Genomic DNA, 106,614 nt, shown 5'->3' with positions numbered 1-106,614 from the left:
ATACATATTAGAACTATCAAAGCTGATTGGCAACTCATTCTCAAGCTTTCGTATCATTTAAATAATCCTTCACATTATATTACTTTGAAAATTGAAAATACTAATTAATTTTTCAAGTACCTACCTAAATAGGTATACTATATTTTATAGATAATGTCGTCTTTTGAATGGTCAAAATAATTTACCACTGGTTCGGAATGCCGTTCCTAGTTCCTACCGAGAAGAACCAGCAAGAAACTGCAATAATATGACAAAACGCTTTTCATTCTGAGAGATCTGTGTTCAGCTAGTGAGTCGGCGATGACTGTTACTTGTTGATAATGATGGCGATAACTATACGGAACCAAGTTTTATGAAACGCTCATTTATACTTTATCGTTCAACGTTCATGTAGGTACATCCATTGCGAAAGTGTCTGTCTGTCTGTCTGCTACCTTTTCACGGCCCAACAGTTTAACCGATTCTGATGAAATTTGGTACAGGGTTAGCTTATATCCCGGGGACGGACATAGGCTACTTTTTATCCCGGAAAATCAAAGAGTTCCCACGGGATCTTTAAAAACCTAAAGCCACGCGGACGAATTCGCGGGCATCCTCTAGTATCTATACTAATAAATAAAATTGGAGTGTCTGTCTGTAATATCGAAATAACTACCGCATATTAAGGTCATATGGTTATTTGAACGATACCATAACGGAATCACACGTTTTTAAAATTTTTGTCTGTCTGTCTGTCTGTCTGTTTGAAAAGGCTAATCTTCGGAACGGCTGAACCGATTTTGACGGGATTTTCACAGACAAGTAGAGAATTGACCAGGGAGTAACATAGGCTACTTTTTTAACCGACTTTCAAAAAGGGAGTTGTGTTTTTCTACCTATGTACACCGAAATCTCCGAGATTTCTGAACCGATTTGCGTCATTTCTTTTTTAATCGATAGAGGAACTTTGCGACATTGTTTCATAAAAAATTTGGATTTCAACTCCTCAATCCTGATGCTGCAGGGGATCTGACCAATCCACGCGGGCGAAGCTGCGGGCATCAGCTAGTAAAATATAAAATCCTTCCCAGGCAGCGGCGTGCGCCGCCGCGCCGTATCGTTTATTCGTTTCCCTCCAGCACACTTACATACCTATAGGTAGGTAGATTATATAGACTGTTCACGCTAGTATCGGCTTCTAACGCATTGCGGACGGTTGTTTACGTTACGTTGCGAAAGATATTATTGTTATGGCCGCCGGGTTTGTAGGATCAACCAAGAGTTTTCCGTTTTCCTTCGACATGGATATTGAGGAAGAGGAGCCGGGAAGGAACACTCCACATCTCAACAAGAGAATAGGTTAGTATTGCATTTGCTTTCTTGTGTTTAAGTTAGTTAATGGTTAGCTGTTATTACAATAAGTTGTCACCATAACATTGTAACTAGGTAACTATGTAACTATTCAGGTATGTTTTTCATCCATAAGCTGTTTTGTAACCTAATTCTGTGATTATGCTGTTTTATTTATACTGGATGCAGTGTAGGTAATAAATATCGGAATAAGGTACTCTTTACTGTACTCTAGCTATTTTATGTATAATTTTTAAAATGTTTTCATTTTTTCGTGCATTTTTCACAAAAAAAAATATAGGCATCTAAACTAAACGAAAAAATTGTTTTAGAGATACTATCGTACTATGACCGGCACAAGAGTACACGATCAAGCAGGTAGGCCTATTTTGATTAGAATGCCAATCATTTTCGATAGTTTCAGCACTTCAGTCTTCACGTTTAAAACGTAGGTAGGTATGTACCTATTGGAATATTCCCGTAGTTAGCAATATGTCTCACTTTTCTCCCCAGCCACCATATTTTGTATAAACCGACTATCTATGAAAGGTTATGGTCTCCGAACTAACAGGGGGTCAGAAATAGCGTTTCCTCTCAATCGGGTAATAGAAGATCGATATCCCCGGCTGTGAGAACAGCTGACCATAGGCCTACATAATAAGTAGATACATAGTACTTACCTACCAGTACCTACCTGCAGCTATACGAAAATTAGGTATACCTAGATATACGAATTACGAACCTAACATAGAATGTCCCATCAATAACATGAAATATCTATCTACTTGATAGGTAGGTATCTACTTTGGGGTAAGTTAGGTCGGTATCGTCTTAGCTCAAAATATTTTGACATGTAGCAGCCAGTCATGAAGGTGCCTATCTAACCTAGATACCTACCTAGGTACTAACTTTATCTTTTGAATAATATCTGATACGCTGATAAAATATCGTAATTTACACCTTTGTGATAAAATTTAATTTATCATAGTTCAGAGGGTTTTTCTTACACGGTTTGTTGCGACGTCTGGCTCGGAAATGAAATATTTCATACACACAAAACATGTTTTCATAATTATATACGGATCCCTTAAAGAGCGAGGTCTGATTCGCACTTCGATAGGTTTTCTGTTCACATTAAATTTTACATAGCACAAAGACCTTTAAATAGAACTTACTTCTAGAGTCCTTTATTAAGAACCTACTTAATAATATCTATGACATACCACGCCGAACCTCCTCTTTTTTGAAAGTCGATTAAAAACTATGGAATTCTCAAAATTAGATGAAAATTCAAAAAAAAAAAGGTCAAGTGCGAATCAAACTCGTACGCAGAACGATCCGTACCATCGCTCAATAAATAACACTTTCTATTTTTTTGGTGATGTAACCACAAATTCACAGTTTTCGAATTTTTCCCTTGACTTGTGCTATAATTATAAGACATTGCTCCCTGCCAAATTTCATGCCTCTTGATCAACGGGAAGGGCCCTATAGGTTTTCATTTTCTTGACGGGTCTTGACAGACAGACAGATAGACAACGAATTAGTGATTCTGTAAAGGTTCCTTTTTTCTCCAGTAATACGGAACCCTAAAAGACTAAGAATGCCTCTCTACATATTTTTTGTTCCGTTTGCCGTGGATACCCTGAAGAGCCCTGGGGCCAGTGCAAAAAACTTTTTACGAGACATTTCACCGCGATTAATAGCCTCATCGGGTGACAGAAGGGCTGGCTTACTTTTTGCGCAACGGATCAGCCTGGCTGTCTAGCGTGGTAATGCAGCCAGTATTCTTGACTACGCAGGCATGATTTGTACAGCTACTCGTAGCTTTAAGTTTTATTGTAGTTACTTAATATTTTCGTCTAAATTAAAAAAAGTATGAAACGTTGCCTGTACGCTAATCAAGTGTAAACCATCTCAAATTCTCACGGCATGACTCCGTACCGCCATGACATGACAAATCGCCAATAGGACGTAGAACTTTCATTGTTCTGCACACTGAAACTGTGTTTATATTTACGACGATCGCTGCGCGCGCGCAGTTCGCCTCTAAACACTACTGAAACAACGTCTCAAATAATCTTCAGGACAATAAACATTGTGTTATCCGTGAAAGTGTTGAAAAAAACCATTTAAAGATTTTGATCGTGAGTTTTGATTGCAAGTTCCCGCGGTTAATTTGGTAGCGCGTATGTACTAATGTAACCTGCACAGTTGTTAGCGATGTATCATGATTATTTGTTGACTGAAATCATTCCCACTATGCCATACATTCAGTTGTGGAGAGCTAAGGTATTGCGTCATCTAACGTCGTTATCTGATGCAGCGCGGTGTTACTAATTACACCGATAAACTATAAATCCTCTAATAGTTGTGTACGTTGCATGTTGACTGAAATAGCTGAAAGTTATGTCTATTGAGCTACGTCATACCATCATCATCATCATTGGCAAACTTCACACACCTTTGACAGCATTACGGAGAGCTCCCAGGTATGCTGGTTTCCTCACGACGGCGACGGTTTACCTTCACCGTTAAAGCAAGTGATAAATTATCTATGTGCTTAAAACACACATACATAGGTACCTAGTTATCTCCGAAAAGTTATAGGTTTGTGCCCGGGTTCGAAGTTTCGGACCCCGACCATGCGACTTTTTTTTGAGCTACAAAGGTACCTACGAGACAAAAAATTACAGCTTCCTAGGTAGGTTGTAAATTGTACATTTGAAAAGAGCAACCGCCGAGTTTCTTGCTGGTTCTTCTCGGTAGGAACAGCATTCCGAACCAGTGATAGATTATTTTGACGATTCAAAAGCACTTGTAAAAGTTTAATTGAATAAAAATAATTTGAATTTGAATTTGTAGATATCTGAACTCTGGAGGTAGAAGGGCTGGTAGATCGTAGAAACCATTCTTGATTTGCTAATTGTTAAAATCTCAAACGTGCTCGCTTCGCTTGCGTTAATCTACTTTTTACTAATCTACTCTATAAATGGCAAAGTATGTTTGTCTGTCTTGTCTGCTAGCTTTCCACAACGCATCGGTTGAACCGCGTTGCACGAAATTAATACACAGGGGATAGACATGCGTTAATATCAGGTATAATCTATGTATCTCCATTCCAATCAGCCAAATCCGTCCAGTAGTTTTTTGCATGAAACAATCCAAACACATACAAACTCGCGTTTATAATATTAGTAGGATAGGTCTTTGACTCTTCAGAAGCGTAGTGCGAGCGGCTGGCGCGGCGTGCCCAAACGGTCAGGTGTTGGCAGCTACTATCGCTGAAAATACTTGTACATGTAAGTGATTTATATAGATATGCCTTGCGAAAATCAGCGCAGTTTCCGTGCCTGTTCACATATGCAGAAACAGTAAAACATAAAAATAACATCTTTAATAATCCTATGGGGTTTGATGGTGATTATGGTGTTTCCACTGCAGGTCATAGGTCTCTTGTGCCGCGGTATTGCGCCGCGCGCCTCCTAAATACAGCGGCTCCTTGCACCTCGTTTGATGTCATCTGTCCACATAGTAGCAGGGGCCCTACAATAATATTTCAATATTTTTTTGAGATTTTCATACAATCTTTGTATGAATATGTCAAAACAATATTGAAACACTAGCTGATGCCCCCAGCTTCGCCCGCGTGGATTGGTCAGATCCCCTGCAGCATCAGGATTGAGGAGTTGGACTCCAAATTTTTTATAAAACAATGTCGCGAAGTTCCTCTATCGATTAAAAAAGAAATGACGCAAATCGGTTCAGAAATCTCGGAGATTTCGATGTACATAGGTAGAAAAACACAACTCCCTTTTTGAAAGTCGGTTAAAAAAGTAGCCTATGTTACTCCCTGGTCAATTCTCTACTTGTCTGTGAAAACCCCGTCAAAATCGGTCCAGCCGTTCCGAAGATTAGCCTTTTCAAACAGACAGACAGACAGACAAAAATTTTAAAAACGTGTGGTTCAGTGTTGGTATCGTTCAAATAACCATATGAGCTTAATATGAGGTAGTTATTTCGAAATTACAGACTGACACTCCAATTTTATTTATTAGTAAGTATAGATTAGTATAGATTATTACCCTAAGGGGTGGTAGTAAGACCCCAGGTCTGCCAACGCAACGGTTTTGGAAGTGAGGTCCATTCTAGCATCTTGGGACCCCAACGTCTATCGGTTCTTCGAACTATGTGCCCTACCAATTTCCACTTCAGCTTCGCAACTCGAGCTATGTCGGTTACTCTAATTCGTCTGCGAATCTCTTCATTTCTGATTCATATACGTATTAATCTCTATTCAAATGTGGCCGTTAAAAATAGCCGTCTTTAAAATGTTACATTTATCAAAGACTAGCTGATACCCGCGACTTCGTTCGCGTGGATGTAGGTTTTTTAAAATTCCCGTGGGAACTCTTTGATTTTCCGGGATGAAAAGTAGCCTATGTGCTAATCCAGGGTATAATCTATCTCCATTCTAAATTTCAGCCCAATCCGTCCTGTAGTTTTAGCGTGAAGGAGTAACAAACATACACACACACAAACACACACATACAAACTTTCTCCTTTATAATATTAGTGTGATGCCCCTAAAAGATAAACGGTAGCCAAGTTTAAAATACCATCGGATATCTATCTTAATCTTTGTGTCAGAGACAAATTAATTGTTTTCCGATGGTTCATAATCAACCCGGGTGGCAGTTGGCAACGTTTCGGCTTCGAGTGCTAGACATCAACAGAGATAAATCATAAATAACTACGGTCTACTGTTTCATCGGGTATAAGCCCAAGAACACAACGGCACCAAATTAGCCATCCATCTTAGACTGTATTTAGAGTTATCACTTACCATCAGGTGATATCGCAGTCAACGGTTAATTTGTGTACATAAATCTATACTAAATTTATAAAGAGGTAAAGTTTGTAAGTTCGTTTGTAGATAGTAATCTCTGGAACTACTGAAGCGATTTTGAAAATTCTTTCACCAATAGAAAGCTACCTACATTCTTTCCGAGTGACATAAGCTGTATTTTATTTTAAGCGCCCATGCAAAACCGGGGCGGGTCTAAAAATATCCATACTTCCAAAAAAAAGTTGTGATAGCATAGTGGTTAAGACATCGGGCTCCTTTTCGGGAGGGTCGGAGGTTCGATTCCAGGCATGCACCTCTAACTTTTCAAAGCTATAACACCTATGCAATTAAATATCACTTGCTTTGACGGTGAAGGAAAACAGTGTACCTAAGGAAATCTGCATACTTGAGCAATGAACGCTTGTCTTTATTCACCTGGGAGCATTGTCACTATAAGATGAGGTACGCAGTAGTAGCGAGGTAACTTGGCGCGGGAACCGGGTTTGCCTGACTCAGACATGCGTGGAGCATGTGGCACACTTGCTGACGTTTCATGGCTGATCAGATCTTAGATGAATAAGCAGATGCCTCGTTGTTGTCAGTGTCATACTGACATACATACATACATTGGAAATCTGGGAACTAGCCTCTTCAGCCAAAAGTACTTAATCATTTGTTGTAATTTTTTGGTAGATATGTATGTCTACTTATTATTCTAACTTCATTATAGGTGCATGCACCTAATTGTATTCCAATTGAGGAGGAAGGATCATCTTGAGAAGACCCTGCTATCCCGGAAGCGAGATATTGTATCCCACCCCAACCCCTTATAATCGTCGAACTCTACCTATAACAATTATTCTGAGTATTCCACTATGCACAAGACTATTAGAGTTTCATGAACTTCGTATTTTTAATTTCTATACACAAACAAAATTCTATATCTGAACCGCCACGTGGCGCGCTGCTACAAAAGATGAAATAAACAGAAGTGCTGTTGCTCTTAATTCCGTGACCTTCCTCTAAATATAGCTCTCTGCATCCCGACTCGCGAGCGCGAAGCATAAGCATAAATTTCACAGAAAAGTCTGAGTTTAATTTTAAATTTCCTTTTCAAAATATTTTTTACGATGTTGATGTTAACGGTCTGCGAACGGACGTCCTCTAAATTAATTATAGTGCACAAATATAATGCAAGAACGCATTCTTAGGATATAAAAATGATTATAACCTCAAAATTGCCAGCAAGAGGCTGGCCATGCTTGTCGTAGTTGCAAGTGTAGTGTGGAAGATGAGCCTCTAGCACGATTAACTGACGATATAAAGAGGGTGGCGGGAAGTGACTAAGTAGATGTACCTACCAGGTTTCGTTAGGTGACGCTCTTTAAGAAAGACTTTCTTTTGGCTGACCCGCCAATTGCAGTCAGACCTTCAAAAGACAAGTAAGTAGGTACCTGCTCCACTTTTACCTACTCACCAATTACCACTTCTTCACAAACCGTGCCTTTTTTCGTGAGGAAAATCCATCATGAATACCACCGACCACGGGAGCACATTGGTTATGTCGGACTCCTACCGACAAAAAACTTCCTAAGTTCCCACTGTTGACGACGGAACACAAAGGTCCGGTGACTCCTCGTTACTCTGCAATCAGACCACTGAGGCACTACCTGCACCCAAAACTTAAGGGTAGCTGGGAGATATTATGCCCTAGGGCACACGTGACATGGGCTAGTGCCCGCATTCCAGGCTATGAGGCCAGCTCTATATTATGGTAAGAAGCCCGTCAGCTTCGAGGCAGGCTTCCTTACGGGTGCGGCGCATAAAAAACGCTTTCCTGGTAAGGCCCTCTAAGCCTGCAGTCTTGTTTTAGGTTTTCGTTCGGTTGGGCTAGTATCGAGTTCAAGGCTTTCGTGCTATAATAAAAATATACCTACTTATATATCTCTGGTTGTGGAATGTGGGGCGATAGGCGATCACAGCCTTGCGTGGGGGTATTAAACGGAACTATAAACTGGGTGGCGTTGGGCCCGGAAACGAAACTTTCATCGGATTAGACTACAACTTCAGCCATATCGCGATAGAGTCACCCTGTAGGAAGTATTTCGATATTCACTGCGTCAAAGTTCCGATGCAACCCTAGAGTTAGCACGGAAGTCGTGATAGTCATCATTCGTAATCGCAATCGTTGCCATTGGCTGAATTCATAGTATTTTTGCTGTGTTAATGCAGACTACAGAGTGCCAACCATTCCGAGGTTCATACGGTAAATGTCAAGACGCAGTCCTGGATTGTCCACCACAGGCAATGTAGAGCCCAGCGTTTTTTTGGGGTCATTTGAGATGAGAGATGAGACATTTTAAACTTTGCTATGAAACTTATCGCTCTGAAAAGTATAGAAATACTGAACACGCTTCGAACTTTCTATCAATTGATATTTCATACCCATTCAATTTTTCGGGAAACTTCGCAAAATATTTCAGGTTTATTTAAAAGACGTGAAATTCACAAAATAATTAACTCTATACTTTATTCGATTGTAAAGTGGAGAGAGGCTGGGAGCCTCAAGGTTTGCGTTGTCTTGGAGGCCTATTTATATAGGCCTAATCCGGCCTTGATCAGGTGGTAAGCAGATGAAAGCCGCAGTCAATAACCTATCGTCGATAAGAAACCTACCAACTGTTTCATCTACTCCATTACACAAATTAAACTACTTAAATCCGTCCATGTTCCTTAATGTAGGGTCCATAAGACGCGTTATCACCATCAATCACTTTCTGTCGCTTTTATCATCAAGTCTTCAGTAACACCAGCTCACTGCAAATTGATCAGTTTTGTTATTATAGCGGTGAGACGTTACGTAGTGCATTATTTTTGTAAAATAACTGCATTTTACCTAATTTGTATTATATTTACCGTGAAGGGAACTTGCAATGTTTTTGTTTAATAATAGTGTACTAATTTTGTGAATCTTTATGTGAGGAATTTGAACAGTCATTCTGGAGGTGTGGACTGTGGTTGCAAAAACTAAATTCAGGTCACAATTGAATACTTGGGATCTTAAAATTATTCATAGGTGTACAAATTGACCCAAGATAAAATCTCTATAGGTACTTAATTATTATTTTAGATTAAGTACAGATTTAAAGTTTGTTAAATGTTGGGACTAAAGTGTGTTATATCATATTATTTATACCTAGGTACTTATTACGAGTAGTTTTTGAAGATCTATGTTTTTGAACTAAAAAGTGATAAAGTGCTACAAGTACAATGTCGTCGAGAGGCGTTCAGGATGGGTCTCGCTCGCCACTAATCATCACTGACTCGTTTTTTGATGATGCCCGTAAGTCTATGATTAATATGTTTTTTATATACACTAATATTATTTTTAAAGAGGTAAAGTTCGTAAGTTTGTTTGTTGGAAGTAATCTCTGAAACTACTTAACTGATTTTGAAAATTCTCTCACCAGTAGAATGCTTTATTATTCCTGAGTGATAAAAGACTACATTTTATTTTCAAAAAATTGGAGATCCTTGCAAAAATTGTAATAACTACCCGTGCGAAGACGGTGAACGAAAAGTAATTCTTCCTCGTCGAAACATGGGAATGGTGATACGACGATTGATTCCACAGATCATTCAATGATCTTTGGTTTATTCAGTAAAATTTTGTTTTCGTTTCACGCTCATTTTGATAGACGTTTCATTTCGAGTGAAGGATTCCGAATAAAAGACAGAAATGAACATAAAATGAACCGCCGTAAGTTTTTTTTAATTTAGATTTTAGATTGCTGTTTTTTCATTGGATTATTTGAAAGTAGGTACCTAAGGCTGTGGATGGCTGTGGTTTATGAAGCTTTCGTAAGTCTTTGGCAGTTTACCTATCCGTTAAAATAAAGCAATTTTTTTTTCTACAGGTGAAAGAACCTGGGTTCTTAGTTAAAATTTTTACAAAAAATATATCGCTTGTATTTTTATTGATTAATCTTTATTGAGATTAGCGAGATTTACGTGAGAGTAAAAAGTAATTAAATCTTTAAAAGACAAAAAGAATCCTTCGAGCCGGATTTGAACCAGCGACCTATGGATGACAATGTTCAAACCTCTACAGTCCACCGCTCTACCAACTGAGCTATCGAAGGCACGTGTGGGTTGTCGAAATTATGAGTCTGCATACACAAGGTTTTGCAATACTCTTTGTGAAGGGTGACGATCTTGTTTAAAATTATAATAAGGACTATTAATAATAGGGAATAATAATAAAGTTAATAGTAAGTTAATAGAATATTCCTACTGTATTTTTAATCTTAAACAGTTATTTTGTATATCTATAGTAAATAAATAATAATCTATTGTTGATGGAGAATTTACCTAGATAGTGATATCACTTGTTTAAAAATAATTAGTACAGTTTTCTTGATCAATAGATATCAGTCGTCTATTAATATTATAATCTTATCTAAGTTTATTTACAATATAACTAGGTGATGCCCGCGACTTCGTCCACGTAGATTTAGATTTTTAATCCCGTGAGAACTCTGATTTTACGGGACAAAAAGTACCTAGCCTATGTCCTACCTTGGATGCAAGCTATCTTTGTAACTTGAAAAGCTAGCAAACAGACGTGACAGCAAGTAGGTCTGTCTGACATACTTTTCAATTATGTCGAAATTAGTATTTTCGATATTAGTATGAAAGTCTGGATAATTTGGAAGTATGGATAAGTATTTATCACTATTAGTATGGATTATGAGAAAAATGCAATAAATAACTGCATAATATTATGTAATAATTATGTAGAATGATTTACTTATGGTTATATTATAATTTCAAGCGAAGCCTTTATTAGTTCTCAGAAATCTGATACAGCTATATCAGGAATCACCATTTAGCCAGAAATCAATATTTGTATCAGCGCACCCATACTCAAGCGTAGGTATATATACATATTATACAATAGATGGGTGTATATTTCCACGTGCAGTGTATTGTGGACTAATTGTACATTGTGTAAACAAAATGTTACACACATAATGAATCACTAAAACTATGTCTCGGCTTGCGGATTTTTCCTTTCAGTCCGACTGCGGCGAAGACCAAGAGGAGGGTAATGTGTTTGACCTGTGTGTATGTCCGCTCGTAACTACTCAACGGCTCTACCGATTTTGGTAAATGATAACTACTATATCGTACAAATATAACAATTCCGACCATCAAAAGGAGTATAATAGTACCTACTTTGAATAAATGATTTTGACTTTGACTTTGATACGTCACTGGATTCAACTTGATGGCGCAAGTGTCATTTTATGCGCTTTAATGTGCGGTCTGAAAAAGATGCCGTACAAAGTGCAAACCGCAGTCAGGGTTTTCGAAACTTTTACACGCTTTACAATAAATTCTTAACGATTTAAGAGAATATAACAATTTAGTCTTAATCATCATCCTCATCGTTAACCTACTGCTATGTCTACAGCTGGACTTAGCTCCACATGCCACGGACGAACTTTAGTACAAAGAGAGCCTGCAGGTTGCATCCCGGACTTGACATAGGCTTTTTATTATCCCGAAAACTCGAACAGTTCCCACGAAGTTTTGAAAACCTAAATGCACGCAGACGAAGTCACTAGTAGGAAAATAAATGCCATTTCGCAAATATGTTATTTATAGGTCACTAGCTGTACCCGGCATGCGTTGCAATGCCGTAAACAAACATGTTTTTTTTTATTCATATATATTTAGTTTTTTTGATGCAGGAACCATCTCGGGCGCCCTCAGAACTCCCTACCAAAGTTTCATAACAATCTGATGTAATGTTGGAGGCCCAAATAAAAGAGTTGTTAGTGGTTTGCGTGCTTTACTGATACTAACTCCTAATTCTAAGGTGCGTTACAATATATATATCTGTGCATCAAGTGCCGTGGGTCACATACTACACCTCCCAGGGCACTTGAAAAAAAAAAAAATTAAAAGTAAAACAATTTTTTTTTTTTTAGCCTATACACAATAAAAAAATAAAGTAAAAAATACACAAAGTAAAAAAATACACAGAAAAACATCCAGAAAAACAATAAAATCTGTCAAGTCCGAGAGGTATTTTCAATTCAATTCATTGTTCGTCAAATGCTGTTGGCCAAGCAGCATTTTAATAAGTCAATCAGTCAAAATCCTTTTTCGATTTCTCCACTAACCGTGTCTATCCGTGTGCGCGCGCGCTATTCTATTACATAAGTCATATTGTTCATTATATATTCAACTTATTCTCATCATAATTATTATTATGGCATAAATTCCTTTCATCATATTATTATTATTTCATTTATATTCTTAACCACTTTAGGTTAACCTTTTACTTCATATTTTCATTTATTATTTATTTATACTCCTATGCACAATTACTCTCACGCAGACAACTACTGTACAGCATGATCGAGATAAAAGGCGAGTATACATTCCAAACACAACAACTTGTAAAAAAAAATTAGTTGTAACGATTATTAACTGTACCATGATGTTCGGGTGATCAATCCGTCCACAATAGTAAAGCTAAAATCGATAAACTTATTGACACTTTCCCATTCCTTTCACAAAAAAAAAATCTTGCCATGTGTTATCTAATAACACTACCTATCTTCAATAATTTTCATACCATATACTTTCACAAATATTTTACACCGTTCCCAAATCATTTCCATTTCCATAATACCATTCCCAAAATGCCATTACTTCATTTATTTATATATTATTTTCATTACTATGGTACCTTTTGCTCCAGTCTTTCACGCAGACGAACTAGCGTACAACATGATCAAGAGATGGGCCGGTAACTCACATCACTTCTTATCCTCACATTTATATTATACTTTATAATCTCTTCCTATCTTTTAATTCCTATCGCATATGCTTACCAAACCAAACCTTACATTCTCTTCAAATAAAGCAAACCCCAACGTCTTCTGCTAAAAAAAAATAACTATTCTCATCATTCAATTCCTGAAGAAATCATACACTCTTTCAATACACTTCATATTTAAAACAAACCCTTACATCTTCTGCAAAAAAAAGTTAACCATTCTCATAATTCAAATCTGAAACAAATCATTACATTCCTTCGATGCGCCTTGCATCCATTATGCAAAAAAAATTTATACGTAAAATCCATGAGAACTCCTAAATAGTGTTCAAGTAGTCACGAGTCACGAGTCTATAAATCGACATATATCCTTGCATATATCCTGCTATCATTCATCATCAACGATGTTCAATACGTCACATATTTTTATTTGCCAAAACCTTTCATATGAAGATACTCGACAATATCGCTAAGTTATGAAATCAAAACAAATCGGAAAACAATTAAGTTGCTTAGTTATCAATTAGATACATTTTATCATTGTTCGGGTACCTACCTATTGTTTTTGAATTCAATGGCAATTATAGTATTGTAATACAAGACGAAAATGTGCGTATCAGCGTTTCTTTTGTATTTGATATGACCTATTTACTTTGGTCATCGGCGTCATATTCACATTGGATTGCATCACGAAATTCTTGATACCTAATATCATACCTAAGTAATGATTATTATTTAAAATCAGCTTTTAATAAAACGTAAAATACGAGTAAGGTGTTACCTCTACTCTTAACTAATCGGAACATTTTACTGCTATCAAAACATTACTTTCCTTCCATGACATTTGATCTTTGTGAAATAAATGAAATCTATGTTTCTTTCATAAATAAGTTACTCTTGATACGTTTTAATGTTAAACAAACTATAGGTAAATATGAGAAAACTTAATAACTGTAATCTATACTTCCTGAAAATTCACTCACAAAGAAAATCACCGATTTTCGATTTATAATAAACTTCTCACATAAATTACTTAATCGAATTCAAGAAATTAACCAATAAGATCGCGAATTCTTAAAGCATCGCTTTAAGTTAAAAGATACCTAAAACAAAATAATATCGGGGAAAAATTAGTACTTAGTCAAAATCACATACCGAAATTACTGCTAACGCTGGACCAACACATTTATTACAGCATGTACAATCTGGGTATAATCTGGCCTTGCGATCCTATATTATGTATTTTCTAAAAAAAATAAGCTGGAAAAAACACATTTTACAGTTAGATTATGCGAAGTCGCTCTACTAGTAAAGTCGAGAATTAAAGTCGAGTCAGGTCAAATAATGCAGTCAATACAATAAGAAAAAAAATTATTGTGTTACAAAATACAAATTGACTTAAACTGGACACCGTTAAAAAAATTACATGGTGGAGGCGCGCGCACACCGACTGGCAGGGTCGCCATGTAATGTTGGAGGCCCAAATAAAAGAGTTGTTAGTGGTTTGCGTGCTTTACTGATACTAACTCCTAATTCTAAGGTGCGTTACAATATATATATCTGTGCATCAAGTGCCGTGGGTCACATACTACACTGATCGTCGGTTTAGCCGCCTATTATAGAACACAAACATACAAACATTGATTTTTATAATATATAAGAAGATTAATTTGTATGTAAAATATGTAAATAGGTACCTACCACTCTTTTGATGGTAGTAGAGCCATACGCAGGCCAATTATAAATTATAAATTTATATTTTTATCATGTGCCATTTATATCGTAGGTGTTATTGTTCTAAGCGCTTACTTATCTTTTAACCTTGAAGTAATAAACCAAATGGCGTGATTAAACAGAGATTAACTCTAGACTCTAACCAACAATAGGAACCTATGCATACAAGGCGTTATAATGAGTATATTTGCATCTATTGTTGACGTGACGAACGTCGGGTCAATTTTTATCGTGGGCCAAGCCGTATGTGGCACTTGGTATCGGGCGGTTATACAGGCTTTGAGGTACAGTCAATCCTCACTCCTCCAGTCACTACGCGAACCTCCGTGAAAGCGCACACAACCGCGCCTCAATAACCTGCCTTAAAACGTCGGTCGCGTGGCATTTTGACTTGTATATTTTTAATTATATACGATATATTTTTGGATATTTAATCCCTCGTATTCACGTTATGTTTTATATACCGAGCTTTGGTGTTATATATGCCAATATTTTGTGTATGAAGCATAGTTTGTGAGCGCCTAAACAGCTGTTTGAATACGAAATGAGTGTTTGTGTTTCCTAGCACATATTTTAATGTTGCGAGCACACTTGAAATCGCGCAAAGTAATTAGGCACGGCATTAGCAGGATGCGGTTTTTGCTATTTTAGGAAAGTTGCTTAAAAAGTAGTTACTTACAATATATATATTTATTTTTAAACGTTTCTTGATTAAGTACATTTTTCGATTAGGTACAGTAGGTATGCAGTGGTATAGCACCCACAAATGATAGTATATGCTTGATTATTTTTAAATATACGTAAGATCCTTCGAATAAAATAATGTACCCTGAAAATAACGTTTTAATATAACTGTATGATTATATCATGTATTATGTTTATTCAGACGAAAGTAGGTAAATGATGTGAAATGTATATTTAGTTTAAAAACTCAGATAAGTAATATGTAATTAATAAAATAATGTTTCTTTTAAAAATATCTATGATTTATGTTGAATAAGAAATGACTTATTTATTCTAAAAAACCAATATAGCTATGTAGTTCTAATTAATGAGGCTCCACGTAGATCTACAAATCGATTATAATAATAATAAACGTGATTTATACTGATATAATATGGATAATTTTTGACATTAATAGCCTAGGATAAATCTTAATTTTATATCATTTTAATTTAAATTGAATTCAATTGATAAATGATCAATTATTGTGGAGATTAAATTTTGCACATTACTATCTTTGACAATTAATCGTGACAAAATTTAATTTACCACTATTAGTACAATTTTAAGCAATATAAATTTTACTAAATAAACAGACTGACATTTACTGACTGACTGCTAAAATCGGTGGGTCTAGAAGCATGAAATGCACAGGAGATTCTTATTGATATTATTGTGAGGTAGAAATTAAGAAATTTGTAACGGGATCTTTGAAAACTTAAATCCAGGTGGACGAAGTCGCGGGCATCAGCTAGGCATTAATAATTATATATCACTTAAGCTTTCATAGTGGTCCTCTTATCATGTAACCTTGCACCGGGCTAGGGAGGCAGTGGAATGATAAAACATTGCGTCACCCGGCTGAGGAACAAGCTTAAAATAGAATGACCCGAGATTTTCATCATAAATTCTAAACCATGAATGGACTTTTCTTCTCGTTCTTACGGCTCTTTTAATGATTCTGCACTTTGCAAGAGAAATGATATTTGTATAACACCTATATTGTGCTTTGAGCCGAATGGTTTTTTTCTTTAGAATATATTAGTTTATGAATTAACCACCCCGATTTCGGTCAAATGGAAATTTTAGTTTTTTTTTTTAATTGAAAGCCGAAATACTTAAAAAAAGCCTAATAATGTTCATGAATGGGTATAACTTGAAACTTGGTTCAATTTTAACCCTCAAATTATTCTACATCCCCGTCAACATAAAAAAACACCATAACCCGTACCTAATATTCCACTGTTCCACGTTTCGTGTGAAAATGTGATTACAGTTCATGATAGAGAATCAGCGCCCTGTATTGGTTTTTGAATCGCATCATTATTCTGAGCTCGTGTGTTCACGAATACAACAGAACTAGGTAGTTAATATAAACATGGACTGGAAATACAGTTTTGCTAACAATAACTGACAAAATTGAGTGGTTATTTTGATGTTTTTGTACCATTATATTACTAAAATAATATTACTAGCTCTTCGTTGAAGTTAACAATTTATCATTATTAGTTTTAACGAAGTACTTACCTAATTAATTTTGTGAATTTCATTTTAATGTTATAAACGTTCAAATTTTCATATAATAATGATACTATTATGAGATAAACAATAATACAATATATCAAAATAATGTAACTAAACACAGTTCAGAATTGGCTCTTCCGAGCTTGTAGACATAAGCGAATTAACTATGATTTGAATGCTGAGCAATTAAGGATCCTGAGTTGGTTTATTAGCTATGTCTTGTATTTGTGACACTGAATACCTACATAAAATAATCATGAAATTGGAAAGTCAATACAGTCCAGTGAAGTGGACAATGAGATCGTAAATTCGATGGACAAATAGGCAGCTACCCACGCCCTATAATTAAGGACAGTGACGTATCGATGGCGACACACTTACGAAAACCCGTGTTTACTACAATGTAGTTTACTACGTAATGTAAGCTTGGCCCATATTAATTATCTATAAAACATAGTTGGCGCCACTCAAATCATAACAAATCATAACATCATATTAGAAGGCGTCATTGATTGGCTGAAGTTGTTCAACATCTGATCGATAAACGTACTGTATATAAAATTCTTATAGTTTTTAGTTGATGAATTGTAGCATAATAAAGGATAATATTTGTAATCAATATATAAGATGAAAACATCTTTATTACTTAGATGATTTGTGAAACGAGCTTGATGATTTGTATATTAGTCACTAAGTTTATTCATTGTACAATTTGGATTGGCCGATAACGATAAGATAAAAAGGGGAGTGGCTAATAAACGTGGAGAGGTTACCTGTAAGAGTGGTTTTAAAACGACGACATTCGGAAATATACTAACGTAAGAGGAACAACATTTATTTGACACAAATGTAAAAGTTAATAAATTTAAATATGAAATAAAAGTATAATAATTTATCATAAAGATTGTGTTTGTGATTTCGTCAGACCTTACCCAAAAGGTCAGAAGAGGGACATCAAGAAAATATAATATTTTCTTGTCACGCTCACGACTCAGAGAAACAAGTGGAAATATACAGAGGAACGAGAAAGAAGTGGAGGTCTAGTAGACCACAGACATTTTGGAGCACAAGGCCAATATTTGGGCCTCAATATATCAAAGTACCTAGTCATGGCATCAAAGGATTTCTGGATAAACGGGTAGGATCTTTCCATGATTTTATTTTTATTGATAGCTATTAATGGTAATTTTTTTTTATTTTTATTTGTGTGGGTTTTCGTTTTGTTTGTTCTACATTTAGTTATCATTTTGTTAAAAAGCTTTGCTCCGAGTTGGAATGGAAATTATATAACGTTATGATACCTAGAATTACCCACATGTTTATAATTCATCTTGTATATTGGTTATACAAATGCGATCGACCTTCAAATTGTGGTTTAAATAACATTGAGGTATTTAGAAGGCTTATTTTACAATGAAAAATGAAAAATGTTTATTTACAAAATACAGTCTTGTACAATTTTCCTGTGTCTGGTGGTACCCGCACTAGGTTATCCTGTATCGTGGGTACAATGGAATAGATAGTGAACATAGTGTTAAACAATATAAAAAGTGTGGTTTACTTAATGATGGGCGTTATTGTTACTTTTAAGTAGTTTTCAGGATGTATCTACTATGTCCTGCCGGGGTTTTATTTCTCATTAAATGATTTCACAGGTGAATATCTCACGGAACGTGGTATTTCAATCTTCACACTTGTAATCGTGTGCCGAATTAGTTTGGTTAAGAGTTACGATAGGGATTTATTTTCACATACCTAGTGGTTTTGTTTTACGGAAGGTGAATTTCTGGATTTAGGTTCAATCGTTTGCTGCATTCATTGTATAGATAGATGTTTTCCTTTTTCTAGCACACAGTGACGCGATATTATCACACAGCACTCATTGGGCATCTTGAATGTTGTTTTGTGAAATTATTATTTTTTGTAAACCGCTTTGGGATAAGGTAGAAAAAGTTACATGAAATAGCTTTTCGTTTTACGCCTGCCAGTGAAATAATCCGCCTCTACTTGTAATGGTTACTGAGTGATTGGGGATATAAAATGTTAATTGATAAAAATGAAGGTGATCCGTTGTAATAAAGTAATAGTGACCAGGGTTAATAAATTGAGCATTTTGAGAAATATAAATCCTAAAATGGGTGTAAAAGTAGGTTTATCTTATCTGGTTATTCTTTAACTAAATTTAAAATTATGGTAGGTAGGTAGTCAGATAGTTTTAAATACGGGGTGCATAAATAAGTGTTTTTTTTTACAAAAGTGAGGAGAAATGTTTTCATTTATCTATTTTTACCACTTGAAACGCGTAATGTTTGAGTTTCAAACATAACTTTGCTGATAACAGCTCACCATGAACAACCCATGGCCGGCCCACTACTGAGCAACAAGTGTCTCCTCACAGAATGAGAAGGGTTTAGGCCGTAGTCTACCACGCTAGATAACAGCTAATTTACTTTTAATACTGGCACAATAATTTGAGTACTACGAGTAGTAGGTAGGTATAGTATATGGGCAGCGGGGTTTTTTTTTACCTGTATTCACGCAATTAACTGTGTACTGCCGCATTTAAATGCAATATGATTTTGTTTTTATTGGAATAACATCGCTTGGCGGGTTAAATTCCTGGCAAATGTTCTATTAAAATTAGAGTAAGTTTTTTTTTAATGGTAATATACCTACAGTACTGCCCTTAGGGCAGGGCGCGATAATAAGTACCTACTACCAAAATACTATTTTCTTTGTTGTACGCAAGAAATTTTAGGCAAATATCTTTGCACTACGCTCGCGTTTGTGGCATGACATTATCCCAGAAATATATTTTAAAAAAAATTCACGCTCGCTTGACTCGCTTCGCGATAGTTCAGTTTCGATATGCATTTAGTTAACAAAACTCTCAGGAAACCACGTTTGTTGTGCTCTCGAAATTGATCAGTCTATTTGATAAAATCGAAATGCGGTGCCTTATAAATTTCGCTTAGGAGCGCCGGTAGTATCTCATGATAATAATATGAATATTGATCATAATTTTTTTTTTAGGATGATTAAGCATTGAAGGGTTTTCGGCTGGTCTGGCATTTCGCCTGATTTTATGTTTTTGCTTATTTAGCGCGTTCAGGAAAGCTTTGACAACGTTTTATAACATGAGTATATATTTTTTTTTGTTTTAGTTACCCAAACAGAAAAAAAAAGCATTAAAGATGTGGGACCGAGGGATAAATCTAGTTTGATTTTTGGTTGGATTATGAAGTTGTAGTTAGGGTATTTAAAATAGAAAGATTTCAATTGTAGGAAATGATGTAAAACATGTTGAGGATAAGTTGTGTAATAAAGTCGATAATTCACTTGTTGGATGTCACGCGATCTATTGCGAGGAGGAATCTTTTTCTTGTCTCTGTTTTTATAAATACGGTGTTCTGACGGGTTTTTATTTACGTCTCGGATTATTGAATACTTTCGGTGTTTGATTGGACGGTTAGAGGTTGCAAAAGCAATCGCCCTCTAATTAAATCATTTATTTAGGCATTAGTTCAATTTGGATTAAATCTCGCGAAAAGCCACGGTGGCTGTCTCTCGCGCGTCTTGGAAAGACATTCCTAATGCCTGTTTTTCTGAGGGAGGGATGCATTATCAAGTGAGATGAGCTGCAATGTTTGCGGCTGATTATTTTGGAAAATTTGCAATCGTGGCAAGTGGAGTAAAGTTTGACTAAACTATTTAATGAACTAAGTATATAATGGATTTGGTGAATGGTTATATTATATAACATTTTGATAAATGGATGAATTTGAAGAGTGTATGTATGTGGTTGATGCACATTTGTTTCATATTTTTACTTAAGTTATAAAGTATTACATTTGGTGAGTAGTTATTTATATTTGGTAGGGTAGGTTTGATAAACAGGTAGTTATCTTGATTAATAAGTGAGTTATCATTTTATAAATGCGTACTTTAATGTTTGATGGACTGGTATACTTGATAAATGTGCATATTTTCATACTTCAAAGACAAGTTGTACCTATTAGTTTCTTCAAGCTTTTAGTTGCTGATAATTATATTAACATTCTTTAGAGCGCATGTCCTATGGACGAAATCGTTTATACATACTTTCACTGTTTGAAATGTTACAATCATAAAGATATAGTTATGACTAGAGGAGGTCATAGCTTGTTGCCGCTCTTGTACATCCATGTGTCGACTAGGTATTGTTATCTCAGTATATTTCAGGGAACCTCCGTTCGGGTGAAAGCGATAGCTGTTGGATAAATGCTTGTTGGGTTATCAGAAGACCGTGTAGTCTTCGATGAGGTTACTTGTAAATATTATAGCGAAATAGTAAGTTTAAAAATAGAATGAGGCTAAACTAAAAAAATGAGACAAAGATAAAAATAATAACTTAAAGCATTGAAACAGCATAAAGTGAAATAGTAACTTACAAACTATACATACATATTTACGAATTATGTAGATAGATATAGTATTACTGGATTACGTATATCAAATAAGAATACTGTCAGCTCATGTTTTGTTTTCGGCGTGGTAATTTTACGCTTAAAACTCATAAGAGATATCATGAGGTTCGCTTTCTGTAAAAGTTATTAGCTTTAACAGTTAATTGATTTATTACATTATTTATTTATTATACACTCAACAAGTAAAAGTATTTTGTTTTGACAAAATCCAAAGAAGTACCTATTGGATTAATAAGGCAAGGTACGAAGCATTGGCTGGATTTTACAACATTTAAAGTTTCCTGTTCATTTTTATCATTGAGTTAATTTGAGGCGGAAGGATCCTCTTGAAAATTTTTAAGATTAAGTTATTAGTAAGAAAGTATATTTTGCTTAGGTTAGTTTAAAATGTACAGCCGGTAATTTAAAAAAAAAATATATATATTTAATTTTACATAATAGGTGAAGCTGGTTGATGCACCAAAAATCGAATTATCATAGGAATTTAATTAAGCTAACATTTTTATTTATTATCAACTTCAAATATACAGTAGCAAACTGATTAGTTGGAATACATGCAGTGATTGGAATATTTAAGTTCCGATAGAAGAATCTATATCGTGGCTTGTTCCTTTATGGACAAGAATATTTTTTTTGACTCGTGGGACCACTTACACAAAATATCAACGTTCGGTTTGGAGGTCTTCCATGGCTATTCCTACAGTTCCATGACGTATTGAAGAGGTTAACACTTTGTCGCTCATCACATCAACCAGCACGGCATTTGGGTATGATGGATGGATGTAGATAGGTACACATTTGATGGGGGGGGTTTAGTGGTTTGTATCAATAGGAACCAGGGGTTGAATGAGGAAGGCTGAGGACAGTACGTGTGGTGCTTACTAGGGAAGGTTTATGTTCAACAGTGACCTTATGATGATGACGATGTAGATGACGATGATGATGATGATGGACGTACGAGGACGAATCTTTTACGAAACGAATAAAGGAAAATCGAACAGATGCGGGTCATTACGGTTAACATATAAAATAATGTATAAGGTACCTACTTTCTTCTAATCTTTATAATCGATCAGCTTGTGATAGAGATCTTGATGTCGTAGAGAATAGAGATGTATCGAACGGAATATTTATTTCATTTTTTTTCCTGCTATTATGTTGATATCGCTTTTCTCTATGAAAAGGAATTAATGATAAACTAATAGGTATCATTCGGCGGCGAGTCGCGACTGTGTCGTTCCCAGGGTCGAATTTGGTAGTTCTGCTTATGTTACTCGAAACGACAAAGTACGCCATATGGTGCATATTATGGCTAAAATAAAATATATAAGTATCATGTGAAATTATAAATCAAAGATTCTTTTTGCATGTAGATATTATATGGTTAGGAGGCACAAGTGACGCAACTACTGTACCCTGGCGTTTGTTTAACATTGTCCATTAATACTTCAGAATGTGGATTTTGCTAGGAAAACAATAGGTAATTGTAAGAAATATGGGAAGCGTAATCTGCATTAAAAGAAAAAGTTTGAATTGGAAGCAACCAGGCATAGGATTTTCATACATCCGTAATCACGTTCCTTTCAACTCTCTAACTATCACGGTTCACGATACGCCGTTCACGGTTCAGGCCGTGACGCACGTGCAGACGGACAGACGGACGGAGAGCAGAGGTTTAGAAAATAGGGTCTCGTAGGCACCCTTCGAGGGGTACGGAACTGGAGAAAACTAAATTATAATAATGATAATAGGTTTTCTAGGTTACCAAGTAAAATTACTTCTCTTAGGTCGGATTGTATTATGATGGATGCTTATGAAACAAAATTAAATGAACGGTCTACTCAAAGTGTTTTATGTTTGCAGGATCCAAGGATGTTGGAAATGAATAAATGAGGAAAAGAAAGACCCAAAACTAGGTATGGGTCAGGGACACAAAGTCCCAAGGAAGGAAAGCCCCGAGGTTACGGGCTATGGACAAAAAGTCCTATAGGAGGAAGGAGGTAGACCCTAGGATAAGGGTCATTAAAAATTTGGATCTGGAGGGAAAGAACCCTAGGATAAGGGTCATTAAAAATTTGGATCTGGAGGGAAATAAGGACAATCACATATGTATCCCGGTAGAAGAGAGACGCGCCAAGGCTCGGAATCCGCGATTTTCCAATAAGAAGGGAAGAAGAAAATATGTGCGTAAAACTATTGCGTTGAAAGTGTATGAAAATGTTTTGTGATTTAAATCGAGAACTGGCGGCGATTAACTTTAAGTTTAGAGAGTTTATTTTATCAAAAGGACAAGAAGTTCACTTACACATATTCATATTAAGAATCGCTCCCGATTCTAAATATAAATATAGAAGAAAACATAATCTTTAAAGGTATGGTGACTATACAATAATATAAAAAGTCAAAACACGTTATATTCGTTAACAAACTATACCTACATCTAGCTAAGATATCTATGGTGTTTGACACTGTTTGATTAAACTTTAAACTTTGTAAAAGATTTTTCCTCCAGTATGAGTTTCGGCAAGTACATTATGTAGTAGAGCTAGGTAGTTTACATACCATAATTAGTCCTAGCTTTATGTAATTGTAGCATAATAGGTATGTTCGTTTTGTGTACCATATTTATGAGATTTAGCTTTAAAGTGATGCGTGTATGTACGGACTTTAATAGTATTTTCCTAACAAATAGACATATTTTGAATTTGTATAATTGACTTATATAATATAGTTCATCAGTTTTCTTATATAATTCTTAAGTGGGAAGGAGAGTCTAGTTGGAAAAGAACTTTTAACAATTTATTTTGAGATACTTGAAACCCTTTAAAGTAGTTTTTAGTAATTAGTTTTACATGCTCATCCCCAAATCTCTATTGAGTGTTCCTGTAAAATATTGGCTTGTGAGTTACAATTGATGCTTCGGACTTTATGCATATACCTACCTTCTTTGATTAAATTGAGGCCTCCTTTAGTTGCTACTGGTCTCGCAATTTTTGATATCTTTATGATTTTTGAAAAATTATTTATAAATTTAGAGTGTCTGCATCTTTTTATTTTAATATTAGCGGAAGAGAACAGAAAAATGAATTTTAGATTAAAGGCTAAATTTGAGTGCTACTGTAGACTGGCAGGTAAAGTTGCGAGGGTAAATAGTTTGGAATTGAATTGAGTTTATCTGCTATTTTCTAATTATATCGGATGGAAAGGGTTGCTGCGAGTGCTCTAAAATTAAGTTGCAATCATAATCAATACCAATGTATCAATAAAACTGTATATTCCTTCTAGTTAAGTTAGCAAGAATATTAATTTAATTAATTACTATCTTAATTTTTTTTTTGTTTTGTTGAACTAAGTCTTTGTCATTTTGGTTTTAATTTTTTTTTAAAAGCGATGAGACTCGCTTAAAACAGGATGGCCGAGCTGTAAGCTTGGCCCATATTAATTATCTATAAAACATAGTTGGCGCCACTCAAATCATAACAAATCATAACATCATATTAGAAGGCGTCATTGATTGGCTGAAGTTGTTCAACATCTGATCGATAAACGTACTGTATATAAAATTCTTATAGTTTTTAGTTGATGAATTGTAGCATAATAAAGGATAATATTTGTAATCAATATATAAGATGAAAACATCTTTATTACTTAGATGATTTGTGAAACGAGCTTGATGATTTGTATATTAGTCACTAAGTTTATTCATTGTACAATTTGGATTGGCCGATAACGATAAGATAAAAAGGGGAGTGGCTAATAAACGTGGAGAGGTTACCTGTAAGAGTGGTTTTAAAACGACGACATTCGGAAATATACTAACGTAAGAGGAACAACATTTATTTGACACAAATGTAAAAGTTAATAAATTTAAATATGAAATAAAAGTATAATAATTTATCATAAAGATTGTGTTTGTGATTTCGTCAGACCTTACCCAAAAGTAAGCCCTCGGCTTTGTTCGGCTTTCGGTCAAGGGATTCTGATCAAAGATAGATTAGTTATGCTCTTGAAATGTCAAACTTTCATCTAAAAAATTCAGCATTTTTGCGTACACACACAAACAGGCATGCATGACATACTTAGTATTATTACATATTATACTTAGCTGAATTGTAGTAGAGAAAAAGAGATGTTGGTTTTATTATCATTTAACAATCAGAAATGATATTAAAACTAAATAAAATTAAAAACATCACATAATTAAGAATGGGTACATGCTATTATTGCTATTAAAAAGTTTTTCATTGTATACTAAGCATTTTTTAACCCCCGACCCAAAAAGAGGGGTGTTATAAGTTTGACGTGTGTATCTGTGTATCTGTGTATCTGTGTGTCTGTGTATCTGTGTATCTGTGTATCTGTCTGTGGCATCGTAGCGCCTAAACGAATGAACCGATTTTAATTTAGTTTTTTTTGTTTGAAAGGTGGCTTGATCGAGAGTGTTCTTAGCTATAATCTAAAAAAATTGGTTCAGCCGTTTAAGAGTTATCAGCTCTTTTCTAGTTTTCTTGTAGAAAAGAAGGTTAGTGTTACGGTATTGTATTAGTCTGTGTAATATCCTAACGTCATCTGTCACTTGTCACATACTTGTCACTTGTCACCTATCGCTGTCTTGATACAATGTCTGTCTGTGTCGTGTGAATGGAAATAAAATCAAATCCAAGAGCATCCATCTTTTATTTGTAACACACCAATGAAATATGGTGTCAGAAGTGGGATACGAACCCACGCCCACATAACCACATAGATAACCGTTAGGTTCATAATTTTATGTCAATAGACAAATGTCAAGCTGTCAAGATGGACGTTGCCTAAATACATAATTATTTATTTGAAAATGATGTTTTGGAAAACTCAAATACTTTGGATCGTCGGGGGTGTTATAAATTTTTAATTTACACTTGTTTTAATTTAAATACTAGGAACACGGATTTTTTTTCTATTTAATAAAATAATAATCATCATGTCCATAAGTTGCATAAATCATGGTCACCCTAAAAAACGTACCGTATTTTTTTTTTCAAAAAAAAAAAATATTTTGCGGTAAACTGACAACCCTAAATAGTTGATTAATACTTGAACCAAACTAATTTGATCACGAAGTTGATGGACACTATCGTTATTTTCACCGAATTCATTTGATAACCTTTATCTTTCTTTTTTTTCTTTATTCTATTCTTTACTTATGACAAAAGTGTGCGTAACTTTGTAGGTAGCATGTTACGAATTATGTAATAGGTTGCCAAGTGAAAAAAATGCGCCCGAATTAATTCAAAATATCAAACCAGGCAATTTGGTCAAACGTTAATGGTCAGTTGCACCACAGAAAGTTAGTGTTGAAAGTTGTTTTTTAATTGCCCACCAAAAATAAGCTTTGATGACACAAGTCAGTAGGTATCCTTACGTCCTTTATAAATCTTTTTGCTATTAAAGCTAAATCTCAAATTTTTACAATAAGTATAGTGTGATGATGGGTCAAGTATGAGGGTAATGATGAATCCTCATTTGTGCAACCAAAAGTGGCTTGATAGTCAAATTTAACGTTAACGGTAACTGGGCAAAGTGTAACTGGCTTTTGATTAATGAGACGTTAATCAAGTAGTAACAAATTATAATCGCAAAAAATCGTTCTAAAATGCCATCCAATTTTCAAGGAAATCAGACTGCAAAAACTTAATGATATATGCGCAAAAGTTGTTTTATTGCATCATAATTATTTTACTTCATAGTTAGGTGTGCTAGTAGGTAAACTTATGTTAGTAATATTTTATTTAAAGTTTAAATCAAATATTAATAACATACGTTTACGTGGTTAAGTTTTAATGACGATTTAAACAGTTGTTTAGTGCACAGTTTATATAGACAGCTTTCAGGTTTTAACAATATAGACGATTTTGACTATTTATCCTACGTACTATTCACGTATAAAGATATTAAAGTGAATTATATACATATTTGAAAAAATACAATTAAATATTGAATAACATTAAAGGAATCTGGGTATATTATATTATATCCAAGACCTTTTAGTGATGATAAAATTGTGTTAAGTGTTGTGTATAAAAAAATTGCGATGTACAGTTTCGACAAGGACCTGTGGCATGTGAGGAGACGAGCTACTTCAGATACTCAGTACGATGACAAGGAACAGGAAGAAAAACGTAAATATTTTATAAAATATTGTGGGAGTATGAATACTTAGTCCTAACATACATAATATCTCTTCCACGTTAGCTCGTTTAAATCAGACTACAGACTACATGCTATTGATACTTGATTATATTGTCATTTTTACCAACACCAGGCAAGATCGCAGTTAATGATTGACTAAGCTTTAGTGGAATAAAACATACCTAGGTAACCTACTTTTTAACGTCGGTTAAAAAACTAGGAAACGCCAATTATAGTATGCTTCACTTTTGTTGAAAATCTAAATGACAACTAAATGTAATCTTAATTTTTTTGAAACATTTATTGTTTGAAAAGGTGACTCTACCATAGACTCTACTATCAAAAGCTCGCTTTCTTTAATTTAAAAAAAAACTAAATTAATACTTCGAAGATATTTTACAGTGGGAGGTTATGTGGAGTAGATAATATTTGAAGTTTGTTAAACTTCTTTAAACGTGAATATTCCTGACTCCTGACTCCAAACCTTCAGTCAAGAAGCATCCGCCGAGTCTCTTACTACTAAGTTATATTCGGTAGTGCGAGCAATCCGAACCAAGTAGTGTTAGATTCGTCTAACTATTACCTAATAATTGATATGTAGCACTTGTAAAAGTTTATTTGAACAAAAATCTTTCTACTTTTATGTGCCTTGACAAATAAAAAAATGTACATAAATATTGATAATAATTAATGGGTAATTATTTTGCCGGGGACTAAAACTTAAACGGTGACTTGAAATGGCACTTGATAAAATAAACTGGCAGCGTTTTAATTTTTTTGCGACTAATATTATAAAGGCGAAAGTTTGTATGTGTGTGTGTGTGTGTGTGTTTGTTACTCCTTCACGCAAAAACTACTGAACGGATTTGGCTGAAATTCGGAATGGAGATAGATAATATCCTGGATTAGCACATAAGCCAAAGAGTTCCCACGGGATTTCGAAAAAACTAAATCCACGCGGACGAAGTCGCGGGCGTCAGCTAGTAGGTAGATAAGTTTTGACTGTTTTTAGTCGAAGAGCATTAGTCGCCAACCTAATATTTTTGGAACCCGTAGTTAATTTTTCAAGCACCCGAATCACAATTTATTTGCCGCCGCCGCTTTAAATACAACCCATAAAATCAATTACAATATTATTTTTTATACTCTGTAAACGAATAGTAACATATCACATTGTCATATTTCTACGTTTGCGTTTAATAATGGTAATTTTATGTCTGGATAATTGCTTACAACTCAACAAATAATGTGTACGAATTGGCTCTAGCCCAAAAGTGAAGTGGTTACCCTATTCGTGACGCATTGCGTTTCGATGAAAAAAATTTAACGCACTGCGTATAAATTTCTAAGAAATACCTCTTTTTATAAATCTAGAACGGAAGCTGGTTTCTGATCAATTAATTTTGTTTGTCACTAGCTTTTACCTGCGCCCAAAAGAACCTATGTTATAACAAAATATTATTATTTTCTAAGTAATAGATTAAAACCACGTTATAAAAGTTTCGAAAAAACCCCGACTGTGGTATGCGCTGCATCTTTTTCAGATAGATCGTTGAAGCGCATAAAATCCGACATTGAAAGTACCAACTCGCGCCATCAAGACGATTCAATGACATACTTATCATTTATCAAAATTGGTTGAGCGGTTGAGTAGGTGCGAGCGGACGTGCATACCTACATACATACAGGTCAAACACATAACCCTCCTTTGGGCTTCGCGGTTCGCCGCAGTTGGGTAATAACTAGGTAAGTATACTTATAGCCAATTTTTTCGACCAAATTAAAAGGAATATCATATGTATGGTGGTGGTGGTGGTGGTGGTGGACAACTAGGGGTCTATATTAGGTATATTATCATACACACATACCTAATTATGTAAATATGTATAATATGTAAAAAATATAACGTGGGAAGTGGGGACGAGTCTGTCATTGATGTAACGGATGGGGGGAATTAACAAAAACCTGGCCTTTACAAAGATGTAACAAAAGCTAGCGCTGGGGTCCGCTGGCCTACTTCCTCTTTTATTAACATTCAATGCTTTTAAATAATACTAGCCTTTGCTCGCGACTTCGTCCGGGCGATATAAAATATAGCTACAGTACTCAGGAAGGAATGGTATACCTATCAGTGAAAGAATTTTCAAAATCAGGTAATTAGTTCTGGAGTTTATCTCTACTCTACATATTGTACATGCCTACTTACTGTTACTGTTTTTACGTTCCTAAATAGAATTATATTTTTAAAGCTATGAAAATGTAATGTATTTTATTGAATTGATTCTTTGATAATGGATAACTTCCTATAAATCGATAATTTGATAACAGAAATCGATATTATAAGTACTTACCTGTATTATGTTACTATGGCTTATTCATCACCATTTCTGAATCATAATATCATTATTTATCCTTTTAAATAGGTACGAGATAGGTATCAAAAATGTATTTGTAATTTCAAATCATTTGTACATAAAACCGAGTATACTCAATCCATAGTTTGGTAGATAATAATCTAAAGAATTCACAGATATCGATACTAATAAAATACCTAATAATATGATGTCACTGAGGTGCCTTAAATGATTAATAATGCCATTTTTCACATCTGCAAAATAAACGTCTAAAAATAATAAAAAACGGCAAATCTATGTGCAAATATTGAAATAAGTAATCTGAATCACTCATATTACTCCCGTGAACTTAAACAAACAGTCAATCTATACTTATAATAAATTCATAACTCTACCTAATATTCCCTAATAATAAATCTTAGAATGTGGTCACTCTACTAACATAGATCAATAATTCAATACGTGCGTAATCTTTATGTTTCAATGGCGGCTCTTTAGGTCGCCTATTTTGCGTGTGATAATTTTAAATTGCGTCAGTGGACAACAATCATATTTTAATTATTATCGTTATTATATTATTATCTACTTTGTTATTGGCCTTGCCCGTGAACTTTGTCAACAAACAGGCTCGTTGAGATAAATATACTGAGCATTTAAAAAAATACGATTTTTTTTTTTTTGATCGCAATCAATAAACAATACTTTACAAAAATTTTAAAAAAAAATTAGAGCAAACTAGCAGCCGGTGTGGCTGGGTCATGTGATGTAGGTATACTTATTTACCCCCGTTCATGAACATTTGCAGCACCAGAGCAACCGCCAATGCATTGCAGCTTTCAGGAATTTAAAAAAATATTTTCAACATTTAATTTTTAAAATTAAAAGAAAAGATTTTCTGAATTATCATTTTCCACAAATATTTTTTAACAATTTCTGGAATATTAATGTAGGTACCTATCCCACCAGGTGTAGGTACCCTCCCACAAATAGTTTTAGTTGGTACAGGAACAGTTCCTGAGTTCTGAAAGAATCTATATCTTTTGTGTACAGGTAGCGAGTCTCCTACAAGTGCAGTGGGGGCGGAGGCGCCCCGGGAGCTCCCCAACGAGCTGTCAGCGCCCTACGAGGTTCCCCAGTTCCCCATAGAGCAGATCGAGAAGAAGCTACTCATACAAAGACAGCTCAATGTCAAGTGAGTACTATTAATCTAGCTCACTGCTATTGTACCTGCGGTCTCTGTGAGGCTCTCCAAGCAGCTGTCGGTCCCTACAAAGTTCCCTAGTTCCCTATATGTAGAGCTGATTTCAACCCGATCGATAACCGGATCTCAAACCCAATCGATATTCCGGAAAATCAAACAGTTCCCACGGGATTTTTAAAAACCTAAATCCACGCGGACGAAGTCGCGGGCATCAGTTAGTTCTCAGTAATTTTCTTTTAAAACATAAAATCTTTCAACTTCCGTTAGTTTCCCACAGTGACACAGCGCAAAGATTATGAAACAATCCTGAAACATACTTGGCCAGATAGCCGGCTTTATGAGTCACCCTTGTAATTGGATCAACCTTCACATCGCAACCCTTAACACGGGGGATGCTCGTGCTCTACAATAATATGATCTAGCAGTGCGGTCTGCGCGTGCTGTATCTTTGATTTGAACGAATGAATATGAATGAAGATGTGACCTGACCGCACATTTTGTAGTTTCGCCTTTTTGACGACCTACCTGGCGCAGTTGTAAGCGTCTTATTAGTGGGAGGACCCGGGTTCGATTCCCGGTAGGGGTTTTTTTTTCTAAATCTCTGGTCTGGTCTGGTGGGAGTCATGCCACTAAGCCATTTAGCGTTCCGGTACGATCCCATGTAGAAGCCAAATGCCATACCCATTCCAGGTTAGCCCGCTCCCATCTAAAGACTATCATCACTTACCACCAGGTGAGATTTCAGTCAAGGGCTAAATTGTATTTGAATTTAAAATACCTTCACCATTAAACCAAATGATACTATTGCTTAAAATGCATATAGCATTCGAAAAGTTAGCTCTCGACTATGGCGCGACATCCTAACCAATATCACCGCTATTTTCACCAAAAACTAGTACTTATAGTTTAACTGTTTGCATAAATGGTTCCCCTCGATTTATAACAGCAATGTTTTACCAAGCTACTGGCGGGCAACGAAAATAAATTAGAAATATTGTCTGCAAAGTCTTTGGCAGTTTGCCACCCCTTACAGCCTTTTGTTACAGCACTGGCTGGCTGGAACGTTACATTGCAGAAACTACAATATTAGCTTAGGTACATATAAACCCCACATGCCGATCGACCGACCGATATTCAATGATTAGAGTAAGTATATGCGTTGAGTATCCTGTATTGCAGGTTTGAAGATCCTTAATCATCATAATCAAGTGCTACAGTCTTGGGTGAACCTTGGCTTGAACCTTGCTTACTAAAGTAAACTCCCTCCATCGGAGGTAATCCATTGGAACTTCTTACAGTGCCCGGCAAACAACTTGAGCATTGATGCGATTGGCTGCTGAGTGGCGGGTGCACGCGATTGGTTGATCAGTCGGCGCGGGTGCACGCGATTGGTGCATACGTCGACTTTCGCTTCCCGGATTCGCCAACTTTCTCCCACCACTATTCCTCTTCAGGTCCAAGTTGTTTGCCGAGCACTATACCAGCTCTGATATCCCAAAACTTTCAAGTCCTTCTGTACTCCGGCAATCCTCTCTAGGGTCTTCCTCGGTCTCTATCGCCCTCCAGTTTATAACTTTTTCAGGGTTATTTTGTCGTCCATGCGTTGCACATGTCTTGCCCATCGTATTTTTGACAGTTTAATAGTTTTGACCACTGTTTTGACAATATTCCGATTGTGAAGAATGCATCAAAATCATTGCATTGCAATAAAAACAGGTCAGCCTTTCAGAAATCTAATAAAACACTATATACTATTGTGTGTGAAATGTGAATGTGTTACAAAGCTTAGGGCCCAAACATACGTTCTGTGTTAGTCATGTTTAATTCTAATCCTGTTTAAGTCTACAGTTATACGGATTGCGTAGTCCACGCTACACTGAGTTGTGACTGTCTTATGTCTGCGCTGTTCCGTGTCGGCTGTCGAGTGTTTATACATTTTAAATTCAGTTCAAAGCCTAGACGCGTGAAACATTTTACCACGTGTTTCTTTTTAAATTAGGTACTTTTCGTGATTTGGTGGGTAGTTTTGAAAGTTTTGAGCGTTCTGTAGCTACTTAGGTATGTTTGGCAGTAAAATTGAATTCAAGAAATTTACTTCTATAAGGTAGGACTCGAAGATCTCTTTGCTTTGGTTCATCGTCTGTTAATGATCATCCATATCAGTAAAGCACTTCACATAGACAAAAAGACCTCGCCTGCACATGTTAGAAATTCGTAGTCGCTGTACTCCGTAACATTTACTTTTTCGTAGGAAGGCACGGAAATGTAACTACGCTAATCACTAATCAGTTATTTACTAACAGTAATGACCTTGTGGAAATATTTTGAAGGAATAGAAAACATTGCGTCTTTGGACGTACTCCAGCATAAACAACGAATTGCAGACCAGACCAGAGACTATTTGAATTAACCTAAAGTACCCTAGCAGAGCATCGGTCCTGGGACCTCACTATTTTGAGATATAAATATGCGCCAACCACTACCAGCAGCGGTAGGAATGTGGTCAATATTCATGTGAAATATGTTTTTACAGGGCAGCAGAATGCGGGCAGTCCACGCGCTCGTTCGCCGGCAGCGAAGCGGGCGGAGTTGCGGGGGTGTTCGACGAGACATCCAGACTGCGCGTCGACGACGACGACTTCGAGGTCATCCTGCCGCACTTCCAACGCGTGGCCATCAGCGGGGAAGACACCTCTGGAGTATGTATCTCTATCTACTGTACAATGTACATAGGCTAGTGTAGTTAGGTGGCTAGTTAGGTAGCTGTCGTCTTTGTCCTGCCCCCTCCCTTACCAGACGCATAATATATTTCTTCATGTTTCCCGACTAGATATGTATTACTAGCTGATACCCGCGACTTCGTTCGCGTGGATGTAGGTTTTTTAAAATTCCCGTGGGAACTCTTTGATTTTCCGGGATAAAAAGTAGCCTATGTGCTAATCCAGGGTATAATCTATCTCCATTCTAAATTTCAGCCCAATCCGTCCAGTAGTTTTTGCGTGAAGGAGTAACAAACACACACACACACACACACACACACACACACATACAAACTTTCTCCTTTATAATATTAGTGTGAAGTGTGATTATACTAGCTGATACCCGCGACTTCGTTCGCGTGGATGTAGGTTTTTTAAAATTCCCGTGGGAACTCTTTGATTTTCCGGGATAAAAAGTAGCCTATGTGCTAATCCAGGGTATAATCTATCTCCATTCTAAATTTCAGCCCAATCCGTCCAGTAGTTTTTGCGTGAAGGAGTAACAAACATACACACACACACACACACACACACACACACACACACACACATACAAACTTTCTCCTTTATAATATTAGTGTGATTTAAGGGGAACAAGTTCTGTGGTGAGGGGTGAGGTGTGGAGGAATCAAAAATTTAACGGCCAGGCTCCTTTTCGCTCAAAAATTACCTGACTATCCTAACGTGATAACTAATATTAAATTCTGCCGTTCAATGACTGATCTTATTTACGAACTTGCAATACCTCACCAGGTCCCACTGGAAGACCTTCAGCAGGCGTCGTCGTACCTGGTGCAGGCGTTGGAGATCCGCAAGCGTTACATGGACATGTCGCAGCAGAGCTTCGCCACCATCACCACGCGCTTCCTACGCAGCATGGACGCGGACGCGCCTCCCAACCACACGCCCGGCATTAAAGTGCCCAAGAGCCATATTGCTGGTGAGGTCCTCACCTCAGCACCCCTGAGCACTAACAGTGCGACCACCTATAGTCAGAGTCCCTCCAGAATTTATCTCTTTTTATAGATTTGACCCCTTCAGGTCAAATCCACCAAAGGAGGGAACAGTCAGGGGAAACAACACGCTCCATCTCACTCTAGCTAAGGCCAAACTAAGTTCACGGTAGGCGGATGAAGAACATGCAAACATTGTATGCTGTTCCAACAATGACAATGATTTGTACAGTGCGTTTGCACCCAAAACTTAACTCCAAATAATTTGCAAATCATGGAAAGTTAGCATGCGAAAGCCATTTGTTTGCAGGTGATGTCTTCAAGCCTTAAAAGCTTCCATAATTTCAGATCACATAGTCCACCCTCCATTCAAAGACAAGGACCCATGGGAGTGTCCGATGCCCGAAGCGAAGGGCTACATCATCAAGTCCGACCGAGGCGTGTTCAACTTGTACCGGAAAACGGAGAAGGGCGAGGAAAGGGTTCCATACGAATATGTAGACCTTACGCAATACATCCAGGACATGAATGTTATGTGCACTATGATTGCGGATGGGCCACTGTGAGTGAATTACATGATGTAGAACTTTTTGACCATGACACTAGATTTGTATATATTCAAATTCAAATTCAAAATATTTTTATTCAATTAAACTTTTATAAGTGCTTTTGAATCGTCAAAATAATCTACCACTGGTTCGGAAAGCCGTTCCTACCGAGAAGAACCAGCAAGAAACTCGTATTGGTAGAGTACAAATTCTAATATCTATACAGAAAAACACTTTAATCAAAAGGATTTTGTATCTTTTGAATTCGCTTCTATTAAAAATATTTACCTCAATATTATATACTTCGAAATCTGTCTGGCACTAAAGATTCCCTCTTGATTTCTCTAAAGCGTTTGATGTTCTTGACGATTTTCCTGTTGCAGCAAATCGTTCTGCTACCGAAGATTGTCGTACCTGTCGTCCAAGTTCCAGCTGCACGTGCTACTTAACGAGCTTCGGGAGCTCGCCTCACAGAAGGCCGTACCTCATCGTGACTTCTATAATATACGGTAGAATATAACTACACTTCTTCCTTACCCTTGCGTGAGCCTGGTATCTGATCGAGGTCTGCTACCCTGTAGCTCGATTCCGCAAAACCTGCATCAATCATTATTACAATCGCAATTGTTGTTATTGGCTAAATTTATGCTGTTTTTATTGCAACAATGCATTGTAGCCATATTGTAGCCAATAGTGAGCGAGGGTCAGTCAATCAGAGGGGATTGCGATCGTGACATTGTAGCTGTCATTCTACCGCAATCGATGACAATCATTGACAGATGTCAAAAATTTAGCATGCTGTATATTATAATTATAGTCGCTATATCATCTTCATGCTCTAGATTCTAGATCAACCCATCGTTGGCTCCCTACCAAGCACTGATCTCCTCAAGTTAGAACCTTGACGTTTATATTATATAGATAGTAGCTAAAAAAGTCTGCTACTATAGTATTATATGTAGTTTTTAAAACAATGCCTACTATTTTCACAAATCCTTAAATAATTTACAGAAAAGTGGACACACACATTCACGCAGCTTCATGTATGAATCAAAAGCATTTGCTTCGTTTTATCAAGAAGACATTAAAAAATCATGCAGATGAAGTGAGTTTAGTCCTTCTTATTTCTTTCAGTCTAATAAATAGAAGTTTTCTGGATTTAATTGTGGAATCTTTTCAGGTGGTGACATTGCACAAGGGCACTCCAATGACACTAAAAGCGGTGTTCCAGTCCATGAACCTCAGTACTTATGACCTCACAGTCGATATGCTAGACGTGCATGCGGTAATTAAAGCATATTATTTTTTATCAAGCTAACTTACTCAAATGCCTGAAAACAAAAGTCTTCAACCAGTGTGTCCTTCCCGTCCTCACCTATGGTGCTGAAACGTGGACACTGACAAATGGCCTTGTTCACAAATTCAAAGTTGCTCAGCGAGCTATGGAGAGGGCTATGTTAGGAGTTTCCCTGAGGGATAAGATCCGAAATGAGGAGATCCGCAGGAGAACCAAGGTCACTGACATAGCCCAAACTATTAGCAAGCTGAAGTGGCAGTGGGCAGGCCATGCCTGTCGTAGAGGCGATGGCCGTTGGAGCCGGAAAGTCCTTGAGTGGAGACCGCGTTTAAGCAAACGTAGTGTGGGACGCCCTCCAGCACGATGGACCGACGATATAAAGCGGCTGGCGGGAAGTGGCTGGATGAGGAAGGCTGAGGACCGGGTGTGGTGGCGCTCTATAGGGAAGGCCTATGTCCAACAGTGGACGTCCACAGGCTGATGATGATGATGATGATGAACTTACTCAATTGTAGAAATCCTAAAATTATCTACAAGATTGAGAAATTGTTTTATAATATTACATATTTTCAAAAATAGCGTACCAATTTCGTTTCTACAAAAACCGGAATGGGCAGGGTTAAAACAGCGTTATCTTCTTTAAAAAAAAAAACTTTCTTTTCGGAACGAACTTACTCTATTAAGATTTTCGATTGCATCATGAATGTTCAGTACATTTATCATTAATAAGTTTTATACCTAATTACATATTTCTAGGATCGTAACACGTTCCATCGCTTTGACAAGTTCAATGCGAAATACAACCCCATCGGGGAGAGTCGTTTGCGCGAGGTGTTCCTCAAGACTGACAACTATATGAACGGGAAATACTTCGCCAGGATCATTAAGGTAATCATCTTTCTTATAAACATTGAACATCAATTGAGTTCTCCACTCAGGCTACCTTGTAGGATACCACAAAAAAATTAATTTAATAAGAAGATTTTTATTTAAAAGTAAATCAGTTATCTTAGTTTACTTTTCTAACAGCTAAAAATCGCAATTTGTAATGGGAAAACTGTATCTTTTACACTTTTTTAGGAAGTGGCATCAGATTTAGAAGAGAGCAAATATCAGAATGCAGAACTAAGGCTGTCAATTTATGGCAAGAGTCCGGGAGAGTGGGCGAAGTTGGCTAAATGGGCAATACAGTACGACGTGCACTCTAACAACGTACGCTGGTTACTGCAGATCCCGCGTCTATAGTGAGTACCTATTTCAGTATTGTCATGCCTTTTAAACTATTATTTTCATAATTTCTATCATTAGAAATTATTCTATTCTTCTTGTTTTAGCTTTGCTTTATATAATTAATTCGTATCTTTTCATGACTGCTACAAGTTTTCTGCTTGCCCACCATGCATAAACATAATGCACCATACCGATTAATCTTATTTCTACATTTTTCTAAACAAAAAATGAGCAGTTACTTAATTTTTTAAGTCTTTATTTCCTTAATTAATAACTATTCTTTATATTTTGTAATAGGGGTTTGATTGCACAACTTGCATTTACCAAAAATGTTGATCAATTCATTAATTAAGTCCCAGAGGCTATAGTTTTGTTCTATCTAATATTGTATTCACTTTCAGCGATATTTTCAAGTCTAACAAGATCATGAACAACTTCCAAGAATTCCTCAGCAACATCTTCCAGCCGCTGTTCGAAGTCACCAACGATCCAAATAGTAATCTTGAGCTCCACAAATTCTTAACGGTGAGACATTACTTCCCCGTATTGAAGTGAACATTATACCGTCTAAGGGCCTGTTTTTCAAATACCAGATAAACTAAATAACTAAAGAATAAAGTAATTTTGGCAGATTCCCAATACAAAAACTGCCATAACGTTAAATTGATTCGTTAGATAAAGTTTATCTGATGGTTGTGAATCAGGCCCTTGATAAATGAAACTTAAGTGTGTAATTATTAAGTTACCTACATTTATTATTATTAGCATATGTTTGGATATTGAGATTCATAATTGATAGAAAGTAATAACGTGTTCAACGATGGTACTTGTTTAAATAGTGCATTTACTGTCCTAGTTGTAGTTGTATATAATTTCAGAAATAGCATCTTCAATTAACTAAGTATAGTCTGGAACTACAAAAGGAAACATAAAAGAACCATAACTCTATTTGCAGCATGTAATCGGCTTCGACAGTGTAGATGACGAATCTAAGCCCGAGAACCCGATGTTAGACGCGGATGTGCGCATCCCAGCTGATTGGAATGATGAAGAGAACCCTCCCTACGCCTACTACCTCTATTACATGTTTGCCAACATCACGGTACTCAATCACTTCCGCAAGTAAGTGACTTTTTGAATTACTTAAATTACTTATGCCAAGATTTTTTTGTGGGTTGTTAAATTTCAAAAAATCTGTTAAACCAACATAATACTACAAAAAACTCAAAAAGTCTAAATACAAATTTACTTCAAAAGCATAGTTTCAAAGAAGACTTCGGAAGGAGTTTGGCCTAACATGAGAACCTTGGGGCACACCACAAAAAATCCGAGCCATAGATCAATGACGCTTATTTTGTTGACACTTTAATGTTTACAATCTTTGCCTTTAAAAAACTGTACTGGGTACACCTTTTGTATGTTTTACATTTAGAAGATTATTTATGGTATTCATTTATGGATTTATGAAAAGCTTTCGATTCACATTTTCATTCATAGCTCGTAAGTCTCGATTCGGTCTCTCATTGTTTTGCTTTACTTCCACAGAGAGCAAGGTCTAAACACGTTTGTGCTGCGGCCTCACTGCGGAGAGGCAGGGCCGGTGCAGCATCTCGTGTGTGGGTTTATGCTCGCTGAAAATATTTCCCACGGACTGCTTCTGAGAAAGGTATGCGTATAACCTCGACAGAAGAATACATGGTTCTTCCCTCATTTTCTTCTGAAATCTCTTTCTGGCTGTATTTAAAATGGCTGCCAAACAGAACATCTGTTTTGAAGCCGCCATTTTTTATGAAGGTTTAAAAATTAGTTATATGTAAAAACCATAGTTTAAAAATTCTATTTTTTCTTATTACAATATTATGGATAGATGAATACCACGCATGTTTAGTTCTACTTACCTGGAAAGATATCTTTAAGGGTTCTCTTTAGTTTCAGGTTTTTTGCATAAGTATGAGTAATTTGGTTACATATTTTTTTTACCTTTGACAGGTGCCAGTTCTGCAGTATTTGTACTACCTGGCCCAGATCTCCATTGCGATGTCTCCTCTCAGTAACAACTCCCTCTTCCTCAACTACCACCGCAACCCTCTGCCAGAGTTCCTCGCGCGCGGCCTCTGCATCACTCTCAGTACTGACGACCCTCTACAGTTCCACTTCACCAAGGTATTGTTGACTCTACATTGTTAATTTTCATTTCAATTTTACTCCCCTTTCACTCGACTTTTACTTCATTTTCACTCGATTTGTTCTTTCACTTTCACTTTTTGATGTTGCCTCTCAAAGAACTTTTCTTCCTATTCATTCCTAATATTTATCCAGGTTCTACTTGTAAATGTGAAGATTTATCAATTTTCGTCGGCACGGATTTTGAGATGGGAACGTCAATGGTATCATAAACATACCTCCTAGCTTTTTCAGTTAATTTTGAAACCTTTGTTTGTTTGCTAGGAACCTCTGATGGAGGAGTACAGCATCGCGGCGCAGGTGTGGAAGCTGAGCTCATGTGACATGTGCGAGCTAGCGCGCAACTCCGTGCTTATGTCCGGCTTCCCGCATGAGGTAAACTCATTCATTTGGGTACTAAATGATGTCCGGGACTTCGTCCGCTTGGATTTAGGTTCTTTAAACACCCCGTCGGAACTCTTTTTTTTAATAAAGAATATTAGCCATGCGAATCATGACTAATACTCCCCTTTCCCCTCCAATTAAGTGTAAAGCTTGTGCCAGGAGTGGGTGCGACAATAGTGCAACGGGTGGGGTTTGAACCGCCGACCTTTTGGAATTCAGTCCACTCCTCAACCGTTGAGCTATCGAGACTTGTTTTTGCACTCTTTGATTTTCCGGGATAAAAAGTTGTCCATGTCAGTTTCTGAGATGCAAGCTACCTCTGCCAATGGAAGAGGACCTAGGCCTGCGCTAATCTCCGCCACCCATCTACTTCCGTCGGAGACGGGTGTTCCCCCAGTGAACGGGCCTCCACCCTACTCTACACCCTATCCAGTGTCATAGCGTCCAGGTCCCATGGTGGGGTCCCAGCCAAAGTACAGGTTGCCTCGTGGGATATGATTCTATATCCTCTTCCTATATTCTGTATAACCTGCTGGAACATGTGGGTGTGATCTATGGAACTGAAGCCTATTCAGAATCTGGCTTGTTTGGGATGTTTGCAGTAGTCAAACCTACGAACGAGATGATTCGTCTGTGCTGCAAATTTTCATAGGCGGCGGTAATCACTTAACACCAGGTGACCCGCCTGCTCGTTTGCTTGCTATTTTTACTAAAAAAAGAGAAACGTATAGAGTGAAATGAAACGTTTGAACCTCGTAGATGAAGCAGTACTGGCTGGGTCCGTACTACCAGAAGGAGGGCGTGGCGGGCAACGACATCACGCGCACCAACGTGCCCGACATCCGCATCTCCTTCCGCTACGAGACGCTGCTCGACGAGCTCACCAACATATTCAAGGTACGTACCAACATAACATTGGAACAACAACTCTACACTAAGTACACTCACGGTAGGGAAACACTGAACACCACAATCTCAACTAAACTAACATTAGGAACTCACGGAGTGGTTTTCACCCGGGCCCACCGCAGTTGCGGGAGCGCAACACTCGTATACGAAATACATGGAAATGTAGATAGCAATTTTCACGGATAGCAACTTTCGCGGCGTGTGCGGTTGTTTGTGCTCCCGCTGCACCAGTGGGCATCTTGTAGAGTCGCGCGATTCTACAAGCGGTCGCCTAAATTGGCAGGTCTAAATCTAGTGCTACCTTTTCTGCAGGGAGCATTATGAAATGTATAGCAATATATTTAGACCTGCCATTTCAGTTAGTTTAGAATTGTAAAAAAAAACTCAGGGCCTAATTCCAAAAACTTTAGGCGCGGTTTAACTTATATTAAATGGGTTGTATGGCATTGACCAAAGCGTCGTGTATTATCTCACGGTTATTAAAATCATATTAGGTAGTAAGTAGTACACATAACACATTTCGTCACATAATTTTACACTGTTGATCGTAGGTATAGTTTGGTGCCGATTCGGATGGCTATTCTCTAAAGTAAATTTTCTCTAATCTATATTTTGCATTTGTTTCTGAATAATCTAAAAGTTATCAGTTTATTGTATTAATAAAAAATACTCTAAATTTAGTTCTAGTATATTCAAGTTTAGAAGTTAGTTAAATAAAAATTACATTTCTTGGGATTGTCCGTGTGTATTTTTTGCTTTGGTAACACAATTGCCTATTAGGTACCTTCGTGAAAATAGCTTGTGGGGCATCTTTTTGTGTGTGTGGCATTCAATATTGTGTGTGTACAATTCAATAACAGTCTCATAATGAAGTTGTTGTATCAACATTTTTAATGAAAATATTAATTGCATACATTAAAGGAACTCACTCGTCATATTTGCTCTAAGTGTCATCTGTTACATCAAAATTAACCTTTTTACCTTGGATTAAGGACTAAAATCGTACTTTTGACATGACAGTTGACACATAGAGAAATATGGCGAGTGAGTTCTTAAAACGTATGCACTATAAATGAAATGGCGAGTTCGATATTTTCATTAAAAGTGGTGATAAGTATGTGTTTTTCCATTCTCTCATCAAAATAACCGTTTTCAGGAAGGAATGTCGACACCACGATAGACGCATCAACACGAGAGCAAAGGATGCGAACAATTCGATGCTAACGTTGTGAACTAAAATGTAATCCTAACTTATATAATTATATTTAACATTTGTTGTTTTCAAAGCACCTTGTAAGGTTGCCCCAATTATGATAAGGATGGGAGCCCCTTTCTTAAAGAAATATGCTGTAAATATCTTAGAGTATTAACATTTAGGTAAGTAGGTACAGTTTTTTAGAATTGATTGAAGTTGAAACTTTGCAACCTTAACATATTTTAGTTTAGAGATTTTGAACACCCGAATTAGCATCACTAATTTAAGAAACTAAATTTCGTTTTTTTTACAATAAATTTTTATATCCATTTTGAGTGATCGCTACTCACTAATCAGTAAAAAACGCTTTATTTTTACAACGTAACTATGCTATGTTAAGAAAGGGGCTTTACAATATAATATTTTAAGATTTCCGTCAATGTGATAATTCGGACTGTAAGATTGAAAGTGCCATTTTGCGGTAGTTAGTGTTCCCTGCTATGGCGCCTAGGTTACCTAGGTAGGACTTAGGTATAGATGACTGACAATATTTTCTCACCAAGATCTGCCTTTAAAGCATGTAGTTTTTCCTCTAATAAGAACTCCATAACATACATTTTAAGAATTTCTTATATGCAATATCACTAATTGTCTGTGCTCGTATAGTATTATAGACGTTCACAGACAAGCATTTAACTTAATTAAGAAGTTCTTATAATGTAAAGAAGTCATAAGTTCCATCATGTTATTTCTAGCATCCCTGAAGATGTTTGTAATTATCTAATACCTATCTCGCTAAAACACAAAATGTCATGTGAAGGTGCAAACACATAACCTAGCCTAGCTGGTGCTGTGCAAGTTTATTTCGTGTCGTAATGGTTATTTTAGTTGTACAATACGGACACAAAAAAATAAGAATCGAACTATTATACTTAATCAAACGAGATGTTACTTCTTTCTCTTTAGGTAACAGTTAAAGCCTTTTCTTAGGGTCCAAGTTACAGCTATATCGCATAACCATGATACGACATAGGCGTTCAGAGAGCTAAAGATCTGGACACTCTCTAATTGGTGTAGTTATGTGTGTATCGTCGCGCGAGATTGTGTTGTAACTTAATGCAACACAGCACAACAGGGTAATGTGTTTGCGTCTTTAAAACATTTGAACTAATCACTTTCAGGCTGCTAATTTCAACCTTTTTATAGATTCAGTTATAATGATCATTGTAGTTCACGTACTTTTAACTGAGTAGGTACCATAGCGTAGAATTAACCATAGGCAAGTACTACATATTTTATGTGAAAATCTAATGAATCTTTGCTTACGGATCTAATTTTTTTAATTTTTTGTACGTTTATTATTAATACCTCCATAAGGTAAGCTAAGTAAACTATGTTTGACATTTAGGTGATACATGGGTGATACTCACCGTCATTTTGTTTAATAACGTACCAATTACGTACCAGTTACGTACGTAACCTAAGTAAATGACGATCATTCTCAAACATTGAGTTTGTGTAAATAAGATTATTTTGATAAAACGTTATTTGAAATTTATCAATGTTTTCATTTGTTGTTATGGATTTATATTTTATAATATTCCATTTTTTTGTGATAAATACTTACGTACTTATTTACTGAACTCTACTCAGATACACGATAACCTTATTTTTTTTATCCATAATAATTTAGACCCGATGTTCTCTACTAATTTGAATACATAATATCTACTGGGTAGATAATAATTTTGTTTATCTCTTAAGACCAACTTTACCAAACCTGACAAAAATAACCATGTAAATGTTATAAATATAAGATTATTGCATTTCAAATTGACACTATACAAAGTATATGTATAAGAATTTGTCGATGTATCAATTATATACTTTTACACTATGTATAATAGGTATACATATAAAATGATTACGTAATAGAAGAGTGAATATTATCATGTTGTTGGAAATAAATTTTCTCATTTGAATACGTTTCTCATTTTTATCTTATATCTAGTAGCTATTCATAAAACATCGGTAACATAATATATAAATAGAGATTTTAACAACTGAATTAACACCATTGTTGCGGATTTATCAAAATTTAACATCATAATGTTACTTTGACTACTGTTTGTTGATATTATGTTTTTGTACACCATTCACTGCAATAAGTAGACACGACAGATTGAAATGGCAATCGGGGAGGGAACGCCCCGCACACCCGCACTAACCTGATGCGGGCGAGCGGGGCGTCCCCCCGCCTCATGCCTCGATTGCCATTTCAACCTGTCGCGGATTATACGCTCTCTATTTCATTCTAATGCAAACTAACGAAAAAAACTGAAAGATAAAGGGAGTTCACATTAATTTAAGCTCTATGAAGAGTTCTCAGTGAATAATATATTTTTATGGTAATAGATAAAGCGGAGTGGCTCGCCCATGCCTCCATAAGGTATACCTGGATAATACTTTTGTCAAAACTACCTATTTATTACTTACTTACTTTAACTACCTACTTTATCTAAAAAAAACTAATAAGCTTTTTATTTTTTCTTATTCGAATGTCTCTATTGAAATTGTTGGATTTGAAAATCAACAACTTTACCGAAGATCGCTACAAAGTTTGAATTGTTTTTAACCCCCGACCCAAAAAGAGGTGTGTTATAAGTTTGGCGTGCGTATCTGTATTTGTCTGTGGCATCGTAGCTCCTAAACGAATGAACCGATTTTAATTTAGTTTTTTTTTTTGTTTGTAAGGTGGCTTGATCGAGAGTGTTCTTAGCTATAATCGAAGAAAATCGGTTCAGCCGTTTGAAAGTTATCAGCTCTTTTCTAGTTTTCTAGTTAGAGGTTTTTGTGTCGGGAGTTTTTTAAATTTTGAGTTATTATATTGTAAATAGATTTCAAAAAGTATAAGAATCTTAATGCGATAATAATTATTGTTACCAACAATTTTGGCAAAAGTATGACACTGATGTTACAGTGAAACGAAGTCTAAGTACCACGCATTAGAAGGTTTATTCATTCTGATAGAGCATAGTTCTGTTTAGACTTTAGAGATTGTGTACAACAGAATTAGACAGGGTGATCATAGTAATTTTGACAGAAGAATGACTAAACTAGTGCATAGTACATAGATATCGTTGTTACAGTGCATGAAAATGGATGCGTAATTTAGTGAGAGTATGAAGTTAAAATGATCAGTGCAGACACAAAGCATTCATTTATAACGAAATGCTTTATTTTGAATGTTGGGTTATATTCCGCGAACGCCATCTATTAAAGGAAAAAAGGTAAGATTTTAACTAATTTCATATCAGTAAACATGTTTGTTTTTAACTGCCCATATTGTGTGAGCCAATTTTACAGTGTTATGTGTAACATCAAGTTTGTACCTATACGTTTTGCCTGCTTTTTGTATGCTTTTTGGGACTAAGTAGATTTAAGTTAGAACAGTTGCTAAAATCAGTTTCTGAATAATTTTGATAGAAAAGAACTTACACTTTGATTTTTCTAAATAACTCTTTCTTTTTATTGGTACACGGTAGTTTTAAGTATTATTCTGGTAATGATACTAATTTACTAATTCGATTGTACGTAGGTAAGTAGGTACCGGAAAATGATAGTACCTACCTACTAGATTTTGACCTGTCAGGTTTCAGAGATACTATACAACAGAATAAGTCCTATTCTCTGAAGTAAATTTAAAAGTGCTAACAAAAATAGTAGAAATTCCAATTTTTTGGCGATAAACCGCCATCCCAAAATTGTACAACGCTTGTAGAAGTTTTCACTTCAAAAATACTTTAGAACTAGTTATCTATATAACGAAATACCTTTGGACCTGTCCATCTAGTTTTAGAGGGTTTTGACCAACCGAATTAGTACCACGTATACCACTGTTGATATTGCCGGCTAGTTATGGACATTCTTCATAATACCTACCTAGGTAGATATTGATAATGTGAACATTGCAGGCTCGTCACGGGTTCTCCCTGCTGCAGAACTGCCCCGCACCCCCCGGCCCGCCGGTCACGCCGCCGCCGCCCAACTTCAACGCGCCCATCGTCAGCCTCAAGCGACCCTCACTTGTGTAGTATTTAGTTCCATGAGTTGGTAGATAATATGTCAGTAACATCGGCAAGCTGAGGTTCTAGGATTGATAATAATGAGCCTCGTAGCGTGAAAAGTACCCGTGGGAGATAGATATGCTCGCTCGGTGGGACGCTAGATATTTCGGTTCATAGGCCATAGGCTTGTTTTTTCTGTCACCAAGTTCTAACTAGGTATCTAGGTAAAAGGTAAATTTTATTAATATGTAAGTATAAGATGTAAGTAAGATATAATATGATTTAGAAGGTAGGTATGCACTATGCAGCTATCTTCAATATAAAATGTATAAAATTTATATTTTGTACTTCATAGACGTATAACATACATGATACATGACTTGAAATATAAATTAATTGTGGAAAAATTAGTAAATCTTTTATTTAAGTTACCTTTCCTGATCGTAATGTTCTAGTCACTAGTTGTTACCCTTTAACAATTTCGCCCATCAAAAAGAGTAGGTACACTTGTAGGTACATACTTTGAATGACTTTGACTTTGAAATCTTACCAACCTTCTGAGTGAAGGCATACATCGTGAGAGAATTTGCGGAATTTGCATATTTTGATAGGTAGGTATATAAACCTACCTCTACTATAAGTACCTACAGAATGCTACAGAAATCCTATATTTTGGGTATGGATCTGTGGTATGGATATGGATTCAAACGAGAAGGTAGGATGGGACCTCTTTCCATAACAACAAAAAATTATTACATCAATAAACGTATTTATTGACAACCCGTCATTTCAATTTGACAACTTTTAACCCTGATAATCACAATGTTTTTGTGCTCTTGTGGTACTTAAATGTAAATAAAGAGAAGAATGAATAAGTAGGCAAATTTTTAGTTTCACCACTAAAAAAATGGACAACTAACAAAATGTTTGGCTCTAAGAAAGACCTTAAACAATGGGCCAAGTCTCGATAGTAAGTATTCAATCTCAATTCTCATGGTAAGCCTTCTTCTACCACTCTTGGCAGAGCGGAAAGCAGTCGTGGTTATTACTAATTAGTGACGTGTTTAAAAGGGCATTACCAGATGCGCCTAACGAGGATTTGCCGTTTCTCCTTGCTAGCCGATAGCCTGGTACACTTGTACTAAAATTGGGTTGAGTTTGAGTCGGGACCAACTGTCAAATGTTACATCGGTTGACCTTGAAGATGTTTTGTAGAAAACAAGGACGTAGTCCCCAGATTCTGTCCTCTTAAGCAAGCTCTGTTTAATAGCGAGACGCGCAAGAACATATCCGGAGCGACGCGCACGCACATCCGCGGCCCGGGCGATGCGTACGGGCGGCGAGAGAATGCGGGCAACACCGTCACCTTCCAACGCCTGTCCGTTGCCGGGATTCATGTCACCGGGGTGAGGAATCTGGTCTTTCGTACCCCTGTATACTTAGGATCACCATCTCAGCAACCTGGCTGGGCAGCGTCTGGGAAGCTTTTGTTGAACCGTCGACCTTTTTTACCATAGTAGAAGTACCATACAATTGCGTGGAGATAACACATAAGATTTTGATGATTAGGCTTTGCCAGTTAGGTGGTAGTAACTCGCAGCCATCAGCCTGTGGAAAAATTAAAATACTGTACCTAGTTACGACCCTAAGGTCCATGCACTTAAGATGAACGGATCTTGAGGTCGAAATATTGAATGTAGGTGCCGTTAGATGACCTGGAGCGTTCAGCATTGTATGTCATCGACGCGCTGGCACTCCGCCGCGACTACATGGAGATGTCAGAGCAGTCGTTCCCGGAGACCCTGGCCTACTACATCACGCACCGACAGTCTCCCCCTAAGGAGGAACAGCCGCATGATGACGTCATCGATTTAAGCAGTGCTGTGCTGAAATTTGATGGTATCGTTGACATTTTTATTAAACCTGACTCATTCCAATATCTTCGTCCAACGATGATAAAGCTTGTTCTAGCAGTAGGTGGGAAAATAGCACAAAGGATAGCATTTTAATTACCTAGCAGCTGTTTAAGCGGTAGAATCTGAACATGTCAACCAACTTTACCGCGGATTTTAGTTTGCTCATGCTCTTGAAGCTTGAATAGGTTTTTTATTTGACAAAAATAAGCTGTTATCGTTTGTAGAAGCGGTCGCGGAGCAGAGCATTCGCTTAAGAACATGCTCTTCGGTAGATCTGCAGATCGCGCAGGGTGTCGGGCGAGGCAGCTGGCAGAATTCAGAAACGCAATGTAAATAATCACTACCTTTATTATTACAAATGCGAAAGTGTGTTTGTTTTAAACTTAAAAAACGCCGCAACCGTGCAACTGAGCGACGTAATTTTTGGATGTAGTTACCCGGGGAGCGACCTATGCTACTTTTATCCCAGAAAATCTAAGAGGATCACAGAATTTTTAAAAGCCTGAACCCATCTGGCCGAAGTCGCTGGCATCAGCTAGTAAGCTCATTGTGGCAACTATTCGTCAGACGGTTAGATTCATTTTATATTTAGTAAGATTTGTGTTAAGTCAATATATATATTTTTTTTAATGTTCGAACTTCGACCCAATGACTAATTTTTGAAACTTTGATACAGTTTCTCTGCCTGGTACCCTGTCAACAATCTTCCCGGGTCACAGAGGCTTCTGTGACAGTCAAGAGGATTTAAGTGCAAATGGTAAACTATTAAACATATTCTTTTTCCTGACCTTATCCCACGCTACATGGGGTCCGTACAACATGTTTTCTTCTTCCACTCCCTTCTGTTATCCATCAATGTATCATCCACCCCTTTTATACGCATATTCTCTTTCACGCAATCCATCCACCTTTTCTTTGCTCGTTCTCTATTTCTTTATTTAGAGTGGTGTTATTGAACGTAGAGCATGCGGCAATCCAAGACCCGTGGGCGTGTCCGTTTCCCCCGAGCCGGCACTACGTGTGCCGCTGGCAGCGCGGCGTGGTGCGCGTGTACCGCAGCGAGGGCGATGCCGCCGACCACAAGCCGCTGAGCTACCGACACCTGCCCTTCGAGAAGTACGTCGAGGACATGGCGCGACTCACCGCCATGATCAGCGACGGACCACTGTAAGAGCACATTATTCTTAATAGAAACTCCCAAAATGCTGGAACGGTGACCCCCCCTAAACCCCCATCGATATCAAATGAGTCGTAAGGAGCCACTGATTTCAAAACAAGGCGCAAGACCGTGGTAAGTAGAAGTCCGTACATGAAACCTATATATGTCGTACGAAGGTGCAAGTATTGAGAGTTTGTTACAGGAATCATTTTAATGTCTACCTATTTAGAATAAGTACGCCAATTTACTTAATGGAGGTAAACAATGCTGAATAGGGAGAGTATATAACTCTTCCAATAGAAAAAATGTGAAATAAAAAGGACAGTCCAGACTCCTATCGCCCGCGCCAGGGGCTATATTGGACTTTTATCCACATAGGTACTGAGAGAAGAAGAAACACGGTTTTGTTCGTTTGTTTTGTAGGAAATCGTTCTGCTACCGTCGCTTGAGCTACCTGTCGTCCAAGTTCAAGATGCACGTGCTGCTCAACGAGCTCCACGAGCTCGCGCTGCAGAAGGCTGTACCTCACAGAGATTTTTACAACGTCAGGTAAGTGATCAGAACTTCTAAATACTTCCAAATAATAAAATGTGATCTATCAACGCATAGCTCAAACTACGGGACGGATCAGGCTGAAATTTGGTATGCAGATAGCTATTATGACATAGACATCCGCTAAGAAACGATTTTTGAAAATTCAACCCCTAAGGGGTTATAAATGAGGCTTTGATCGTGTAGTACTTGCTCTTGGCGTGCTCCCAAAGCGCCGCCTCGGCTCCCTTCAAATATTTGTTGTTTCATCCTTGTTTCTCATGTTGCCTCTCTCCCTCAGTGGCTAGATATCATTGTCACTATTCACCACCTACTGCAGCTGAATTCCCGCTCCTCATCCGTGGCTCTTATCCTGACACCTTTTCGCTCCGAACTGCTTCGTCTCTTATGCCAATGCGTGGTGGTGAAAATGAGTTAAAATACACAGGAAAGTGGACACCCACATCCACGCCGCGTCCAGCATGAACCAGAAGCACCTGCTGCGCTTCATCAAGCGCACGCTGCGCACGCAGCCCGACGCGGTGGTGGCGCTGAGCGGCGGCGCGCCCATGACGCTCAAGTCCGTGTTCGAGGAGATGCACCTCGACGCTTACGACCTCAACGTCGACATACTGGACGTGCATGCTGTTAGTCCCTTTACCCACTACACTATGTATTTTTTAAAATTTCTATAAATTAGCGCTTGGCTGTAATCAGACGTCATGCTGGCATGTGATGATGCAGCCTAAGAATTAAGATGGAGCGCGCTTGGTGGAAGATGCACCGTATTCATTCTTGACTTGAAGGTGGTAGCTATAGACACGAAGGTAGAAGAACTGAACTATCTAAAACAGCACGTTGAGCTGTCTAAATATGTAGCTACTTAACTAACTGGTAACTGGCAGAGCTGCCAACGTAGCTCAACTTTTCCGTTTAGCAAAGACTATTGTCCAATAAGCAAAACCAAAACCAAAAGCAAAAGTCCAAAAGGTAAGATAGAGAGGCACAAGAAATAGATAATACTGGGTTTACTCAGTAGAGCCTGTAGTGCAAGAATCAATTGGTGATTGTTACCTACATTTTCCTCCAGGACTGTGTTTTGAACAACGAATTTTTCTACCTATTTATGGATTTCAGATTTATTCAGAACCACAGGGGGCTACTTAAATATTCGTTCTTGGAAAGAGTTCGTGAATGTAATGGATATTGTTAGGTAAAAATAATTAAAACCTAATGGTAAGATTAAAAGTGAATTTGACAAAGCAACAGTAAAACAGCTAAGTAAAGTATATTCCTGCCTAAATAGAATAATCGAGAGCTAGTAAAAGATTTTATTTTGTAATTAAAAACTTGGTATTTTTATAGGATCGGAACACGTTTCATCGTTTCGACAAGTTCAACGCGAAATACAACCCCGTGGGCGAGAGCAGGCTGAGGGAGGTGTTCTTGAAGACCGACAACTACATGAACGGCACTTACTTCGCTAGCATCATCAAGGTTTAGTACATATCTTCAAGTCAGAAGAACCTAAATTAACGATACTTAAAATATTTACTTCGCTAAAATTTATCAAATTCAAAATATTTTTATTTAATTAGACTTTTACAAATACTTTTGTATCGTCAGGAGCATCTACCACTGGTTGGGAATGCCTTTCCTACCGAGAAGTACCAGCAAGAAACTCGGCGGTTGCTCTTTTCAAAGATTTGATATACAATATTATGCCATGCCAAGCCTTTGATGATGGTGTCAGCAAAATAAACTCAACCTTTTCTTCTTGTTGTGAATTCTTCGTTGCAGGAAGTGATGAGTGATTACGAAGAGAACAAGTACACGTATGCGGAACCACGCATTTCCATCTACTGCAAGAACGCGAGCGAGTGGGGCAAACTGGCGTCCTGGGCGATACGCCACCAAGTGCATTCGCCACACGTTCGCTGGCTTGTGCAGGTTCCTCGACTGTAGTGAGTCTTCACCTTTATCTCTTACTGTCTGTCTGTCCGTCCGTCCGTCCGTCCGTCCTAAGATAACTATCCCAAGTGGGGTATCATATGAAAGAGCCTTTCTCTGTACATTCTAAAAAATATTTTTATTTATTTATGCATACTTAATAGTTTTTGATTTATCGTGCAAAATGTTGGAAAAAATACCCGAGTACGGAACCCTCAATGCGCGAGTCTGACTCGCACTTGGCCGTTTTTTTTTTTCAGATATAATATAGCACATCTAAAAGTACCTATGTACCCAATGACTTTCTAAGCATATGTACCATATCTCAACAGTGTGACAGGTGCTTAGGAACAGATGCAGCTCTAATCACAAGAGAATACTCCATGATAGAATTATTTGGAGTCATGCAAGCCAATCCTGCAAAAAATTTTACTCCTCTGTTTTCTACCGCCAATTAAAATAGCGTAGATAGTTATATTGTACACGGCAATTGAAAATAATAAGCGAATTTGTTCACAGCGACATCTACCGCATCAACAAACTCCTGAAGAACTTCCAAGAGTTCCTGAATAACCTGTTTGACCCGTTGTTCAAGGTGTCTGTAGATCCTCATTCGAATCCTGATCTGCACAAGTTTCTGACTGTAAGTTTAGTTTGGTAGGTAAGTACCTAGTTACCTATATATGAAATCTAAAAAAAATACCTGCCACTCAAAACAATCTCTTGAATATTATGTCCTGGTACACCTTTTCAAGTGTACCTACTTATTTTTATTATTAAAAATTAATTTAAAATGTTCCTAAACATTAATGAGCGACTATTAGTTATTAACTTACTAGAGGATGCCCGCGACTTCGTCTGCGTGGATTTCGGTTTTTAAAGATCCCGTGGGAACTATTTAATTTTCCAGAATAAAAAGTTGCCTATGTCAATTGGAGGGACGCAAGCTACCTCGGTTCCAAATTTCATGCAAATCAGTTGAGCGGATAGGTATTTAGGAATCCCGTGGGAACTGAAAATGTAGCCTATGTCCATCCCCGGGGATATAAGTTAACTCTGTACCAAACGTCAAAATCGGTTAAATTGTAGGGCCGTGAAAAGGTAGCAGACAGACAGACAAACAGACAGTTTCGCATTTATAATATTAGTATGGAGTATGGATTAGTAATATTTAACCAACAGCCAAACAAAAGCCCAAAAAGCCAACAAAAGACGTTAGGACAACAAAGACGGCCGGCGATAGGTTGATGGTGATGATGAGTACCGTGATCTTTTCAGCACGTGATAGGCTTCGACAGCGTGGACGACGAGTCAAAGCCTGAGAACCCCAACTTGACTGAGAACATGAGGTCGCCTGAAGAGTGGGACGACGAAGAGAACCCTCCCTACGCTTACTATCTCTATTACATGTACGCGAACATGGTCACACTCAACCAGCTGAGGAAGTAAGTTCTGATAACCGGATTGAACGGTTTTTAGGGGTGGAGGTTGTCATAAAAAACACTCAAATGCAGTTAAAAGATGTTATAATACACACAGAACATCATAACCCTAGGTGGGCCTACAATTTATATTTAAGAGTACCTACCTACATACAAATGTGTGACTTGAATACAATGTTGTCTCGAATAGGTAGGTAACCTTTAAGAATTACTTACATAATTAGTATGTGCACGATCAAAATGCCTATGAATTGGACCAACCCTTGATCTAAGTCAAAAAACAGTTATAAGTGTCTAATGCCGTATTTCTTGTATTGTTTTAGGCTTGGGGTATGCTTTCTTGTATTCAGGTTGTTGCACACTCATTTCATATTTTGCCGGTTGTCCAACGGTATTGTATTTTGTTCTGGCATCTTTTTAGTAGGTAGGTACGTGGTGATACAACTGATAAGATCTCTGGCCTTCAATTCTGCTACGTCCAAACAATTTTTAGATTTCCGCCGTTTAGAACTTGTAACTGCATGGAAGGGTGCATTTTCTCGCGTGTTCCCCAAAACGTCGGTGGTAGTAACAGACAGGCGGTGGCGAAACGAAACGGATGCGAGAATTAGATCTCGCTGGCGAGCGGTGACGGGAACGAGAGCTCCGTTGATAGTCTCTATGGTGATACGACTGGTAGTCTCTGGCCTTCAATTCTGCTACATCTAGTGAAAGCTTCTTAAGTTTTTTAAGCAAATCCTCGTATGTGGGTGTTTCCTCTTGTGGTTTTACTGTCTCCGGTTTTGAGCTTGAGGGAGCTGCTATTGGCGTTTTCAAATTCAAATTCAAATTATTTTTATTCAATTAAACTTTTACAAGTGCTTTTGAATCGTCAAAATAATCTACCACTGGTTCGGAATGCTGTTCCTACCGAGAAGAACCAGCAAGAAACTCGGCGGTTGCTCTTTTCAAATGTACAATTTACAATAATATGCCATACTGTATACTTGAAGCAATTGCAGCGCCGTGTATTGCTGGAGCGCATCAAATCCAAGCTTTTTTGTCATTTACATAATCTTCGATTGTATAATAAGCTTTTTTCAGGAGCATACTTTTAATAGATTTTTAAACTTGTGTAAAGGCAAGTCCAAAATTGATTGTGGAATTTTATTATAAAATGTTACACTCATTCCCACAAACGATTTTCCAACTTTCCTGAGGCGGAGCGTAGGATATGCGAGCCTATCACGGTTTCTAGTTTGCCGGTCGTGGAAATCACCGATTTTTTTGTAACTATGAATGTTTTGTCGTACAAAAATTATATTAGCGTAAATATATTGACCTCCACTATCCTGTCCGCGATCAGCCCTTGTTCTTCATGGGTCTTGTTATAGAACTCAGTGAATGCGATGTAGGGGCGTACGCTCGGAGGTAAACGGTACATCCACATTGTCACGTAAGAGTACATCAGGTACCTTTCCGCGCGCTAGATTCTTCATACTCCGAAGAAGATGGCTTGGCTTTTGGTCGCCCAGTTCCATGGATTGAAACTTCTGTAATATATTAGTGTCGGATTCTTCGTATGACATGATAAGGAACTTTGTGACGTCGTATGTTGTACTAAAGTTTCTTTGGAGATTGAAGTTAGGAAAGAAAATAACGACACACAAATAAAATAACGTAGGTAAATGACCAACTAAAATGTCTTCGCACGTAGCTTGTTGTGAAGAGTGTAAAAATTAGACTAAATAAAGTTCCACTTAAATACACTGTAGGTATATAACGGGTCGAAAGAATATTGCTAACTTATGAAATAGCTTAACTTCACTTGATCAGCAAAAATAGCAGGTAGAAATACAATCGTCATAATATTATTTAAATACCTACCTATTAATCAATAACAAAGACAATACATGCACACTGATATCTAGTAGGTACAAATATAATTGAAGTATTGGATAGAATCAGGCGTTACTTTGCGGAAGTTCATGTTTAGCAAGAAACAGTTAAAATTATTTTGCTATAATCCGCCAACAGGATAAATCTGTATGGTCAAACATGCAGTTACAAGCTAAGCACCGCTTACCTCCCCAACCAAGCTTAGCTTTCTTGCTATAATTGAAGTGTCAATGTCTGTTTGTAATGTAACATTAAACAGTTGTGCATAATTATTCCACTTGATATCCTGAACTCTTGAGTTTATGTGGATGTTGCACATTCCTCTTAAAAATATCTAAGATACTGAACTAAAAAATAATCTGGTATACAAATCGAAACTGGAATCATAATATTCTAATGTAAGAATAGAATAGAATAGATTTTTATTCAAATAAACTTTTACAAGTGCTTTTGAATCGTCAAATAATTTATCACTGGTTCGGAATGCCGTTCCTACCGAGAAGAACCAGCAAGAAACTCGGCGATTGCTCTTTTCAACTGATCAATTTACAATAGGTAATATGTCATACCTACTATACAAGCAATTGCAGCCCCGCGCATTCCATCCATGTCAAATCCATGCTTTTTAGAGTTCCGTACTTCAAAAGGAAAAACGGAACCTTTATAGGATCACTTTGCTGTCTGTCTGTCTGTTCGTCTGTCCGTCCGTCCGTCCGTCTGTCTGTCTTACATAATCTTCGATTGTATAATATGCTTTTTCCAGCATACTTTTAATAGATTATTGTAAGGAGGTACGTAATTAACTTCTAGTAGGTGTTTTGTGCGTGTGGATGGCATGTCATTGATGGAATGTTATGTCGTTGTGGTAGGGAGCAAGGGCTCAACACGTTCGTGCTGCGCCCGCACTGCGGCGAGGCGGGTCCCCCCGTACACCTGTGCGCTGGCTTCCTGCTCGCAGACAACATCTCCCACGGACTGGTGCTGCGGAAGGTACAGTTCCTGAAAAGCCGGCAACGCATCGGCGGTACCTCTGGTGCTGCAAATGTTCATGGGCGGCGGTAATCACTTAACATCAGGGTACCCGCCCACTCGCTTGCTCGCTATTTTTAATAAAAAAAACTACCCTCAGTAAGTTACTTCGATGTACCTGCGCAGTTATAGATGAAAACATCTGGAAAACGTGGATGAAAATCTGGAATTGTTTGAAGCTGGTATAAGGCTTCGGCTTTAGTTACCACCCTACTGGCAAAGCCGTGACGCCTAACGATTTAGCGTTCCGGTACGATCCCGTGTAGAAACCAAAGGGGTATGGGTTTTATAAAAACTGACATAGTTACCTCTTCCAGGTTAGCCCGCTTCCATCTTAGACTGCATCACTTACCACCAGGCGAAATGGCAGTCAAGGACTAATTTGTAGCTGAATAAAAAAAGCCTCTTTCAGAATCAAATTATTTTTTTCAGCAACTGAGGCCGGAGCAGTTAATGTATATTGTAGAGGCACTAGTAAATAGGCATTTTCGAGCTACGCCGTGTGAGCCGTAGCAAGTTTGGTTAGTTGCATCTAGCCCGTTGTATCATGTTGACGTTTACAAATTGTAACTTAAAATTGTGAATTATAATATATATTTTTTTAGTGTTCATTTCTTTTGTTTTTCTTTCTACCCTGGTAGAGAACACGGCACTATATATACATAAAATACCTGTACAAATATACCTGTACATTGGTGACTCGGACTTTGAACTACCAGGGTAACGCGTGTTAATTTTACTAAAATAAAGTAACGTAACGTAAGCTAGGGCAACTCAAGTTAACACGTGTAAGGAAGTGAAAAACTAAAAAACTTTAAAAATGGCGCAACCTACGACAGTAGTGAAGGATGAAGACACGTATCTAGCGTCGATATCTATCACGTCGAAGATCCCGGAGTTTTGGACCGACCAACCTAGGGTCTGGTTTATCCAGCTGGAGGCAATACTGGCACCACAAAAACAAGTAGACGCATCCAAGTATAATATAGTGGTATCCAAGCTGGGTAAGGATGTCATACAACAAGTGACGGACATCCTGATCAATCCTCCGGAGGTGCGTAAGTACGAGGTACTTAAAGAAAGGTTGCTCAACATATATGAAGAGTCGGAGAACCGCCAGATACAGAAGCTCATCGGGGAGATGGAACTGAGTGATCAGAAACCCAGCCACCTCCTCCGAAAGATGCAGGATCTGGCCAGGGGTAAAATTAGTAATGAGACCCTAAGCGTTTTATGGCAGAATCTGCTACCAGCAGCAGCACGAGGCGTTCTGGCTGCAACAGAAGCCAAAGATCTAGACAGACTAGCCGTGATTGCTGACAAAGTAATGGAAACTATGAAGTCCCAACCGATAGCAGAAGTGGCAGTTAAGGAGGCGGTACCCGGAACTTCGTCGATGGCAGCTGAAATAGCCAGGATCCATGCGAGGTTGGACCAGCTGGACAGGTCCAGACACAGTTGGCGAGGTAGGCGAGGTCGCGGAGGTTTCCGTGGTCGTTCGCGTTCCAGAGGACGAGACGACAACAGGTCCAGACGTACCCCGGATAGCCCGGACTGGCTCTGCGTGCATCATTTTAGATACAGGCAGAGAGCTAATCGCTGCGAACAGCCGTGCACCTGGAATACGAAGCAGGAAAACTAGTGGAGATGCAGGTGGAACCGGTGGGTACCTGCGTCGAATTTGGGAACCACCGTTTAAGTATTACGGATAAGGAAAATGGCATACGTTATTTAATAGACACAGGTGCGAACATTTCAGTGTTGCCTAAAAGTTATAAATCAGTGTGTGATAGTACAGTAAACAATAAATACAAACTTTATGCCGCGAATGGTAGTGAAATACAGACTTTCGGAACAAAGACTCTAGTGTTAAATTTAAGATTGCGTCGTGCGTTTAAGTGGACTTTTGTAATAGCCGACGTTAAACAACCCATTTTAGGAGCGGATTTTTTAGCTAAGTATAATTTGTTAGTAGACTTAAGAAACAGACGATTGTTAGATCAGGAGACTAACATGTATGTAATTTCCACTATAGTAAACTCGGAGCATTCATCTATTTTTACTATAGCCGAGTCGCATCCATGTTATTCTCTTCTAAGTAGGTTCCCGGAATTGACAATGCCAGCGACGTTCAAAGAACCACCACGTCACAGCGTAAGACACCACATCGAGACTTCGGGACCTCCGGTGCATGCGCGCCCAAGGCCACTGCCGCCGGACCGATTTAAAAAGGTAAGAGAAGAATTTCGCCTTATGCAGGAAATGGGTATTTGCCGCCCGTCAAAGAGTGCGTGGGCGAGTCCTCTACACGTTGTACCTAAAAAAGATGGTAATATAAGGCCGTGTGGAGACTATAGAGCGCTGAATGCAATTACGAAGCCTGATAGATACCCAATTCCTCACATAAAGGATTTTACGTTTATTTTAGCCGATAAGAAAGTATTTAGCAGGATTGATATTAACCGAGCGTATCACTTTATTCCGATAGCAGAGGATGACGTGGAGAAAACAGCTATCATTACACCTTTTGGTTTGTTTGAATGGCCATGTATGTCTTTCGGTTTAAGAAACGCAGCACAAACGTTTCAACGTTTCATGAATAATTATGTTTTACAGGATTTAGAGGCAAATTTTCAGCAAAATAACCCAGATTGCGCGAATTATAAAACTGAATTTGTTTTTTCATATTTAGACGATTTAATAATAGCTAGCGAAAATAGTTCGCTCCACGAAAAACATTTAGAGGCCGTTTTTGAAAGATTACAACAAGTTGGACTAACTATTAATTTAGCAAAGTGTGCATTTTCGCAGGATAAAGTTGAGTTTTTGGGTCATGAGGTCTCAGCCAGTGGCTTAAGGCCGTTGCCAAGCAAGGTCCAAGCCATTGTAGACTTTCCCAGACCGAAAACGGTAGAGGAACTTCGTAGATTTCTGGGCATGGTAAATTTCTATAGAAGTCATTTGCGTCAGGCAGCCGAATATCAAGCTGAATTAAATAAGTATCTTCACGGAGCAAAGAAACGTGACAAAAGTAGTATAGTGTGGACAGAAAGTGCTGTTCAAGCTTTCGAACAATGCAAGTTGAATTTACAGAACGCTGCTTTGTTAGCGTATCCGATAACAGGTCAAGTGCTTGCTATAATGGCAGACGCGTCAAATACTTGCGTTGGAGGTACATTGCAACAAAGAGTAAATAACGAATGGGTTCCGTTAGGTTATTTTTCGAAAAAATTGACTGACACGCAACAAAAGTACAGTACCTACGACAGGGAGTTACTTTCGCTTTATTTGTCAGTGCAATATTTTAGGAACATGTTCGAAGGTAGAGATCTCGTTTTGTATACAGATCATAAGCCGTTGACGTTTGCGTTTAAAAAGCTAAGTAGTAGTAAAGAAACGCCGCGAAGGACCCGTCAGTTATTATTTATTAGTGAGTTCACGACGGATATACGCTATACAAAAGGCGAAGAGAATGCGCCCGCGGACGCGTTATCGCGAGTTGAAACAATTTCGTGCCCGTCTGTACTTGACTTCACAGAAGTGGCTATTGCGCAAGCGAACGACAAAGAGCTCACAGAATTGCTAGGAACAAAAAACGGTAACACGAGACTAATAAAAATTGACTTGCCGAGTGTAAATAAGCCCATTGTTTGTAACTTGCGAGGCGATAAGGCTAGGCCTTACTTACCAAAACAGTTTAGGCGTATCGCATACGAAACAATACATAACCTCAGCCATCCAGGCATTAGAACAACAAGGAAAATGGTAACTAATAATTATTTTTGGCCTGGGATGAATAAAGATATAGGTATTTGGGCTAGGTCGTGCATAGAGTGTCAAAAAGCAAAGGTTCACAGACACACTATGTCACCTTTAGGGCAATTTGCAAAAGTAGATAGAATGTGTCATTTACACATTGACATTACAGGCCCATTCACTATTTCAGAAGAAGGCTACAGGTATTGTCTTACAATGATCGATAGGGAAACAGGTTGGCCGGAAGCATTTCCAATTAAAGATATTTGTGCGAAGACAGTAGCCAAACTCGTGTATGAAGGATGGATTACTAGACATGGGTGTTTTATTAATTTGAGCTCAGATCAAGGAAAGCAATTTGAAAGCAGTCTCTTTAGACAGTTAATGAAATATTTAGGGGTTCATAAGTTTAGGACGACACCGTACCATCCACAAAGTAATGGCATGATCGAACGATGGCATCGTAGTTTTAAGGCCGCCTTAATGGCGAGATTAAAGGACAATAGATCGTGGGTTGAAGAAATGCACACCATTATGATGGGACTACGTGCAGCACCACGCAGTGACACAGGGGTAAGTGCCGCGGAATTAACCTTTGGGCGAACTCTGAGGCTCCCTGGAGAATTTTTCGAACCATCTGATAGTAAGATAACGGACGGTGAGGAGTACCTAAAGCAGTTGAAACAGGTAATTAGTAATTTAAGACCGAAACCCGAGACACACAGAGACTCTCGGACTATTTTTGTGCACCCTGCCTTAAAAGACTGTAAAAAAGTTTTTGTTAGAAACGATGTAATACGTAAGTGTCTGCAACCACCGTATGACGGTCCCTATGACGTCATAAAGCGGTTGGAAAAAGCATACTTAGTACAGTTACCCAATAGACAAGCACTTATTTCAATTGACAGGTTGAAACCAGCTTTTGTCCTGGATATCAAAAATCCACAACAAACGCCGGATAAAACGACATGTAAGAAAAAATGTAGATTTAGCGACGATGACGTTTTGCCGACTCATACAATCCGTACTACTCGGAGTGGGAGAGTCAGCAAAACGCCCGTTAGGTATCAGTAGAATAATTCGAATAGTAACTAGCAATTAAGCAAATGAGTATTACGAAATAAGTATTGTAAAATGGCCCCGATCCGCATATATTATTTTTTATTTTATTCATGTATTATTTTTTATTAGAAGTCATAACTAAACCTTATTATTGAGAGTGTTAGAGTGGTTGACGATTGTTATAATTTATTGGATAGTGTGTAAATGTAAAATGTAATGTAACCAACATTCGAAGCGTTGAGTGCAACGAAGGCTGGATGGCGTGGGAATAGCAACAATTGTAAGTGGACTTGCCACAGCGACCCCGTCGCCACCCGCTCAAGTTCTAGTGACCTCATCTCAAGTATAATGTGTTAAGAGATGTACCATGCATCGAATCAAAGGAACACTTTAACTGGGTGACGTGTTTAAATTATGATTTGTTGGGTAAGCGGATCGGAAACATTGTTAGGGTTGTCGAAAAATGAAGAACGAATATTGTGAAATAAAATTAAGGTTGCGGAAATTTGTATTTGTTTAATTTTTATTAAGATAAAAATTTGGGGTGGTGTGATGTAGAGGCACTAGTAAATAGGCATTTTCGAGCTACGCCGTGTGAGCCGTAGCAAGTTTGGTTAGTTGCATCTAGCCCGTTGTATCATGTTGACGTTTACAAATTGTAACTTAAAATTGTGAATTATAATATATATTTTTTTAGTGTTCATTTCTTTTGTTTTTCTTTCTACCCTGGTAGAGAACACGGCACTATATATACATAAAATACCTGTACAAATATACCTGTACATATATGACAAAACATCTTTTCGAATTTCCTAAGATTATTATCGGTGACAACTGACCGGGTCAATAAAATAAACGACTCGAATCTAGCTTATCGTTAACCTTTTCGTTCGTCTTCCAGGTCCCAGCGCTGCAGTACATCTACTACCTGTCGCAGATGTTCATAGCAATGTCTCCGCTCAGCAACAACTCGCTGTTCCTGCGCTACCACCGCAACCCGCTGCCCGACTACCACGCCCGAGGCCTCCGCGTCACCCTCAGCACGGATGATCCTCTGCAGTTTCATTACACCAAGGTTTTTTTCTATCACACTTCACACTATTACACTATCACACTACTTCACACTTTACACTTACACTAATATTATAAAGGCGAAAGTTTGTGTGTATCACGCAAAAACTACTTGACGGATTTGGCTGAAGTTTGGAGTGGAGATAGTTAATATCCTGGATTAGCACATAGGCTACTTTTTATCCCGGAAAATCAAAGAGTTCCTACGGGTCCTACAAACTTTTCAAGTCATAATAATTAGGAAATTGGCGGACTTCACTTCTTTGAGAACTATGGAGAACTTTCATGCGGGTTTCCTCACAATGTTTTCCTTTACCGCTAAACTAGGTGATATTTAATTGCTTTATTTGGTCCATCATCAGTATCAACCGATAACGTCCACAGCTGGACACAGGTCTCTTGTAGGGACTTACACAGTCCACATGTCATAGTCTTACACCTTCTGAATCCAGCGGATCCCGGTCGCGTGTTGAAGTTGTTAATTTGGTTAGTAATTTTTTATTCAGGACTTTAGGTACCTAGGTCAGACCTAGACCTAGCGATGGAGAAGTTTTTTCAAGAAACATCGAACAAAATGTTGAAATAATATTGCCTTGCCAGGAGCCTCTGATGGAAGAGTACAGCGTGGCCGCGCAGGCGTGGAAACTGAGCGCGTGCGACATGTGCGAGCTGGCCAGGAACTCCGTCATCATGTCAGGCTTCCCGCACGAGGTGAAAATAACACCTGCTTATCTAACTAATTGATCAAATAGAGTCCAAAACTCTAAATTAATGAAGCTATTGGTTTAAAGCTCTCTCTAGCTATTCTAGACTGATGTATGAAGCTGCGAAACAATAGTTCTACTGTTGACAAGCTAAGAAACGATTTCTTCTTTGATCTCATAAGAGAGATCTTTAGACAGCAGTGCTGTGCGAGCTGAACTGCACTTTATTTCATGGTGACAAGAGTCGCTAAGTATTTTTTTGAACGTTAATGTGGAGTGAGCCTTTTGTACCTGTAAGGTTCTATTAGTATTCGATGTTGTGGGTTTCAGATGAAGCAGCGCTGGGTGGGCGCGCAGTACTGGCGCGCGGGCGCGGCGGGCAACGACATCACGCGCACCAACGTGCCCGACGTGCGCCTCGAGTACCGTCACGAGACCCTCCTCGACGAGCTCGACTATCTATTCCAGGTTCACCATCATGATATAAACGTCCCGTGTGAATATTTCGTCACTGGCAGTAAGCGTACAAAATACTCTGTGCAGTAAGCAAAACCGTGACTTATCGGTCAGAATGTCGGGCGCGAACCCAGAAGACGCAGGTTCGAATCCTGCCGGTTCAGAAATTTCTGGTATGTAAGTAGTTATTTAAAAATTTATTGGAAGTCCCCTGCTGGATATAGATTTTTGTAGGTACTTCTACACGCCACGGTTTTGCGCCGCCTGAATCCCGCGCCTCGTTTGACGTTTGTCCACCTGGTGGGGATCTTCCAACGCTGCGCTTTCCGGTGCAAGGCCGTAAGCCCTAATTCGCACGAGCGTTAAAAAAGCGTTGCGTTAAAACATATTGCGATAATACAAAGTGCGCGTTAAAAAAGCGTTGACGTGTGAACTAGGGAAGATACTTGGGAATGCATTTGTTCTATTTGAACGGATGTTAAGAAAGCTCTCGTGCGAATGAGGCCTTATTCTAGCACCTTTTTACCTACCCCAGTGTCAATCGTTTTTTCGAACTATGTGCTCAGCCCTTCCACTTAAGCTTAACCCGTTTTGCTATATTGGTTTGGTTACTTTGGTTCTCCTACGGATCTCATGTCTGATTTGATCACGTAGAGAAACTTCAAGCATAGATTTCTCCATCGCCCGCTGAGGACTTTCATAATATGAGCTTTCATAATATGAGGCCCATAGCTACTAGAAACAAAGCAGGAGCCAGGACTACATAATTTCGGTTAATAATTAAAAACTGAACCAATATTGACGAAATTTTTAAATGGGATCCAATTCAATGAAGTGCTAACTAATTTTTTTTTTTTATAATTTCAGAAAACAATATCAGGACAAATTCCGTAAAAGAGAAATCAATGAAAACCAAGTGTTTGTAATTATCACATATTTATTATTCAACATCTTAACAGTTACAAATAAATACTTTTACAATTTTACACTTATTTTATTTATTTACAATACAGTTCATCTATTAGTGTATATTAGTTGCTAGGTTTGACCATGGAATAACCACTCTTTCGCAGGGGAATGTGTCTAATAGAGATGCCTGATGCCAGGGTTAGCCATTATTATTCGATATTCAACATTATTCGTCATTTTGCATTATTCGTCGAATAGCGAATAAGTGTCTATTATTCGACAACCGCAAATAATTTGTCTAATTTAAATTTGAAAGGAACAATTACAGGTTTAAATAAGAAAGAATATAATTTTAATTAAGTTTCATTATAATTATCATTTATTTAGAAATTATTGTAGTATCTATACTATAGGATCTTTGAAATCAACAATAATAATAGAATTCAACAATAACTGACAAGATTGGTAAAGCACCTAACTATTTTTAATAAATTCAATTCATTTTTTTGGTAGGCTGTAACCCATATAGGTAGAAAACCCGACAAGGAAGTCATGAGTTGAGATCACTAGAGATGTTATTGTTACCTATTTATAACTAATTAATCGTTTTTGGAGTCGAATAATTTTGGCGAATAATTCAACTATTCGAATTCGGATGGCGAATAATCGCTAAATACTCGCGGTATCTCTAATCTAAAACCCGGTGACACTGCGAATGGCCTTTTCCTCGTCGTGTGGCGACATTTGCCTGTTGGAGTGGAACTCCATGGTGAAGCTGGCCAGCCCTGAGCTGAGCGAGCGCAGCGTGGACGAGTAGCCCAGCAGCTCTGACAGTGGCGCTAGACATTCGACTACCTGGAGAAGAGTTCAAAATAAATAAATAAATAAAATAATAAATAAAGGTTTATTTAGCTCATATACAGAATCACACACAAAAACAAAAAAACAAGAATAAAAATAAAAATACAATTAAACTTGAATATTAATTAATCTTAAAACTAGAAAATACTATTATACTATTGTTGTGTCTGTGAGCTAAAAGGGCTTTGCCTCAGCAAGATGCTGCAGTATTTGACTACTGCAGCGCTGATTTTCAGGCAGAGCCCTGGTGTCACGACCTGACAACGAAACAGTGTATCTGCATATTAGATCAAATAACAGATATAAAAAGCAACCAAAAAAGAAAAAAAGAATTATTAGTAGGGTAGAAAAGATATTATATATATATTATCATTTATTGTGTATACATACATATATAGATATTATACAAATATAAACATGAGTAGGGTCGACATGTCTTCAGCAAGGAATACGATTTTTTTATTTTTTATCTTTACTGTAGACTTCATGGAACAAAGAGGCAGCTTAGCATTATGGGAAACTGGTGTAGGTAGCAGGTATAAGTATAGTGCAGTGCCTGGAAGATTTGGAATGAACCTTAACCCAACGCTTTTTGTTTTTCTAAAACATATTTTTTTATAATTTTTTTAAAAGAAATTGCGGATTTTAATACACGGGCTGGGGGCGGGAGATCATTCCAGATCTTGCAGGCTGCGTGTTTAAAAGTGCCTCGGAATGCGGCAGTTGTGCCTTGCCATAGCGATTCGGGGTGCAGATCTTATGCTGTATTTGCTTTTTTCTTTAAAATAAACATTTAGGTGGGAAATTAGGCTGTAGGATCTACCTGGAGGACCTGTATGGGTAGAAAACCCGAAATGTTTGAGTCCACTTATAGAGACATGTACATATATCATGTAATAGCGATGTAATATTAAAATTTAAATGTTTTATGTTATTATTATAGTAAGTAATGAGTGTGTTCATTAAAACGGAACAAGTATTATATACCTACTTATTCACTGTAATAATAAGCATACAAAAATACTAATTAATTAATTAATTCCACGATAAATTATGTACTCCAATGAATATTGTTACGATAGATGTATTCTGAGCAATGGATAAGAACATTTATTTATACGTGACATTGTATTTTTTAATTATTGTATTTTTTAATTATTGTATTTTTTTTTTTTTGTGACATTGTATTTTTTTAATTAATTACCTACCGTTAAATTAACTCAAAATTGTTATTTACATTTCATAATTTTCATAATTGTTAACAATAGAATTGTAATTGTTCTAATCACCAATGTTATACTTTGCAGCGCCCTGACGGGGCTTCATGTTGTAATAATATTTTTTATGATGAAGACATGAATGCAAATAAAGAAAGAATAAATAAATATAAATAAATAAATATAATTATGTATAGAAACATGTAGGCATATAACTACACATCTAAGATTGTAAATGAAATAGTTAATATTGTATATTTTCAGTAATAAAAGTCTATATACTATATATTATAGTATTCTTCTCGGAGTTTTTTAGTATATTAGTAAGGAAAAAGACGAATACTCTAAAATTTTGTTTCCATCAGAATCAGTACCACAAAGTAAATTGCACTCACTTAGTGCAGCCGCGTGCCATAAAAAAATTGAATGATCAAATTCTCGCTCAGACACTAGATGGCGCTCGACGAACGTTATGTCGTGCTAAAGTGTAGGTGCTTATGACGTATTATATATCAGTACAGCACATTTTCTAATCAGACAGACGGACTTTGGTCCTAAAGTTTTTATTATTTGTTGTTTAATTTTTTTGGAAAGCGTTCTTCCACTCTACATGGGATACGCTAATCAATCTCATAAATTCCATTTACCATACTTATATTATACTACTAATAATAATTAAAAATAACTAATATCCTAATCCTATTTTATAATATTATAAATGTGACAGTTTGGATGTTTGTTACTCAATCACGCAAAAACGGCTGAACGGATTTGGATGATATTTGGTATGGAGATAGATTATACCCTAAATTAACACATAGGCTACTTTTTATCCCGGAAAATTAAACAGTTCCCAAGGAAATGACCGTGAAGATGGCGCCTTTGTACCCAAGCAAATATCACGTCGATCCGTTGGTCCGTTGCGACGTGATTGAAGGACAAACCAATAAACCAACAAACATAATATGAGTAGTATACACACCTTATTTTTATGTCTCAAGTGTATATGCTGTATATCAGCCCGCCTTCTCGCCAGGTCGGCCAGCAGCCTCGAGGAGTGAGACTCCGGGCAAACTAACTCCAAAAACATCACAGGCTCTAGGAGAACTGATTCCGCTTCTTCAAATACCTTGGGATAAATCATAAAATCAGTTTTAAATAAGTTTAAAGTAAAAAAAGTCAAGTCGATCAAGTGCGAGTAAGACTAACGCACCGAGGGTTCCGTACTCGGGAATTTTTTCCGACATTTTGCAGATTGTACAAATAAAGCTGTTTCATATGATACCCCACTTGGTATAGTTATTTAAGTTTGAAAATTAAAATAAGAATTTTTGTTTGAACACATTTTAATTTCTTTTTTGTGATATAACCACAAATTCACGGTTTTCGGATTTTTTTCTTTACTCGTGCTATGAGACCTACCTACCTGTTAATTTTCATTATTCTAGGTATACGGGAAGTACCCTATTGGTTTTCTTGACAGATACGACAGGCAAAAAAGTGATCCTATTAATAAGGGTTCCGTTTTCTTTTTGAGGTACGGAACCCTAAAAAATTAAAATCAGCCAAGTGCGAGTCGGACTCGTACACGAAATTTCTTGTACCATCGTTCAAAAAATTTCAATCATATTTTTTAATTTCCATGGCAGCCTTTTTCAAATTTGATTGTTTTCAAGTTTGATTTCAAAATTGTTAGAAATACACATTCTATGAACTCTTCAACTCTTCTTTTACAGTTCACAGCTTGCTGACAGACGGACGGATGGACAGACGGACACCCGGTTCCTACTTGTCGGCAGTCGGGACCGGATTAATAATAATGTTGGTTTATTGTGATGCTCATACCTTCCTAAGACATTGGGTGACGGTGGCGGCGACCACGGAGTCGGAAGTGCCGCGACCGACCTCGAACCAGTGCAGCGTCACCTGCACGTCCACCAACTGACAAATAAAATAATTATAAACTCATTTTGTTCTGAATTGCATGAGAGAGAGAGGGAGATGTGGAGAAAGAGCGAGAGAGGGAGAGACAGAGCCAAAGTGTAGAGCGAGGTAGAGAGAGATAGAAGAAAGTACTCACAGGGCATCCTAGTTTGGGTCCGTGTAGTAATGCGGCGTCCACTCCGCGTCGAATGGCTTGCATGTACCGCGGGTGTACGTGCGCTAGGTTGGCAGCACTGTCCGCTGTTTTGTCCAACCTGAACAAATAAACTCATATCTTCATGTTTGTCCAAAATTGGGAACGGGACAAAGCATCGGGGATTTCATTACAAGAGCCTGGCCTATGCGCCACATCAAAATCAAATTGTTGGAGATTCATTGTCCACTGAACTAAGCACCCATGAGGGGACCTTCATTTTGTGCAACCATTGTAACACCCTGTGGTCTGACTATCGTAAAGTCGGCATGCAATGTATTTTATTATTTGTTTTTTTTTTTCAATTTGGCAAGGGAGTACGATGTATTATCTAAAATAGGAAGTACCTGAAGCGAGCACACTTTCTAATTAACATTGTGGGAACGGTTGAGTGTTAAGGAGCATGCAGGTCCCAACTACCTGCATATGTGATTATATTAATGCATGTGTATTGTGTAATGTAAATATCAGTTTGTTTTGGTCTTTTAATTCGAAAATCCCGCAAAGACCGTGAAAGAAATAGCGACTCTTGTTACTAAGCAATAAAGTGCAATTCAGCTCGCACAACTGATTGTCTTACTTAAAAATATACTTACCTAAGCACCTTATCTTGCGTGATTCCCTTGACAGTCTTGGCCGACATCACAACCTTGGCCATTTGCTTGGCGCTGCCGATTTTCCTGTCTATGGTCATTGTTTGCTTGGCCGTCCCTACCAACGTCTCTTTGTAAGAGATCTGCGGTGGACCAAGTTCTACATCAATCTTGTATTCGCGGATTATTCTCTCCTTTATGATTTCTAAGTGTAGTTCGCCCATACCTGGAAACAGTTAAAAACAAACTATATAATAATTATACAAGTGTAAATTAAAAAATTTCAACACCCCCGACAAATATATTTTCAAATAAATAATTATGTATATCTTGACAGCTTGACATTTGTCAATTGACACTTGAATATTATGAACCTAAGGGTTATCTAACCTTCTTTTCTACAAGAAAATTAGAAAATAGCTGATAACTTTTAAACGGCTGAACCAATTTTTTTGGATTATAGCTAAGAACACTCTCGATCAAGCCACCTTTCAAACAAAAAAAAACTAAATTAAAATCGGTTCATTCGTTTAGGCGCTACGAGGCCACAGACAGATACACAGACACACAGATACACAGATACACACGTCAAACTTATAACACCCCTCTTTTTGGGTCGGGGGTTAAAAAGAAAAGGTTACTGACTGATCTATCAACTCACAGCTCAAACTACTGAACAGACCAGGTTGAAATTTGGCATGCATACCTATAGCTAATATGACGTAGACATCTGCAAAGGATTTTTGAAAATTCTTCCCTTTAAGGATAGAATAGGGGTTTGAAATTTGTTTCACGCGGATGAAGGCGCCGGCATTAGGTAAAAAATAAATAAACATACTTTCACTGTTAATTACTAACTTACACAAGAATCTCTCATCATCTGTTTGGTGTTCTCTTCAGTGGTGACCCTGGGGCTGGGGTCTTCCCTCTGCAACTCTTCAAGCGTTGTATCCAAAGCATTTTGGTGGGCTGCACCAGGGGGCTCGATTGAGCAGAGGAATACTGGCTTTGGGATCGTATTGCCTGTTAATTAGTGAACTTACCAGCGAGCACCATTTGACCAGTGTCCTCATCAGTGGTGACCCTGAGGCTGGGGTCTTCCCTCTGCAACTCTTCAAGCGTTGTATCCAAAGCATTTTGGTGGGCTGCACCAGGGGGCTCGATTGAGCAGAGGAATACTGGCTTTGGGATCGTATTGCCTGTTAATTAGTGAACTTACCAGCGAGCACCATTTGACCAGTGTCCTCATCAGTGGTGACCCTGAGGCTGGGGTCTTCCCTCTGCAACTCTTCAAGCGTTGTATCCAAAGCATTTTGGTGGGCTGCACCAGGGGGCTCGATTGAGCAGAGGAATACTGGCTTTGGGATCGTATTGCCTGTTAATTAGTGAACTTACCAGCAAGCACCATTTGACCAGTGTCCTCATCAGTGGTGACCCTGAGGCTGGGGTCTTCTCTTTGCAACTCCTCAAGTGCTGTCTCGAGCGCGTTCTGGTACGCTGCGCTGGGAGGCTCGATGGAGCAGAGGAACACGGGCTCTGGGACAGTGTTGCCTGTTTCAATAATAAAGATAGAAGTATTATAACGTTGTTTTTTATTTAGATAATGTTTCATCCGTACTAATATTATAATGCGAAAGTGTGTCTGTCTGTCTGCTAGCCTTCATGGCCCAACAGTTTTTATCGATGTAGATAAAATTTGGTACAAAGTTAGCTTACATCCCGAGGAAGGATGTGGGCTACTTTTTATCCCAGTAAATCAAAGAGTTTCCACAGAATACTTAAAGACCCATCCATTTAACTGATTTATATGAAATGATGATAATGAGGTATTGATTAATAATAATAATATGAAATGATGATAATGAGGTAGCTTGCATCCCGGAAACTGACATAGACAACTTTTTATCCCGGAAAAATCAAAAAGATCTATGGGATTTTTAAAAACCTAAATCCACGCGGACGAAGTCGCGGACATCATCTAGTTCAAAATAAAGGATTCAAAGCTGTTTATTAAGACTGCTTGAGATTAGTCCGTTCCAAATTGAGACAGACCAAGCAAAAATGGCTGTCATATTTTGAATTTGAATTTAACGGGGCCAACGGGACTACGCGCTGAAACAATCTCAGTATTTTTATTATTTAACGGGATAAAATTAGGTGAAGATCAAATGATCTTCAGAGATGAGGTATAATAAGAAAGTTTTTTTTTGTTTTATGGGATTTTTCTGATTTGGACATGCCACCCTCATCCTAACATATATTATTACAATCAAAATTACTTAATGGAGTGCAACAGATACAACGGTAAAGATGGGGTGAATTTTACTTCATAACTCTTACCAATCCCCAGCAGCATATCAGCAATGTCCTCAGCAGTAGGCTCCGTGTCCATGGCCTGCAGTCGGTGCTTAGCGCTGGGGTGGACTAACTCCTCACACACAGCGGGGTCTTTGAGCAAGGAAGTTAGTTTCTCTCTCGCGCGGTTCGTTGCCGCTTGGTTTGTGGTTATTAGATCACCAGACATGGTTGCCTGAAAATGTGGAAAGTAAGCGGCGAAGAGGGATGATAGCCTAGTGGATAAAATGTCCGCTTATTCAGAATGTCTGAGGGTTCGATCCCGGGCAACCCCGCGAGCAATACAACGATAATAATAGAAATTGCTGTCTGTTTCATACTGCTAAGTTTTTTAAGGTTATTTACTGTTACTTTAAGGGTACTGATAGGTTCTTTAAGTGTATAATACGCGACAGATTGAAATGGCAATCGGGGCGGACTGGGGACGCGCCGCACACCCGCAAAGCCCCCGCGCTAACCCGGTGCGGGATATTGCGGGTGCTGGGCGGGAGTGCGGGGCGTGTCCCCCCCCCCCTTATTCTCCTATTGCCATCCCGAACTGTCGCGCACTGTATAGTGCGTGTTAGTATATACTAACATAAATTATGTGTTTTTAGGTAGGAATACGATTAATATTTTAAATATGTTACCTTAAGTGCGCTGACGACAGCAATGTTTCCACTAGTGACTCTCTCCACGGGCTGGTACTCGTCCGCCAAAGCCACGTACAGTAACCCTGTCTAAGCATATTCCTTTTTAAAAGCTTTTAATTATTAAGTACTTTGAACTGTTCATATTGTTATAACACAAAGCCACCAGTACGTGTGCCGTGGATTTTCATACGAAAGTCAATAAAATATATTTTTTGATAGTGTTTTTACTTTTTACCTACACTTCAAGGAATAATTTTTAAACATATCTCAAAAATTACGGAACCGGCAGGGTTTGAACCTGCGCTGCGTCTCCATGGGTATCACGCTCTGACACAACATGCAACATGCTGCTACTAGATGCCATTAACAGTCGCTTCAGTACTAAATGAAAATACATATCCGAAATTTTGTCACTTGACAGTGGGTAAACTGTGGTCTAGCAGTCAAAGGCGCTAAGGGCGTGATACCCAGGGAGACGTAGGTTCAAATCCTTGGGTATCTAACTTCTATGTGGATAATTGGCAGATTTGTACAGTAGGGAATCAAAAATACACTGACCTGCTCACTCTTATCCCTCGACAAGTTATAGATCTTCTGCCCCTTGGTTATCTCTCCACTATACACCCTTAAAAACGTCAGCACCCCTCTCTGGTCATCGTGTTGCACCTTAAACGCTCTTGCGGACAAATCAGATCCAAAACCCTTAAAAACCCCACTCCTTTCCACAGGAGAGGGTAAATACGAAATAACCCCATCTATTAAAGTTTGCACCCCAATATTCTTATATGAACTCCCACACAAAATGGGAAACAAAGTCATATTTATTGTACATCTCCGTACAGCTTGTATAATCTCTGTATAATCCAAATTATCCAACGATTCCTGCTGTATAATTGTGTCTGCGAGTTTGTCGTCTAGAGAAGAGAGCGTGTCTATGATTTTTCGGTGCTCGGTTAAGGTTGATTCCCATTTTTTTCCGTCGGTTTTTTCAGTAAGTTTGCGTTTTATATAATGTTGTCCTCTGCCTTTTGTCCAGATTATTTCCTCCAATGTTATTAGATCTGTAAGACCTGTAACAGTATGAAGTAAATGTTCAGATACTAGAAAAATCATGTGCGCAGTGATTGATGTATTTAATGTTATAAAAAGCAGTGAAAGCCTAGTGACAGAGTGAAATAGAGTGAGGAAACTCTCGATTTGATCCTGAATCGACAGTCATCTGGATCGTCCTCTAAAGAAGCCTCTATGAATTCCTGTGTAAGATGTCACCCAAAATACATAATAATAGTAATAATAATAGTGGCTCACCAATAAGCTTCCCCTCATGATGTATAGGCTCGTGCAGCAGTAGTGGAGTGACCCGTAGTTTGTCCTCCACTGAGCGCGCGCACGCTCTAGCGTCCGAGTCACTACGGTCCATTTTGTTGAGGTACAGGATACGGGGCACTTTGTACCCGTTGGCTTGACGCCATACTGTTAATGTTTGAGCTTCTACACCTGGTTGGATGATAAAAGGATGTAAGGATTCATAAACTTATGAAGAAACATTTGAACTTATACACCTGGTCAAATGATAAGACAATGTAAGAATTGATAAACTTACAAAAAATTGAAACATATTATTCCACAAAAACATTATTTAACATTTAAACTGTGCAACAAAAAGTGGTTTATGGTTATTTAATATCAAAATTATGATACAGGCCATTGAGTTGTGGTTTACAATTTTTTTTTGCTCAGAATGATCCTCCTAGTCTGTAGTGCCTATATTAGAGGTTTTCGATACAAAGTTAGAACACGTTTGATGTTGTCTGTTCACCTAGAGGGAGGTTTTCCATTGCTGCGCTTTCTGGTATGAGTTCACTGTTTAAGAACTTTGGGACCTCAGTCACCACCCAAGGTCCTTGAATGATGATTTCACATCTATTAGTATTTCAAACTGTGTTCTGCCCATTGCCAATTAAGCTTTGCAACCCACTGAGATATGTCGTTACTCTGGTTCTCCTACAGATCTCCTCATTTCTGATTTAATCACATAGAGAAACTCCAACAGTCTTTGATTCGATTGTAGAAAAAATAGCATTAATGTTATTCCCATAACTAAAACTACTTACCAGCAGAGCCATCTAGCACAACAACAGCTCCATCCAGAACTGCAAGACTCTGTTCCACCTCCATGGTAAAGTCTATATGACCTGGAGTATCAATTAAATTGATCTGGTACCCTTGCCATGGGAACGATACCGCTGCAGCTGTAATAAAGTAGATGTAATTTATTTACAGAACTTGAAATAATGTTTTTTTAATCCCATGTCCTGGAATGAAAAGTATCCTGTCTATCTTAAAGGTAGTTATTATAAAGTAAACATACATGTAATAGTGATTCCTCTTTGTCTCTCTTGTTCCATGTAATCAGTGACTGTGTTGCCATGGTGTACCTCGCCCATGGACCGGATAGTGCCGGAGTAAAACAACATACGTTCCGTCGTTGTAGTTTTACCTAAAAAGTAACAGCACTTTGTTGGGTCTTTATTTCGTCGTAAAACAACAAATTACTTGAAATTCGACGTGGATTCTAAACTTTTTTTAAGAAATTTATGTATCCACTTATATTGAATTAAATTAAAACTTGGATTACATACAAAAATGAAATATTACATAAAAATTACAAGTTAACCTAACCTGCATCTATATGTGCTAAAATGCCGATATTTCGAATTTTATTGATATCATTTTTTTCTTTTCCCTTTTCCACGCTGCAGTAGTTCCGTATCTGCACATTTTTCAGGAATTTTCTGTAATAATTTACGATACAAAAGCTTTTCATCACAAATTAAAAATATCAACACAAAAGTTCTTTTCAAAACAAACACAGATTAGGTATTATGAACAACCACACAGACAAACAACCTCTAAAACAAATGACCACATATATATAACATTTTAATATCTCAATGTTGGCCAATGGTAATGCCGCTTTACATTCTCGTTTTTCGTCATAACTTGGCCTAAACTTGGGTAAAGCTACAGTCAACATTGGCCAATAAAGAAAGAGACTGAAGGTTCGCTTTCTCTTTCACTCTTTCAACAATGGCACCTGCGTCGATTTGTTTGTGTTGAATACGTGACAAAATAATATTTTTATTTGATTTAAAACCAATTACTTAACATAAAACACTCGATAAAATGGGTGTACCAGCATTCTTTCGCTGGCTCAGCCGCAAATATCCGAGTGTTATTGTCGAGTGCATTGAACAGAGGGTAAAAACCATAACCCTAACCTAAAAATGTTGGTGTTTGGATTCAATGTTTCAGTGAAAAACCATGTTTTTTGTGCTGTTTTAGCCAACCGACGTAGATGGCCAGCTTGTATACGTAGATTCGTCCCTTCCGAATCCAAATGGGATAGAATTTGACAACTTATATCTTGACATGAATGGTATAATTCATCCCTGTACGCATCCTGAGGATAAACCGCCTCCTAAAGACGAGGATGAGATGATGGTGGCTATCTTCGAGTGCATCGACAGGCTGTTCCGCATCGTTAGGCCTAGGAAGCTATTGTACATGGCTATTGATGGAGTAGTGAGTACAAATTTTCCTTTACAATTTTCTTGAATCCACATAATTTGTAGATCCAACTAACATTACAATCATCAATAAATATATTTTTGTTGATTTAAAGAACCACAAATTTTTGGTATTTTATATATGTTCATTTTGTTCATGTTTCAAAGAATCTTATTGGAATAAATCATGTTTGAATGTATCACCAAAAAAATGACATACTTTTGTAGGCCCCTAGAGCAAAAATGAACCAGCAAAGGTCACGTAGATTCAGAGCATCTAAGGAGACCCAGGAGAAGATTGAGGAAGTGGCGCGCATTAGATCAGAGTTGCAGGCCAAAGGGGCCTATTTGCCTCCCGAGAGGCCCAAGGAAGCCCACTTTGATTCCAACTGTATCACACCTGGTACACCCTTTATGGATCGGCTGAGCAAATGCTTACATTATTATATACATGACAGGTTAGATCTATTAATTTTTACTGAATTTCTATTTCAATTTGTTTTCTCTCATGTTTTATATTATGAGGCCAGAACCAATTAAAAAAAATTGAAAAGGATAGTTTATTCACTGCAATGCACTGAGAAAGAGACAGCAATATATAATCCTGCCACAGGATCTAAAAACCAAATTATAGTGTTTTAAAAAATGACTGTGTATGAACAACCATTACATAAAATTTTTGGAAATTGTAATTATCAACATAAATATAACTACAGAAAAAAAATCTGTTTTCGATTAAAGAATTATTTGGAGCAATGTTTACAGGATAGAATCCAATCAGACTGATTGATTGTATCCAATTGTGTTTCCATTTCATGAGGAATTCAGATTACAGACCAGAAAACACACATTGAAACAGAGTTATTTAAAATTTTCAAATAGCAAGTTGCAAAATGTTGCAAAGGGATGGTTAAGATTTGGAATTTTAATTTTACATGCAGGTTGAACAGTGACCCAGGATGGAAGGGAATAAAAGTGATCCTCTCAGATGCTAATGTACCTGGTGAAGGAGAACATAAGATTATGGACTATATTAGGAGGCAGAGAGGTGAGATGGCAATCTTTCTCCCAAATGCATGCTATTAAAATTATTGTAATAGAGACATATTATCCCTACTTGTATTATAAACTAGCTGATGCCAGCAACTCCGTCTGCGTGGATTTAGGTTTTTCGGATTCCCATGGGAACTCTGAGATTTTCCGGGATAAAAAGTAGCCTATGCGCTAATCCAGGATATTATCTATCTAAATTCCCAATCTAAGTTAAATCCGTCCAGTAGTTTTTGCGTGCGTTTGCGTGTAACAAACATACACACACACATAAATACACACAAACTTTCGCCTTTATAATATTAGTGTGATGCATGCACTGTATGCTTATGTCGCGACATCATCTGTGAAGACTACACAAATTTCAAATTCCTATTTTACCCTCTTAGAGGTTAAATTATCAAAATTCTTTTCTTAGCAAATGTCTATATTATAATAGCTATCTACATGCTAAAATTCAGCCTGATTCGTGTAGTAGTTTGAGCTGTGCATTGATAAATGAATCAGTCAGATGTTTTGAAAATATGACTAAATGTGCACTATGCTTATGTTACGAATAACGAAACGGTATGGCAACACTGTGCTAATGAATACATTTTTATATAGATACTAGCGACCCGCCCCGGCTTCGCACGGGTGGACATTTCTATTTTCCGGGATAAAATATAGCCTATACGCATTCGGAAGAATCCCTCTAAGTAATGGTAAAAGAAATTTTGAAATCGGTCCAGTAGTTTTTGAGCCTATTCAATACAAACATACAAAAATACAAAAATACAAAGGTTTCCTCTTTATAATATTAATATAGATTTTGGAAACTTGGTTTAAATTTTTTAAGCTGCATAAACATGTTAACAATGTAAATACTGACTAAGCACATTTGTGGAGTAACTAACTAAAATTACTGGTGTATAATTTGCGAATTTTACATGTCTTGAATTATTTTGTTTCAGCCCAACCAGACCATGACCCAAACACGCAGCATGTGCTATGCGGTGCGGACGCTGATCTGATAATGCTGGGTCTGGCTACACATGAACCCAACTTCACCATCATCAGGGAAGAGTTCAAGCCCAACAAGCCACACCCTTGTGATGTTTGTGGACAGTTGGGTGAGTGTTAATCAGGAAAGTAACACAGAACAGCGAGAACCGTGAATGTTGGCAGCCTTATGTCGTCAACATCGAATCTACTTGTATGAAACGTTTTTGCTCTTTTCTGATACAAAACACTAAGGCGAGAAATGCTCTTCCGATGTCCATGTTTCCTGCCATATATAATCTAAATACCTTCAAGGCAGGAGTCAATAGAAAGAAATAGCAACTTCTAGGCCACTCTCTCTTCTTCTTGGTTTCTTATTAGGGTTCTGTACCTCAAAAGGAAACAAGGAACCCTTATAGGATCACTTTGTTGTTGTTTGTTGTTCTGCTGTGCTGTCAAGAAACCTATAGGGTACTTCCTGTTGACCTAGAGTCATGAAATTTGGCAGGTAGGTAGGTCTTCTAGCAAAAGCAAAGGCAAAAACTGAAAACTGTGAATTTGTGCTTACATCGCAAAAAAATAATTATTTTTTTGTACTATGGTGCAGAACCCTTCGTGTGCGAGTCCGACTGGCACTTGACCGGCTTTTTATTAGGCATGATTGTCATCAAGTACAAGCTTATCTCACAATAAAACCTTGGACATATTTTCGGAAAATGTTGCAACTCAGAATCAAGTCAAAATTGAGATATTATGAAAAACTGTTTACAGCTGAGTGATTATAGTAAAATGATATGTCACGTCGCAAAAAAATATCACAATGAAACGTAATAGTTTTGTATTCTAATGAGCGATTCTAGTGACTATTTGGTTGCCCTGGTACCTGGCAGGTCACGAGATGAAGGAGTGCACGGGCACAACGCCCGACGCGTCGCTGGTGCGGTCCGACCCTGCTTTCGGAAACCAGGACAGTTTCATCTTCGTGCGGCTGACTGTCTTGAGGGAATATCTTGAAAAGGTAAACATTTAAACAACTAGATAAATGCGAAAGTGTGTCTGTCTGCCTGCTACCTTTTCACGGCCCGACAGTTTAACCAATTTTGATGAAATTTAGTACAGAGTTATCTTACATCCCAGGGAAGGACATGTGCTACTTTTTATCCCGGAAAATCAAAGAGTTCCTACGGATTTAAAAAACCTATATCCACGCGGATGAAGTCGCGGACATCATCTAGCAAATCACACTAATATTATAAAGGCGAAAGTTTGTATGTGTGTGTGTGTGTGTGTGTGTGTATGTGTATGTTTGTTACTCCTTCACGCAAAAACTACTGGACGGATTTGGCTGAAATTCAGAATGGAGATAGATAATATCCTGGATTAGCACATAGGCTACTTTTTATCCCGGAAAACCAAAGAGTTCCCACGGGATTTCGCAAAACCTAAATCCACGCGGACGAAGTCGCGGGCGTCAGCTAGTAATAATAATAATCATCAGATGATGTCCGCGACTCATTCGCGTGGATTTTAGCTTTTGGAAAAACCCGTGGGATTTCTTTATTTTGCAGGATAAAAAATAGCCTTTGTTACTTTTTCACACTTTTTAAAATTAAACATTAAGTATTTATATCTTCCCCTTAAATCTGTATTGTCCCATTTATCATATTTTTTGATATAATTACTGACTGAAATGGAAATTGGCCATAAATTCACATGAAATGCTTTTGTTTGTATAATTGCATTGCAACTCCCCATCTTACAGTTCTATAAGTTCTTATGTATGGGTTGCCTGGAAGAGATCACTATAGTGATAAGGTTATAATCCTGACTTATCTGGTTAGTAGGCAACTTCATGCAAGCGCGCTCCATCTTAGGCTGCATCATCACTTGATTGCAGGTCTGATTGCAGCCAAGCACTAGCCTGTAAATAAAAAATAAAAAATAAAATAGATCAACTTGTGTTTTTTTACAGGAGCTACAAATGCCCAACCTCCCTTTCAACTATGATTTTGAGCGAGCTTTAGACGACTGGGTGTTTATGTGCTTCTTTGTGGGCAACGACTTCCTGCCTCATCTACCAAGTTTGGAGATCAGGGAGGGAGCTGTGGACCGCCTCGTTAACTTGTACAAGAAGTGTGTCTACAAAACAAAGGTACGTCATAATTATTCTATTTGTACATTTGCTATCATACAGTTCTTTTTTATCCCCTGTTTAATTTTAAAGGAATAATAATATTCCCTTTTTTAATTCCATATTTTCACAAAAAATTTAAAAATGGCCGCCATGCAAATTAAAAAGTATATGTGTTATATCTTGTATAAAACCCTTCGTGTGCTAGTCCAACTCGCACTTGACCGATTTTTTATCCTTTTTAAAATTTCTGTAGAATTGCCCTTTTTAATCCTATTTTTTACATAAATTTATAACATTCCTTTTTTTAAAGTATACAGTGTACCTAATTTTGAAATAATATTTCATTGATCAGGGTTGGATCACAGACTCAGGCGACGTGAACCTAGACAGGGTTCAGGTTATAATGGACGAGCTGGGCAGAGTTGAGGACGAGATATTCCGGAGACGGCACCAGAATGAAGTGAGCTTCAAGGCGCGGGAGAAGGCCAAAAAGCAGCAGAAGGTCAACTTCGGACTGCTGGAGAAGACGCAGTTTGCGCCTCAGGTAAGTGTTTATTCAAAAGAAAAGGGACACAAAAACTTTTTTGGTTCATTACCATTATTACATTGAAAAATAATATGGATGTTTTCATAAGTTTAATACAATACTTAATAGGTAAAAGTATTTAATTTTTGTCCAACTGTACAAACTGCAATTACCTTTTTTATTTAATTCATTTGTTCATTGTTTCCCCGCAAATGAGAGAAAAGTACTACAACAATCTGGCTGAAATAGTAATCGCCTCTTTTAGTTTTAAAAGAACTTCGGAAGTAACTAGCTTATTTCGGGCCGTTCGACCGTAAATTTGCTTATTTCAGGTCGTTCGACCGTAAATTTGCTCATTTCATGTCGTTCGTTTCATAATTAATAATAATTTGACATGTTAATATAATAATAAGTTGACATTTGTTACATTAAATAAATTCAATAAATTTTGCACGCCATGCTTGGCAGAATATGCGGTTCCACATAATATTTAAGACCAATGTACTTGTATATTATACCATATTTTAGCAAATAAACACTTCTTATTCTTATTCTTATTCTTATTCGGCCGTAAATTGGTTTATGTCAGGCCGTTTGGCCGTAAATCGGCTTATTTCAGGCCGTTCGGCTGTATATTGGCTTATTTCAGGCCGTTTGTGCGTAAATTGGTTTATTTCAGGCCAGGTAATATGCTATTATTTTTGTTTTAGCGTCTAGGCGCGGGCTCGCGGGCGGTAGAGAATCCTCGGCAGGAAGCCGCCAACATACGCCTCGCGGGAATGCAAGCTGTGGCTGCGGTAAGCTATTTCTTTTTAAAGATGTGATGATTTGTTGGTTTGTGCTTCTATAATATCAAGCGACGGAGCAAGGGATCGGCGTGATTTTTTGCGTGGAACAGGCTAATTTTTAGGATTCCGTACTTCAAAAGGAAAAGCGGAATCCTTATAGGATCACTTTGTTGTCTGTCTGTATCCCAAAAAAAATCATAATATGTTCACGAAAAAATAATTAGTTTACTTAATTACATGTAAATGGCGCTCTCTGTCATTTACTTGTACAGTTGCACATCTTGTATGGTGATACGGAACCCTTCGTGTACGAGTCCGGCTCGCACCTGACCGGTTTTTTATAGTAAAAATCTGTTAATAATAAATAATAAACATTTATTTCGGAACATTTCATCCATATAGTGTTAGTAACAGGGCCTTATGAACTATGTTAGTGATTAAATTAAATTAAATCAAATTAAGTCAAATGAAATAATGCACAGCAAGAGCAAGCAGATAACCGCGGCCGCAAAAGATCCGCGGCCGAGGCGGGTCTGGACGAAGACGAGGAGGAGAAACACGACGAGGTCCGGCTGTGGGAGGAGGGGTTCAAGGAGCGCTACTACGAGAGCAAGTTCGAGGTGGCCAGAGACAACCTGGAGTTCAGGTATAGTACATAATTAAGAAGTCCTAAAAATCCTATACTGATAACTCCTGAATCCTCCATACTAATATTATAAATGCGAAAGTGTGTCTGTCTGTCTGCTACGTTTTCACGACTCAACCGCTGAACCGATTTTAATGAAATTTTGATAAAACAGTTAGCTTACATCCCGGGGACGGACATAGACAACTTTTTATCCCTGAAAAGCAAAGAGTTCCCACGGGATTTTTGAAAAACCTAAATCCACCCAGACGGCGTCGCGGGCATCATCTAGTTTTTAAATAAATATGACTTAAATTTATTGTACCTACCTTCCGACAAAATTTTAAAATAAAGTTGGTGAAACAAGTTATACATCGGCAAACTTAAAACCAATTTTTTTAGATTATTTTGTATTTATATCCCAACCTACCCACTAGTTTAAGTTTAATTAACATTAAATAGTTTTGGTGTACATTATAGCTTTGAAAAATTATTGTATGTTGTTCAGGTACCGCGTAGCCCTGCAATACGTGCGCGGCTTGTGCTGGGTGCTGCGCTACTACTACCAGGGCTGCGCGAGCTGGAAGTGGTACTTCCCCTACCACTACGCGCCCTTCGCCTCCGACTTCGTCAACATCCAGGGCCTGTCCACTAAGTTTGAGAAGGGAACACTGCCTGTGAGTATGGAAACCCCTCTAGCGGGATTAATCTGCATACAGCGGCATCTAGTTAGCTACGTGAACGTAGATATAGTTGTTCGTTAACGCTATCTAATGTATGGTCATATTAATTGTGACGTGAAACTGGACTGCGCCAGATAGAAGTGGTATTTCCCCTACCTTCGCCTATGACTTCGTCAATATTCGGGGCCTATCCACGATATTCGAGTAGGGGACGCCACCTGTGAGTATGGAAACTTCTCTATCGGGATTTAAACTGCATACAGGGATATCTAGTTAGCCACGTGTATGCAGATATGGGTGTCAGTTCAACGCCATCTAGTGTATAGAAGTGGTATGACAATGTGAGAATTTTTTTTTTTTTGCTGCCTCAGAACCAAAGACTACATAATATTATTCTAACACTATTAGCTATGGCAAATAACGTGCGGACAGAAGTGAAATTGTTATGTATTTTTGTAGAAAGTAATTTTGACCAGACTTACAGTCAGTCAGAGACCTAATACGAAGAAGTGGAGTATTTGTTTTTGAGTTATTATCTTTTGTTGCAGTTCCGACCGCTGGAACAGTTGATGGGCGTGTTTCCTGCCGCCAGTTCGCAGCACGTACCCCAGCCGTGGGCCAAACTTATGAGCGACCCGGTGAGTACCCATCACTATCCATCACTACCCATCCATACTTCCATATATAGTATTATAAAAATATGAAAGTGTGTGTGTCTGCTAGCTTCTCACGGTCAAAACACGACCAAGACAAGACATGAATAAGACAAGTCAGACAAGGCCTAGACGAAAGAAAGATTAAGTAAGACGACACAAAGAGAAGAAAAGGAATTGATAAAGGCAAGACAAAGAGTAGATAAATATTTGCACAAAGACTAGCCAAAGAAAAGCCAAAGACAAGATATACGGGATTTAAAAAAAACCTTAGTCCACATGGAAAAAGTTACGAGCATCATTTACTTGCTATAGAGATAGCTTGCATCCAAGATATAGACAGGCTACTTTTTATCCCGTAAAATTATGTCCGCGTGGATTTAGGTTAGTGAAGAGTGGTAGGTCTAGTTAAGAATAATTTCAAAGATGTTGCAATATTTTCTCTCTTTTTTACAGTTTTCGCCCATAATCGACTTCTATCCAACGGACTTCAAGATTGACTTAAACGGCAAGAAGTTTGCGTGGCAAGGCGTCGCTCTGCTGCCCTTCGTGGATGAAACGCGATTATTCAAAGCTCTCGAACCTTACTATAAAGATTTGACTCAGGCTGAGAGTGAGTACATTTTCTAAGTGAAAGAAGTTGATTCTGGCAATAATTGCCATGTGTATTTGTAACATATGCAGAGAAATATTTTTGTGCAGAAATATAACATCACTCACCCATATTATAAATGCGAAAGTGTGTTTGTTTGTTGGTTTGTCCTTCAATCACGCCGCAACGTAGCAACGATTGACCTGAATTTTTCCATGGATATAGTTAAGACCTGGAGATCAAAGGGTTACCACAGGATTTTAAAACCTAAATCCATGTATTCAAAGTCATATGACATAGATGGTTTTTGGTCTTCGTGAACCAAACGCGACTTTCAAACTTTACTATAAAAATTTGACTTGGGCTGAGAGTGAGTACATTTTCTGTATTATTTTGTACGCAACAGTAAATACGATAAAGCAAACCCGTGTGTTCAATGTAACATTAAATGTATTGTTCAAACATATCTGGCTTTAAAATCACGGATACCCGTTGTCTGTAGTATACCGCAACATAAAAGGCCACGACCGACTATACGTGGCACCTTCAAACAAAAGCTATGAGTTTCTCCTGGCGCTGTACCAGGAGGCAGGCCCGGAACTGCGCAAACTGATCGAGGACGAGCAGAGATACCCCTTCCGTTCCGAGGGCGTCAGGGGAGACGTGATGCTGAGCGCTGACAACGTGTGCATTGGCGGGTGAGTTTGTGCGTCGTATTCCTCATTGCTGAGGGTCGCGACCCCATTCCATTAATCACTATATGAACACCTTCAAACAACAGCTACTAGTTTCTTTCTAACCCTTCCGTTCCGAAGGCGTCAGGGGAGATGTGATGCTGAGTACTGACAACGTGTGCATTGGCGGGTGAATTTTTTTTTAACCGATTACTAGTGCGACTGCAACTTGCAATCGAATAACAGATCGTATTCTGGTCGTTTTCAGGGTTCCGTTGGCACTCTTCGGGTACGAACCCTAAAAACGACCAGGATACGTGTTTTTTTTAGCGTGATTGAACTCTGTGCAGCGCCATCTAGTTTATTATGTCGATGTTTCTGAGCTGTATGTATCGCAATAGGTTTACGTGAATTTCCTCTGAATTTCTTCCAATTGTTCAAAATAAAACACTATAATATAATTCAGTTAGTTTTTTAATACAAAATCTTATAAACCGTTTCTGGCTTCCAATTGTAGTTTCATTCAATCAACAATATCGTGGTCCCAAAAGGAAGCAAACTGTACAATGAAACTGAGCTGGCCTATAATTTCCAGGCAACTAGCATCACCAGTAGTGGGCCTGGCCCCAGTGCTGGACAACCGCGTGGTGTGCGTCCGTTACCAAGACCCTCAGTATCCAGACGACTTCATCTTCCCCGCGCGGAGACTCCACGGTGCCACGGAGCCAGCTCGCGTGCTGAAGCCTGGCAACCTGTCACACCAGGAGAACAGGAACTGGAGACCGCAGATTGGTGAGTAATAGATATCCTGAGAAACTAGCGGATTTATCTAATCTGCCTTAGGCTGTCAGTTCATCATACTTTGGACAGCTCAAGAAAGGCAAAGGCAGTTGATCTAGTTTGAGGACATTATTATTAACCGTGTATTGAAAAAATACAACCCTTCAAGCTTAAAAACTTATTTTACGGCTACAGTTTTAAGGCTCCTTTAAGTTTACTGCAAAGTGCCGCGCGGCGCTGTGGCCGCGCTGCTTTGTGAATCCATATAAATAGAAACGCGCGACGGCAGCGCAGACCCGCACTGCGGCCGGGCATCAATTCATTGATCAAAATTATATAGTACTTTTTTTTGAACAGTCACGTAAGACTACTTGCAGGGCGATTCAGAACACTCGATTCGGTAACCAGTCCGAAAGGGCGTGGGTTCGTATCCCACCGCTGCCACCATGTAATGAAACAAGCATGGCTTACCACATATTAATATATATGTTATTCTACCTACATACACCACAGTTATCGTACACTCAGATATTGGTTGGATACTCAATAATAGTTTAATTTAAAAAAGTTATGTCTTTTCAAAAAAATTCTGGTCCTGGCTTCAACATGGCATTGTTGTACGCAGGCATGGTGCGGTCGAACACAGTGGCGTCGCTGGAAATAGCGGGGCACCGCATGCTGGGCCACCAGCTGTCGCGGTCAGGCTCCTACTCCAACGTGCCGCCGCCGCAGCAGCAGCAACACAGTAAGTACAGTTTCTGCCTACTTTTTTAGGGTTCTGTACCTCAAGATAAAAAACGGAACCCTTATAGGATCATTTTGTTGTCTGTGTCTGTCTGTCTGTGTGCCCGTCTGTCGTGTCTATCAAGAAAACCTATAAGGTAAAATCGGTTCAGCGGTTGAGCCGTGAAAACGTAGCAGACAGACAGACAGACACCTTTGCATTTATAATATTAAGTACTAGAGGATGTCCGCGACTACGTCCGCGTGGATTTATGATTTTAAAGATCCCGTGGGAACTGTTTGATTTTCCGAGATAAATAGTTGGCCATGTCAAGTACAGGGACGCAAGCTACCTCGGTACCAAATTTCATACAAATCGGTTAAGCGGATGGGTCTTTAGGAATCCCGCGGGAACTGTTTGATTTTCGGGGATAAAAGTAGCCTATGTCCGTCTCCGGGATATAACCTAACTCTGTATCTTTCGTCAGAATCGATTACACTGTTGGGCCGTGAAAAGGTAGCACAGATAGACAGACAGACACATTCGCATTTATAATATTAAGTATGGATGGATAATAAATAATCTGCACGCGTGTGACGTCACATCCGGCGGAGCCGCATAATTGTGTCACGCGACCTCCCCTCCGCCCGATTGATGCTGTAATTAGTGACGTTATTTGTTCCCGCCCCCACTCCGGCTCCACGGCGCATTCGTTTGAGAGTATAAACTCATTTTTAATTAATTGGAAATTGGATGCACTTACCTGCTTTATTTCATTTTAAGAGGCGAGCTAAAAGTAATTGTAAGAAAAAAGTAGAGCAATAAAACGTTTGATATTCAATTGGATTTTGGTATTTATATCAGACTAGTTGATCCCTTGAATTTTCAAAAAATCCTTCCTTAGTGTCTCTATAAAAGGAACCTACTGTCAAAAATTCAAGTTTCTAACCCCAGCAGCTAAGACTGTGCGTTAATAGATCAGTTTGTCAGTCAGGATAAGTTTTTTATATGTATAAAGAATTTTTACAAGTATAGCTTAGAATTTAGATGATGCTCGCAACTGCGTCCCCATTGATTTCGGTTTTTTGAAAATCCCGTTTTATTTAAATCAATGTCAAAATCTGTATACTTTTGACAAAACCCGTTAAAAACGTGTGGGCCTTGAAAAGGTAACAGGCATCTTCCATACGATGCGATCTCGGACGCGACGTCGCACACCAAGTATTGTAGAAGAGAAACGCCGCCTGAATTACACGAAACGTTACAATGTATTAATATCATCATTAAAAAAATTAATAATATCCCAAACACGCTATTTGGAACTCTATCTTGCATAAAATAAGATTCAAAGTGAATCCTATTATTGTGGCTACCAATTAGCAGGCGAGCCTGTGCTGTCTAGATGATCGGACCTTTGTTCTTACTGAGCACGAAACAAGCAGGCTTTAATTAGCGGGACGACATTGTGCCACAGGGTAAGAAATTATGTAAGTCACAGTGTAAAAAAATGTGCCACAGAATTTGAAATTGAGTATGATCATCTCAATCCATCTTCGACCCGCTACTGAACACCGCCGGGTTCCCTCTCAGATGAAGGAATCACCAATCATCTCCATCAGAAACGTTCATATTTGTTATAGTGTTTGTAAAATTACGTAACAGGTAGTAGTTTAAAAGGAAATCTTGTTTCCCATAATCTCATCGATCCATCAAAAAGATTGCATAGCATATAATCATCGGCTTAAACTTCTTTTAAGATCAATTACAGAGTTACAACGGAACATGCAATTACACATCCAAGCATAGGCATAATACCTTAAATTCCTTTGCCGCCAACAGAGAAAACAAAAATTACAAACACAATGTACTGGCTGAATGGAATCTATTATACGAAATTCCAAATTCAAATTGGCCTATCGTCCCTCCGGCATTGACGTGTAATAGCGCGCGAGAGCAAACAGGAAGTGCGAAGGGACGCCATTGTCCGATGCAGTGTCGCCAACTACGAAAATAATAATTATCGGGGGTTGCGAGCACAATAGGCGTCGATATAAGAACACCATAGATATAAAATGCATAAATTGTGAGAACTCACTCACCAATCACCATATTTTCTCTGTGTCAACTATCATGTCAAAATACGGTTCACCCTTAAATTAAGGACTAAAATCGTACTTGATATGACGGTTGACCTAGAGCAAATATGGCGAGTGAGTTCTCAAAATATATGCAGTATACGTACCTTTGCAAAGACATGTAGGCATGATCTGAGAGCTGTTATCCATAATGTTCTCAAAGGTGTGTGAAGTTTGCCAATCCGCACTTGGCCAGCGTGGTAGACTAAGACCTTTGCTCAATAGTGAGCCAACGATGGGTTGATGATGGTAATGATGTTTAAGTCCAATCAGTCTTAGGCACTTTGGTCTAAGTTCCCGACGCCTTCTTCTGCCTACACTCTTTCTTTCTGTATGTGTTCGAAAATCTAATATAGTGATTTTACAATATGACTAATTTCCCTTTCCCTTTAGGCCTTGAGACTAGACTGAATGTATATTTTCGATGGTTCGCTGCGCCAGCCTCTGAACTAAAATTTTCAATAGAAACGTATAGATCTTATTATCTTGAGTTTAGTATATCAGTATCAATAGGGCCGATTTTTTTCACAATAACGGGTCGATCGGCTCAAGTGCTTCCTATTATCCGGTTGGAGAGGATTACGCTACAGTATCGAGCTTTTTTCTTTTTTTTTAATTTTTTTCTTTTATCGCGCCCTTTATCCAGCTGGCCGAGGTGTGCTAATGCGTATTTTAGTTACTCTTTACTTTTTTTTAATAATCCGCTGAAGATATCCTATAACCTCTTTGGTTGGTGTACTTATGGATCAGAAGTGTTATTTTTTGTTTCATAAAAAGTCCAGAGTCGGAAGTCTTTTTTTAATGCATATGTGCTTATATAAAAAAAATGGCATTCCAATTTTTAAGTTTAACTAGTAAAAAGCTTTTAACAAGTTATTTAAAAATTAAAAGAGAACCCCGGCTCTGTGGTTTGCGTGGCTGCCTCATGTACTGTCATGTGATTATAAATAAACAAATAATTGAAGATTTTTTTTTTCAAAAAAATAGCCTTTTAGATAGGGAATTTTCTTATAACTAAAGCAATGCGTTTATTACCACTCATCCTTGACTCATAGCTTTCACATTTCTATAAAACAAAAAATCTTACTTGACTCCCAAAGTCCCAATTAATCTCTCTTTAGTCTTCGAATCAATTAAATCTAGGACAAACAGAAAAGATCACGTATCTTATGTCTATGACAATAAAGTTTATTTTTGTGGGTGAAAAGATGTGTTTTGCGCCAGTAGGGGGCGGCACGTGCCCTAATTATGTGTACACCCCCAAACTACGGGTTTTCCTTTAATTGAATACGCTTATTTGATTTTTTGATTGACATCACTTAAATAAATAGTGGGTTTGCGATTGAAAACGAATGACGTTTTGTTTTTGTTTTAATTACTTTTTTAATTACTTTTTTAATTACTTTTTTTTAGATTAGGGACTGTTATTTGAAACGTTTAGATGATGGGATTATAGTTTTTATATAGCAAGATAGGCTTCCGCCTAGCCTAGGAAGGGTGCCTTAGCAAAAGTTTGTCGGTGCAAAAGTCACTGAAAATTGATTGAGACTTTTTCTAGGAAGGTTAGTTCTATTATTCTAAAAAGTAACTGTTTCCAAAACATTGTAAAAATCCCACCAAAAACATTTCATGTAAAAATGTAGCCAAGACTCACAAGTTCATAATGTTTTCACTGTTAAAAAGTTATGAGATCTCTAGTAGAGCCAAGCCCCTAGCTGAGCTTAGATTTGTGCTGGCCATGGGAGCTATCCCAAGTCCAAAGTAATATAGCTCTTAAATGTTCTTGACTGTATCAAATTTATAACAATAAATAACAAATCACTCTACTTACAAGCTCTGATTCTACAAACCCTACATCTTGGTAAAAAAAGGACGGCTTGGCCGTTTAATGTTCGTAAAACTATTTATTACATGACATAACATATTTTAAGGCCTTGAGGAATAGTTTGTTCGACAATTACTAATTTGTATTGTACTTCGTGATGGTCGCAGAAGCAATTCCGGGCTTAGATGTCATTTCAGATAAAAAATCCACGAACTGTAAACGGCCAAGCCGTACTTTTTTTACCAAGATATAGGGTTTGTAGAATCAGAGCTTGTAAGTAGAGTGATTTGTTATTTATTGTTATAAATTTGATACAGTCAAGAACATTTAAGAGCTATATTACTTTGGACTTGGGATAGGTCCCATGGCCAGCACAAATCTAAGCTCAGCTAGGGGCTTGGCTCTACTAGAGATCTCATAACTTTTTAACAGTGAAAACATTATGAACTTGTGAGTCTTGGCTACATTTTTACATGAAATGTTTTTGGTGGGATTTCATTTCTTTTTGGCAGGTGCCCTAGATTTTTTTGGATCTATTTTTTGTAGGTACATCATTTTCATGGCCCACTCTCTATCATTACCTCTTTTTTTAAAAGCTTTTATTCAACTTGCAATGTACTCGTATTTAAATATGTTTGTTCGGGTGGAATCTTGCAACTCAATTTTGAAGCAGATATACCAAATTTCAGTCTTTTAGGACTTCAGGAAACACAGATACTTGGTACGTTTGATAAATCTGCCACGGACATCTTATCCTGAAAACTTTAGAATTCGAGCAACAGATTTTACAGATATGCATCTGATATACGAGGGGATGAAGGGGGACCGATTTCTTAATTTATCTGTTGTTCATAATTGTTGAAATTCCTACTTAATGCCAAATTTCAGTCTTCTAGAACTTCAGAAAGTACCCTAGAATTTGTGACTAGAGGTTTTGAATGTCGATAAATCTGAAACTATAAAAGCTAGACAATTGATACTCAATGCGTTTAATAAATCTGCCAAGGACATCTTATCCTGAAAATATCAGCATTCTAGCGACAGAATTTACAGATTTGCTTTTCTCATAAGAGGCGTAGAGGGGGGAAATTTCCAAAGTCTTAATTTTCCTGTAGTTTGTATGCAATTTATAGTCTACATACCAAATTTCAGTCTTCTAGGACTTCGGGAAGTGCCCTAGAATTACAGACTAGAAGTTTGACTGTCAATAAATCTGAAACTATAAAATCTAGACAATTGATACTCAGTGCGTTTAATAAGTCTGCCAAGGACATCTTATCCTGAAAATATCAGCATTCTAGCAACAGAATTTACAGATTTGCTTTTCTCATAATAGGCGTAGAGGGGGGGAATTTCCAAAGTCTTAATTTTCCTGTAGTTTGTATGCAATTTCTAGTCTACATACCAAATTTCAGTTTTCTAGGACTTCGGGAAGTGCCCTAGAATTACAGACTAGAAGTTTGACTGTCAATAAATCTGAAACTATAAAAGCTAGACAATTGATACTCAGTGCGTTTAATAAATCTGCCAAGGACATCTTATCCTGAAAATATCAGCATTCTAGCGACAGAATTTACAGATTTGCTTTTCTCATAAGAGGCGTAGAGGGGGGGAATTTCCAAAGTCTTAATTTTCCTGTAGTTTGTATGCAATTTTTAGTCTACATACCAAATTTCAGTCTTCTAGGACTTCGGGAAGTACCTTAGAGGTTTTGAGTAGAGGTTTTGATGATCATCAGTGAGGGACGAAATCGGCGTATTTTAGGTATCAATAAATCTGTAACCATAAAAGCTAGATATTTGATATTTGGTATATTTGGTAAATTCGCTGAGGACACCTTATACTGAAAATTTCAGCTTCCTAGCGTCATCCAGACCGAAGTTATGACGGGTCGAAAATACGGCGAAACACTTCGAGAAAAAGGTACGTAGCGCCCCGGCCGCCGCGTTTGGCTCGTCTTGGCGGGGGCACTGCCGTGCCCCCTGATATATGTTGTCTTCGCCGTCAATATCAACCTATAAACATCCATTGCTGGACATAGATCTCTTGCAAGGACTTTTACAAGCAAAGTCTTGTGGTCTTGCACTATATCTACTGATCCAGAGACCCCCGCGTTTGAGGTCTGAAGGGGTATGCAAATTCTAGTAAAAAAAATCGTACAGCTGACCCAACAAAGTGGGCTTGGTACTTGTAACACTAAAATTTCCGAAAAAAATCTAAAAAAGGATAAGGATTACAATCTAGACTGGTTTGCAAAGAAACACTCTGTGCTACCGAGGTGGTACTGTAGTCTTTGAGCTAACAAGTGTAAATTAAAAATTTATAACACCCCCGACAAGTGAAGGCATCTTGACAGCTTGACATAAATTTGTCAATTGACGTAACGGTTATCTAACCTTCTTTTCTACAAGAAAACTAGAAAAGAGCTGATAACTCTTAAACGGCTGAACCAATTTTTTTGGATTATAGCTAAGAACACTCTCGATCGAGCCACCTTTCAAACAAAAAAAAAGTAAATTAAAATCGGTTCATTCGTTTAGGCGCTACGATGCCACAGACAGATACACAGATACACACGTCAAACTTATAACACCCCTCTTTTTGGGTCGGGAAAAATGATTCCTAAAAAGCTAAAAACTGTTATTTGGCGGCTATACACTCCGCGCGAGCTTAGGCACTTGAGCACGCGCGGCGACAGCGTCTAATTATTGCTGGCGAATCGCAGGTTTCGCTGCCGCCTGAAGTCTGGCCAGCGCTTTCCAAACTGCGTGGCTTAACTCAGCTGTTGCAAACAAAATGCCGGAACGTAGAGTTCCTCGTTTAAGCGCTAGGATCTCTTTATTAGACCATGGGCTTAAAACTATGCCTAAGAAGGTGAAAACTAAACTGATATGGCGGCTACACACTCTGCTGCAGCGCCTGAAGTCTGGCCAGGGCTTCCCAAAATGTAGATCAAACCAAATCAAATTAATTTTTATTAGATATTATTTTTCTTTTTTCTTTCTTAATTATTGTAATAGTGTAAAATATTGCATGCCGTAAGGCCAAAGGCTGTAATTATTATAAGTTTAGAATAAAACCAGTGTAGATAACCCAAATTTGAAATAAATTGATTGATTGAACGGTTAACGTGTAATGCCAATTGAATTGGGGTTAAAATCGTCTAACGCCAAACGGCAATCTAAATGCCGTTGTACGTTGATCGTGGCTACATCTACGTTTAATCGGAACTGCCGTGGAATATCGCGTTGTTAGCCGTTAATATCGCCGGGACATTACAGCCTAAGTTATTTGAATAAAACTATTTATATTTTTTACTCTCTAAAGTTAAACTGTAAATTGAGTTACACGAGAGTTGTGAAATTTAAGGAATAACTTTTATAATTTGTTTGTGTAATTCTGTGGGTGGTTCTTGTAATAAATAAATAAAATAAAATAAACTCAAAAAAAAAGTTTGAGAAGCCCTGGTCAGCACGCTCGAGTGCTGTGGCGGCTCGTTTCTCGTTTATTTCTCCTGTTTTTCATATTTTTTCTCTTGCCAAGAAATTGTCGAGAGCCTAGTGACAACTGGGGATCTCGAGGGGTAGGTATATCCTTGTTCAAAAGTCAATGTTCATTGTTCTTCGGGTTAGGGTTTGTTTCAATGACAAAGGTAGCTATCGGTATTGTAAAACTGTATCATCTATGTATTTATATTTCTATTTGGCACTAGATGTGCCCGCGACTTCGCCTGGGTTTAGGTTTTTAAAAAATCCGTAGAAACTTTTGATTTTCCGGGATAAAAGTAGCTTATAGCCGTCTTCAAGATGCAAGTTATCTCTGTACCAAATAGATGATGCCCGCGAATTCATCTAAGTAGATTTGGGGTTTTTTGAACTTGTGGCAACTTTTTGAAATGTCCATCCCCGGGATGCTAGCTATCCCTGTACCAAACGTCAAAATCGATTGAACGGATGGACCATGAAAAACTAGCAGACAGACTTTTGCATTTATACTTTTTGTCCCGGAAAATCAAAGAGTTCGCACGGGATTTTTAAAACGTAGATCCCGGCGGACGAAGTCGCGGGCATCAGCTACATAGTAAATAATTTACACTGGCAAAACCTTTTATGTTTTTTAGCGACATAATATTGTAACATTATGTGATAAACTTGAAGTATCATGGCCTCCTCCAAAAAAGGGATATAAAAGAGATCCCGGTACTCGAGCGCGGAGGCGCAAAACCTGCGATTCGGCGGCAATAATTAGACTTTGCCGGCGGCGCGTGCTCGAGGGGCCAAGCCGGCGCGGGCAAAGTGTCTGCGGAATTACAGTTTTTACATGGTTTTTACTGACATTTTCTGGAAAGTGACGACCTCTATGGCAAACTGGTAGTTTGAGTTGCATACGAGAAAGGTTCAATTCCAAACAAGGCCGCAGCCAGGAATTGATTTCGGGGAGGGTTTTGAGAGGCCAAGCCGGCGCGGACAAAATTTCTGCGGAATTACAGTTTTTGCTGACTTTTCTGGAAAGTGACGACTTTCATGGTATACTGGTAGGTTGAGTTGCATACGAAAAAGATTCAATTCCAAACAAGGCCACAGCCAGGAATTGATTCGGGGAGGGTTTTATCAGGACTTTAACCAAATTCTTTTATGAGAAAAACTTTTGCATTATGTGCCGGGGTACATGGTCAGTGGAATTTTACCTTTTAATTGCATAGTGAAATCCAATCCCAATTTTTTTGTTTTAGTAAAAAAAAAAAAAACAACGAAACAAAGGAATTAACAAAACTTTATGTTTTTTAAAGCATCCTTTAAATCAGAAAAGTAGAGTGAAATGAAATCCATACCCATCTAATATTATAAATGCGAAAGTATCCGTCTGTCTATCTATCTGTTAACTTTTTACGGCTCAACTTAACCGAAATTTGATACTGTACACTGTACAGGGATAGCTTGCATCCCGGAGACGGATATAGCCTATTTATATTTATCCCGGAAAATCAGAGTTCCCACGGGTTTTTGAAAACCTAAACCCACGCGGACGAAATCGCGGTTATCAGCTAGAATTATATAGCTCATAGCTTTAGTTTTAAGTTAACGCAATTAATTATCACCACTACATCATCGTTTGACAATCAAAAAGTGTAAATAGTACCCAATTTGAAAAAAATACTTTGATATAAAAGTGACGAAGAAACTGACTGACCGACATATAAACGTACAGCTCACACAGCTGGGCCTAGAAACTTGCGATTTTGTCTTGAAGCCTAGAAAGTCGCAGCGGTCAGCTAGCTGTATATAAAAGTAGATCATTATGTATTTACGTACAAGAACAGCACGTTCCATATAGCAGCCACATAAAAGTTTAATGAAGGTAGTACGAGAACACAGATCCGCGTTGCGCCCCACGTCGGGCGCCAACTCACAATGGCGCCTAATGGCGACGCCTCGTTACGCACTCGCGCTGAGAGCATAATTATAAATGGCGAGGACTCGGGGACCATCAGGATTATCACGTGCCTTTTAAAGATTAACTAGGCGCTGCGAATTAGATATGGGTAGTTCGCGAAGGAAGGATACGATCGAACTAGTTCATCATACCCATCGCTGGCTCACGGGTCTTCGCTCAAAATGAGAAGGGTTTGGCCACAGTCTACACGCTTCCCAAATGCAGATTGGCAGACTTCACACACGTTTGAGAACATTTTAGAGAACTTTCAGGCAGGTTTCGTTACTATGTTTTCCTGCACCGGTAAAGTAAGCGATATTTAACTGCTTAAAACGCAGGCATGAACTGAATGAACTACTGATACAAATGAGTGACGTATCTTTAGATCAAAAAGACACATATCTCTGCTCAGTTCAGGGATACATGTAGCGCATGTCTAGTGCGAATGGAGTAGACGTGTTAAGGAGTAATCAACTATGCCATGCCAGTTTTGTGCAAAACTACTCCGGAGTCCGTTGAATAGAAAATTGAGAGAGTTGTCGCTACTTTTTTTTCTGTGGCTACGAGTAGCTTTTTGAACTTTGATTTTATGGAATATTCAAACTCGAATTACGCCTCCTTTAAGTAGACGTTTACAAGCTTATTTAAGTTGTGTTCCCTCGATAGTACTAGAACCTCTTTATTTTTTTATAGTTTCAGCTCATTGATACGACATTAATACATTGTATGCATATAGATATGTATAGAATGTAGGTATTATGTCGTATCTTGGGCTTAGCCCGCGCACTGCTAATTCACCGCAAAAATCTATGTAACATGGAAATTATATGAAGCAGTTTTCGCGACTGCGTGCAATTTCATATTGTTTCCATACACGTACCGCTGGAAAAATCGCGCGGTGTAATTTCGGAGTGCGAGCTTACCTTAAAATCTATGCGTTACGAAACAACGAAATGATCCTTACACATTTAAGGGTTTTTTAGGGTTCCGTACCTCACAAGGAAAAACGGAACCCTTATAGGATCGCTTTGTTGTCTGTCTGTCTGTTTGTCTGTCCGTCCGTCGTGTCTGTCAAGAAAACCTATAGCGTACTTCCCGTTGACCTAGAATCATGTTTGGCAGGTAGGAGCTCTTATAGCACAAGTAAAGGAATAAATCCGAAAACCGTGAATTTGTGGTTACATCACAGAAAAAAAAGTTAAAGTGTGTATCAATTTTCAAAGTAAGATAACTATATCAAGTGGGGTATCATATGAAAGGGCTTTACTTGTACATTATAAAATCAACTTCAAAATGTCGGAAAATATACTCGAGTGCGGAACCCTTGGTGCGCGAGTTTGAGTCGCACTTGGCCGGTTTTTTTCTCTGGTGATACGGAAGGTGGAGCCCTAGTAAATCACACACCGCGCAGGTTCAAGGTTCCTTAGAGGCTAGAGCAGACACCAACTACTTACTGTAGTATCACTTGTACGTACTAACTTAACTATAGATATGTAATTTTGGCGCCGCCATTGCTCTTATTTGCGCCGCTTTGACGCCGTGAATGTGTCGCGTCGGCGTCCATTAGGTGCCTATTATGTGAGCCGAGACTGCGCTTAGTGTTTTTTTACTGCTGCAATGCACGGTGCTGCGATGAAAGCGGAGATTTCAGATTGGTACGAGCATTAAAATTATAGCAGTCTCTCAAATTCGAGGTGTAAAAAGAACGTACCTCAAAATATTGGTAGGTAGGTACTACTTATAAGTAACAAGATTTATGTCCGCGACATCGTCTGCGTGGATTTAGTTTTTTTTAATCCTGTGAGAACTCTTTGATTTTCCAGGATAAAAAGTTGCTAATGTTAATTTCCGGAATGCAAGCTACCACTTTCACATAAATCCGTTAAACAGATGGGCTTTTAAGAATCCCGTGGGAACTCTTTGATTTTCCGGGATAAAAAGATGTCCTTCCTTAGGAGGTAAGCTAACTCTGTACCCATCAAAATCGGTTAAACTGTTGGACCGTGAAAAGGTAGAAGACAGACAGACAGACACACTTTCGCATTTATAATATTAGTACGGATAAGAATCCGATCCCACTACTAGAGGTCTGAGTTCACAGTTCTAATTTTCACATTTATCTATAACTAGCTGATGCCCGCAGCTTCGCCCGCGTGGATTGGTCAGATCCCCTGCAGCATCAGGATTGAGGAGTTGGACTCCAAATTTTTATGAAACAATGTCGCAAAGTTCCTCTATCGATTAAAAAAGAAATGACGCAAATCGGTTCAGAAATCTCGGAGATTTCGGTGTACATAGGTAGAAAAACACAACTCCCTTTTTAAAAGTCGGTTAAAAAAGTAGCCTATTTTACGCCCTGGTCAATCCTCTACTTGCCTGTGAAAGTCCCGTCAAAATCGGTTCAGCCGTTCCAAAGATTAGCCTTTTCAAACAGACAGACAGACAGACAGACAGACAGACAAAAATTTTAAAAACGTGTGATTCAGTTATGGTATCGTTCAAATAACCATATGAGCTTAATATGAGGTAGTTATTTCGAAATTACAGACAGACACTCCAATTTTATTTATTAGTATAGATTTATGCGATGACGGGTCTTTATTTTTTACACCCAAAAAATGGGTGGAGCATATTATCATGAAACGCCGCATTTAGTGGAACATTTACATTGCTAAAACAATTGTCAAGTGCGAGTCGGACTCCCACAGATGGGGTTTCGTACCATCGTACAAGAAATTTTCGTAGCGGCCATTTTGAAAGTCTTATTTTTATTGCTATAGCGGCAATGGAAAAACACATTCTGTGAAAATTTCAACTCTATACCTATTACGGTTCATGAGATATTTATAGCCCGCTGATAGACGGACGGACGGACAGCGGAGTCTTAGTAACAGGGTCCCGGTGGTTCCCTTCGGGTACGGAACCCTAAAAAGCAGTAATAAACGCGCCACCGCACTCGAGCTGGAGCAAGCTGCGATTCGCCAGCAATAAATTAGAAGCTGCCGTGCGCGTGCTCAAGTGGCTAAGCCGATGAGCTGAACACTGGAGTGCGGAGGCGGAAATAACACTTTTCACTAAGGCTTTTTTAAATTCAGAATTGCGATAGTTTGTCTATAAACATGGATCAAATCGCAAAAGGAGCCCTAAAAATATTACAAAGAATATCCATTCTGTTTCTGTGAACTTGATCAAAATATTTAGATTAATAGCTTATGTTTTAAGTTTACGTAATTAATTATCACCACTATATCATCTTACGAATCTAACAATTCTGACCATCAAAAGGTGTACAGTAACTACTTTAAATAAATGATTTTGAGTTTGAGATTAGATATTGAAATAGTAGAAAAAAAGAATATTAGCCATGTTAGTCATGATCCATTCCCTTCCAATGCGCCAAACTTCGGTTAAAAGTAGATATGAGTACGACAATAGCACAGTTTGCAACGGGTGTGTTTGAACCGCTTTCGGAATTCAGTCCGCTCCTTTAACAACTGAGCTACTGAGATATCTACATAGATTTTAAGAGGCAACTTAAAATCCTGCTCTTTATTTACGAATATATTTTCCGCAGCTAAGTAGACTCAAAGAGCCGCACTCGACGCGCGCTGTCGCTGAGACGCGAGTGTTTGCACGCTTTGTTTGCGCCGCTGAGCTTATAGCGAGCTATCGGCTCACAGTTCCAAGCTAATCCTTTTACAGCCAAAACTTTGCGCGTACCTCAGTGCTCCCCTGTTTTTGGCATAAGCCGATCCTATCATTGGCATATGACTCCCTAGAATAGCAGGCACATATATATATATATTAATCATTTTGTATATATTAATATAATATAATATAATTATATATTAATCATTATATATATATATATATATATTATATTAATATAATATAATTATATATTAATCATTTCAAATTTGTCGCAAAATGCCACGCGGAGGCAGCTAAACTGCAGCGCTGCAGCGGCGCTGCTTTGTAAACCCATACTTATAAGTAATTTTTTTTTAAATTTTCATGGCGTCAATTTTGAAATTGTTTGTATTTGTAGTTGTAGTGACAATAGAAATACACATTCTGTGAAAATTTCAGGTCTCTACCTATTACGGTTCACAAGATACAGCCCGCTGACATACAAACAGACGGACGGACGGACAGCGGAGTCTTAGTAATAGGGTCCTTGGTCGTCGGCACCCTTTGGATACGGAACCCTAAAATATAAAGCAATCTAATTTACAGTTGCGCACTAATATTGCAGGATACATCACTTGAGTACCTGTTACATAACAACTTTGATGGCCCTAAAGCCGCTTATCGCGATCTCTTATCTCTTATTTTTTAACCCCCGACCAAAAAAGAGGGGTGTTATAAGTTTGACGTGTGTATCTGTGTGTCTGTGTATCTGTCTGTGGCATCGTAGCGCCTAAACGAATGAACCGATTTTAATTTACTTTTTTTTGTTTGAAAGGTGGCTTGATCGAGAGTGTTCTTAGCTATAATCCAAAAAAATTGGTTCAGCCGTTTAAGAGTTATCAGCTCTTTTCTAGTTTTCTTGTAGAAAAGAAGGTTAGATAACCGTTAGGTTCATAATATTATGTCAATTGACAAATGTCAAGCTGTCAAGATGGACGTTGCCTAAATACATAATTATTTATTTGAAAATGATGTTTTGGAAAACTCAATACTTTAGATCGTAGGCGCTGAATAGTCCAAGAAAATCAGTTCAGCCGTTTGAAAGTTATCAGGTCTTTTCGGTCTTTTCTAGTTACTGTAACCTTCACTTGTCGGGGGTGTTTAATTTAGATTTACACTTGTAATATTATTCCGGATACAGATTTAATAAAACTACTTACCAATTGAAACTCGTACTCAAAATATACTTAATTTAAGTACTTTATAAGCTCTTTTGAATTGAAATAAGTGTGGCCATTCAAAACACAAAGCTATAAACACAAGCATTACCACATTGATACTAGCTTATCTCGCATATCACTTCAAGAAAGCTACAGTAAAGCACCAAAGACATGTATAAAATGACGACCACATTCACACCAGCTGGTCGATACCGGGTCAGGGCATGAACGTACTTTTTAGGGTTCCGTATCCAAAGGGTAAAACCCTATTAATGACACACTGCTGTCTGCCTGTCTCTCTCTCCGTCCGTCCATCTGTCTGTCCGCGTGTCACAGGTCTCTAGCTCGTAGATGAAATGAGTTACACACCTGAAATTTTGGTATATAAACGTTGACGTTGAAAAAACATTGATATTGACAAAAATATTGATATGCAGCGGCGTGCAGGTCATAGAGGCACAAAAGGCTTACCCTGATTCAAATAGTTTAATGCTCATTTTTCATCATGACCGCCAGTAAAGAGGGAAATACCTAACTTATGTCTACCCTGCCTATGCCTAAACCTGTGCACGCCACTATTGATATGACAACGACAGCTGCAAAAAACGTCAAATACTTTTCTGTAAGTCGCTCTTCCAGTAGGTCTAGTTTTAGATCCTCGTGCAAGATACGAGAGCATCACAAAGCTCGTATTGAGGACTCGTCGCCAGTGTGACGCGGAGCGGAGCGGCGCGGCGCGGGCTCGGCGCTCGCGCGGTGTTAGCCTCGAGAGGCGCGCCGTTTTGTGCACGAGAGCTTAAAAGCCAACAGACGACAGGCCTTATATGGCCTTATCCAAAAGTCAATAAGAAAATTTCATAGTCACCGCGCGTATAATGATAAGGTTTCCTAATTTAGTTAGGTACTGAGCAAGTTTTCGGATTGGGTTTTTCAAGCGATGGCAACCTTGCCAGCACACCTAGTTTCTCCTTTCACCAAAGATTGCGTGGTGGAGATTGCTCTGAGCAATAAGGCCGCCTTTGCATACAATTATTTTTAGTTTCTTTTTTTTTTTTTTTTTTGATTAGATCATGTTTCGTGTGCAATAAATCTAATTATCTATCTAGCACTATAATCTCATGCGGTGTTCTTATTTCTAAGTTAATGCAGTCTCGAAATTACTTCCCACATTACACGTCTTTGTTTGTTGGTTTGTCCTTCAATCACGTCGCAACGGATCGACGTGATTTTCTGCATGGGTATAGTTGGAGAGCTGGAGAGTGACATAGGGTATTTTTATCCTGGAAAATCAGAGTTCCCACGGGATTTATAAAAACTTCAATCCTCGCAGATGAAGTCGCGGGCGTCAGCTAATAATAAATAATATAGCCGAGGATTTTTTCGAAAAACCTATAAAATTTTTGATCAAGCTTTGACCCTCATCCCAGAGGCCATGCCACGTCCTTTTTCGCGCAGGAATTACCTACCTGACTAATATGTATAATCAACTACCTATCTGTTATCTGTGGATACTTTACTTTATTACTTACTTACTTTGTTACTCTCACAATTTTTGTGCAGCATTTTTAAGTAATATTTTACAAACGGATCCCTGAATAGAAAAATGGTTTCTCATATATACGCAATATTTTTGAACACTCCACACCATGAGATAAATGAGAAAAATAATTGACCGGCTTTATCCGTAGGAGTGGTTCCTACGTACCTTAATTGGCCCTGATCTATTCTGGTTTTATAATCTTAAATATTGTTTCAGATCGATCACAGTCCTTCGGACCACATCGGGGCGGCTACGTACCCCACCAGGGTCAAGGCAATCAAGGCTACAACCGGAACTACCAATCCGCTGACAGGTACGGCTCAAACCAAGACAGGTACGGTTCAAACCAAGATAGACACGGTTCTAACGACAGGTACGGTTCAAACCAAGGCAGATACGGCTCGAATCAAGACAGATATCAGAACCAGGGCTACCAAGGTCAGAATTTCAGGTCATACAACCAAGACCAAGGGTCCAACCAAGGTCACAACCAAGGTTACAACCAAGGTTACTCGCAAAATAAGTATCCGCGGAATGACCAGGGAAGGGACCAAAGTCAAAGACCTAACTCAGGTTCTAGTAATAGATATCAAGGTAACTCGACGTGGCGTTGATGCTAAGTTGAATAGATAAATAAAGTTTATTTGTTGCGCGCTCCATACATACTTTAGTTTTCATTTGAATATTAACCATACCTTAGGTACTGAATGCAATTTTGTGACAAGTTCAAATTTTTTATTAGGAGAAATATCTAAGTACTTTTTCCAATAAAAATGATTCACCATAGCTCACATTATCGGTTCCTTGAAACTATTTCTGGAATTTTGCAGACAAATTTTTGAACCTGTGTAACTTTAAAATTGCTTACCTACACATGACACATGTTTGGAAATCTGGCAAATCACAGCCGCAGATATTTTATTCTAGAACATGGCGATATGATATTTAAATGAGAGTCAAATTACGTTTGTGTGGAGAGCGCGCTAGTGAAACTTCTTAAATAGTTGATTTGACGTTGATTTTAAAGTAAGGGAAAAAAATTATAAAAAATTCTGCAAGTAAAAAAAAACGATGATGTGAGATGGAAAACGGAAAATATAGGGAAACGTATCTAATGTAGATTTAAAAAGATTGTTAGGTTTAAAAATGTTAATTTAAATGACTTTTTAGCTTAGCACTTGTAAATTGCCTCCTTTTAGGGGTTATTTTGGAAAGAAATTCCGTTTTTATGGGCCAGTGGTTTGGGTAATTGCCCACAGGCGCGGCGACTTTTTGTAGCGAATACAGTCTCGCGATTCTGGGTCGCAACAGTAGGTAGAGATACAGAATCGTGTGAGAAGGTACACGGGCCAGCGACGCATCGCTACTGTAGGTATCTCATACAGAGTGTAACCAGAACGCTAGCAGAAACTTATCGTTATTTATTATTAAGGTAGTACCTATTACTATAGGTACTACCTTAACACAATCCAATGCCATGCCTTATCTTGTAGTTTTAGTGATTTAATATTTTTCAAACCCGCATTGCATGCAAAACTTGGGTCAATGCCTCACCTACGACGTGGCATTGACTTCGAGTGACCTATTTACGGAACGTTTGGTGACCTCTAGCGTCAGTCAGATGTTTTGTTTGCAATTTACTGTCAACTTTTAAAAAATACAGGATTTTTACAAAAAAAAATCGTAGTTTTTTTTTTTTGGTATCTTGTCAGTAATCATCAGTACTATCACCTTTCTTTGTTTTTGTTAAAAGTTCTGGTTACAGCCTGTAATAAAGCCTTTTTATTGATTCCTTAATGACCAGTCAGCTGTCTAATAAACTGTAAACCGTAATAAAAACTCGAGTGGGTTACATAACCATTTTTTTTACTATTCTGTGTACATATCTATTTGATAAAATGCAACTTTACCTACTTTAAGTGAATAAACACAGATTTAATAAAAATATAAAGTGTAAAATAATAATTTGTAAATTGCATCTGTGCATAGTACCTACTAACTATACACAGATGATAATAATCCTACTTAATATTATAAATGTGAAAGTGTGGATGTTTGGATGTTTGTTACTCAAACACGCTAAAACGGCTGAACGGATTTGGATGAAATTTGGCATGCATGTAGCCTTTGACATGGAAAAGAACAAAGGCTACGTTTTATCCCGGAAAATTATAGAGTTCCCACTCGATTTTTAAAAACCTTTGCCACGCGAACCTTTGCCTTTTTTTTGCCACGCGAACGAAGTCGCGGGCATCAGCTAGTAGTGTATATAATCCTGTAATTTTTACCACACGCTATCACAATTTTTCAGATTTCCTATTAACTAATGGTAGGTACGTGTATAAGTAGTACCGTACCATTATTAGTAGGTACTAATTGAGTTGAACGAACAATTTAAAAAAAAATAGGGCTAAAAGCGCTAATTTTGATCATATTTCTATAAGATTAGTTTTAATCAAAGCCCTATTAAATAATATAGAGAGTACCTAGGGTAGGTACCTAAAGTTATTGCTAAAGTTGATTTGACTAATTTATTGTTTGACTAAGTAATTGAAGTTGTAATACTGCGTCATTATAATTTTGAGATATTTATTGTATTCCTTCACTGATTATTCCCAATTTTCACTCAAACCTGTAAAAAGCAATAAAAATACATCAAACCCTACATTTTCTTTTATTTATAGTCTTAAGTTCCTTTTTCTCATTTATCACTAGCTCATCTGCCTTAGATGTTAAACCTTCTGGATAAAGTGGCTTTGTAAAGGTGAAAGAATTATGCCAAGTGCGGATTTGCAGATTTCGTACGATACCCATCTCACGAAGAGAATCGCCTGGTTTTAAATAATTATGAATTGCGCTATACTGCATAGACAGGTTTAAAGAGTTGTTAAACCTTTTAAAACTGTCTATTTAAATATTAAGACAATTTTGGATTAATAAGTTTGCGTAATTAATTATCACCATCATATATCATCTTACAAATCTAACAATTCTGACTATCAAAAGTTATATAATAGTACCTACCAACTTTAAATAAATGATTTTGAGTTAGAGTTTGGAGTTTGGACAGCCAGAAATAGCACCAGGTCAGAGTGAACTGTGCCATGGTTCTGTTTATTATTTCAGAATGTATGTACCGCAGTCCGCTAGTACAGTTTAATTTTACACATGTAACGGCCGTCAACGTCAAACAGATTTCCAATATGGCGGACAAAGAGCTTCTGAAGTGGCGCGCTTTTTGTGCTCAATCAATAGTTTTTTAATTTCTTTTTTTTTTGCTCCACAATCGAAGGTTCTAAATTGTGGAGATGAAAGGAAATTAGGGGCCCTGCGTACTGGCTGGAGGCCACTCGAGAAATGAATGAGCTTCGAACTTAACGGGGAATTTTTAAGATTTTTTTGTCCAGGTAGGCGATTAAATGGGCCGTTATTAATTCCTCCACGGAAGTTTGCTACTGATTTTGTTTTGTGGGTCGAGTACAATGTTTTTTTGATGCGTTTATTAAACTTTCTTTTGCATAATTTTTTGTAGAAATTAATTGGTCATCATTATGATCATACCCTCGCCAGTCCACTACTAAGCACACGTCTCCTATCAGAATAAAAAGAGTTTAGGCTATTGTGTGCCACGCTGGCCTAGTGCAGGCAGATTTCACACACTTTTGACCTTTGGAAACATTATGGAGAACTCCTAGACACGCTAGTTCCCTTCACCGTTAAAACAAGGGATATTTAATTGCATAAAACGCACATAACACCAAAAAGTTAGAGATGCGTGCCCGGGATCGAACCCCTGACCTCCACATCGGACGGGCATCTTAACCACTAGGGGCAACTAGGCTATCGAGAGTCACCTACTTAATCTTAAAACTGCGTTGCGCCTTTAATCAAGACAATACCCACGGCCCACTATTCAAAACTATTCGTTTAGAAACAAGTCATTCCCCAAATCCCTATATCCACGAATTCTCACACGATACATTTCGCGCGTGAAAACGCGACTCGCGAACCACTAGCGAGCTCACTTCCCATAAACGCGATCTAGAATGTGCACTTCACCGTGCTAATATCAAAGACAAATCTGTATTGTGACGTAGATCGTTTGTCCTAATGAGCATTAAAAGGCGGGAAGCGGGCGATAAGTCAGCGTGAGGCGGCCGCCATGCTGCGTCCGCGTGACGTAGAATAGCGTCACCACAGACTCATAATGGACGTCACGCGGCGCCATCGCGGTGTGTGTTCCAAATTCAAATTCCGTTTGACAGATGAATTTGACTTCTTTATTGTAATCTTGAGTGTCCGATGGTAAAGACCCACAGACTTGAATGCTTAGAGAGTGGACTCGACGGAGTGTGAATGAGCAATTCCCGATTCGATGGGAAAATGATTTTGATGGAGTGAGTGGAGTGAGTAGTGGCGTGCTTGAGAACTTTGAGGTGCGCTTTTGACGTGGTTAATCGGCTGTCAATTTATTATACTTACTTTTCTTGAAAGCTCCATCGACACTTTTGAGATTTAATGATCTACCTGGTCAAGAGTTAGATATTGTTTTGAAATTACTGACCGATCTAATTAGTCCTAGTACCTATAATCTACCCAGTAGGTAGGTTATTGCAACAGTAAGTGTGGATTTTATGGTATTATTTTAGATAAGTAAGATACCT

The 106,614-nt window shown here is 38.0% G+C and overlaps 4 protein-coding genes, 2 long non-coding RNA genes and 1 other non-coding gene across 20 annotated transcripts; 4 read left to right on the top strand and 3 right to left on the bottom strand.

Moving 5' to 3' along the window:
* The first annotated feature begins 1,154 nt into the window (after nt 1-1,154).
* LOC123874936 (AMP deaminase 2) lies at nt 1,155-47,135 on the top strand. Of its 8 annotated transcripts, none has more exons than XM_045920515.1 (18): nt 1,156-1,338; nt 31,054-31,195; nt 33,738-33,903; nt 34,717-34,903; nt 35,265-35,478; nt 35,848-35,973; nt 36,476-36,569; nt 36,645-36,749; nt 37,518-37,649; nt 37,842-38,005; nt 38,393-38,516; nt 38,947-39,113; nt 39,537-39,657; nt 39,981-40,154; nt 40,440-40,550; nt 41,319-41,456; nt 45,079-45,112; nt 46,638-47,135. In XM_045920515.1, the coding sequence occupies exons 1-17, from the start codon at nt 1,230-1,232 to the stop codon at nt 45,109-45,111; spliced, it is 2,307 nt and encodes a 768-aa protein (XP_045776471.1). In that variant the 5' UTR covers nt 1,156-1,229; the 3' UTR covers nt 45,112; nt 46,638-47,135. The 8 variants fall into 8 exon arrangements, with proteins under 8 accessions (XP_045776466.1, XP_045776471.1, XP_045776472.1 ...); XM_045920513.1 differs by lacking the exons at nt 1,156-1,338; nt 45,079-45,112 and adding exons at nt 3,352-3,476; nt 9,379-9,521; XM_045920511.1 differs by lacking the exons at nt 1,156-1,338; nt 45,079-45,112 and adding exons at nt 15,075-15,158; nt 27,352-27,639.
* Nucleotides 3,388-9,199, top strand: LOC123874969. Of its 6 annotated transcripts, none has more exons than XR_006798040.1 (2): nt 3,388-3,518; nt 9,132-9,199. It is a non-coding gene; the product is annotated as an uncharacterized LOC123874969 (long non-coding RNA). The 6 variants fall into 6 exon arrangements; XR_006798042.1 differs by having other exon boundaries at nt 3,395-3,518; nt 9,173-9,199; XR_006798041.1 differs by having other exon boundaries at nt 3,406-3,518; nt 9,161-9,199.
* Nucleotides 10,232-10,320, bottom strand: Trnay-gua. The gene is given in 2 exon segments: nt 10,232-10,267; nt 10,284-10,320. It is a non-coding gene; the product is annotated as a tRNA-Tyr (tRNA).
* LOC123874972 lies at nt 26,900-53,136 on the bottom strand. Its single transcript, XR_006798047.1, has 4 exons — nt 53,119-53,136; nt 51,795-51,796; nt 36,039-36,112; nt 26,900-26,911 (listed from the first exon to the last, which is right to left on the bottom strand). It is a non-coding gene; the product is annotated as an uncharacterized LOC123874972 (long non-coding RNA).
* On the top strand, nt 47,503-64,670 carry LOC123874939 (AMP deaminase 2-like). Its single transcript, XM_045920519.1, has 17 exons — nt 47,503-47,700; nt 48,001-48,136; nt 48,431-48,629; nt 48,871-48,975; nt 49,323-49,403; nt 49,609-49,813; nt 50,229-50,354; nt 50,785-50,983; nt 51,702-51,833; nt 52,137-52,300; nt 52,806-52,929; nt 53,565-53,731; nt 56,476-56,596; nt 62,355-62,528; nt 63,125-63,235; nt 63,559-63,696; nt 64,552-64,670. Exons 1-17 carry the CDS (start codon nt 47,654-47,656, stop codon nt 64,576-64,578), a joined length of 2,256 nt encoding a protein of 751 aa, XP_045776475.1. The 5' UTR covers nt 47,503-47,653; the 3' UTR covers nt 64,579-64,670.
* Nucleotides 64,671-64,822: 152 nt separating this feature from the next.
* Nucleotides 64,823-75,263, bottom strand: LOC123874938 (ribosome-releasing factor 2, mitochondrial). The gene is made up of 13 exons (XM_045920518.1): nt 75,071-75,263; nt 74,760-74,888; nt 74,503-74,640; nt 73,697-73,885; nt 72,947-73,458; nt 72,386-72,475; nt 71,742-71,931; nt 70,797-70,952; nt 69,405-69,627; nt 68,752-68,869; nt 68,517-68,612; nt 67,654-67,800; nt 64,823-65,448 (listed from the first exon to the last, which is right to left on the bottom strand). Exons 1-13 carry the CDS (start codon nt 75,213-75,215, stop codon nt 65,287-65,289), a joined length of 2,295 nt encoding a protein of 764 aa, XP_045776474.1. The 5' UTR covers nt 75,216-75,263; the 3' UTR covers nt 64,823-65,286.
* Nucleotides 75,264-75,456: 193 nt separating this feature from the next.
* Nucleotides 75,457-102,603, top strand: LOC123874934 (5'-3' exoribonuclease 2 homolog). 2 transcript variants are annotated; one of them, XM_045920505.1, is made up of 17 exons: nt 75,457-75,649; nt 75,734-75,973; nt 76,186-76,415; nt 76,899-77,005; nt 77,961-78,119; nt 78,879-79,006; nt 79,961-80,140; nt 80,475-80,666; nt 81,359-81,445; nt 81,919-82,082; nt 82,570-82,738; nt 83,293-83,382; nt 83,854-84,010; nt 84,492-84,687; nt 85,259-85,455; nt 86,069-86,188; nt 102,167-102,603. In XM_045920505.1, exons 1-17 carry the CDS (start codon nt 75,575-75,577, stop codon nt 102,562-102,564), a joined length of 2,889 nt encoding a protein of 962 aa, XP_045776461.1. In that variant the 5' UTR covers nt 75,457-75,574; the 3' UTR covers nt 102,565-102,603. The 2 variants fall into 2 exon arrangements, with proteins under 2 accessions (XP_045776461.1, XP_045776462.1); XM_045920506.1 differs by having other exon boundaries at nt 81,919-82,086; nt 82,574-82,738.
* Nucleotides 102,604-106,614: the final 4,011 nt, after the last annotated feature.

The sequence above is a fragment of the Maniola jurtina genome, chromosome 19 (genome assembly GCF_905333055.1).
Source record: "Maniola jurtina chromosome 19, ilManJurt1.1, whole genome shotgun sequence".
NCBI classification, from domain to species: Eukaryota; Metazoa; Arthropoda; class Insecta; order Lepidoptera; family Nymphalidae; genus Maniola; species Maniola jurtina.
Note: the sequence above shows the minus strand (reverse complement) of the source record. Positions and strands in the feature narration are given on the sequence as shown.

Excerpts from the sequence above, each read along its gene's own strand:
- LOC123874934 (XM_045920505.1), top strand. The coding sequence starts at position 75,575 with ATGGGTGTACCAGCATTCTTTCGCTGGCTCAGCCGCAAATATCCGAGT. Across the intron at positions 77,006-77,960 it reads CTATATTAGGAGGCAGAGAG|CCCAACCAGACCATGACCCA; the intron begins GTGAGATGGCAA and ends ATTTTGTTTCAG. Across the intron at positions 78,120-78,878 it reads TGATGTTTGTGGACAGTTGG|GTCACGAGATGAAGGAGTGC; the intron begins GTGAGTGTTAAT and ends GGTACCTGGCAG.
- LOC123874936 (XM_045920510.1), top strand. The coding sequence starts at position 1,230 with ATGGCCGCCGGGTTTGTAGGATCAACCAAGAGTTTTCCGTTTTCCTTC. Across the intron at positions 36,570-36,644 it reads TAAAAAATCATGCAGATGAA|GTGGTGACATTGCACAAGGG; the intron begins GTGAGTTTAGTC and ends GAATCTTTTCAG. Across the intron at positions 39,658-39,980 it reads ACGGACTGCTTCTGAGAAAG|GTGCCAGTTCTGCAGTATTT; the intron begins GTATGCGTATAA and ends TACCTTTGACAG.
- LOC123874939 (XM_045920519.1), top strand. The coding sequence starts at position 47,654 with ATGTTTGGCTCTAAGAAAGACCTTAAACAATGGGCCAAGTCTCGATA. Across the intron at positions 62,529-63,124 it reads TGCAGTTTCATTACACCAAG|GAGCCTCTGATGGAAGAGTA; the intron begins GTTTTTTTCTAT and ends TTGCCTTGCCAG. Across the intron at positions 63,697-64,551 it reads AGCTCGACTATCTATTCCAG|AAAACAATATCAGGACAAAT; the intron begins GTTCACCATCAT and ends TTATAATTTCAG.
- LOC123874938 (XM_045920518.1), bottom strand. The coding sequence starts at position 75,215 with ATGAAAAGCTTTTGTATCGTAAATTATTACAGAAAATTCCTGAAAAAT. Across the intron at positions 74,889-75,070 it reads TTTAGCACATATAGATGCAG|GTAAAACTACAACGACGGAA; the intron begins GTTAGGTTAACT and ends GTTACTTTTTAG. Across the intron at positions 72,476-72,946 it reads CGAGGGATAAGAGTGAGCAG|ACAGGGTTACTGTACGTGGC; the intron begins GTCAGTGTATTT and ends GAATATGCTTAG.